Source organism: Saimiri boliviensis, chromosome X (assembly GCF_048565385.1).
Source record: "Saimiri boliviensis isolate mSaiBol1 chromosome X, mSaiBol1.pri, whole genome shotgun sequence".
NCBI classification, from domain to species: Eukaryota; Metazoa; Chordata; class Mammalia; order Primates; family Cebidae; genus Saimiri; species Saimiri boliviensis.
This window is the reverse complement of record NC_133470.1, coordinates 34,250,932-34,395,110: the sequence shown is the minus strand read 5'-3', so window position 1 is coordinate 34,395,110 and position 144,179 is coordinate 34,250,932. Positions and strand designations below refer to the sequence as shown.

At 37.8% G+C, this 144,179-nt stretch overlaps 2 protein-coding genes and 1 pseudogene across 2 annotated transcripts; all 3 read right to left on the bottom strand.

Annotated features, from left to right (window-relative positions):
• Positions 1-15,350: 15,350 nt before the first annotated feature.
• Positions 15,351-49,164, bottom strand: CYBB (cytochrome b-245 beta chain). Its single transcript, XM_003924055.4, has 13 exons — positions 48,987-49,164; positions 46,286-46,381; positions 44,873-44,983; positions 36,494-36,578; positions 34,734-34,879; positions 32,423-32,613; positions 29,474-29,603; positions 27,248-27,340; positions 24,516-24,769; positions 23,494-23,656; positions 22,147-22,293; positions 19,020-19,144; positions 15,351-17,878 (listed from the first exon to the last, which is right to left on the bottom strand). The coding sequence occupies exons 1-13, from the start codon at positions 49,029-49,031 to the stop codon at positions 17,752-17,754; spliced, it is 1,713 nt and encodes a 570-aa protein (XP_003924104.1). The 5' UTR covers positions 49,032-49,164; the 3' UTR covers positions 15,351-17,751.
• A 27,056-nt stretch (positions 49,165-76,220) lies between these two features.
• On the bottom strand, positions 76,221-143,779 carry XK (X-linked Kx blood group antigen, Kell and VPS13A binding protein). Its single transcript, XM_003924057.4, has 3 exons — positions 143,130-143,779; positions 135,071-135,333; positions 76,221-100,993 (listed from the first exon to the last, which is right to left on the bottom strand). Exons 1-3 carry the CDS (start codon positions 143,372-143,374, stop codon positions 100,167-100,169), a joined length of 1,335 nt encoding a protein of 444 aa, XP_003924106.1. The 5' UTR covers positions 143,375-143,779; the 3' UTR covers positions 76,221-100,166.
• On the bottom strand, positions 101,000-109,379 carry LOC141582851 (high mobility group protein B3 pseudogene; annotated as a pseudogene).
• Positions 143,780-144,179: the final 400 nt, after the last annotated feature.

Genomic DNA, 144,179 nt, shown 5'->3' with positions numbered 1-144,179 from the left:
TTAGTTTATCAAGCTCTATAATTCTTAGAATTTTTTATTTAATTGATTCAGATTTAATCACATTTATTAATCCAGAGATTATGGACAACTTTAAGTATTTAGTTTCCCCATCAATAAACAGTGTCATTCTCTATCTAAGTTTTTTCTTATGTAGTATTCTTCTATATATCATCTTATAATTTTCTCTATAAAGATATCACCTGTTTGTACCCAGACGTCTTACAGTTTTTGTTAAGTATTTTGAATGGAATTTTTACTTTTATGTTTTCCAATTGATTATTTCTGATATGGTCTTTGTATGTTGATCTATCCAGAAATCCTGCTAACTTCATTTGTTACTCCAATAAGTTTTCTTTTGATCCTCTTTGATTTCTTATGCAAAGAACTGTATTTTCTGCAAATAATTTGTTGTCTTTTTCAGTTATTATTTCATTTATTTCTTATTGCATTGGCTAAAACTTCCAATACCATGTTAGAAATTAGTGGTGATAGTAAATATTTTTGGTTTTGAGAATGCTTTTATGGTTTGTTTTTATTTTTTTAATTTTTAATTTTTGTGGATACATAGGCAGTGTATACACTTATGGGGTACATGTTTTGATAGGCATACACTTATGGGGTACATGTTTTGATACAAGCATGCAATGTGAAATAAGTACATCATGGAGAATAGGGTATTCATCCCTTCATGAATGATTTTCAGTGGTCACATTTAAGTGTGATAATTTGCTGTAGATTTTCATTAGTTTATCTTCAGCAACTTCCTTTCCACTACTAATTCGATCTAAGTTTTAAAATAATTTTTATTGCAATGCATTAAGCTTTTCAAGATCTTTTTCTTTTTCTTTTTTTAGAGACAGGGTCTCGCTCTGTCATTCAAGCTGGAGTGCAGTAGCACAGTCATATCTCACTGCAACCTTGAACTCCTGGGCTCAAGCTATTCTCCCAACTCAGCCTCCCAAGTTGCTGTGACTAGAGGCATGCACCACCATGCCTAGCTAACTTTTTTTCAATATTTTGTAGGGACAGGGGTCTGACTGTATTGCCCAGGCTGGTTTAATTCTCCTGGATTCAAGCAATCCTTTCTCTGCAGCCTCCCAAAGTGCTGGGATTACAAGCATGAGCCATTGCTCTTGCCTCAAGATATTTTCAACATATAAAAATGTTGTTTTCCTGATGATGCTTTGCTTATCATTTGTACCATGTCCAAATATACTTAGGTCATATTAAAAATCTCATCAATGTCCCTAACTGGATAATTTGTTTTTTAACGTGTGTGTATATGTGTACTTGCATCAGCTACAGTAAAAAAAAAAAAAAAAAGTTAAGTTACTTGATAATGTCATACTCCTTATGTGCAAGTTCTCAGACAGATACTCAACTGTGGGGAACATTCCCTTGTGAGACCCCCAAAAGGCGTGAGTCTCACTATACGGTGAGTTTGATCCCAAACACAGTTTCCTACTGGAGGCAGTCGAGCTATCCAGAAAAAGGAACTTAAAGATCGATGATCAGTTTCTAATATCAACCACAATATCGTTTGGGCCTAAAACTATGTGGTGCTGCTAGACCGAGTGACCCCCTGCCAGCAACCGGTTCCTGCTTTTAACTTTTTATGACTCTTTCTTTAAGAATAAGTTTTAACCTTTTCTTTACTTACCTGACTGCCTTGTACCCTAGATAATGGTTTAACTGTCGGGATATTTGCAAAGCAAATGCCACCATAAGGGATGGCTTTGATTTCTGACTCAGAGACTCCTGAATGGGGAAGTTGAGATAAGTTGAGTCAGGAGTAGACAAAGGAGAATCCGGTTAAAAGACATTCTGATGAGCAAAACCAGAAAACCTTTTCACATCTCAGTTCTAAAACAAGATCAAACCAGAGATACCTGCAGCCAGGAGGAATAATGTCTGGATGTAAACAAGCTTTGTGATCACAGGAAATTCTGTTACTTTTTACAACCACTGATTGTGTATCTGACTTTTCAATTGTATAGGCCATGTAATGTATACATTTGCATTTCCTCTTGCTATGACGTAAACCAGAGCAGAAGAAAGTGTATTTATTCCTGGCCTTTGAAAAATAAAATTTGCTGTTTAGGCACGGCCTATCAGCCCTCCAGATCCCCGCTCAAGCGCACTCTCTCTTCCACGTATTGGGACGCTCTTGCAGGTCGAGAGACCCCCAGCAGACGTGCCTACCCATCCCGGATGGTCTCCGACAATGTACAGATATGCAATGTATACATACAGAGCTAAAGAGATCCTGTGACAGCCCTCAAAATTAATATTCTAAAATGGAATTCATTATGAATCACAACTTACTCCCCCAAAAAAGTGCAACAGTCATATACACTAGGCCTGCTGTTTTTGGCATGCTTGGGATATAATACCCATCATGCTCTTTATATACACTTATGGGTAGTGTGTGTGTGTGTTTGTGTGCATGCGAACGTGTATATGTGTGTGCGTTGGCACATGTGTGCTGCGTAGAACTTGCAACAGGGCTTCTTCTAGATGACCATCTGGAACCACAGCAATTTCTGTGGAAGTAGGAAGAAAACTGATTAATGTAAGAGATATCATGGAGTTGGAATCCCCTGGAAATCATGACTGGTAGGTCTAGGCAGCCAGGCAGAGAGCAAAACTAAGGCTGTCATAATGTTTAGTTTCTTCTTTGTTGAACTATCTAAAACCACAAGGAGCACTGTTCACTGAGGTCATCTTCGTTGATGCCCATAGCTTTGTCTCTCTGCTGCCAACAACAGCATTTTGTAAGGTGTAAGAAGGCCTGCATTCTAGTCCTGGCTCTACCTCCAATTGGCTATGTAATCTTAAAATATTTATTTCACCTCTCTAAGCTGCACTTAATTCATCTACAAAATGAATAGGACCTTTTTCACCTTTAATATCATGGAGTAAAAACTCTAAATCAAGAGTTGAACAGATATTTAGATATCTCTTACACATACCTAAATCTTTTTTCTTCAACATTACATGTTATAGGGCTTTACAGAATTAAAATGGGACAAATAAAAGTGAATCCAAAGAGGGTATAGATGCTTCCAACAAGTGAAAGCCTGAAGTGGGAGAGTCTGGGATGCCCAGACTCGTAGACTGGAAGGCAGTGGAATGAAAAAGAATCATCATAGAGTCATAGAATCCCAGAGTTTAAGGTTGCCTATATGAACCGTCCAGCTTCAGCAGATATCAGTTCTACAAACACACGTGCCAGATGTCTATGAAAGGAGCTTATCTGTGGCCTGGACTAGGGGGGTGTCTTTCATTCTACTGGTCCATTTTGATGCTGAACTCAGAGTAAGGCAGCACAGGCATGTTTCATGAAAGAGAGACATTGGAAGACCTTTGTCCTAAAATACACACACATGCATTGCACACAGATGTATGGTTGGTACAGGCTTTGAAAGATACTACTTTGAAATTATTATTTTGCTTTCTCATCTTCAAAGACTTTATCTCTTCCTGCAGTTTAGGCAAGCTGCCACCAGGGGACAGAAGGATGCTATTAGTTGTATTGTGAAGTGTAAGCCTTGAAGTTTGTGCTCTCCTTAAGACTCAAAATGATGGCTCTCTCCTCATTTTCACCCCCTACCTGAGATGTATAGTCACAGAGATTGAGTTTTTTCTATAAAACGAATGCATTTGCTAAACTGTTTAAAATACGTCAAACTTTAAACTCAACACACTGGAACCACATTTCCCAGGCCCCTGAAAAACAGCAGCAGTCTCTGGTTTCTCATTTTAAGAGAAATCACCAGAATTCCAATTCCTCCTGTTTTCTTAAGGTCTCTCAGCTGTGTCTCATTTGGATTCCTTGGTGGCCCTCCCAAGGCTTCTTTTACCTAACTTCCCAAGACTCATTCTCCTTCGCTGGTCTCTTTCCACACACAACATGGGGTTAGGTCAGTAATTGATGCAGTAAATATTTACTTTGTGTTCATTGTGTGCCAGAACTATTCCAGGCTCTCAGGAAACAAATAAAACTTTTCTGTCCTAGATCTTACATTCTAGTGAAAAGGCAGACAATAAACAAATATGTTCAGGTGGTGATAAGTGCTATAGAGAAGTAATAATAAGACAAATGCAGGAGAGGGAGACAGGGAGTTATTCAAAGAAGGGATGATGGCAGGGCTGCTATTTCAGATGGTACTGTCAGAGCATATTTCTCGAATAAAGATGACATTTCAGCTGTGATCTGAAGGAGGTGAGAGAGCAAGCCACATATTCCAGGAAGTTGGCGGGGCGGGGTGGGAGGGGCACAAATGTAAAGATCTTAAGTGGCACTAATCTCAGTATGTCTGATGGGCAGCAAGGTGGCCAGTGTAGCTGGAATTCAGCGAGAAATGGAGAGAATGATGGGAAATAAGATCAAATAGGTGACAAAGAATCTGATCTTGTGGGACCGCTCTGTGAGATGATGCAGTTCTGACAATTTTGAGCAGAGGATTGACATGGTCACTGTGGCTGTAGTGAGAAGTGTGGGAGAAGGGATCATATTCTGAAAATGGTTTGAAGGGAAAGTTGACAGGATTTAATAATGAATTGCATGTGGTAAGTGTGATAAAGAAGAGTCAGGGGTAGGCTAAATATTTGGCCTAAGTAAATGGAGTTTCTATTTACCGGGACAGGAAAGACTAGGGGACAGGCAGGTAAGTAAGACAAAATCTAGGAGAGTATGTGAGTGGTCCTGAAAGCTAGGTGAAGAAAGTTTTGTGAGGAGGAGGGAGTGATCATCTGTATCCTACACTAATGAGGTGGATGACATCCCTTCTATCTGTAGCTATTGCTACAGGTGTTACCTGTCTCACAGTCTCACTGATCTTGGTGTGGTTTTCTACCATGTCAGATACTTGGGTTGGGAAAGGGTCCTCAAGTGTTAGAGACAGTTCCACATGATTTCAAAACACAGTGGTCCTCTCTATTCTGTTCTCGGTTCCCAGTTTCTTGGAGCTCAACTAGATAACAGAGAACTGAACAAGGTACGCACCACTCAGTGCTACATTCAAAAGGCTCCTCTCCACCACTCTCTGTTCATCTTTCAGAGCAAAGTCTGTGAGACAACTCCAGCTTTTTCTATTTATAGTGGTTCTTTTCCACCTAGGATGCTGTCTGGAGTTGAGCATCTACCTCAACTCTCCCATACACATCCTAGGGCATCAAGCAATATTGCCGGCTTCATGGCCATTAAACCCTTGTGTCCAATCTATGCATATAATCCCAGGCACTCCAGGACTCACAGTGGCCCTAGACATACGAGCTGTACTGCACCAAATTAAAGAATCATGCCTTAAGAATTTTGTTGAGTAAATGGAATTATTAAAATAGAGACATGTTATTCTCACCCAATTTTTAGCTGTTTATTTAACATCGTAATGTAATTTTGCTTTTATATACTGTCACTAATTAAAATTTTAGAATTAAAATTATTATTCTCTTCCAAGATCAGTTTTTGAGATAAACTACCACTTCCTCCCATACCCGTGAATTTTGTTATCTCCATTCATTTACCATGACTCTTCATGAATATTCTTCGAAGGTATAGAGTAAGCTAAGGTGGAAACACCTTGTCCAGATTCAAGCCCTAACTGATTTGTTTCTTAGATGCATGACATTGGGAAAATTGCTTAATATCTCTATGACTTAATTTTCACTCCTAGAAAGCACAGATAATAATTGTTGTGAAGATTGAACAAGATGTGGCATGCAAAGTTCCAGGCACATTGTAGAAGCAAGAAGATAGAACCCGTCTTAGTCTGGATACACAAGAAAGAAAAGTGTTGGCCCCAGTCAACATGCAATGATTACATAATATAACAATAAATAAACTTTAGTTGCTTTAAAGCATTGAGATTTTGGGGGTTGTTAATTCAGCAGAACCAGATGCTGACTAAGTAAAACAGAAATTGATATGGTGAGTAGGGCATATTGTAACAGAATCTAAAATGAATGACTTTGACAGAGTAGTAGGTTGATGGGTGGCAAAGAAACATATTGAAGGCTGAAAAGGTGAAGATCCCTGTTAAGCAGAAGCAAAGCATTTGTTATAAATGTTGCCTGTAGTCACTTGGGAAGAAAATCATGTGCCTATTAAATGTGTAGATTTATGGAGAAAAATGGAAAACATAATGCTAGTAGTCTGTTGTTTGCTGTTAACTGAAAATTGACTGGCTTGCCAGTAGAAATAATAGAAACTTCTCAGTATCAACTAAAATTTATGGACTTTGCACACAATGCCGCAACAGGTTGGAAGACCTTTGAGATTGCTCCCTTGGCAGTAGATATATTATCAAAAAGTTAAGAAGTAAAGCAAAGGAGTAAACACAAGCCAAATCATGAAATCTCTTTTCAACCACATTAAGGAGTTAAGCCTCTTTCTTGAAGCAGCGGGAAGCCTTCGAGGGTTTTTGAAACAGGGATGACATGAGTGGCCCGGAAATGAGTATCTCATCAAAATTTGGAAGAGACTAACATCTTGTACACAATATAAGTGCACAAATCAGATCATGCATAATCTGAATTAAAATATTCAGAAACAACATAGCATACATAATTATGAAGTAAAAATGAAAATTTCCTTTCACATAACCCAAATTCCTCTTATTCCCCATATTATCATATTGATACTTTGATGTATGTCTTCCCAGATCTTTGATATGCACCCAATCACATGCATGTGTGCGCACCCCCATGCTCCCATGCATACACACACGCACATAGAGTGTTGCTTTGCAACAGGAATAGAGTCACACATATAGGTCTAACTATATGACCATATTGCATGTATTCCAGTGTGCAGATGCACTATAACTTCTTTTTCACATTTTACTTTAAGTTCTGGGATACATGTGCAGAACATGCAGATTTGCTACATAGGTATACATGTGCCATGGTGGTTTGCTGCACCTATCAACTTGTCATCTAGGTTTTAAGCCCCACATGCATTAGGTATTTGTCCTAATACTCTCCTTCCACTGACTGACCCCAGAACGTGATGTTCCCCTCCCTGTGTCCATGTGTTGTAAATATTCAACTCTCACTTACGAGTGATAACATGCAGTGTTTGGTTTTCTATTCCTGTGTTAGTTTGCTGAGAATGATGGCTTCTAGATTCATCCATGTCCCTGCAAAGGACATGAACTCATTCTTTTTTATGCCTGCAGAGTAGTCCATTGTGTGTATGTACCACGTTTTCTTTATTCCAGTCTGTCATTGATAGGCATTTGGGTTGGTTCCAAGTGTTTGCTATTGCGAAGAGTGCTACAGTAAACATACCTTACACTATAACTTCTTATTAATGAATAATTAGAATGTTTCCAGTGCTGCAATAGATAACTACGCACATCGAGGGTGGTTGTAAAGCTGTCTCCAAACTGAGGTGTGCACAATATATGACTATTTTTCTCTAACAAAGTATAATTTCTCTTTTAAGTACCCTCTCTCATGTGGCAGGAAAACTCATCCCAGTCTTTTTAGGATTATGGCCTTACTGCCACCCATGGAATTTGAATCATGGTTCCAGAATCTTATATAAGTCAAGAAGTGTGGGTGGGGATTTTGGACATAGCGTCATTTGTCCATTTTCCCTATCAGATCCAGTGTCTTTCAGCTACTTCTGTGACACATCTGGGCATGTGAAATTATTTCTGTGAAGCTTCCCATGGTCATATCTACATAAACGGATGGCATAACCTTTTTCTCCCTCAGTTGTGGTCAATATTCCACCCCTTCTATTGTGCTTTTATATTGTCAAGGTTGATAAGTTTACATTTTATTTTTTAACCATAGCTAAGGCTTCTGTAATTTGTCTGTTAATTAATTCTAAAATTAGAAAACCAATACACATTACATTACTATGAAATACATCTTTTCAACTTTCACCTGAATTGTGTGGTAGGATTATTTTTCTTTCTCTACGAAACTAATGTCATGACTATGCTTCTGCCTCCCCAGGTGTTGGGATTACAGGCATGAGCCACTATGCCCGGCTTTAAGAAGTTCTAATTCAGTTCCAGCTTTTGGGAGCAGATGAGTTGTATGGTTCCATAAGCATCAAAAATTATCCAGCATGTCTTTTTAAAATTTCATTTGGTTTTAACCAACTTCAGGTAACAAATCTGCCAAATCATGTTAGTAATAATTAATCAAATTGATGAACAAATCAGTTGGCCTCTCCCTGTGGTAGTATTGCTCCTACTGTAGTGTGCTACCTCAGGAATTCAAAGGTTTCAAATTTCTCAAAGGTGTAAAGCAGAAGCTTTAAACAGCCCCCAAAATGCAAGCTTGCTCTAACTTGCTCCCTAGGAAGAATTACAGATTATATCTGTTTGCCCTGCCTTATCATTTTGAGTTTATACACCTCACAAATCTCCGTAATGTTTATTACACGTACTATTTGTTAGAGATAGTGCCATGCAGCGGGGTGCAGTGTCTCATACTTATAATCCCAGCACTTTGGGATTTAGCTGGGCATGGTGGTGCATACCTGTAATCCCAGCTACTGGGGAAGCTGAGACAGGAGAATCACTTGAACCAGGAGGCGGAGGTTGCAGTGAGCTGAGATTGAGCCATTGCACTCCAGCCTGGGTGACAGGGCGAGACTCCATCTCAAAAAACAAAACAAAACAAAACAAAACAAAAAAAGGAAAAGAAAAAAGGAATTACAGTTTGAATATAATTTCCAGCAGAACTTTGAGTTTCTATGAAACTTCCCATGGTCATATCTACATAAACAAATGGCATATCCCTTTTCTCTCTCGGGTATGGTCTCTGGTCCATGGGCCTTGGTCCATTGTCTTCTAGTTTCCAGTGTTGCTGAAACAAGTTTGATTCTTGTTACTTTATGGGTTAGCTATGTTTTGATTTGTTTTGTTTTGCTTTAATATTTTCTTTCTAGAGGCTGTTGAAAATTTACTTGAACCTTTTTATGTTCTGAAATTTTGTAATATGTCTAGTCTTAAGAAATTATTTTCAATGTCGTTGCTACTCTGTGGACTCTATGAGTATGATGACTTGTATTATTTCCCTCAGATAAAGTATCTTATAATTTCTGACACTTTTCTCTCACATGCTATTTCTATACTCTCTTTCTGAAACTTCCATCAGGTGGATGACAGACTACTCTTTTCATTCTCATGTTTCACTCTTCTTCTTTGTATCTGGTATTTCCATGCCTCTAATTTCTCTGGAATTCTTCAGGGCAGGTAGGCATCTTCCTGAGCCTTGTCGCCTTCCTCACATACTTCTAAATTTCATTTCTTTCAGCCTAGTTCATGATTTACCACTTCTCTATCAATTATTCAGCTTCCAGGAACATGGCAAAAATTTTTTATTCCTTGATGGTCCTTTTTTATTCTCTTCACATAGGTTATACCATTATTATTATTATTACTTTTATTTTTTGAGACAGCGCCTCACTCTGGCACTCAGGCTAAAGTGCAGTGGCACAATGTCAGCTCACTGCAACCTCCGCCTTCCGGGTTCAAGCAATTATTCCTGCCTCAGCCTCCCAAGTAGCTGGGATTACAGGTGCCCGCCAACATACCCAGTTAATGTTGGTATTTTTAGTAGAGACAGGGTTTCACCATCTTGGCCAGGCTGATCTTGAATTCCTGACCTCCGGTGATCCACCTGCCTTAGCCTCCCAATGTGCTGGAATTAGAGGTGTGAGCCACTGCACCCAGCCACCATTATTATTATTATTGTTTTTTATTTTTATTTTTTGAGATGGAGTTTTGCTCTTGTTGCCCAGGCTGGAGTACAGTGGTGTGATCTCAGCTCACTGCAACCTCCACCTCCCAGGTTCAAGCGATTCTCCTGCCTCAGCTTCCTGAGTAACTGGGATTAGAGGTACATGCCACCACGCCCGGCTAATGTTCTTATTTTTAGTAGAGACAGAGTTTCACCATGTTGGTCAGGCTGGTCTTGAACTCCTGACCTCATGATCCGACCACCTTGGCCTCCCAAAGTGCTGGGATCACAGGCATGAGCCACTGCGTCCAGCCCCATTATTATTTATAAAATGCCATTTAAGAGTCTTCAGAGAGAGAGAGAGAGAGAGAGAGAAAGAAAATTGCTTGGGATCAATTCACCATCCTGAACGAGAATTGTCTGAATTTTTATGATGTAGTTGAATCTGTGTTCTTCATGTAGTTTGTGGGTTTCATGAATGCTTAACATGGCTGTATTTTTCCTATATGTTAGACATGCTTTGGATTCATTCAGCCAGTTTAATATTTACTAAGTGAAGGGTTTATGGTTCGTTGCCATCTCAAAGCAATAAACACCACCTGCAGCGGACCTTCGTCTAGCAGATCAAGACTTCCTCATTTCTGAAAATAACTAATTGAGGTTTTTTTTTTTTTTTTTTTTGAGACAGAGTTTCGCTCTTGTTACCCAGGCTGGAGTGCAATGGCGCGATCTCGGCTCACCGCAACCTCCGCCTCCTGGGTTCAGGCAATTCTCCTGCCTCAGCCTCCTGAGTAGCTCGGATTACAGGCATGTGCCGCCATGCCCAGCTACTTTTTTGTATTTTTAGTAGAGACCGGGTTTCACCATATTGACCAGGATGGTCTCGAACTCTTGACCTCGTGATCCACCCGCCTCGGCCTCCCAAAGTGCTGGGATTACAGGCTTGAGCCACCGCGCCCGGCCACTAATTGAGTTTTTAAATTGAGAAAGCAGAATGTAAAACAGTTGTTTCTTAGTATAATCTGTATTTTTTCACTTTCAGCTGAAGATTTCAAAAATTATTTTTAGAAGAATAAAAGTTTATTTTGTTAAGTTTTATTATTGTTTTATTGTTTTTCTTAAAAAAAATTTTAATGCCTCAGATAAGATGTATTTTGATTTTCTTTCCTTCCGTTTTTAAAAGTAACCCAGTTCTTTATTCTTATCTTTAAATAAATTTTAAACAAATGTTTACCTATTTTAGGCACAGTCTACACAAATTCTTTCCTCCTTTGCTCTAAAACATGAAGGTTCCTGCACTAGAAATGGAGACACACTAATAATAATTAAGCCATCTGAGAACACCATGAAATGAGTCATTCTCAATGGCTACCTTCAAACTTAGGCAAAACTCCTAATTATTTTGCATAAACATTTAGGCTGGCTTAACTTGAATTAACCCTTTTGTGAATGGACTGTTAATAATATCATTACCAGATTGTAAACTCTAATTGATAGTCTCACTCCTTTAGGTTTTAGTCAGTACAATGATCAGAGAAAAAGCTCAGTATACATACCATTTTTTGAATAAACATGTGAAGTGAATGAATGAATAAATGCAGTACAATGATGCTCTTAAGTTCTATTGAGGCATATGGAGCTCTCTACCTCTAACACTTAACTGGCCCCTAGCTGCTATGCTTTTAAGTGTTTGAGTGTGCTTCACATTGTTTCTTTCTTTGGCCTTCCTTAGGTTCTCAGATGTCACTTGTTATCATTGTGTGTGTACTGGTCTCTAGAAGTTCTTCTCTCTTAACTTGCCACTTCTCATCAAATATGACTTTGGGACCAAGATGACTAAGCTAGTTATGGCAAGTATACAAAAACCCTGAGTGAATTTCTGACCAATTTCACCATTGTTTAATGTACTGTTTTTGGATTTTAGCTCCATTTTGGTTGCCCAGACATTGTCCTCACACACTTACCCACAGTTCATACTGCTATTTCAGATAGTGAGATAGCCAGATAGCTTATTTCTACATGAATGGAATGACATGCTATTTATTGGAGTAGAATTGAAATAAATTGCCTATATTTTCTAGATGACAACACCTTTGATCTGAGCCCAAGGACTTTCATACTTTCAAAACACGGATGACTCTACATAATTTATGACAATTCAGACGATATGGTATTTTACTCATAGTAAAGCTAATGTATTATTCATGGCAATCCCCCGAAAAAAACTATGTGGTATTAACACAGATACAATCACCTACAGCTCTCACCCTGAACCTGTCTCTCTCTTTCAACAATTTTTTATCCCATTTACATCAGTGGTTTTGTTATATAACGAACTACTCTGAACTTAGTGACTTAAAACAACCATCATTTAATATTTCTCATGCACCTACAGGTCATTTCGGTGGTTCTGAGGATGTGAGCTGAACTCACTTATGTACCTGCAGTCACCTGTGGATGGCCTGGGCAGTTTTGTTAATCTTGGGCTCTCTCTCACATATCTGGGGTCTTGGCTGAGACTAGTAGGCTGACTCTGCTCTGCCCCATAGGTTGCACCCTTAAGCAGGCTACCCTGAGCATTCTGTATGGAAAAAGCAGAGGAGCAAAAGAGAGAAGAGATGTATGCCAGGTTTCCTGAGGCCTAAACTCTGGAACTCACACATCACTTTTGCCACATTTTATTGGTCAGTGCTACAATAGCACTTTGGTGTTATTACATACAATTGGTCAGTGTTACAAGAATTGCCCAGATTCAAGAGATGAGGAAATGGACTCTTCATGGTGGAAGGAACTACAAAGTCACACTGCAGAGGATGTGGATCCAGGGAGAAGTAGAAAATCTGAGCCAATTTGCAATCAATTCAAGCATTACTGTTTTAAAAAAAACAATTTAAAAAACACTATTAATTATAATATTCCTTATCTTGCTTTTCTATTAATTTGGTTACCATTCATTTGTTTTACATTTTCCCCCAATTCCCATCCTTTAAGATATACGATATCTTAAAGAAGAAACAAATTTATCAAAATGCGTTTTTATATTTACCAAAAGGAAAGGAAAGTTTTCTGATTATTTTCTATAAAGAAAAAAAGGAAAAAACTCATATTCTTAAAGGCCGTTTTGCATCTGGCTTTCTTTGTGAGTTGGACATGATCAAAACTCGCTGTTACCTTCTATCTCTGTAAAGCCATAGGCATGTTTGCCCCAGAAGAATAAGCACTGGGTAAAGAATGCAGCAGGAAGTTGATAACACACGTTTGAGTATGACATTTTAGCTGCGAGTGATGCAGAGCCCTCACCTGGAAAACAGGATGATCAGATAGCTGTGCTGACCTCCAATAGCTTGGTGTGGAATAACTCCCATGTTAATTGTGTGCCCTCATGGTTTTCAGCAAATGCAAGCACACTGGCTATTCTCAAGAGATGTTTAGGTAACACATTTTTTTTTTCTTATCAATCAACATAAGGATTTCTAAGAATTGCCCTGGAATCTCTTAGAAATAACAAAGGTGTTTCCATTCCTTATACCCTGACTTGCCCTCATCTGATCAGAAAAAGTCATGCTTAGTGTTTTCTATGAGCATGAGTAGGTTAGTGATTTTACTATTACTGAATCGGGTATTGTATTACTGAAAATAAGAAGTGATATCTAGCAATTAAGGGATCCAACATAATCGAAAACTTGGTGATTTCTTTATGATCTAATATAATTTTAAGATTTATGAAGATCTTTTGAACTTAATTTCTTCTATAAATCAAGTTTGCTATCTTTGGAGCAGTCCTCTATGAAGGATGAAGTTTCAGGAGGTGATATTTTGCACTGTTTCCAAAAGTCAGAGAGGCACAGTATTCATGTCATTAGTTCTTCAGAGTAAGATCTAGAAAACAAGCTCACAGTGGCCTCTGCTCATGTACAACCTTTCCTAGTATTTTTTAAATCCAAGAAACAGTGTATTTCATGATTCAGTTTCTCATTTCCTTGAAAATTATGAATCTATTAGCAGTAAGCATTAACTGGAATATCCAATTTCTTAGACTACCTCATTCCCCAATCACTACAAGAAGATAGTAAATACTACAGATTTAAATGAACCTCAGGCCACCTGGTTGATCATTTTTCCAAATTTTAAAAATCTCTAGTGGTTATATTTCCCAGCCTGTGTTATCACTTTGTTTTTTGCCCAACCACATTTACAGTTGAGAAATTTAGCTTCTTCCTCATGCAATCTTATTAGACACACACATACACACACACACGCACACACATGCACACACACACACAAACATATACTATGGGCAATAGCTGGCCATTCTCTGAAAGACATAAATTATTTATAAATAAAATAAATATAAATGAAAAATAGACTTAATAAATATGATTGAGTCACCCTACAGCCTTTTTTTCTCCAAGTAAAATAATTCCATTTTTGTTAGGTTCTATTTTATCTTAATTTAAAAGTAAAAATTAGCATGAATCAAGTTAATCAGTGTTTCTAAACTAAGATACCAAGCTACATAGATGACATAAACTAGAGATTTATGTTACCGCTGTTACCCAGCTATTCTTGGTGCATAATTTGTACCTAGCATAATTGCTTTTAAAATATCCTTAGTTTTTGGCCGGGTGTGGTGGCTCACGCCTATAATCCCAGCACTTTGGGAGGCCGAGGCGGGTGGATCATCTGAGGTCAAGAGTCTGAGACAAACCTGACCAACATGGAGAAACCCCATCTTTACTAAAAATACAAAATTAGCCGGGCGTGGTGGCACATGCCTGTAATCCCAGCTACTCAGGAGGATGAGGCAGGAGAATTGCTTGAACCTGGAAGGCGGAGGTTGTGGTGAGCTGAGATGGCAAAGAGTGAAACTCTGTCTCAAAAAAAAATCCTTAATTTTTTATACCTAATCTGCTAGTGTAGTATAAAGCACATGGAGTTTGTCCCCAGGAAGATGTGGATTGAATGTTGACGTACTCACCCACTAGTTATGGGACTTTTGCTTCTCATTCATCTTCTTTCAGACTGTTTTCTTGTCAACAAAATTGGGACAAAATGGCTACCTTGCAGGGTTGCTAAGGGGTTGACTAAAGTATATGTAAAATGTCTGGCATAGCAAGAGGTGTTTACTCAATGTTGGCTATTTCTATTATTGCCGTTTATTTTAGGTAATGTCCTTTCCCTCCATGGCAGCACCCATTGACTCCCACAGGAACATGCCATGTCCACACCCCTATGCATTTCCTGAATGGTGGAGATTATAACTGGTTGACTCATTTAGAACAATGGCTATCACAGAACCATGAGCATATAGGCCTACAATTGAACTTGATGACACTCAATTGTGAAGTTAGAACATGAAAGTTCAGTAGACATGGAACAAAGAGGTCATATTGGGGTTTCTTCCTTTCTGAAATTCTATCTATGAAATTAAGTTGCACTCCCTTGTCCCTTATGTCAGTGTAGTGAGGATCACCAGTATTTAGCACAGAACTTAGTCTTCAGCTTTCACTTCCCAAATCCATAAACCATGAAGTGGCATGTCATATACAAAAACACAGAGTGTCTAAATCCCTCTGGAACAGAGAAAATCATTGCTAGCTGAATTTACCCGTTGATACAAAGATCAGTAACACAGACACAAAAAAAGCTGATTAATTTTAATAGTTGAGCACAGTTTTAAGAATTCCCCCTAGAAATTATCTCCCAAGTGCCCCCTAGAACTATTCACATACAAAGTCTACAAGTATTCAAATTTCACAAACACAGTTGCAAAAGCAGAAGAACTAAGAAAAGCCTTCCCAGCCTTAAGATTAAAAACAATGCTTCACGATTCTTACAGTATCTGTTACTAAATGCTAAATACTAAGTGCTCATAACTGGAACACAGGGCAGATCTCTCTACTTTCATAACTTGGTTTCGAAGATAGAAAACCTTGGAAAAACATTCTTGGAGCAACAAATGAGGCTGGTTTTACTTATGCACATAGGTTAGAAAGGGACAATATTCTCAGACTCCTTATAAGTGAGGTACCCACTCCAGTTCATATTTTGGTGTAAAGAATTGAAGCAATAAACAGAGCCCGAGTCATACTAATAACACAATAAATATCTATTGAATAGATGAACTGATACCTGAGGTGCAGTGTGAACAGCCTGGACCTAAATGTGTCTAAGCAGAAACCATCCTTGTACATTTCAGAAAGGCTATAGTTGCACAGCAAGCCATATTTATCAGACCTACCCTCAGTGCCCTGAGGATTCTGGGGGACCAAGGGAACAGAAATAAGACAAAGAACAACTGAGTTCTTATTTACTTCATCCTAGTCCCCTGAATAATCCCCCAGAGCATCAAAATTTGTGACCAGATATTAAAAGATTCAGTATTGTAGACAATCAAAACAACATGAATATGTGTATACCTTCTTCAATTACATTCAACACATACAAAACTTTAGGAAATCTGGGGCAGGGAATGATCAATATGAGACCCCCTTCCCCTCTCTCTCCCTTTTGCCTTTTTTATTTTCTCTCACTTTCCCATTCTTTTCGTATTTCCCTGTCCTCCCAAACCAGTCTCCTGCCCTTCCCCAAGCTCTTTCTCTTTCTTCCTCATCACCAAAGCTTAAGAGTTCTAAATATCTGTGGTTCCAAGGGGTGGGACAAATAAAACTGGTTTTAATTCCGAGAAATGGGAGCAGTTCTAAGAAAAAAAACCCCTGCTCTTGGCCACACTAACAGTGATTTACGAACTCTTGAACATATGTCCAGAACATTCTATTAGGTGTAAATTTTATCTCTGTATAGAGATTTTAGTTTTGGGGATGTTAATTTTGGGATGATGATGATGATATAATACAAATAAACCATTAGCACACAGATGTGTTCCGTTTTGTGTGTGTATTTAAGGAAAACAAGGGGTGGGTGCTATTTAAAGCAGATCGCCATATCAGATACATACTTGTCACAATTCTTAAGTTCAATATTCATAAGGGCTAGCTGGAGAAAACCATTTTGGGCAGGAAATCAGTCTGCATTTATTTTATAGCACAAGGAGCAAGACTAGATAAGCCAGACAGAATCATGGCAGGAGATTAATTCTCCACCTCCAACACTCTCGTTTTCATGCTTCAGTAAGAATGTGCAGAACCCTCCAGGACATCCTATTGGTTAGTATGCTTAGCCTATTCTTTACCCCAGGGAGAATCGAATTCCTTTGGTTTATAAGAGTAACGGAAGTTTTTTTTTTAGATAATTCTAATTAAGGCTTTACATTAATTCTATCTTGGCATTGTGTGGTTCTAAGTTCAGTCATTCATTCATTTAAAAAAAACCTTACTTGAGTATCCACTCTCTGCCAAGCACTGTGGTAAATGAAGAATATTACATTATCTCCAATCAATCCAATATTCTTCTGTAGAAACAATATCTGCCCCAGTTACCCTGCTCTATTAGTAAACTGGAGTATGCTTAGATGTCAATACAGTCACTATTAAGTGTTGAGACACTCTCAGCATATATTATTTCCTAATGATCTGAAAAATTTCCTTCAATATGATATTAATGATGACAAAAATGACACTAAATGAAATACATAGCTACTCCTTGGTTTCCTTCTTCTTTTGAAGAAGATAAAAACTGATTTTGAGGATTCTGAGGCAGCTCAGTGTTATGGGAAAAGTATCAAACCTAGAATAAGATGGGCTAGATCTGGTCTCAGCTTCATAATCTTAGGGAGATTACTGAATCTTTCAATCCTTTTCCTTTTGATTCTAAAATTGAATCCAAGAATCTTTGTCCTACCTGCTACTGACACTACTGAGAGAAAAAAATGAAATAATGTTGTAAAATCTCTCAAAACTATAGAGCTCCATAGAAATGTAACTTATCACTATCAAACAATCTTTGACATTCATTTAAGGGAAAACCATTACATTACAGTTTCTTTATCTCCATTCCTAAGCAAGGGATATTTATATTATCAATTAGCATTATTTGAGCATTTGGCAGCACAACCCACATTTATTTCCTCATGGAAGAGACGAGTTAGAAGTTTTCCTTGTTGAAAATGAAATGCACTCCCCGAGGGCCAGACTCAGAGTTGGAGATGCTCTGTTTACTGAGGGTTTCAGCCAAGGCTTCAGGTCCACAAAGGAAAACTCCTATTCTTGTACTTTTGGGAGAGAGAAAAAAAAAAAAAAAGACAATTTCAAACTTTGGGATGAGATGTCTACAAAGCAGGTAGGGGAATTTCCTGTTAATCTGTGGCGCCAGGGCAGAGTCCCCTCTGCTCCTTTGCCTTTTCCACAAATAGCAAAGAGTTCATATTGCTCAGAGGGAGTATGGTTCAGCCTGTTTGTGTGAGCAGCTGGATAGTTCAAAAGGTAGTTGACTTCTCTGGAAAAATGAAATCCAACCAATAGAATTTTTGGAATTTTTATCACAGAGAAAATGGGGGTGAATTCATGAGTCTTTGGGCTACTTTCCTTCAGGGCTCTGTGCCCCCTAAACCCTCCCTGGCATCTTGAAATTAGGAACAAGCCAACTATGCTAACTACTTAGTGTGGCTTCATTTCTCTAAATTTTAGCGTCTAAAGCTTTGTTCAAAGTGTAGTTTCTGATCAGTAGCCTTGCCATAAACTTTTTTAAAAATGCAGATTACCTGGCCCTACCTCAAATTTTCTAAATCAGTATCTGCATTTTAAAGAGATCCCCAGGTGCTTTGTATACTCATTACAGTGCAAAAAGCAATAGTCTAAAGGGTACATGTATGGTGATCTCTTGAGTTTCTCAGGTACTCTAGCAAGATAAGGGATCCCCCTCAAGGTTTTATAATGACTAAAGTTTTAGTGAGAGCAGAAAGCACCTTGAGACATCTGTAAACTTAAGATTTTAGACCCAGAAGCTATAACTAAAAGTGGAGACAGTGTCTTCTTAACAATAAGTGTAAATTATATTGAATCTTTAAAAGAAGTAGTTACACTATTGAAATTTAGTAGACTAAAGAAAAGAACCAAGCTGTGGCCCTGCTTGGGACAAGCAGGTTGAGAAAGTCTGAGATAGGGACCTGGGAAACTTTTTTTTTAATAACTCTCCAGGTAATGCTTATATAATTTAAATATTCCTTCTTAAAGTTGAAGATACCTGGGATGTACTGTTGGACATAAATTCAACCTTTATATAGTAATAGACGTATCTGAGTTTCTAAAATATTCAAGTTTCGATATGTATGCTACTACTTTAGGCAGACACAAAGGAGCTGCTACTTTAGGCAGACACAAGCCTCAAAAACATCTTGGTGACAGACTCCTTACTTAGGGTGTTGACTTGCAATTGTCTTGAATTCGTTATCCCAGTTGGGCCGTCCATACAAAGTCTTTTGTTTCAGGCCTGTGATCACATCTTTCTCCTCATCATGGTGCACAGCAAAGTGATTGGCCTGTAGGAAAGGACATGAATTCAGAAAAAGACATGCTGTAAAATCACATACAATGAATTTACATAATTCACAAACTATTCTAACCAAGGCAACCTGCTGGATGTTAAAAGGTAAACAAAGATGGACAAACTAGATTTCTCTTAAGCAATTTACAATCTAGAAGGGGAGACTTTGAAGTACAAATATAAATAATCCCATATGTCGAACAGGGTGTGATGAGAGTCATGAAAGAGGCACAAGTATCCTAATGAGAACAAAGAAGGAAGGTGCAGTGGAAGAATAGGGGAAGGTTTAGGGCCACAGGATTTGAGTCAAGCATTGATGAATGAGTAGTGTTCTCATTGTTTTTCTATGTGCTCTATGTTTGACTTTTGCTCTTTACCATAATATACTTCCACTCCTTTGGGAGAATTACTAAGAGATGTAACAATTTTAGACTAAAATACAGCAATACCTTGGTTGCATAATGAGACATCAAATCAAGCCTAAAGCTAGTGTGTCTGTGTTTGTGTGTGTTGACATGCTATTTTTCTGCTACAATCTAGGAGGCTTCAGTTTGAACAACAGGTATTTTTCATAAAAGTGGTTAATTAAATTTATTTTTTAAAGTAAATCAAATTTTAAATTCACTAGATGGATAATGGGCATAGAGGAGGTTAAGAAAGGTGGGCACTCTGGTTTAATAATTCTATAGAGATCAGTTTTGCAGAGCTAAATAATTACTTTTTCAATACAAATAAATTACTGATTAAAAAAAAAAAAAGACCTGTGCCTGGCTTTTTAAATAACAAAACAGTAAAGCAACTTATATACTATAGTTTTTTTTTTCTTGAGTTTTATTTTTATCAAAGTGTTTTTGTTGTGTTTTTAAATTGCAGAAGTGACATTTTGAAACCACTTTTTTTCTGTAGTAACAATTTTTATGGTTATGTTTCCCTAATCAATATTTGCTACAAGATTCCTTTAAGACTTGGAGAATCTGTGATAAATAATATGTCGAAACTCAAATGGGAATTCAGTCTTCACAGTGACAGGGTCCACATGGAAAACGCCCAGGGCTGTGGAACCAATGTCTGTGAATACCCACCTGCTATACTCTGAATGTGTCCTCTCCAAAATTCAGATGCTGCCAATGTGATAGCATTAATAAGTGGAGCCTTAAAAAGGTGATTAAGACAGGAAGGATCATCCCTTATGAATGAGTTTAAGGGCTTTGGAATATAGTCATCACACAGTATTTGACGAGCCTGTCCTTTTTGTTGCCACCATGTAAAAACACTGTATTTCTCCCACCCAGAAGATGCAGCCTTTGCTAGACAACCAAACCTGTTGGTGTCTCAATCTTGGACTTGACAGCCTCCAGAACTTTCAGAAAATAAATTTCTTTTCTTTATAAATTATCCAGTCTCGGGCATTTTGTTATAACAGCACAAATGGACTAAGACACCAGCTAAGACACTGGAAACAAACATGCAGAGACTCTTGCCTTAGCTTCTCATTCATGGTGACAGCTTATGCTGTTTCCAGGCCAAGTCATTAATGTTTGCTTATTTACAAAGATGTTACCCCTCCAGGAATCATTGACTTGTTTCAGGGTTTGTCAATCTCAGCACTTTTGATATTTGGAACTGTGTAATTCTTTGTTGTGGGGGGCTGTCTTGTTAATTCTAGGATATTTACACTGCCAACTGTCTCTGGTGTATGTCTGGGCTGGGAGAACAGAGCAAAATTGCCCCAGTTAAGAACTACTGGCTTACTTTATTATAGTGGTCTCCAAACATTTTTGAAAGACCACTCTCATTGTACACACACATACACATACACACACATACATGCATATATATCACCTTCATTAGATATATATTAATTTATTTACAAATGATAATCATGAACTACTGGGAAATGCTGAGAGTACAGGTTCTGGCACATTCTGTCTCTGTCGCTTATTTGTTGGGTGCTCTTAGGAAAATGACCTAACCTGGTCTGAGTTTCTTCATCTGTAAAATGTGGATAATAATAGGAGCTACTTCATAGTGTTGGTGAGAGGATAAAATTATACAATCTATGTAAATAGATACATAAGAATAACACCTGGCAATATGCATGCATAATAGTTATAAATGTAGTAAGTATATTGTAAAATATGCAAAAACATGTAAATCAAATGATTTTATAAATACATATATACATATAAGTGTATGTGATACATATATAAATACATAATAAAATATGTATATACTTTATATACTTATGCATGTTATATATACAGATGCTCCTCAGCTTACAGTGGAGTTATAGCCTAATAAAGCCATCATTAAATAGAAAATACCGTAAGTTTAAAATGGATTTAATACACCTAACTTAACATCATAGTTTAGCCTAGACTACCTTAAATGTGCTCAGAACACTTATATTAGCCTACAATTGCACAAAAATCATCTAACACAAAGCCTATTTATAATAAAAGGTTTAATACCTTATGTAATTTATTGAATACAATACTGAAGTATGACTTCTACTGAATGCATATTGCTTCCACTTCGTTGTAAAGTTGAAAAATCATAAGTTGAACCACTCTAAGTTGGGGAGTGTCTGTTTTACACACACACACACACACGCACATACACACACACACACACACACACACACACACACACAGAGAGAGAGAGAGAGAGAGAGAGAGAGAGAGAGAAAGTTAAATTTCCCTACCATAACCCTGTGCATCATCTTGTCCACCTGGTTTCAGAGTGCCTGGTGGGAGAATTGCCCTAATAATGTCAAAGCAATGGCTTTTATTCCTTAACAGGCTCCGTGGTTTGAATCTAGTCTGAACAGTCTAAATATAATGTGGGGATACCGAATGAGAGTGAATTGACTTGATCACTAAATCCACTAAGTGTACTTAGAAAAAAATAGTACACGAGACACACCAATAACCAAGGGCAAGTCCGTAAGTCCTGTATACCATGGGAAGGACCTGAGCATTGGAGTCCTGTCCTTACCTGAGACTCATCCCAGCCAGTGAGGTAGATGTTGTAGCTAAGGAAGCCAGCATTGTTTCTTTCCTGCATCTGGCTCTCCAGCAGCTGCAGCAGGTCTGCAAACCACTCAAAGGCATGTGTGTCCCGGCACAGCCAGTAGAAGTAGATCTGAAAATGCAATGGATCATGAAGCAGATTATATTTGGTAGGCCCTATCAGCATTAAAATGTGATTTCTACTTTCTGTCCCTTAAACTTTTTCCTGATGCTCAGAATGCCTAGAAACATAGATTCTCAGGAGGTTCTGAACATTTCACAGGCTAGTTTACATGAACCTGCTCTGATCTTCACACTAGCAGGGCAGTAAATAACTAACTTGACCTCAGAAACATATAGCTTAAGAAAAAACTATTAGCCCACCAAGTCTCCCCCTGGGTCTGCTCTTACTCTCTCAGAATCTCTGGCTACCTTTGAATCTCTTCTCAGAAAGTCTGATGGGATTTAGACTAGCAGGGACTGCCACAGAAATTCTTCCCTGCCTGCTACTGCCAGACATTCATGAGTTTCTAGGTGAAAAATAAAGTTGTACGCACATCCCCTCCCACATGGAAAAGAGGTACAAGGAGAATGAAAAGTCAAAGTAGGCTTAATGTCCCTATTAGAGTTTATCTTTTCAGGTATTAGAATGGCTTGAGGTTTATTTAGGATGCCCTTTATTCCACAATAAAACCAAATTTATAGGTAACCCAAAAATCCCCTGTGAATTGATCCTGAGGAGATATTCATAAGTAGGAATTTCAGGTCCCCTCTCCTCCCTTTGCATAAAAAGTATTGGTGGCGGGGGAGGGGGCTGGAAATGGAATCAATCTCAATATCTAACACAAGATAAAAGAAAAATTATTCAATATCCTCTTAGTGGAACATGAAGGAATCATTTAAAATCATCATTATAAAGCCTGTGAAGACATTGAAAAACACTTTCTATAATACATTTCCTAAAAGTAGGACATGAAATTATACATGCTCAATATATAAAACTTTCTAAAAATATGTAAATGTGAAAATATTAGAAGAGAATATACAAAACTGATAGCTATTAAATTGGGACTGTGAACACTTTCCCAACTTTCTTTCTTCTGAATTTCCAGCAGCACTATACAGATACAATATTTTCCCTTCACTAATAGGCCTGCTTTGCTAGAAGCACATTGGACTTAGTCTTTTGAAGAAAGGTCTGTCTCTTGAACCACCGGAAGCTTTTCTTCACTTCCCATGGTCTCTGTCAACCTCATCCCTGAAAGCACTTTCAGGCCTCACATGGCAGAGTATGGTGACCGCTTCAGGCCTTCCAATAAATGAAAGGGCTTACCTTTTTGAGCTTCAGATTGGTGGCGTTATTGCAATATTTATACCAGACTGACTTGAGAATGGATGCGAAGGGTGTGACCCCAATCCCTGCTCCCACTAACATAACCACCTCATAGCTGAACACATCTTCACTGGCAGTGCCAAAGGGCCCATCAACAGCTATCCTGAAGGGAAATGGGGAGGAGACAGTTACAGAGATGTCTTGTTCTTCAGAGTGAGCTGGGACACCTATGATTATTGGGGATATGAAATATGTTAATTCAAATTGGAACAATGTATCTATTTAGGTGCTTCTTTCTATGAAGTAGCTCTCAAGTAAAAAAACTTAGTGCTGATGTTGGGTTTGCAAGTAAGAAGAGAAATATTTGGGTAACCAAAAATATGTAGTAACTCAGCACAAGTATTTTTTAATCTCCCCACCCGACTTCACACATAACAAACCCCTCTCCACACACACCATATCTCTTGCCAGGACATCCCACTCGAAATTTTTGCACATGCTGCACATTGAAGTGAGAATTTGCCATATCATAACATTTTGTATTTATGTCTCCACTTTTCATTTGTCTATTCATTGAGTTATTCAACAAACTCTCAAACCTTTCTTTAGCATCTACTAAGTGCCTGATACCATTGTTAGGCATGCAGGGAAAAGGAGGTAAGGGGGCTAATATATGGCATTTAACCTCAAATAAATTATGCCAATTAACATTTAAGAATATTTTTGATATACCATAATTTTATTTGTTAGGAAAGTTAATATAACTTGGCTTTGACCCTTACATATTTAAAGGAGTTTGGGGGCATTTATTTCTAATATTTGATTCAAAGGTTTCACAGTTCACATAAGATTTATAAAAATATGCATAAACACATATGAAATAGTGACCACAGAAACAGTTACCTATATTCTTAGAACCTGTGTGTTTTGTTGGAGACTTAGTAAAACATGGAGGAAAAGGAGCTGTTTAGTGCCATTTTTCCTGAACTCATACACATTGGTAATATGTACTTTTTACTCACTTAGGTAGTTTCCAAGCATCTTGAAACTCCTGCTTGTCACAGCCACAAGCATTGAACAGCCCCTCTGTCCAGTCCCCAACAATGCGGATATGGATACTAAAGAAGTCTTCTTCAGGGGCAGAGGTCAGTGTGAAAGGGTGCCACTCCAGCCTGGACACCTTGGGGCACTTGACAAAAATGTATTGTCCCACTTCCATCTTGAACCCCTTCTTCTTCATCTGTAGCTCGATGGTTTTGAAAGGATGAGTGACCACCTGTCGAATAAAACATATGTCTGGAAATGAAATTTTCCTAAATACTTGCCTTTTTAGTGTCCATATGGATAAAAAAATAAAAGCTGAACTAAATTGGCCCATCTAGATCTTTGCTTTAGGGCCAACAAAGCGGTTCCTCCAGTAGATGTGTCTGTCACAGGGAATTGCCCTCAGTTGTAGCCCATTACCAATGATGGGCTGATGAAGGAATACTCAGGCCCAGTTCCTTTTCCAAGGGGCCATCTCAATTCCAGCATTCCTGTAGAATCAGCTGAGGCCACAGTTGCAACTAGAAAGAGGGTCAGCTTTTCTCTATCCCCATTTCTGCCTTCTTACTTCCTTTCCAGGTTTATTTCCTATAGATTGCCTTAGAAACCTTCTGCATGCAGTTATTTCTCAGTCTTTGCCAGGGAATTCAATGTAAGAAATCAGCCTATTGTGATTTTTTCCTCTCAGAAGTGAAAAAAGGTGCTAAAAATTGTACAAAAAGTGATGTGTCGCTCAGCCTTCCTATCTTCCCAGAGGAAGAGAGAGGGCCTTAGTATTAGATTGGTGCAAAACTAGTTGTGGTTTTTGCCATAAAAGTAATGGCAAAAACTGCAATAACTTTGCACCAACCTAATAACTGGCCAGAAGAAGGAGATCCCATTGGCTAGTTATGTAGCAACATTCTCCAAACCGAGCCTAACTAAGCCAGTCTATCTTTGTCTTGAATCACACCTTGAATCTGCCTGATTCGATGCATTACTTCTACATTTCTCCCTGCCTGGGGATTACATGTGTTCTACACACCCACTGCCATCCTCATTTGTCTATGTACACACATGTTTATAACAGCTTTATTCACAACAGCAAAAACCAGGAAACAATCTAAATGTCCATCAACTACTGAGTGGATAATTTTTTAAAAAAACAGGACATAGTGAAGAGCAATAAAAAAAGTAATATACTGTTTATTTAGTGATTCCTAATACTTCCAGAAGAACTTTATATGTATAACTAAAGATAAACCAAGGGACATCAAAAGAAAGAAAAATCAATAGAAATAAAATAGCATAGCAGCTTCCTAACGTCAACTGCTATTGCTGGGCTTTTCTCAAACAGGGAGTTGTGGAAGAGTGGGAAATTCTTTTTTAAAAAAATTGTCAAACGTTTCCAGAACTTGTGACTTAAATGCATCTTACATGTTAAAGCTATAACCAATTTCCCTTCTGCTCTGAAATAAGGATTTGTAAAGCTCATTTTGAAAACAGAAAATTAAAATTATGTTGAAAATTGTTTACCATGTTGTAATTTTGTGTGGTGGAAACAATTTTTACCATATTGCAATTTTGCTATCACAGACACAAATGAGATGTAAGTAAATAAGGGGACAGCATTCTCATTGGAATACTTTTGGATAACATCTTGTTTCTCATACTTATTTATATGAGAAGAAAATGAATATCTATTTTCTTCACAGGAAAACAAGTTTTCCTTAAAAGTTTATTTAAGAAAAATACTTGTCTGGTTCAGTCATCTCTAGTCTAGTAAGGGAAATTTTGCAGCAACTTTTTTTTGCTGATTCGTGGAATTATTCGTATAATACAATATAAATTTCAGAAAGGGAGAACTGTTGTGGTTTCCTATATTTCAAGACTTCCAAATCCAGCTGAACTAACTTTACTATGATCCACCATAGACAGCAAATGAGGAAAGATAAGGTGGAGTACAGGAAGAATTTGGGGGTTTTGCAAAAACAACCCATAGTAGGGTTTTGGCAAATACCTTTTGAACTGAGTTGAATTGAATTAAATTTTATTTGCTAAAGATATACTTTCTTGGTGTTTCCTGAAATTATACCAAGGAGTTCTATTTACATTTATTTAGTTGGATATTTATTTATTTTGTGATGAGAAACAGATTAGCATTCAGGAAAAGCCACTCTAGACTTGGAGACAGGAGACAAAATTTGAGAGGCAGCTTAGTTACTAACTTGTCTGAAATTTGGGGCACTTCGACTTTCATATAGATTATTACATATACAGCACAGAAAAGGTGGTAGATAATCTGGAAAACCATCTCAACCTCTTGGCATCGGAAAATTTTAAGATTCAATTTATGCCCCTTTAAACTCACTTCTTTTTCTTTCCTGCTCTTAACTAGCCAAATAATGCCTCTGTGCCCTTCTCCTACACACACACACACACACACACACACACACACACACGGTGAATGGGGGAGATTCATGCACACAAACAACTTGGCTTCATTTTAACATCGAAAATGGTAACTTGTAGTTTCCCCAGTTAAAGGCCCAAACATTTGACTATTGAGCTAAGTAAATTGAAATAAATTATAGGTCTTCTCTCTGCTGTAACTTTAATTAAAATAAACTGAGTAAAAGACCACTCTGACCAATGCTATAGAAAAGTTGGATAGACTTGTCCGTGATATGGTTATACACTGACCACTAGTAATTACTAAACCAATCAATACCTTGGTGATGACCACCTTCTGTTGAGATCGCCAAAACCGCACCAACCTCTCACAGAGATACAGAAACATGGGACCTACTATCCACTTCCAAGTCTGTAATCAGAGCAAAAATGAAAGTGAGATGCTTAAAGTGGTAATAGATAACAAAATATTCAGAGGGGGAAAAATTTCAGAAGCCAAGTTAATCTTTGTAGACTTGCTTAAATATTTGACATTAGATAAATAAATTTTTTCTACAATGGAATATATGAAAATATCTGAAACTAAGATAATTTTGAGCCAGTAAAAGTAAACATTCTCCTTAGTCACATCGGGAAACTGTACTGACAATATAAAACTTTCCCAAGAGGAACTGCTCACAAGAGTGGGATTTCCCCTCAGTGTTGCAACTACAGTTGCAATAATCCTATAACAAAGCAAGGTTGGTTTCAGAATTAACATTTCTCTAAAGGGTAACTCAGCAACACAATATTTTTAATGCAACATTGTGATTGCTTTCTCTTAGCTATGTAGTCACAGTGATAAATTTGCAAGATGACAGATTTTATGCAAGAGTTTGGCTGTTTCTCCAATATTTTGATAAATTCTGGGGGTATGCAATGCACTTGCTGAATGGAGACAAACCCAGAGCTTTTCAGACTTTAGGTATCTCTTGGGTCAGAACGTGCAGTGTTTCAGAACACTGGAATTACTCTGTAGCATTGTTGGTGGTACAAAAACATTGAGGCCAAACAGATCCATCCCGAGATGCAGCCAGCTGGATATCTGGTTTAATACCTAAAGTAGCAAAGAATTTTAGAAGGCAAGATTATCTAAAATATGACTTTCTGGGATGTATTCTAACAGAAAAAAAAGAGAGTGCTTCTCATCGTCTCACATATAATCTTTCTATGAAATTACTTTTACAGGGAACTTACTCTTGGAAATTGAGAGCACCTGAATCTCCCCAACTTCAGCCAAAGTTGAAGAATAAGATAAACAGTCTTCTGCTGTAGGCCTTTGTTTTGATGGGATAGATATTTAAAAGTCTCAAATCATCCATCTGTTTCCTGGGTGCTACTATGGAGCCCCACTGAATGGAGTCAGATTTGGATATTGCTGCTAGTATCTCTAGAAACTCTTTGAGATAGCTTTCTGTTAAGGTGCTAGTACTCTGACTCCAGCTGTCATCAAGGAATGTGCCTTCCCCTGCCCACAAAGGGACTGGCAATACAGGTCCCTTTTTATCCTTTCTATTGATGTCTGCATGTAGTGGAGCCAATTCACTGATTTGTCTGGTTGCTTTCATTAATGTGATAGGATGCTTAAAGATATTAAGTCCTCAGATAGTATGCTGTGTCTAGAGAAAGAGTAATCCTATGCTAAGAGAGTAGGAAAAAAGAAAAGAGAAATGAAATGGGATATTTGCCTTCATGTTATACTGTGCTTAAGGAAAAAAAAATCCTCTTCAGAAGCTCTGCACAAATGTTGATTTTTGCCTAGTTTTATACCAACAGCTAGCATAATAACCAACAAAGTATACTGTCTGCCAATTGGCGGAATGATATGATTACAAGGCCCACATCTTATTCCACGGAACAGTGATATGAGAATAGACAAAATGGAGCCCTTCAGAGTTCTCAATAGAAGAAAGAATTTCATTATGTATTTCCTTGGTTATTTGCCACATTTCTGCCTACCACATGATGCCATTGAGTGTTGGTATGAACCTGGCTGTTTAGCCTCCTTTATGCCTCATAAACAGAAAACTCCTAATGCCTAAAGGTAGCCTTACGTGCCACCTCATCAATTTCCCTTTTAAATCTGAAAGCTGTACAGAAAGTATCATGTGCTGGTATCTCAAGAGGTCCCTCACTCCTTATACATGATTTATTTGAGCTATTCAACTCAGCTCAAGATGGAATCCCTAGTATCCCCCTAAAAATCATTAGCTGGTGTTGTCATGAAGAAAAGAGATAGAACTTCTTGACTAAAATAGCACTTTTAAAAACACTATTTTTCCAAGTTTTATATCAGGATGTTGATAACAAAACAATGCAAAGCTTATTTTTCAAGAAAGAGTTATATCCAATAGGTATAGCAGAGAAAAGTAGACACATGTTTTGGCTGTTCCATGACATTTGTAATGGACATCTATGTAGATGTATAACATCTGTACGTGTTTCTTAGACACAGGTAGAGAATTGTCAGTAATGAACTGTAATAACAACAGTGAATTGTACATACCATAGGAGGGTTCCCAGCAAACTGAGGGATTGGGCATTTCTGTATTTTTCCCCATTCTGAGATTTTTTTTTCACACTCCATTGGATTGTGCTCTTTCAAACTCTTTGCTGTCTGCCCACGTACAATTCGTCTGGTAGAAAAATGTAAGTCCAGACCATTTAGTAATAGGAAATTAAACTGTTTTATTAAAAGATTCTAGACATATTTTAAGTGCTCTGATGTAGGTCCTGTACTTTTCACTTAAAAGTGATAGCTTATTGCTCCCTCTGAATAGATTAAAGAAAAGAAAATGTGTAATACTCAGCAATAGAAAAAAAAAACATATGTTCAATTACCAAACGGATATTTACATGTAACATTACAGAGGGTAAGTCTTGGATCATCAATATATGTTCTCTTAAAGGGAGAATTTATAATTCTGTCTCAAGTATCATTTTCATTTATGAGCAAACAAAAGCAGAAAGATTGCCAATCTAACAGAGTGACTGCTGGTCCATACAGTACCTTTATGCAAATTAGAAAAAGGTACCCTTTCTATAAGGATAGTCCTACAAGCAAAGGGCTCAATCATCAAAGTGGGCTAACTTTATATCGTCTTTGGCCAGCACTCACTACAGTGGACAACCCAGACAGTCATACACAGTAGCCCTGAAGCTTACCAGAAGTGCCTTATTTGTGGGTTCAGAAATTATCTAAATTAAACCCAAATTTTGAGACCAGTTTGAGATACTTAACATTATAGGGATTATGCCATTTTCACAGACATCAACAATAATAGTGTGTACCTTGAAGTGCTCAGAGCCCATCTATTTCAATTCAATAAATGTTAGATGAGCAACTACCAAAACATAAGATAATTATTGGTGATAGAGAGAGGAAAGCACAATGTTGAGTAGACATCAAGGAACATAAATGACAGCATCTTCAGAATATATAAGAAAAAAAGACACAGAAAACCCATTCTAAAAGTTTGTTTTGGAGACCTAAAATTTATTGTGTCATTTGGTATATTCTGAGAATGTTTTAATTCAAGTTTATTAACCACTTATTTTTATCCTTAGGTCTTGAGGAAAAGAATTATCATATATTGAGTACCTATCATGTGCCAGGCTTGGGGAAAGAAATTTTGCACAAATCATATCGGTTAATCCTCATGACAAGCCTGAGAGGCAAGTGTTATTACCCCCATTTTACATGAGAATGTAAATCAGAATGATTTAGTAACTCAAAGAAAAATGTTTTGGTGAAAACAATTCTGTTTTGTGTCAGACAGCTTTGGGTTTAAATTTAAGTTCTACTCCTTAGTAGTGTGGTGGACTCAGGTAAATTATGCAACTTCTTTTGAGCCTCAGTTCCTTCAGATGTAAAACAGGCATAATAGGAACTCATTAAAGGTTCATCATAATAAGCAATTTGCATGATGTATAAAAAAATGTCAGACACAAAGCAAGTGTCCAGAAAATAACTACTGAAGTTCAAAATGCCTAAGTTTCCATGGGAAGTAAATGACAGAAAAATAATCTGATTTTCTCCTTCTCAATGCTAGGACCAGGAGTCCAGAAACCTGCATTTTAAACCCAATTCAGCTGCTACAGAATCATGAGACTGTAAGCAATCACCTAACCAGTGTAAGTAGCAGATTATTTTCAAGTGGAGGAGATAAACATGTCTCCTCTGTCCGCTTCAGAGGAAGATGAATATCTGTGAAACTATACAAACAGAAAGTGGTGGAATTACTAAATTAGAGAGGGGAAGAAATTCGTTCTCTTCTCTAGGATTACCTAAAACACTGGATTATGAGTAAGTCTCATTTAAAGATACTTGAGTGATTTAGCAGTCAAGAGATTCTTGGTCTATACTGATTTATCCATGCTTAGAAAGAGTTTATCAGGGGTCACAGTCAGCAAGTAGATTAAGAATGCTCAATGCAGCTTTCCCCACCCTTCCCCTTTTTCAACCTCATGTCTTGGCCACCAGCTGGGCTCTGAACAGATGGAGTCTTGAGCTTCTACTTCCTTCACTGCTAATTTCCTGGAGCCCTATACCCACCAGGGAACGTCCCCAGGCCTGCCTTTATGTGCAGGTGGTATGAAACAGTAGAAAAAAGGAAACTTGGTATGAAAGAGGATTTTCAATCAGGCAAACTCTCCTAACCACACAGCCAGGCGCTGTGTGTCTCTAAGAGAACATTTATCACAGCCTGTTTTAGACTACCTGGGCTCCAATCTCAGCTGGGCCACTTACCAGCTGGGTGGCTTAGGCTACATATATTAACATTTTAGTTCCAAATTTCTTGCCAAAATTGCTATCCCCAAGAAATGGTGACAGTGAAAGATCTATACATTTATGGGATGAAAAGAAATATCTCATGTCAAACCCTTAGCACAGACCCTTAATAGAAGTTATCTGTTACTTTCATTATATTAGAATGTTTGAAGGCATTACCCATGTATCTTTCCTGCTTGTATTTCCCGCAGTGCCTGAGATAGGTCCTTCTACATAGTAGGCAACAAATAAATGATTGTGGGGCTTAAATAAAAACTTATTATACTATAACAAACCTCTTCAACTGATTAATCATTAACTCATCTTGTTTGGAGGTTTGTCTAATTGACTAGTGATTAAATCATAAGGGTCACCTTTGCAGATATTCTGGATCCTACCAGTGCTCTTAACATGTTTTATACACTTGCAAAGATACTCAGACTTTGGTGTATTTTTCAAGCTTGCTATAAATAACTGCACTATGAATAGCAATTACATATGTGTATGAAACAAAAATGCCAGTGCTGAGTGGTTTCTACCAAACTGACCTCTGCTGTCCCCTCACATTCCCTTAGCAGACAGGCTAACCACACACAGGCAAGGAGGTCACTGTGTCTGTAATAGAGCATCATGCCTAGACATTGAGGGACATGCAATCTTTGACTACAGAGTTTAAACACTCACTCAGCTCCATGAATGGCAAGGCCAATGAAGAAGATCACAAAGAGATGATGTGTGTACCAAAAGACTTCAAAGTAAGACCTCCGGATGGTTTTGGTGGAGGAGGTGATAATTAATATGAGGCACAGTGTGATGACAACTCCAGTGATGCCTGCCAAGAGGGTCACAGCCAGGTACAGGCCTCCTTCAGGGTTCTGTAAGATATAAACACACACACACACACACACACACACACACACACACACCCCATTATAGGTTCTCAAATCTCGAATGCAGGACTATTATATAGTGTCCAATGTATAGAACAATAGGTATTTCCACTCCCTCCTTGAATAATTCTCATCATCCCTCACAGAGAGATATGGACTTGAAATAGATGTTTCTAAATTTTAAAATGTCTTACATGGTTAAGGTGTCATAGGAAATGTGAATTGATATACTTAAATAATTATTTCTAAGGGGGTATCAAATAAAGGAACTCAATCAACTATAGGATGTCCTAAAAGTTTCTGAAGACTCTTTCTGCCTTTGATTTTGAAAAGGTGATAGTGCTTAGTTTGCAAATACATTCTGGGAATGCCAAATATCATCAGCTGTGTTCCCCAGAAGCAGATCTTAAGATGAGACTTCATGGGCAAGTGACTTAGAAAAGATGTGCTCCAAGAGAAACTGGTAAGAGAGTGGGGAATAGGACAGAAAAGACAAGTAAGCCAAGCAAGGAGGTAAAATCGGGCAGTCTCCCGGGGAATAGCTTCAACCTGACCCTGCAAAGGAACTCTGGAGGGTAAGCTACAAATCAGAGTTTATCCTGACTCGAGGCAAGGAAGCCAGACTTTCATAGTCTGCATCCACCAGTTATTGGCTAAGGATTGCATAGGAACAGGTAAACTATTCATTCCCCTACTCTCCACCTTCCAAGATCTCTGAGCCTGTGAGCAAGGGGACTCTAGTAGCCCCTGGGCAGTCTTCTGAGGAAGAAACACAGTTACAGGTTATTGAAAATGAAAGCATTTAGAAGAGTGGGAGAACATAGTAAAAGTGATCCAGAGCATGATAGTGTAGGCTCACCTAGTTATGTTCACGTTGCCACCCTCATGTATCATTGGGCAAACAATAAACAATTTAAAAGAAATATTACCCAACATATTGTAGAAGAAAAAAACTGTTTTTTATGATGCTTAATTCTGTGTTTAATTCTGTGCCTAGGTGTATCAGGCAAGTTTTTCTCATGTCAGTCTGAGGACAATTTTTTTTTTTCAAAACTAAGGATGTTCTCTAAAGACAAGAAAACATTTTTGGAATTCAGTGCATATTAATGTGATTTGGTCATCTTCCCAAGTCACTGGGTGCATGAAGACTTGGAGCTGCTGTCTCTGAGTGTAGGAAGCTTCAACAGCTGCTGGGATGGAATAAGTTCTTCTAGATACCCTCTTGGCTGCTTCTAGAGAACTGCTGAGTTACTCCCAGTGTACCTATGCTTCTCAAGGAATGACAATTAGCAGACATAGGCCATCCCTCAGATATTGTTCGTAAGAAAAGACAAAGGCATCACTGACAACTGTCAGCTGGTGTCTGGCCTTACACTAATACTTAGGCCAGGAAGTTCGCTACTTCACATAAATAATTTCATAAAACACCAACATCAGACGAGGTCACTCTGTGACTATGATAGAGTGAGATAAAAACAAAATCTCTCCAAAATCATGTCTGATCCTAGACAATGACTACTGCTTCTTTTTCTATCATAGATTTAGTCCTATTCTGTTCCCTCTGCCTCCTAAGAAAAATAATTAAGATACCTAATCTGAGAACTACACCCAATTCCTGACCGTAACTGATCCAGAGAAAATTCTTGCATTCTTAAATTCTCCCCTAAACCATCTAACAGAATCCTAAATCCTATAACATGTTCTACTTTACATCCCCTTGAGATGCCCAGAGTTCCTCAAGGTGTTAGATTTCTTTTGCAGTAGCAAGTAATAAACCAAACCTTGTTTGACTAGACATGTGTTCCCAGCTTTCTTTTACTGGTGGGCATAGTCACAGGTAAGCCTGAGTTACTCCAGGCCTCACATGTGCACATTCTCATGGGTGAGCTTAAAGACCTGGAAAACATCTAGAGACCTCCACACATGGGATGAGGAGTATGAGAGACATTTTTTTCTATACTCTCATTCTTGTAACCTACAGACTTGTCCCTCTGATGGTTAGCCAATTTTTTTTTTTTTCTGGCAAAGTAGAGGTCTTCACTCACTGAAATCTAATCCTCAATAATAATGGCCTAGAGAATATCTGAATCACATGAGAGGCTTACCTTGATTCTCTTTCGAGCAAAGTTGAGATAACTTTCATTTGGCCTGTCTCCAAGTTCAGAGAGTGCTATTGAATAAGGATCAGAATTGTTGACTCGGGCATTCACACACCATTCCACATTAAATAGATGTGCAATGGTGTGAATTGCTGAAAAGAGCAGAGAAGAGAAACAAAGAGAGTGAAGGGTATGCACAAATTTATCATAAGCTGGGTTTCTGGGACAGCCTCTGACTCTATGATAAGCCACAGGGAGATAAAGGGAGGCCTAGGAAAGTTATAAACAAGAACTGGGTCTCTAGAACCAGGGAGGCAAGACAATTCTAGTGGATAAGCTCCTCTCCAGTTGTGTAATTGTGAGAAAATGACTTAACTCTCTGGTCTTGATTTACTAATTTGTAAGATGAAGATGTTGAGCTATATGCTCCTAAAGGCCCAACCAAGTTATAAGATTCTACACAATAGTCTTAGTTTCTGAAGGTGTTTAGATATGCTTTCATTATCTCTCTGCATAATATATTTGGGCTCAATCAAGAAAACTTTCATGGAATGAATACCTAATTGCTGGCCCATTAACCTGACTCTGAAATTACCTCCAGAGAGAGATGACAAATTTGACTGAATTAATACAAATCTATGGCCATAAGGTATGAATGTCTTTCTTTTAAAAATTGCATACTTTATTAATAAACACTTACATAGGGCTTACTAGATATCAAGTACTGTTATAAGTGCTTCACAATGACTTAATTCTTGTTATAAGTGCTTCACAATGACTTAATACATTGACCCAGTGATGTAGGTACTATTAACATAGGCTCATCTTACAGATGAGGAAACTGGGACATAGACTACTTTAAAACCTTGATCAAGGTCATCAAGCTAGGAAGCAGCAGAATTACGAATCAAATCCAGTATATTTGGCACACAAATCTGTGCTCTTAATCTGTACACTATGCCAGTTTCTAACAAGATTTTAACATACATTTCTTTTGAACTATTTATTTGCCACTGCTCAAAAAGCCTGTCAGATCTACTAGTAGAAGAGAAATTCAGTTAAATGCCTGTAATCTAAGCCTATTTTACTCAGGCTAGGAACAGACTCTTTAAGGGCAGAGTACAAGTCTGCTTTATCATTGTGCTTATCTATTTTCTGGCACATGAATTATTTGTTGAGTGAATTAATGGAATTAGATAAGGGCCCCAGATACATCCCTTCTTGCACTGACATTACCACCCTAATAATTTAATAAATTTAATAATAATATATAATATCTATTTATACACATATATATGTATTGCATGGATACATGTAATAACAATAGTAATAATAATAATAAATGTATTTGGCTGATAAGGACTGTCTTGAGGGATTCTCAATTTATAATCCTATAGATTTACTGCAAAAAGTCCACAAATTCACTCGGGAAGCCAAGAACGTTTTTTAGAATAAATAAGCTTTTGTGTGTATTTTTGACAGTGGAAAGAACAGGAAAAGATGAAGACACTAGAATTGACTTTTCTGATGGCATATTTTCATTTTTATAGGAAAATCCTGAAATAAAAATGCTTTAAAACCTAAAGAAATAAATCCTAATATTGAAGTCGCAGAAAGTGTGGTAAATATGTTTGAGCAGAACTCAATACAACATATCCAGCCACCACTTAATCTAACTATAAAGACTGATTGATCTCTTACATAAAAGATAAATATTTATGAATAGAGGGAACTCTCTGGTTCTAAGTTTTCTTTAATCAACTTACCAGTGTGAAGTGCAATCATCCATGCCACCATTTTATGAAAGGTGAGATTCCTGTCCAGTTGTCTTCGAACTCTTGTTGAGCAGCACTTTGGATTAAGGGGGAAAAAATGGAATAGTAATTGGTCACAAGAAAGCTTGCTATGTGCCAGACATTTGATACATATTATATCATTTAATTTTCATGATCTCCCTACAAACTATATCATTGTATCTATTTTATAAATGAGGAAACTGAGGCTCAGAGAGATGCAGTCATCTTTCTCAGGTCAAACAGCCAGTAAGTGACATGGCTGGCTTAACTGGTATGTTTTCTGTTCTCATACTGGTGACATAAAGTCTCCCCTGGAATTCATTGCTTAAGTGTATAAAAATATAAATGTTGACAGAAAACATATCTAGCTACATAGTTTCTAGTTCTGATTAATTTACTCATTAAAAAAGGGTGTAGAAATTAATAAAGGACAAGACTGTCTTCACATACCTGATAGTCAAGCAGGGACACAGACAAGTGAACAGTTCTAGAAGAATTGAATAGTTTTCAAACAACACTGTTCTAGGACATACACATTATGAGACGAGAAAGAAGGGTACACCTGCCCATGTAGGTGAACAACATTACAAGGGAGATCATTGACCAAAAACGAATAGGCAAAATAACAGTAGCTAACATTTACAATATACAATAATATTTACAATAAAATAATACAATAATATTTACAATAGCTTCTGCAACCGTTTTATATGCATTGACTCATTTAATTTTTACATTAATCTTTAATGTAATTAATATAATACTTAATGTAATTAACCTTTAATGTCAGAATCGAATTAACTCTTTAATTCTTACATTACAATAACAGTTTAAGGAAGGTACCATTATTATCAGTACATAGCAGGTGAGAAAACAAAGGGATAGAGAGTTTACCTGGCATTAGGTCACACAGCTGATAAGTTGCAGAGCTGGGATTTAAACTCAGGCCATCTGATACTAGATTTTTTAACAACATTCTGATATTTCATACTGTGCATGATTTACTTTGGCATTAAAAATACTATTATACTCAATATTTTAGTGTATTTGATCAGCCTGCTCATGTTAGAAAATGTGAGTTTGAATCTCATTTCATGCCAATGCTTAAAGCAAGGGAAAAAACCAGTTTATGGTTGAATTACAGCTTTGCTCTCCTGAAAACTGGCCAATGTCTTGCTCTGGTTGCTTTGTTCCATAGTCTAAATGCACTGTCACAGAGATTCAGGGAACTTTAAGAACAAGAGAGTGAAATACCAAAGAAAATTTATGTATATAAAGTATCTGGTTCTAAAGGTTGTCTTCAATTTAAATACAGAGGTGTTTAATATTTGGCTTACTTATTTTTAATAAAATACTCTGATTTTATGAAAATATAATTGCATAGAAAATTGTTCTTACTCCACCATCTCTCTCTCAGTTAGCCATTACTAGGAAGGGCAGGAAGCTTAAACTATGAGGGCAGATTCTTGGAATTATAGAAATAGTAGTGAGGAAGACACTAGAGATTCCAGAAAAAGAAAAAATAGAATTAGGCTTTACTGAATTCCTTCTGTGAACCAGGGAGTTTACCCATAATCATTACCTCCTTAATGTAACAAGGAAAGTTGTAATGTCCTAATTTTACAGGTAAGAAAATTAAAGCTAAAATTGCACATTGGCTGGGATCCAAGTCTATTTGTCTATGAAAGGTTAATGCCCTTTTCTACCAAACCAAATGCAGGAATATAGTCACTATTATTCTAAGTGCCTATAAACCAGAGGCAAGAATTTCAGTGTTAGTATTCTATCCAGTAGGTGATCATAGAAAATGAGGGTAGAAATAAGACCGGGGAGGAAATCAATGAAGAGTGTATTATCATATCAGCTACCATGATCATATCATATCACTGGGCTCAGTCACACCAGGGAACTCTGAAAGACTGTGTAGAACTTGTCCCAAAGGTTTATCTTTTGTTTTTATTTTGTTCTTTGGTTTTGTTCTTTGGTTTTTACCTAACGGGTTAAGAAGCTTGGGTGTTCAACCACCAACTGCCACCTATGATTGGCTGAGGGCGGCTCTGAGGGCATCACCTCCCTAGGATTTCAGGCTTGCTCCAGGAGAAAGCTGAAAGCAAATCCCCAGGCAGAAAGTGAATGATGCTTGTAAAGCACAATTGTCGCATGGATCAGAAGTGTCAGTGCTTAGGGAATATGCCAATGGCATCGGCTACAATTAAATGTTGACCAGTGGAGCTGAGCAATGACTCACACTGTAGACAATGGTTTCCTATTTGAAATAAAAACTTGTAAAATAATTTTTTTCAAACTGAATGTTTTTGCAATAAAGAATATTTCACAGATCTGTTGGTGAAAAGTTGACTATCTTTGTTTTCTTGTATAACTGCCTTGCTTTTCATGTTCAAGTGCTGAAAGTTATTTTCTATTTTGTATTCTTTAAAATTTTAAGGAAATATCTTTTTCCTGTTTCTCAATTGCCATGTTCCTCTATCATTTTTTTTTTGGTGGTTCCTCAAGTTCCAACTTAATTTCCTCTATAGTTTCTAAGAGTCATTGTGTTAGACAGAATTCTAGAATGACCCCCAGTGACCTTATATAATCTCCTCCCCTTGAGTTTGGATAGGACTTGTGAAAATGATGAGACACCACTCTGTGATTTTGTTACCTTATATGGCAAAAGGGATTTTGCAGAGGTAAGGTTCCAAGTTGACTTTAGTAGGGAGATTATCTGGGCAGACAAATTCAATCATATGAACTCTTTAAATCTGGGTTTAGAAGTCTGAGATGGAGGAAGTCAGAGATTTGAAGCTCCGTTGCTGGCTGAAAGATGGAGGAGGGCATGTGGCAGAGAATGCAGGAATATCTAGGATATGAGTGATCCCTAGATGAAAACCAGCAAGGAAACAGTGCTACATCTGTAATGAACTGAATTCTGCCAACAAGAATGAGCTTGGAGGAGGGTTTTTACCTGGAGTTTCCAGGTGAGAATTTAGACCAGAAGGCATCTTGATTTCAGTCTTGAAACACTTTGAGCAGAGAACCCAGTCGCTGGGTGCTGCACTTGTGATCTACAGAACTGTAAACTAATAAACGGGGGTTGTTTTAAGTTATTGTGGTAATTTGTTACATAATAGATGACTGATACAGGAGTGGTGAAACTAGGATGGAATCCAAAGAATAAGAGAATGAGAATTAGTGGTGTTGGAAATCAGTACTAAATTACATTTCAGAGCAAGTTTTGTCTGTGTTGGTTCTCAGTCCTTTCACCTAGCCGTGTGACATTGAACAATGTACTCAGTCTCCAGTTTCCTCACCTGTATAATTATCATAGTTCATCCCTCATATCCCAATTGCATATGTTCATTGACAGGTATTTTATAAATATTTGATGTTATTTTGTATCATTATTTAAGTTTTTAGTTAGTATGGCTGCACTCTCCAGCTAGCAGGTAAGCTTCCTATGTGAAGAACGGTAAGACATGTACTTTAAAAAAGTATTTAATTAGTATTTGCTTGGATAAACGAAGTACATTTTCATTGCCCTGGAACTGAAGATAATGATACTAAACCTACAGAGATGTATTTACCCCCATATCTATACTTGCCACACTGTTCTTTTCTATTTGTTGACAACTCCTTTTGAAATATTTTGGGGAAAATTCACTGGCTCCTGCATGCCAAATTTAAAGAATATGGTTTTGTTGTGGAACCTACACTGTACAGTAACCATAGTCCTATCCTTATCATCATCCTCACCATGTATCATAAAAGTGTGAAATAATAGATGTTGATGTCCCCTGATAGCTTTAACTATAGATCTTTAGAGAAAAAGTAACTGAAAGCCAGAACAGTGGAGAGATGTGATTGGGAAATACATTGTCCATTCAATGATACTCCATTTAATCTTAATAAGTAATTTTTAAAACCTAGTTAATATAAAACACAAACATTATATTGAAAGGAAAAAGAGAGATTACTAGTCACTAATGGATCAGTGGAGTGGGTCCAACCATCAGACCACCAATCCCTAGTTTTTCCCATCTACTCTCTTTGGCATGGTCAGGAATGGCAAAAAAGAAAAAAAAAATCAAAAAAGAAGCCACAAGTCATGCTGATACTGGGCTTTTAAGAAGACCATCTCCCTACTACTTCCTTAAAAAGGAGGCAAGACAACCAGTTGGTAGCATAGGAAGGAAGGACTTTCATGTCTGTGACTGACCATAATTTTTTGTTTCTCATCACCATGCAGATTGCATTTATATGCTTTGAGTTACTTCTAAATTATTGCCAGCCACTCCCCACTTATCCAAGTTTTTCATCATGCCCCATAGCTTCCTTACCAACTTACTTTACTTTCTGCCATTGGCTTCTAAAGGGAAATTTCTCTGTTACTGTCACTTAAAGCCTTGCCCAATTTCAATAAACTGCCATTCTAATGCAAGGGAGATTATTGAGTCACTTCAGCAGATTTCTATGCTCTATTGAAACTGAGTGAGAAAAAAAATTTCAAGAAAATGGGAAGTGGAACTAAAAGGAAGTGCATATTTTATGGGGTGTAACCCTTATGTTACAGAAACTCAAAACCTCTATTATTTTATGCTTGATCTTACCACACAACCATTAATTTATCTGATTTAGATATTTATATTCAATTTGGAGAAATTGCAAAATCCAACTTTGAATCTACAGAAATCAGGCAAAGAGGTTGACAGTAATGTCCACACCTGCTGGCAGTAGAGTGTGTGATAAATATGAATAACATTACCTTATTTGCATAGCACTGTTTATAATTTGGAAATTCCATGTTTATTCTCTATGTCTTCTGTAACATTCTAAGTTGCTTAAGTTCATGGCCCATCTATACCTCACTTTTTACTCATCATATGTCCCCAGTCCTTAGCACATAGATGGAACTCAACAAATATTTATTGACTGACAACTCAGTAATTGACAGACTTATTCAATTAATATGTTTTAGAACAACATATGCCTTCTTACATTTGCATTAGTTGACCTGTTTTTCAACTAAAAAAAAATATGAAACAGAAAGCCCAAAAGACTCGTGCTAGACCACATGATTAGAGATAGAGGCACACTGAGTGCCTCTGACTCCCAGACTGTATAAGGTAACAGATAAAAACCTCACCCTCTCATCTTCCTGTTTCTTTCTGATCTTAAGACGAGGACTGCCATCCAGCTAGAAATTAGTTTCTGCATGGCAAGCTGGGGGTAATTAAGGGTTCCTCAGAGACTTTTGTATGCTGAGCTAAATTTACCCTTTCTCCATTTTTCTCAACAAAGCAGTCTGAGAGCCTTTACCCCTACATTTCCTGGGGTGGTGAGGTGGGCAACCCTGGAGCTTTCTTTCTCTAGGTAACCAGAAGCAAACTTACAAAGCAAAATTTCAATGATTGAGACCTCTAGAAACTCAATGCAAGTTTGTGGCTATTTTGCTCATATAGTGTCCTATTATTGAGTCCTTGTATTTACAACATCCTTGTCATTTCTAGTCTAGGTTACTTGGCATGCTCAAACAACACTCATATCTATAATGGCTTTCTAAGATCATCATACTGCAACAGCACAGTATCAAGAAGTTTTGGCAGCATGATTTAAAGTGAATGGGCTCTGGGGACACAATGACCTGGCTTTGAATGCCAATACTTCCATTTAATTTTGTTCCCACTTTACTGGCTTGATGTGCAGATTTCATGAGGTGAATTCCATTAAGCTTCAATGAGTGGCAGCTATATGATTTATAGCATTAGTCTTGACAGACTCATTTATTTTAATGCCAATCAGAAAAGAAGTTTTATTTGAAAAGTTCACATTTCAGGTTAGGAATCCCAGAAGAAACTACATGCTTGATCTATGAAAGAATATTGCTTGCTGCTAGTTTAAAATATTATTATTTTATATAAAGATCTATCTAATTATAGAGCCAAGGTTCTCTGCAATTTGAAGGACAGCCTCATTTCATCCCTGTCTTTAGAGACCCTCATGCAGATCTTCCCTCTTGGGTCACAGAGGGCCTAAAAGCTACCATTACAACATGTGCTGCTCATAGGACATGGTGCTCAATGGCAGTGCAACTTGGAATTGTGGAGTAACCAAGATTTCTTAATAGACCATCTTGGTGAAAACATTGCCTGTTTCTCAGCCTTTACTTCCTCTAAATAGAAACTATTCTAATGGGGGTAGGAAGAATAAAATTGAATTGTGACTCCTTAGAAATAAGGAACTGGCCGGGCAGGTTACTCATGCCTGTAATCCCCACATGTATGGAGGCGAAGGAGGGAGAATCACTTGAGCCCAGGAGTTCCAGGCTGCAGTGAGCTATGATCGTACACTGCATTCTAGCCTGGGTGATAGAGAACCCAACTCAAAAATAAGCTATAGTGCATGGGCTTCATTTAGCAAATGTTCACAGTGCACTTATGATATATTAAACATCATACTTTACAATAGGTAGCTCACTAATAAAACTTTCAATTGAGTGTAATTTTACCTCTGTGATTTCTGAAATTTAGAAGATTATTTGGAAATCCTTGTAATCAATGTCTAATACAAAGTGCTGTTGTTAGTTTTTGGTTTTGATTACCTATCTGTTTACAAGACAACATTGTGTGGCATAGAATTTATGGCTTAAGGAAAGGAACCTCATCACAGAATTTTTCAGAGGAAAATATCATGACTCTTTCTGGAATATCTCAAACTGGTTATCAACATTCTTTTTCTTTTCTGATAAAGTAGAGATGTTAGAGTTATTTCTGCCAACTTTTACTTTAGACTTGTGAGAGCCCAATTTTGGCAGTTGGTTTAAGATGAAATGTTATTTTCTAAATAGTTAACACATAAAAGCTAAATTATAGCCTCTAGTCCTATATTAGTAAATTGAGTGTTGTATGTTCTTAAAGAAAAAAAATCCTTCTTTGGATCAGCATGAATTTAGTATAACTAAGAAAAATGAGGCTGAGTTCAAGGCAAGTTACACATGTTATTACAGTTTAGTTCACTGCCTCCTTCACATATTCTATAATTGCCAAATTAAGCATGAACTCCTCAACTATACATATATGGTTCTAGTTTACCAGCACAATCCTACCCCTCTTTTCCAGTTTTATGTCAGGCATCTGCCCTGTACAATTCCTACATTCCCACAACAGTAGTTTGCTTTCTGCTCTCCTCCATAAATGATCTCTACTTAATAAGTAACTTTTTCAAAAAAGCTTATTACACTTTTAATTAAAAAAAAAAAAAAAAAAAAAAAAACAGAAGCTACTAGTCGTTAATGAACTACGGAATTGGTCCCACCAGGACACCAATCCCTACTTTTTCCCAGCTACCCTCTTTGGTATGCTGAAAATAGTTATAATGAATAGCTATTATAACTGGTGGCAAAAAATAGTTATAATAATAATAATACAAAGAGAAGCTAAGGCTGTCCCAATTCTTGGCCTTCAAGAATATGATTTCCTCACTATTTCCTGTGCTTCTGTCCATGCCATCTTCTCCATGTAGGATGCCTTTCTCTCGCATTTACACCTCTTAGAAGCTTATTTATTTTTAAATGTTCATCTCTAATGTCACCTCCTCTAAAAAGCCCTTCTTCATCCCCTGCCCCACCTGACACAAATTCTCTCTTGCTTCCCCATAGTATTTTATTTGTAAAACGTTGTGGGACCCATCATATTTTGCTTTGTATCTTATTTATTTGAGTACATTTGTAGATTTTAAGTTCCTTGTTTGTCATCTTTGTATAGTAATACTAATGAGAAATTTATATTCCATTTTAATGCGTTACAGGTTCTTCCTACAATTTTTTTTCCCTTCTAGTACAGTACATTTAGCAGATTACTAAATTGTTGAAGTGAGAGTCAAAGGAATTCTGAGCACTTGGAAAGCTCTATGCTCCCCAGTTCCATAAAGCCAACACTTCTTGATCACATTCATTATAGTGTGACTCTGTCCATTGACTCTATCTCCTTGGGATGTTATCCACAGAAGATATTTCCTCTGACTTAAATATTTTTGAATGACACTGAAAGATCAACTCCCAAATATCACATGTCAACTTCCTAAAGCTCTGTATATATGCATATCTATTATATATATATGTGTGTGTGTGTGTAAGCGTGTGCATGTGTGTGCTACTTTATTGCTATTGTTGAGGTATAGGTGGTTTTGTGTGTTTTTTCAAAATTTGTTTTTCAAATAGTTGTCTTAGGGAGCTCCATCCTCAAATAGTATGGAAATATGCTAGAGAATGGTTTGGCTCATGAATATTCCACAGAAGCTGGAGCTTGATGGCCTTTGAAAATTAGAGGAACTTAGTAAAACATTTTCTCTTACCGCACTGGAACCCCTGAGGAAGGACAGCAGATTTCGACAGACTGGCAACAGAATCAGCATGCAGTTGAAATTCAGGCAGGCTGCAGGGGCCCTGGCCAGGGCCAACGCTGACTAGAAGAGGCAAGAAAGGGAGCAGAGTGACTCTTTTGAGCACAGAATGTGCCCTGTCCTCACTTCCCCAAGGTTCTCAGTCACACACCAGAGACACCAAGTGATCTGGACAGGAAGGTCCTTCAGAGCCAACAGTTTTCCTTTAGGGCTAGCTAAGACCCTTCGTTTTCATCTGAAATTGACCATTTTCCCTAATTCAATATTTTTTTATTAAAATTTTCAAACATAAAGAGAAGTTGAAAGAAATTTACAGTAAATACCTGTCTATTCAACTCCCAGATTATACCTTTCATGCTTGCTTTATCACATATCTATCTATCCATTCCTGTATCTGTTCATCAACTCATCTAATTTTTGATGCATTTCAATGTAAGTTACAGACAACAGTTCACTTTCCCCTAAACACTTAAGGTGCATATCAATAACTAGATTTAAGTATCAAAACTTTTAAAGATTTAAAATATTTTCTTAGCACTTATATTGATCTTAACAGTAACTTAAATTTGTATGGTATAATGCTTTGGCATTATAATTATTATCTGTGTAATGTCTAAAGAAGTTGCATATTTTGGAGGGAGAAAGCATCAAAGTGAATAAGTTAACAATAATTATAATAATATAGTATAATTACATGCTATAATTATAGCATTTCTATTATTTACAATACATATAATAATTAATATTGAGCAATTAAGTCATAGTTTCAGCATGATGTAACAAATGTTTTCTGGAGGCAAGAGGCCTGACAGTTCAAGGAAACTCAGAATACTAAAGGAACCAAGGAAACTGAAGGGCCTTCACTCTACTAGCCTAGTCAACAGATGTGGCCCTTGAGCAAATTCCTCAAGTCTCCATATCTAGACAGATATTGATTTTATGAAGATCATTTAATAACATGTGATTAGGAGCAGAGCTTTCCATGCAAAAAAGTAGCAGGAATCAGATAACTTAGAAAATATGGAAAGTCCCACTTGTCCCACACGTGTCACTTTCAGATGGATTGCTCCAGCCTGGCCTTCAATTTCAGAGTCAGTATTAGATTTCTCCTTTAAGATAAACAATGGCACATGGTTCTTGTGTGGGGAGGGATGACACTGGGCCCCTCTGCCCCACTTTTGTTGGTCCCAGACTGGAAGGTTTTAATGACTCTTGCCCAGGAAGTTGCAATGGAGGGAGTGAGGCTGATGGTACTGTTTGGGTTGGTCAGAATATTTACTTAAAATGCTAAAAGGAAGACGAACAAGAATGTCTGATGAGATATGTGAACCAGCCAATACTGCATTGGATGGAATTTATACTTACCCCAAGAAGTTTTCGTGTGTAAAAAAACGTTTCTGGAATAGCATAAACCCGGTAATACCAGACAAAGAGGAAGACGTTCAACCCCAGCCATACCAGCTGCACAAACAGAAATAATTGCATGAAGTTTTTGCATTTCAACAGTAGATTCCACACAAGATTGGAGTCAGATAGGGGTCAGGACTTCCCCAAGTCCAACTCTGACAAAGGTTGTGACAAAGGTGGGTGTAACCAGCTTAAAGCCAGCTCTTTCCTCAACAGTGTCACTGTATAATTAACTTTTCTATCCTCTGTTGTTTCCCATGATTGTTTTATGATTTGGCCAGTATGCCAAATTATCAGTCTAACATCACCCCTCCCTTTTTTTCTCCTCCTTTTTGCTTAATCTTAGATAGGTAGCTGATAGCAGGCCACTCTACTTAAAATGAGAAAGGAAGGCACCATGTTACTGCTTTCCCTCCACCAGTATGACACTGCATTCTCGTCTCACAGGTGCCACCCACATCCCTCTACCACACAATACTCCAGATAGTGAAGTCTCATCAGCGAAAATGCTAATACTTCCATTCTCCTTGGTTAGTTTTACTTAAGGTTTGAAGGAGAGAATATTGAGCATAGTGAGGGGCACGGGATTTACAACAAAAACAGCTTTCTAAATCATGACAATTCATTTTATGCTAAGCATTGATTGGATCAAGTGGCGACACTACCCAGTTCTCTACCTTCAGCTCCATAGTGATCTTTTCTCAACTATGCTTTGAAGCTATTAAATGCCATAGACACTTGATAATATTCTACTTTTTTTAAAGAAATAAATTTTAATATTTTTTAAAAGTTATTTTTAATTGACAAATAATTGTATACATCTATGGAATACAATGTGATGTTTTGATATATATATGTGTATATATATATATATATATATATATATATATACACACACAGCATGGAATGATTAAATAAAATTAACATTTATCACCTCATTTATCATTTTATGTAGTGAGACATTTGAAACTTACTCTTAGCTATAATATGTTTTCAAATATACAATATATCCTTATTAATTATGGTTACCTTGCTGTGTAATATATCTCAAAAATTCATTTATCTTGTCTCACTGAAACTTTATGATCACAATCCCCTCTTCCCTCAGTCTTTGGTATAATATTCTATCTTTACAAAGAAAAAGGTGCAAAAGCAACTTCCCAATTTCCTGACCTTGTCATTCTTTCTTTACTCTGACTTTCCAAGCTGTGTTTTCACTTTCAAGTGTATGAGTATATAATTTAGAAGAAGATCATCTCATGTGAAAAATTGTGGTAAGTGTTAAAAGTATAATTTAAACTTATTTTCTATAGAGGTTATTTGCTCTTTAAAATGGTGATAAGAAGTTAAGTTTACAGCTTCAAATTTTTAGAAGAATTCTCTATTGCAGTAGAATATTGGTTTGGCAATAAAACAATTTTATAAAAAATATATATGTTCTTTTTATTTTATTTGAGCTACTAATTTTCTTCTATATTTAAAATTCAAAGACTCATATTTTTCATGATAAATTTTTACAAATGTTCCATTCATATTCAATTCATAATTGTTCTTTTTAACATCTGTGTAATGCTTCTATTGGTTATCTAGAAAGTCTATTTAAAAACCACATTTCTATTTACCCAATTTGTCCATTATTGCTTTGCTGATAACACCATTTTAAGCGAATGGTGGATTTTCTTTATTTTAAAAAGTACAGAAGTTGGCTGTACTTTTTAAAAGAAAGAAAATCAACCATTTTAACTGTGGCGCATGCCTGTAATCCCAGCACTTTGGGAGGCCTAGGCAGACAGATCACCTGAGATCAGGAGTTTGAGATCATCCTGGCCAACATGGTGAAACCCTGTCTCTACTAGAAATACAAAAATTAGCTGGGCATGGTGTCGGGCACCTGTAATCCCAGCTACTCGGGAGGCTGAGGCACGAGAATTGCTTGAACACAAGAGGCAAAGGTTGCAGTGAGTCGAGATTGTGCCACTGCACCCCAGCCTGAGCAACAGAGAGAGACTCCGTGTTGAAAAAAAAAGATAGATTATATTGATTTATATATATACGATTATATATAATATATACATACTACATATATATGAATCTAGATGGCTTATTTCAATTCTTGTCTTTTGAATTTTTATAAATCTTGTAAATAACTCAAATTTAGATGTCTGAGAAAAGAAGATACTTATTTTGAAAAGAAATTTGAGAAATTTTATTACATTTAGTATAACTGCTGAAATAAAGGCTAATTTTTCATACATGAGTCAATCTTATACTTTTCTTTTAGAAAATGGTATAAAATTTCAATTGGTCATTTTTAAAGTAGTATAAACACATAGATATATGTGTCTGAGTAAACATTACTAAACAACTCAGAATCAGAGATCATTAGCATGAAATATTTTCTACTCCTTCTCTGAAATGCAGGCTAAGTTAGTCCTCCTAGGAATTCAGAAGTAAGCTAGAAGTGAGCCCCCAGATATGTTCTTTCTATTAAGGAATTTAGAAGAATGGACTCAGTCTGTTTACAGATAGATATATGTTCATACGGTGAATCAGTTTCAACACAATTTCCCAAGTGAACAAAAAAGATTTGGCCTATTTTAGTTCCAAGATAACCCCAAAAAGTCAGAGAATTTAAAACTTATCTCTTGTTGGTACTTACAATGACAAAAATGGAGAGCCCCTCATTCACAGCCCAGTTCCCCATGGTGGCAGAGGTTGAATGTGTTGTGTCTGCCTTTCTTCTATACTATGCTTCTTCTTCCAATGAGGAAATGAAAACAGCAGCCCTGGGGCAATCTGTTTCCTTTCTTTTATCAGAAATTGGCTAATAATCATTGGTCAACTGAAAAGCTTGTATTCATAAAAAACTTAAATCTTTAAACCTCAACAACTACAAAAAAAAGGTCTATAATGATACAGTCACAACTAAACCTAATTAAAAACGAAACCAATTTCTACAACTAAGAGAGAAATAACAGTGCATTTTATGGCATGTATTTTACACAGTGAACTAACTTTTTAACTAACCAGTTACCTGCTAGCAATTTTTAAGTCACTCAACTAGATATGATGTAAAACACATTAAGCAGGTGTGATTTTGACAGGCTGGAACAGCATTTATAGCCTTGTTGAGAAAAGTAGTGACAATTGCAATGTTTGATATTTACAAGATGCTTACTATGTGCCAATTTTATGTGCTATAATGTCTCTATATATGTGTATGTTCCTGTATAGACAATACACACACACACACACACACACACACATATATGAAGTGAAACATACATATACAAATACAGATGTTTTGGTCAATGCTGAACCATATGTATGACAGTTGACAATATTATAAGATTATAATAGTGTTGGCCAGGGATGATGGCTTATACCTGTAATCCCAGCACTTTGAGAGGCTGAGGCAGGTGGATCACTTGAGGTCAGGAGTTTGAGACCAGCTTGCACAACATGGTGAAACCTTGCCTCTACCAAAAATACAAAAATTAGCGAGGTGTGGTGGAGGGTGTATGTAGTCCCAGCTACTCAGGAGGCTGAGGCAGTAGAATCACTTGAACCTGGGAGTCAGGTTGTAGTGAGTTGAGATTGTGTCATTGCACTCCAGCCTGGGTGACAGAGCAAGACTCTCACTCTGTCTGTCTGTCCGTCTCTCTCTCCATATGCATATATATATATATATATATATATATATATATATGCTGAAAAATTCCTACCACCTAGTGATATTGTAGCATAACACATTACTCATGTGTTTGTGGCAATTGGCAATGCTGGGGTAAACAAACCCTCTGAGCTGCCAGCTGTAAAATGTATAGCACATACAATTATGTATATTACATAATACTTGATAATAAAAATAGATGACTATGTTACTGGTTCATTTATTTACTAGAATATAATTTTCATCATTTTAGAATATACTCCTACTTTTAAAGAAGTTAACTGTAAAAGAACCTCAGGCAGAACCTTCAGAAGGTATTTCAGAAAAATGTATATTAGTGCCCTTGAAGACTGTCCAGTGGAACAAGATGTGGAGGTGGAAGACAGTGATATTAATGATCCTGACTTTGTGTGGACCTAGGCTAATGTGTGTGTTTGTGTCTTAGCTTTTAACAAAAATGTTTTAAAGGTAAAAAATAAAAATAAAAGTTTTAAAAACAGAATAAAGGTTCTAGAATATGGATATTAAAAATATTTTTCTATGGCTATAATTTCTTTGTTGTTTTAAGCTTGGGGTTATGACAAAAGAGTCAGGAAGTTAAAAAATAAAAAGTTTATAAACAAAAATGTTGCAGTAAGCTAAATTTATTTCATTATTGAAGAAATAAAATGTTTTATGTATATAGTGTAGACTAAGCATACGGTGTTTATAAAGTTTATAGGGTGTACAAAAATGTTCTAGGCCTTCGCATCCACTCACCACTCACTCACTGACTCACCTAGAGTAACTTCTAGTTTTCCAAGCTCTATTCATAGTAAGTGCCTTATACAGGTGTACCATTTTTAATCTTTTATACTTTATTTTTATTGTTTCTTTTCTATATTTAACTATGGTTAGATACATAAATACTGACCATTGTGTTAGAATTGCCTACAGTATTCAGTATAATAACAAACTATAAGGATTGTAGCCTAGCCACCACAGGCTACAGCATATAGTCTAGGTGTGTAGTAGACTATACTATCAGTTTTGTGTAAGTACACTCTATGATTTTTACACAGCAACAAAATCAAAATGATACATTTCTCAAACAAATCCCCCATAGTTGTGATATGACACAGTCACACACACATGCAAACACATACACACACATCAATTCATTTGATCCTTGCAACTCAACCACTGTAAAGCAGATTCTATTATTATGATTTTATTTACAGATAAGGAAACTGAGTTCCAGAGCAGTTCAATTACTTGGCCAAGTTCACATGACTAGAAAATAGTAGAGTTGGGATTTGAAACCCAAGAAATTTGGTTATACTTTTCACCAAGATACGAGAAAAAAGCCTGACTATGCCTACACTGAAAACTCTACACTAAGTCATTCCACATACAGCTATAGGAAATGAAAACATAACAAATACAATAAATATGCCAAAATGTTGATATGACAATTGTGTTTGCAGGCAAACATGTCATCCTATATGCTACATGAGTAAACAGGGTCAGAACAAAGGTATGTCAGATATGGTAGATGCCAAAATCTAAATGTAGCATCATTTACCCTTGTTGCTACCCACTCTTCAAGACATGAAAGAGACAGGAGGGTAGGATAGTAACCCCGTTATGAGATCTATACTGACTAATTGCACAAGGGTGGTTGTATAGCAGCTATAGCTAATAGGGCAGTTAAAAAAAAAAAGAAAAGAAAAGAAAAGAAAAAAAGAAAGAAATGGGAGGAGAAAAAGGGAACAAAAGAAAGAAAAAGAAGACATATATACTCTTTTGTTTGCTGTCTATGAACTACTTGAGAAGCTTCTAGAATTATGGTAATTGGCAAAGTAGTAGTGTTTTTCACTTCTTAATATTCAAGGAAAGGTACTTTTCCGACCTCTATGGCTATTCAAGCATGTGTAACCCACATAAAGAGAAGTTGGCCTCATGGTTCTCTTCCACACAGAGATGAATTCAAAGAAACAAACTTAGACTATTCAAACATGTGACAATTATTTGCTTCTTACTCTCAGGTCTATTTCCTCCTTTCCTTGCTCTACTGTGTTTCAGAGAGAATTGTATTGCCAGGCTCCTTGGTCCTCTGGCTTCTAGTATGTTGACTTGATTGGAGAATGAAGAGCAGGGGATAAGCCATAGTGTTTCTTCCCTGAGCTTTCTGCTTCAAGTGGCATCCATGAAGGAACGGCATCTGCATTGATGCTCCAGTTTTCACCAGTCAGCCTCTCCCCCTGTGGCATGAGCTCCTGCTGACTATCACCACTGTAGTTCTAGATTCTGCCAGGTGGCCCTGGCTTCTGAAAAGTTACACCACCACCTCCTAGTTTCCCCCAACACCTAGGGTGGTAACCACTTCCTGTAGTTGTTCATCTTTATGTTTTGTTGCCTCTGCACCCTGTGTTGGGATTCTCTAATTTTCCATAATCCATGTAACAAATTTCCTGGTCTGAAATTCTCCTTGTTAAAGTACAGTGGTTTCTGTTTTCTGACTGATACAAAAAGTTACTCATATCTGTATTCATTTTTTCACGTAATTAAAGAAATGAGGCCTTTACACCTAAAGAAAAATAAAACATCTTTAAAAATCTACTTTCTCCCCTCATCTCTGCCACTCTCAAACTCCTCTACAAAGATGACTGCTTCTCCATCAGCTCTTGAAACTCATCAGTCTCTTCCTCTGTACTTATCCCCACTGTTTTTCCCCCTGCCTGTTGGCTCACCTTCCCTTATCCACCTAAATTTTCAAGCCTTTCTCATACTTTTCCACCTACCTCCTGAAGCCAGTGCTCCGCTGGGGAGGAAATGACAAGGAGATCATGAATCTGCATATACCAGGAAATAATGTTTCCAGTTTCACATAAACTTATTTCTTGGACATTTTCCCACTTCTTTTCCTTCCCTCCATAATTGAGCAGAAAATTTAAAAAAAAAAAAAAAAGGCTATTTTCCATGGACAATCAACCATTCCATTCTTCTGCTTTTTCCTCCCTTTATGAAAGTACTCATAAGGCTGTGAGTAGCAATTTCTTGAGAACCTTAAGCATCTCAATCAGTTTTACAGCTGGAGAAAGAGAGATAGCTGCAATGAAGAGTAAAGTCTTTCTTTTACGGAAAGTAACTAACTTCCCTTTTGAGAACATTGGTTAAGTAAAATGTAATGTGCACTGCTCTTAGAAAGGCAGGCAGAAAGTTTTATGAAAGAGCAACAGGTATTAGTTGAAAGGCATTGACTAGACATGGAGATGAAGAAAACTGAACCTCTATGCATTAGCTAATGGTTTACCCTTTCCCACCCTCATTGGTTTTCATTGTCTCCTAAGTTGTTAGTATTAAACTAGACTGCAGTTGAACGTGAGGAGGTACTCACCATTCCCAATAGGCAGTAATGGCCAGCATCCTCAGGCTTGTGATAAAAATCCTAAACATTTCTGGTTGAGAAAAATGTGAGAGAGGAGAAGCAGACCCAAGTCTAGGAAATTCCCTGATTTTGCAGTTGGAGTAAAATTCATTCTTGAAAGCTTAAATTAAAAATTATGTTCCCCTGCAATAGTCAAGTAGTCTGTAGAGTTTAATCACCGTTATTCTAGTCAATTAATTTGGCACTATGAGAGACTATTAGATATGACACACATTTTCTCGATTTTTGCCTATTTCCACATTGATATAAAGAAATTTAATTAAAAAGAACTCTATTTAAAGCATTGCTTTGTTTAGTCTTTCACTATGGATTGTAAAGCACATATCTTTTTAGATTTTAGATTGATGCCTGGATTATCACATAGTCACAGGACATGTTTAGCAATTGAGATGACCATGATGATCATGGCGATTGATTAAGAACTGTTAGAGAAAATGCAAACTTGCAAACACTGCTAGCTAAATTGAGGACTTTCTAAGGAATGCTCTAGAGGAACATTTGCTCACAGAGTCACATGTACTATATTTGAAAAATTTAACGGGAATATATAATTATATGCCCCTTTCCATGATTAGTTATTGATAACAAAATTTACATTGTGAGCAGGTCGAAAGTGGTAAGACTCTTAGGCAAACTTCATATTACCATAATCAATAACATCATTATTTTCCTTGAAAATATATGGATAATGAACATATTTTTAAAAATATTTTCAGTATGTAGTGCTCCCCTCCCTGTGTCCATGTGTCCTCATTGATCAACACGGTGGGAAGAGATAGCATGGGGAGAAATGACAGATAAAGGCGAGGGGACGGAAGGCAGAAAACCACGCTGCCATGTGTGTACCTATGCAACAATCTTGCATGTTCTTCACATGTACCCCAAAACCTAAAATGCAATAAAAAAATAAAATAAAATAAAAAGAAAAAAAAATTTTCAGGTTATTAAAATATATCTTCATACCTGAGAAATGATTACTTTTTCATAAGCTTTTTACATTATGCATAACATTTTCATGTATATATGCTATTTTATCCTTATAACTGCCCAGTGATTGCTCAGTGATCTACATTTTACATAGGAAACTAAGTTTCAGAAAAACTTGGTTGCTTTCTCAAGATTATAGCTAATAAGTGAGAGAACGTGTTCTAGATCTTTTTCTTCAAATCAAGTATTTTTTATCATAAATCTCAATATTATGCATCTACAGTAGGTAGTCAAAAATTTCTGAAATGAAATAATACAGTAGTTGTAGACCGTTGTGTTAATAAAAATAAATTTCAGCTTACCTTCCCCCAAAATTATGTTTCTAGTTACTTCAAGGTGCATGTATAAAATTTCTGATGAAAGGGAGATGTGTTACTATGCCAATATGCTTAATGAGTTTTGTTCCTGGTGCTAACAAAAAATGGATTTCTGTTCCCTTTATCTCTGCTATGTATATCCTATTATTTCCAAGACTGTCGTGCTCCCACTCTACATCCTTTTATGATTTGTGTGGCCCCACATTCCTTGCCAAAGGATGGTTACTGAGATAACTTCATCCCTCTGGGCATTTGACCCAAGCAAGACCAATTAGTTTTTTGCATCATGGGGTGGAGTTTTAGGAACTCTGGAGAAGAGAAAGTCAAGCTTTTCTCTCTTTGTGAGTAATGTATGCCTGATACTGCCATAGGCCGTTTGGACAACCTTGTGCTAAATAGTTACATAAGAATTTTGCCAACACAAAATCAGAATCAGTAGTTAGGGAAGGATAGAGAGGTCTGGAGACAGATGTGATTACAATGTTTGAATTTTTGAGTCTGATCTGCCTGAGATACTTAGACATCTCAATTATCCTTTTAGATTGGGTTTCCTGGGAAGCAGATTCTAAGATGGAGTTTAGTGTGCAGGAGTTTGATTAGGGAGTGTTCTTGGAGGTAAATACCTGTGAAAGGCAATGAAAAATTAGAAAACAGAAGTGGGCAGAAGGAGCAGTTGAATTATCATGTGGTCACAATAAGGCCTCAGCAATCCCATGAAGAGATCATCCCATGAGAAGATCACTCAGATTTCCTCATGGGATTGCTGAGGCCTTATTGTGACCACAGCTGGGATGACCCTAAGTGATCTTGGGCAACATCGTTTTCTTCACTGAGAAAAATCCCTATACGAGCTGACAGTAGGAGAGTAAGTTCTTCGTTCTTGAAGTTGGACCTGGTTGCCACATCACTGTATTTAACCTGGATACAGAAGCCATAAATTCCCACCACTACCACTTCCTGCTTAAGAAATGAAAAAACAGTTCCAGTTGTATTTCTGCTGCTTATATCAAGAAGGGTTCTCACTAAATCATGGTATAAAGAAACTCACTTTTATTTCATAACCAGAATCTCAAAGTTAATAAAAGTTGAATAAGTTTGCTGGAACGGGATCCAAATGTTCTATCTCCTGTTTGAGAGAGAAAATAAAACAAAGTAAAAGAAGACACATTCAGGGAAGAAGGGGTAGTTTACTGACCTAGGCAATTAAAGGCATTAAGAATATGGGTTTTACTGGCGTTTCACTTAATAGAAAGTGAAAATGTCGGGTAATGAAGATTTACATTTTCACCCTTTATGTTAAATGTGATTTGTATACATTAATTCATCAGTATAAGGAAAAAAAGGGAGGAAATATCTAGTTATTGATTTGAATTTAAAATGTTTCAGTATGCATCTTGTGTTATATTGGCTTATTTTCTTGAAAAATCTATTTTTACAAACAACTTGGTCTTATTAACAACAGCTTACATTTATAAAGCAGTGTATACACTCCACATGTCTTATGTGCTTGGTCTCATTTATTTTTCACAGCCACCTTATGAGGTATGTAAAATTATCATATCCATTTGTAGTTGGATAAATATTGCCCCCAACCAAAAATGTCTAGGTACTAATCTCTAGAAGCTGTGAATATGTTACCTCATATGGTTAAAGGGACTTTGCAGGTATAATTAAGTTAAGGCTATTGAGATGGAAAGATTTTCATAAATTATCTGAGTGCACCCAATGTAATTACAAGTTCCTTATTAGAGGGAGACAAGAGGCTCAGGGTTAGAGAAAGAGAATGTGAGGATGGAATCAGAGGTCAAAGAGGAGAGATGTTATGCTACTGGCTTTAAATATGGAGGAAGGGGTCATGAGTCAAGAAATGCAGCTCTAGAATCTATAAAAGGCAAGGGAATTTTGAATCATCCTCTAGAGAATTCTTGAGTCTGATCTGCCCAAGATACTTGGATGTCTCAGTTATTCTTTCAGATTGGGTTTCCTTAGAAGCAGACTCTGAGATGGAGTTTAGTGTGCATTCCAGAAAGAATGAAGACCTGCTGACATTTTTCTTTTATTCTAGTGAAACTGATTCCAGACCTTTGACCTCTAGACTATAAGAAAATAAATTTGTGTTGCTTTAAGCCATCAGTTTGCAGTAATATATTACAGCACTAGTAGGAAGCTAATACATCATTTTCCAGATGTGAGATACAAGTCCAGGGAGATAAAGTAACTTGCCAGTGTTGCATTCTACTTGATGTAAAAGCTGGGATTTAAATCTGGGCAGTCTAATTGTATCACTGCTTATTTGAGCCACCAGAATCACTCTATAAAGCTAGGACTTTGTTGTAAATAATAAAATTATTTCACGAGCCTCAACTGCTTTCCCAAAGCCCTAGCTTGGGAAAGCTAGGGAAATTCTGCCATCCTGCTTTCAGTTTGCAATATATAATATAAGTCTTCCCCATTTAACCAATCAGAATGACCCTTGGTTTTCAGTTTCCTTCTGACAACCTAAATGTTACTGACAGGTTCTTGCAGTAACCAATAGGCAAAACCTGCTCAGAAGCCTAAAGAGGTCTCTTGAGGAAGAAGTGTTAGGTTCCCACAACCAGTCTGCATATTTCAGCTGGACCTAAAGGAGAAAGTTCTGTCTCTAAGTCTCCTCCATCACTTTTCTTTGCTCCAAGATGTATTGGAGCTCTCATAGTCTCATCTTGAGAGGCTGGCAATGGTTTATCATTGTGAATATATTAATCAGTAACTTGAGTGTTAGGTGAGAACTTCAAGTGTCAGTTTTCTTAGAAATGCTGGCATTGTAATAAAATTTTGTCCAAGAGAAAAGGCATATGGACTTCATATGACCCTGAGATCTAGACTGTTTAATACTTTAAGTACAATATGTTTGGCCTAACAAAACTAATAGCATCTCACTGCCTGCTAATGAGAAATTCAAGATGTTTCACATAAACGTATGTGTCCACATGTAAAAATCTGTTAGCATATGTAACCACAACATAATTGTCAAAATTAGAAAATGTAACCTGGATACAATATTCTTATTTAATTTACAATTCGTAGAGTTTGCCAACTGTCCCAATAATTTTCTGTTTTGTGACTTTTTTGGGTTATAGTCCAGGATTCAATATATGATAATGCAGGGAATTCAGTTGTCATGTATTTTTAATCTCCTTTAATTTGGGCCAGTTCCTCAGCCTTTATTTTCTTCATGACATTGACATCTCTCAAGAATACAGACTGGTTACTTTGTAGCACATTCCTCATTTGAGGTGTGTCTGATATCTGTTAAGGACTAAATTCAGGTTATGCATTTTTGGCTATGCATTCTTGGCATGAGAAAGCATGTGATATTGTTTTGTCACATTGCTGGTGATGGCCTTTCTCTTAGAAGATACATACTGAAATGTTGAAATGCAGGCAACCTATGCTCAAATGGTTCAGAAAAAAATAATATGGAGAGAGAGAATGACAATGTAAATGTGTCAAAATGTTAATATTTGATGAATCTGGATAAAGAATACCTTGGATTTATTTGTAATAGCTTTATCTTCTGCATGAAATTATTTTAAAAGAAAATGGTTTGTAAAATCTAACACATCAGAAGCTATCTTCAATGTGTGCAGATTTCACTGGGAGTTGGGGAATTAGTTTTGAGGAGAGGGTGCCCTTTTGTTAGAGCAGACACTTGGATGGGGTTTTTGGGAATTAAAAGGCACTGCTTGGTCTAGGGGTTAGATGTTGAGTCAGAGAAGAGTAAACTGCTCAGTACAGTAAAATGAAAAGGTTCTTGGGTAGAGAAACTTAGTGTTACTTGATGTGAGGCTTGCTCTGGAGTTTGTGGAAGGGAATGTCATGGTGGATAGAAGTGATTCTCACCGAGATGAGGAATAGGTCACAGAATAAAACAGAATATCTGTCCCAAGAAAGGATATGGCTGATAAAGGGCTTTCCTGTTCATGATGATGATCTTAGAGAAAAGGGATACACAATAATTGTTGCTGGGTTTCCTTTTCCTGTTTTATAATACCTTTGTGTCGTTGATATGTCTTCAGTAAAGCTAATTAACAAGCACAACACTGCATCAACCTTGAATTAATGGTCTTCTTGGGGGATAAGGCAGAAGCTGATTCTTAGTTGAAGTAGACTAGCTTCCTATCAACAACATTTACAGACTCCTATTTAAAAACAAAATGAAACTAGATCCTTGTGGTGTACACATGTCTTCCTAATTCGAGTCAAGCTCTTTCTTCCCTGTCACAGCCTCAGCCATTTTGAGGTGTCTCATTCCCTTGTCTCAACCCACATCTTCTTCCCTTCATTTCTCTCCAATATGACCCCTTACTGAGGTCACTGTCAACTTCCTGTTGGTAAACCAGGGGTTACATATCAGCCTGTTTTATAGTGTGTATAAAAAAAAGATAATGAATTTTTATCATATTTTAATATGAGATTATTAATTTGTGGCCATTTGGGACATTTACAGAATTGCTTTCTGAGACAGTACTGTATCTCAGTAATTAAAGAATTCTAAGAAAATCAATCAGCAAGACTGCAAATGAATCACAAGATTTTACTTTCTAATGGATGTGCAAAGACATCTGCACACTTTAAACTTGACACTATAAGCGTAAAATGTGAATACTATCCTCAATTCAAAGAAATGAAGGTATTCGGACTCAAACCAGATTTGTATGTAATTCTGAGACTGCACCTATCTTCCTTGCTAAACTGCTTTGGCCTAAATGGATTAAATAAATATTTTGAACACAGGCAAACATTTTGGTGCAAATGAAATCATAACTTAAAAAAATTGATGACTATGAAGTCATTTAAATTTTTCTATTCACTTTTGAAATTTAAATATCTATGTATAATTGGACTGATATTTATCAGTCCTGTAAGTGTGGTTCAGTTTTAAAAGTGCTGATTGGTGAAACAGCACTTAAAAATGAAACATACCTGGCCAGATATGGTGGCTCATGCCTGTAATCTCAGCACTTTGGCTGGCTGCAGCTGGGGGATTGCTTGAGCCCAGGAGTGTGAGAATAGTCTGAGTAACATGGTGAGACCCCATCTATTCAAAAAATTTTTTAAAAATTAGTTGGGCATGTTAGTGTGTACCTGTAATCCCAGCTACTCAAGAGGCTGAGGTGGGAGGATTTCTTGAGCCCAAGAGTTTGAGGCTGCAGTGAGTCATGATCATGCCACTGTGCTCCAGCTTAGGTGACAGAGATCCTGTCTCAAAAAATTAAAAAAATATAAAATAAAAAAGAAAGAAAAGAAACCTGCCCATCAAAAATGGTAAAATGCCCATGGATTTATGATACACATTTGACTATAGGTCCCAAAACTCTCATAAAACAGCTAGCAATATGGCCCAATTATGAGAAATGCTTGGGTCTCAGGTTAATATATAAAATTACTATCTTGATGAAAAAGCTTAAATCAAAGAGGCACCACGAACAATGCAAACCTGGAGTCAAAATGATATTCTCTCTAGCTGTCGCCACTTCACATTTCCCCAGAATAGTTTAGTTTGTTAAATATCAGCATAGCAGGCATTGTCTTGGCTATTTCAAACGTTTTATTATCTCCCTTGTTTTCTGTTTCCCTCAATATAAAGGATGAAAAAACAAATAATAGCTCTTTCAAACTTCCTTGCAAGTAGCCTTCAAAAAAATAATCTTCCAAAGGAGGGTAAAGCATTGTTGTGGCAGCTTTAGCTGCCTAATAGTCATACAGGTGGAGTAAGGACTAAGCGGACCTTAGCTTTAACCTCTGGCTGATTTCTAGGCTCAGAACAAGCAGAAAGTGAAGGTAAAGACAGAATTGTAAATGTCTGGCTAAGGGTTAGAACGTTGTCCTAACACAGAACCTATTTACAAAGACCTAGGGAGTATGTTTTTCTTTTTCTTTTCTTTTTTTAGAAGTTGGTTCCAGATGTTCAAGTAAATCTCTGTCAAGTTACTAGTTGATCACTCTGCTAAAGGAAGAGATACATTGTATACCACTTATGGGGAAAAATACAATCTTTACAAAATTACTTTAGAAAGTCACTAAACAGCCATGTATGGCTAATCTCAAACTCCTGGGCTCAAGTGATCCTCCCAACACCAGCTCCCAAAGTGCTGGGATAATTCCAGCTGAAATTGGAAGGATCACTTGAGTCTAGTAGTTTGAGATCAGCCTGGGCAATATAGTGAGACCTCATTTCTACAAAAGAAAAAAAAATCACTAAACAAAAAAAAAAAATGACTGTAACACACAGGAAACAACACAAACCCTGGAGAGGGAAGATAATCTAACTTACTACATCATAATATTAAAAACGTATAGTTTTTGACAAAAAGTTACAAGTCATGCAAGGAAGAAAAAGGAAGCATAGCTCATTTACAAGGAAAAAAGTAATTAACAGAAACTGTCCATGACGACACACTAAATAATGGCTTTAAGTCAACAGTTTTAAAATATTCTCATAGAATGAAGGAAAACCATTTACACAGACTAAAGGAAACCAGGAAAATAAAGTCTCAAGAAAGAGAAACTATCAGTAAAGAGGAGGAAATTATAAAAAGGAACCAAATAGAAATTTTGGATCTGAAAAGGTACAGTAACTGAAATGAAAAATATGCTAGAGGGACTCAACAGCATATTTGAGCAGGCAAAATAAAGAATTAGTAGACTTGACTATAGATCAAATAAAATAATACAGCCTAAGGAGTAGAAAGAAAAAACGAATGAAGAAAATGAAGAGCTTAAGAGACCTGTGGCACACCTCAAGCATAATAATAAACACATAGTAGAAATCTCAGAAGAAAAAAAGAGAAAGGAGGAGAAAGAATATTAGAAAAAATTATCAAAAAACCTTTCCACATTTGATAAAATACCTGAATCTACACATCCAAGAAGCTCGACAAATTCCAAGTGGGATGACATGTTTAAAGTGCTGAAAGAAAAAAAAAATCAGTCAACTAAGAACTCTATATCAGGCAAAACTATTCTTCAATAATAGAGAAAAAGATATTTACCAGATAACACAGAGCTAAAGGAGTTAGTCACCAGTAGACCTGCCCTACAAGAAATACTAAAGGAAGTCCTTTAGGCTGAAATTCAAGGATAGTAAACATAACTAGAAGCAATTTGAAGAAATAAAGAGCACCAGTAGTAGTGACTACATAGGTAAATATAAATTTAGTATTAGAGTATTGTCTTTATTGTATTTTTCTGTTTTATCTCTTATTGTTTAGATTTTTTTAAATTTATAAATTAGCTTCATTTTTGCTACCACTTTAGGAAATGTATATATTATATTTTGACATTTATCTAAGAAAATTGGTTGAATCAAATATTTTTCTGACTGTGCTTTGTTTTGTAGATTTGACTTGGAAACAATGAAATATTTTATATACTTGTAAAAAAACTAATTTATATTCAAAGAGCACTCTTTCAAATTCTAAGTGAAATTAATGAACTTAACTATGTAACAAAACTCACTTTGAATAGAAAACCAAAAGATTTTCATAAAGACCTTGCCATCAAGTACATTTTCTTTTGTCTTTGTCACACAAAAAAAATAAAGGACAAAACTTACAGTGAAATCCAGAGTCTTACTTTCTGCTAAATGTCATGAAGAGGGAGATCTAGCTATTCTTCTAATATTAGTTCAGATATTAAGAATATATAGTCATAATTGTATCTATTTCTTTCTAAATCAAGGTATAAATGGTGCTAGTGCTTTTGGTGCAGTTTCTAAAGAATTTAGGAGCCAAAGAATTTAGGAGCCAAAAATCAGTCAAAGAAGGAACAGCCAAGAAAATTTAACTTAATTTTACAATACTTAAGGAAAAGGCATGAGTGGAAACTATTAGGTCAAGCTCTGAGAGAGAACAGTGAAAGATTAATGAAAAAAATATATACCTTATTTCTCTCAGTGTTAGTGACTATACCATTCTCAAAATTATATATCCTATTTCAATGCAGCACAGTTTACTTTTATTTAAATTACTTAAATGAAGTATTTCAATATTATAGAAAAAGCATAACTGAATGTGAAAGTCAGCTACACTCCTTTCAACAGAGTTAATCCATTAGTGGAAGTCTAGCTGCATAAACCAGGCACCATATCCAGGTGGTGGCATCAACATCCACTTCATGTTTCTCATATCCACTGGTGGCACCCTCATGGATTTCTCAGCATGTTGCTTGTTTTAAGCAGGGCACTTAGTTGCAAACAACATAAGCCAAATTTTGATTAACTCTGCAAAACATAACTTATCAAAAAGCTATACAATGTCTTGATGGATTGACAGGAACGTTGGAGAAGTAGGAGTGGAAATAAGGGAATAACAGAGGGAAGCCAAGGTGATGCCAAAGGAAAACTTCTGGGTCACTGGCATCTGCCACCAGCACTGGCAGTAGAATGAGATTATAAACTCTCCTACTTCTCATCACCACCACCAAATATCAGGTCCTGGAAGCATCTCATTATGTTTGTGCTCTTGCTCCATCTGCCAAGGACCAAAGAGAATAAATATTTCAGCTTTTCATCTTCTGTCACATGGTGGATTCTTCAAGCACAAGAAGGGGCTTTGTAAGATGGGAAGCTAATGATTGACTAATTTCTATCACAGCACCAGTGAAGAAAGTAAGTGCTAGAGTTTTGGTCACACTCACACGTATAATGCCTTTTCCAGTTAAGACAGTCTGTAGAAAGAGTGCTGCAGAAATTTGTGCATCCATGAGACACAGATGCATAGGAAATCAAATTTTTATATCCTAATTCCAGATACTCTGCTACCTTTACCTATCTCCTCTCAGGTCTCTAATCCCTCAGGCAATACATCTGCCCCTCCAATAGAGGTTGAAAGGTGAGTGGGTTTCAGCAATAAAATACAAATGGTATAGACAATGGTACATACACTACTACATGTTTAACAACTGCACCTCTGTGTTTAGGAAGGCAGCCCTGATTTGTGGAATTTACCAATTTCTGTGGTATAAATACTCCCACCATGGCAGATTTCAAAGATGGTTATGTTTAATATCCAGCTCACAAAATTTCTGAAAATTTAACAATTAGCTTTCATGACCAAGTATGCAATGGCTTTGGCATAACACTGAGTGAATAAGAGTGACATGAGGCCTGGCAGATAAGAGGGAAAATAAAATTGCTAAGAGTATTTGTGAAAAGAAAAAGAAAAAAATTGTGACTGCGTTTATAAAATATATTAATTTGGAAAAGAGAATAGACAGACATGTAGGAAATTGGAGAGTCACAGTTTCAAGGCCCATCATCTGATAAGTTATAGGAAACGATAAATGTAAATGTAGCCTAAAATAAGTAAGGTGAGAGAATTCCATGAAAACAAATTATATATCCTATTTCAATGCATGAAAACAAGCATAGAAAATAATTGATCTACTGTTTTGGTTTAGAAAGTTTATTTAAAGAGGCTTGAGAGAAAAGAGGACCAGGAATAAATCTTGAGGGTTAGATGTATTTATCATTCATTGCTACAAAAATGTTGCATATATCCAAAGGATTATAAATCGTTCTACTATAAGGACACATGCACATGAATGTTCATTGCAGCACTGTTTACAATAGCAAAGACCTGGAACCAACCCAAATGCCCATCGATGATAGACTGGACAGGGAAAATGTGGTACATATACACCATGGAATATTATGCAGCCATCAAAAACAATAAGTTCGTGTCCTTTGTAGGGACATGGATGAACCTGGAAACCATCATTCTCAGCAAACTGACACAAGAGCAGAAAATCAAACACTGCATGTTCTCACTCATAGGCCGGTGTTGAACAATGAGAACACATGGACACAGGGAGGGGAGCACTACACACTGGGGTCTGTTGGAAGAAAATGGGGGAGGGAGGGGGGTGGGGCGTTGGGGCGAGATAGTATGGGGAGAAATGCCAGATATAGGTGAAGGGGAGAAAGGCAGCAAATCATACTGCCATGTGTGTACCTATGCAACAATCTTGCATGTTCTTCACATGTACCCCAAAACCTAAAATGCAATAAAAAATAGTTTTAAAAAAAGTTGCACAGAAACTACTCCAGATCATCGTGGCTTAAAATATTAAGTAGGCATTATTGTTCTTGGGTCCATGAGTTATCTGGGTAGTTCTCTTGGTCTTCACCAGGCTCACTGGTATATCTACACTCATCTTTGGGTTGGGTAGGTGGCTCTGTTGATCTTGGCTGAACTCATTCATATGTTTGAAAGGCATCTGGCTCTTAGCTAGTTTAGGATGGGCCTAGTTTTTCTTCATTGGTTTCTCTTATTTTTCCAGCAAGCTAACCCAGACATACTCTCATGATGAAATAAAGATGCAACAGTGAGTGAGCCAAATCATACAAAACAGCAAGAGGAGATATATATGGGATTGGCTTTTCTTTTCTTTTCTTTTCTTTTTCTTTCTTTCTTTCTTTCTTTCTTTCTTTCTTTCTTTCTTTCTTTCTTTCTTTCTTTCTTTCTTCTTTTCTTTCTTTCTTTTTTTCCTTTCTTTCTTTCTTTCTTTTTTTGAGACAGAGTCTCACTGTGTTGCCCAGGCTAGTGTGTAGTGGTGGAATCTTGGCTCACTGCAACTTCTTCCTCCCAGGTTCAAGTGATTCTCATGCCTCAGTCTCCTGACTAGTTGGGATTACAGGTGTGAGCCATCACACCTAGCTATTTTTTGTATTTTTAGTAGAAAGAAGGTTTCAGCAATTTGGACAGGCTGGTCTCAAACTCCTGACCTCATGTGATTCACCCACATTAGTCTCCCCAAGTGCTGGGATTACAGGTGTGAGCTTTTCAAACCTCTTCCTGCATCACATTTGCTAACATTCTGATTGGCCAAAGCAAGTCACTTGGCCAGTTACTCAGAGTGAGATGGTACCACAAAGCTGGAGGCATAAAGTGTCGATAAAGAAAAGCCATTACTTGGTTTTATTACTACAATCAATATATCATGCTAGGTATTATGGAAACAGTGGTAACCATGACAAACATGGTTTTCTCATTCTTCATGGAACTCATAGCCCAGTGGATGGTGCAGAAGTAAGTGTTCACAGGCAATTAATATACAGTGTGGTTGGTGGTGTAACATGAGAAGTTTATATGTATTGATTCCATATTTAGCAACCCATGACATCTTGTTTATTCATTGCTTTCAAGAATATTCAAATTAGCTTGTATCTGAAATTTATAATGGCCTGGTCTAGTCCATTTTAATTTAGTCTAGTAGAAGATTTATATGGCCCATGAAATGTTTTAGTTTCTGGGGAGAAAAAAAAAAGACAAAGATAAATAAGAGGCATGTCTTGCCCTCCATGAAGTCAAGGTTTATTAGGAAATGCATTTTAGTCTTTATTTTCTTGGAGTCTGTGAACTCCCCATTCTTCATTTCTTCTCTATAGTTTATGAAAGCTAGACCAGGAAAGGAATGGGGAAACATTCTTACCAAAGCATTATTGAGACAGCTATCCACAGCTCAATGTGCTATTTGACAATGAACAGGCAAATCTTCCTTACTAATTTGAGAATTAGTAATGATATTACTGTTAGTTAATAGTAATAGTACTAATGAGTCAAATAATCTATGTCCTCTGACTCATTAGTACTATTATTATTATGTAGGCAAAGCCAGTCTGTCATATAATTACACTATGATCAACATCATTACATTTAGTGTATGGTTCCAACCACCAGTTAATAAATCCCATTTTACAGAGAACACTGACACCAACATACCCACTGAAATCACGTTTAAACTGCGTAACCTTATCCCAGGCCATAGCTGCTGGTTGGTTAACTGGTTAACACTAGCCTAAATTATGCAAACCAGATTATTTTACCTGGAATTTTTGGATATCCTATCTCTGTTTTTGTGAGAGACTGTAATACTTCAAGTGAGTAATACCTAAGCTCACTTGGCAGGACAACAGGATGGCCACAAGTTTCTATGTGACAAAGAGCAAAGAAAGCTTGCCTGCATCTGGAAAGACATATAATGCTGATGTACAAAAGGAAACAGCTATGAGAAATTGAGAGAAAGTCATGAAAGTACTTTAATTTCTGGTCTAATCTGACTTTATAATATGCCTTAAAGATATGTATGTAGTATGAAACAAAGCCAATATCAAATCTCGTTGTACCACCATTACATTCATAATAAAATAAGATACCATTAATTTGGAAGCCAGTAAATCAAAGTTTTTAATGTAATTGTTCCATATTCAGCAACTCATGACATCTCATTTATACATTGAAGTGGCACCTAACTAGATCTTGGAGACAAGGAATGATTTCCAAGGAAAACTGATATCAAGGATGTGATCTGATGAGAGTAGATTAATGGCCAGAAAAGGCTATTTGGAAGAGTATGCTGATACGGATTGAATTGTGTCTTCCCTAAAATACGTTGATGTCCTAAATACCAGTACCTTGGAATGTAACCTTATTTGGAAGTAAGATTGTTGCAGATATATTTAGTTAAGATAAGGTCATACTGAAGTAAATGAACCTTAAATCTAACATGACTGGTGTCCTTATAAGAAGAGGATGTGAAGACATGAGGGAAGACTATCATGTGATGATAGAGGCAGAGATTGAAGTGCTGCAGCTAGAAGCCAAAGAATGCCAGGGATTGCTAGCGACCTCCTGAAGCTAGAAAGATGCAAGGATGAGTGCTTGTTTCAGAGGGAGTGAGATTTTTTTAACATCTTGATTTCAGACATAGGAAATTAATATATGTCCCCTTTAGAGAAAATGATATGTTTACAGGCCTAGAAGCAAGATAGAATGGTTGAGTTAGGGATATTTAAGTATCTCACCATAGTTGAAATTTATAGATGGAGAAGATAATGCCCAGAAATGAGACTGGCTAGTTGAATAAGCAGGGACAAGATTATGCAGAAGTTTGTAATTTAACCTAAAGATAAATATAAGATTTACATTTAAATGGTTTAAGAAAGAAAATAAGGTAATCAGATTTGTGTTGTAGAAGAGCACTATGACTTCAGTAAGAAATAGATTGGAGGAGAGTACTGTAGCAGGAAAACAAGTTAAGAGGCTACAGAATTTGTCTAAGTGATATTACTGTATAAGAAAGTACCCCAAACTCAGTGGCTCAAAACAACATTTAAAGATGATTTCTCATGAGTATACAGATCAGATGATAGATAGCTAATCTAAACTTGGTTTCTCTGGGCATCTGCAGCAAGCTGAGAGTCATATAGACTGGGTTTGCCTAGGATTAGCTTCACACTCTGTGTGTTTTATTTTCCTCCTGGGAACAGTGAGCAAGCTTGGGCATATCCTTCATATAGACATTGAAGATGTTCAGGAGGGCAAGCCCAGGCAGACAAGCATTCTGTCAAGCTTTTGCTAGTATTATATCTGCTAGCATTCCACTGGGCAAAACACACCACATGGATGAGTTAAATTTCAAAGGACAGGGAAATACATTTTGTCTTTTGATTGAAGAAAATGTAAAGTCACATGGCAAAGGGTGTACATTTAGGGAAAGGTTAAAGATTGAGATCATTAATACAATCCATCTGTCATCAGAAATCGCCCTGATGCAATGGTAGCCTCCAAGTAAATCATGTGGCAAACTATCCCAGAGGACACAAAAAAGATTCACAGAACATAGTAAGATGCTAAAATCACCATTTACCAAGTAAATTTTAATGCACACAGCAATATTCAAAGGGAAAGAGATGAGATAGGTTCACACATATAAGACAGTGTTTGAAAAAGCGGAACTACTGAATCCTGGAGTATGGATTGGGCATTCATCCTTTCTCTCTGTTGCATTGATCTTCCCTGCTAATGGTGTTGTTACAAATATCAGAGTTGAGGTTTGAGTATGGGGTCCACGGAGGAAAGTGCTTGGGACCAGTGACACACACTATCCTCTGAGAGATGCTGAGACAAGTACACCTGGCTAAAGTTGTAGCTTGCCAATAAGGCTGCTGAACAAGTAAGAGTTTAATTGCATTTCCTAGGCAGAGGACACATGGGACAAAGATGGGTGTCACCAATGGGTGGCCAAATTAAGAGTTCATAAATACAGAGTGCCTCATGTTCCTGAAGTAAAAATGGTGTGCCCCATGTACTTCATGTATATTTATCATATATATCAATGAGTATTAACATTTCCTTGGTCCTTCTATCCTTTTCTATGTTCACACATACATGTTCTACTTACTTCACTTATCTGACATGCCTGCAAGGTTAATATGCTATTTATTGCTACTGGCTGAATTATGCCCTTCTAAAATTCATATGTTGAAATCCTAACATCTAATATGACTGTATTTAGAGATAGGGATTTTAGCAAATAAGTAAGGTTAAATTCGTTCAGAAGGCTTGAGTTCTAATCTGATATAATTAGTGATTGTATAAGAAAAGGAAGAGTGAGAGAAATCCTTTCTTCACATTGAGCACACACAAACTGAAGAAAGGTTATGTGAGCACACAGCAATGTCAGTCAGCAGTAAGCCCAGAAGAGGGCCCTCACAGAACTTGCCCATGCTGGCACGCTAATATTGATGTCCAGCTCCCAGAACTGTGAGAAATAAATTTCGGTGTTGAAGCCATCTAGTCTATGGTATTTTCTTATGGCAGTCAGACTTAAGGCAGTCATCTTTGCCTGGCACATTGTATGAATTTCACTCTTCCCATTTATTTTCTTGTCTTTTGTGGCATAATTGAATATTCTGAAACTATATAGCAAATACACATTACACCACCACATGGAGAAATATTAATGATGTGAATTAGATAATAGAGAGAAAGACAAGAAAGAGAAATGGAAATACTCAAAAGCAATATTTCCAGGAATTGTTGAATGAATAAGATAAAATAGGGCTGCAAGGCAGGAAGGGGCCAAGGCTGGCCTCAGGTTTCTGTCTTGGGCATCTGAGTTAATGATAATGTCATCCCCTGGAAAAAAATGCACAGGAGGAATAACCATTATGTGGAGGAAGAGAATGAATTCAGCTTTTCACATGATTGAGTTTAGATGAGCTGGGCAGGGGCCATCTCTAATGAAATATGTTGGCTGGTTAGTTGGATGTACAAAGGTGGAGTTCAATAACAACATCTAGCCTAGAGACATAGGTGAGGGTGTCATGAGTAAGGAGAAAGCAAACAAAGTCATGAGAGAGTGCAGCAGTTAGAAAGGAGGATGCCCTAGGGAGGAACAGTGGCTAGAGATCTTGGTTTGAAGGACAGCAGATGTGGGTTGAGGTGAGGGAGTGAGACACCTCAAAATGTTTGAGGCTATGATAAGAAAGAGAGGACTTGGCTACAATTGGGAAAACATGTGAACACCAGGACCATCTAGTTTTGTTACTTAAAAAAAAAATAGGAGCTTGGAAATATTGAGAAGGAGCTACAACAAAGGGAGAGGCTAACTATGGAAGATCTTGGATGGAGCGAGGTTTTTGAGCTCAAGGAAGGAAATGGACCTTGGTTTAGACAGGAGGAGGGGCCTTCTCTCTGTAAAAGGAGGAAAGGAGCAGAGTGCAGAAGCAGGAGCATTTGTAGGGCTGGGGGCAGCGGGGTGAGGGACTTCCTCTTTGTGGTTTCCATTTTGTTTGTGAAAGAGAGGGCAAGGTTATCTGTTGAAAGTGAGGTAGTGGGTAGACATTTCAGGAAACAGAAGACAGTTTGCTGTACTGTATCTGCTTTTTCAGAAAGAGGACTTGACTGTAGAAACACAAAATGATTTCCAGGCTCAGTTAAGGGCCCAGTTGAGCCTGGAGCTCATAAATCAGTAGTGGTAGGAGTCTATGGGTAGCTTTTCTAGTTTTTCTTACACACCCATGTACAAGTGTAGAGGACAATTGAGTTAATCAGGGTTGGGTTTTGCCTGCAGGTGGTACAGAGGGCCACCGCCTGAGAGAATTCAGGACTTCTGTAAGAAAAATGGCTGAAGTCAACTGAGTGTAAGATGAGTAGAATACCAAGAAGTGAACACAAGATGAGAGCAAAGTCAGTCAAAAAGAAACTCAAAGTTTGATGAATTTGAAGGACAATCATCTTGGACATGAGTGAATTAGGAAGCCAAGGAGCAGGAGGTTGTTGTTAACAGGGTGTGTGAGATGCAGATTTTGGAGGCAGTGCAGTTCTGAGAGATAACAGGGTTCAGAGTCTGGCTATGGGAGTGCATGGAGGTGAAGACCTCTGAATGAGGAAGTCAAGGATGACTGAGGCAGGGTATCTGATCCACTGAAGTCACCCAGAAAGATGGCACATGTTAGCCAGGAGAGGCAGACTACAATGCAGTGCCCAGGTTCTTAATAAAGCAACTCATGTGAGGACACAGCAGTACACGGACTGCCTCCCTTAAAAAGGAGGGGCAGAGTGGGAAGTACCGTGGAGTGGCCTGAACCTCAATGGGGCACAGGGATTTGCATGCAGTGGAAGAATTGAAAATATAGAAATGTTAATGAGGAGCTAGGACAAAGGCAACTCTCATATCCTAGTCCACTCTCATAGCATGGCATGTAGAGTAGTTAGAGAGCCAACTGCTGTAACTTAGCTGTCTGTAGGCCATGGGGTCTTCCAGAGAAAAGAAGGCTATAAAGTGGTGGAGATGTTCAAAGAAGAGCTGAAGGTGTAGGGTAGGCTGTTAACCATGGGAGGAGAAGTACAGACGTCCAGTGTGAAGGTTTTGTAGAGGATGGGGAAGACTATGTGGTTGCCCAGATGAATTAAGAGAATGTAGAAGAGATGGGGGAATTGGAAGAGCTGCCCCCCCTTGATCCTGTTCCCCCAAATATATTTCAAGAGTCTCTTGGTTCAAGACAAGAGTCTTTCAAACATATTTCAAGAATTTTTTGGTTCCTTTTATTGAGATGACCCACACTCAACATTTTACAACATTCCCAGATGGCTCAATAGCCAAATACCTCCCTACCTTGTTTGCCCTCCTTTTCTTGCAAAGTGGTTTCATGATAAAACTTACATAGAATTTGTTCAAATCCTGACCACTGTAAGACCTTGGGCAAACTATTTGGCCTTTTTTAGCCTCAGTCTTATCATCTGAACAATGGGAGGTGGGTATTAATACCATCTTCATTGGGTTGGTGGCAGGACTGAGTGTACACAATGCACATAGTCTGATGCTCCACATGTGGCAGCTGCACAATGCATGGGTTTTGTCTTCCTCTTTAAATGTGGTATGCAGAATTGAGGAAAATGTTCTAGGTGTGATCTGACTGGTCAAGAGTGACGGGGGAGCTTGACTTCCTATGTTGTGGAGACCACACATCTATGGAGTAACCTCAGACTGATTGTGCTACCCTTTTAAAGACTTGCCTCAACTTATTGGCTCATATAGAAGTGTGCAATCAACCACAACCACCAGAACTTTGAAAAATGTAATTGCAGCAATTGAGTTGGGGTAGCTGATAAGACGTATCAGTCAAAGTATACATGAATCAAGCAACCTAACAGGAGGAAGTGTTGTTGTATTAGTTTGATTGGGGTTCCACAACAAAGTTGCTCAGCCTGGATGGTTTAAATAACAGAAATTTATTTTCTCACAGTTTTAGAATCTACAAATCCAAAGTCAAGATTTCAGCATGTTTGATTTCCTTCTCAGGCTCCTTTTCTTGGCTTATAGATGGTCATCCTCTTCCTTTATCTTAACATGGTCTTTTTTCTGTGTGGTCTTTCCTCTGTGTGTACATGCCTGTGTCCTCTTCCTATAAAGTTATATTAGTTTAGAACTCACCTTCTGACTTCATTTTAATTTAAATGCCTCTTTAAAGATCACTAAATTAAGTCACATTCAGAGGTCCTAACGGCTAAGACTTCAATATATAAATTTTGAAGGGGACAAAATTCAGCCCATAACAGTAGTGGTGAATGAGAATTTTATTTTCAAACACCAAAAATTTGCAAAGTGTTCTTGTCACATTTTAATATATATTAGAAACACACACACAAAAAAAATAAATGCCGAGGGAGAATATAAATTTTTAGTAACATATAATAAGGGATGGGTGCTCTTCGTATGAAAGAGGAAAATCTCTGAAAAAAGTATTCACTGAGTGAAGAAGTAAATAATGCATCCTCTTTACTACAGATTAAATGTACAACTGTTCAAGTCTAAGGAACAAAACAAGGCAAAATGAAAAAAAAAAACTCATATGGGAAGTTTATCTTTTTCTATATTTCAGTACTTGGCTGATGTCTGGCCATGTCTTCCTCCTTAGAAACATGGGAATAAATGTTTCTTTAGAGTTTTACCTATGGAAAAAGCCCTGGAAAGAATAACTAGAATGTTGCTGCTGCTGCCCTGCAGATACATGCTTGGAGTTTCTGTTAAGAGTTGTTGGGTAGACTACATTAAATCATTCAGATTCTCTTGCCCAGTTCTTATGTGAAGGAGGTCATACAATTTCAAGAAGACCACATAGGTAAGGAAAGAGGAATCAATATTCCTCAAACATCACCTACTAGTAGGTTCTGTGATAGGTGGTTTGGAGTCATTAATTTAATAAAGTATTCATATCAAGAAAAATGCAAATAATCTGATTTTAAAATGGGCAAAAGATCTTGATAGAGTTTGGATGTTATCCCAGCCCAAATCTCATGTCAAGATGTAATCCCCAATGTTGGAGGTGCGGTCTGGTGGGAGATGATTGGATCATGGGGGTGGATTTCTCATGAATGGTTTAGTACAATCCCCTTTGTACTGTTCTGGTGATAGTGAGTGAGTTCTTACAAGATCTGGGTGTTTAAAAGTGTAAGGCACCTCCCCTGTCCCTCTTTTACTCCTGCTCTGGCCATGTGATGTGCCTCCTCCCCCTTCACCTTCTGCCATGATTGTAAATTTCCTGATACATGCCCAGATGTCAAGCAGATGCCAGTATCATACTTACAATCTGCAGAACCATGAGCCAATTAAAACTCTTTTCTATATAAACTACCCAGTCTCAGGTATTTCTTTACAGATGCTGGAATGTACTAATACAGTTCTGAATAGACATTTCTCAAAAGAAGACATACAAATGGTAAACAGGCATATGAAAAATGCTCACCATCACTAATCATTAGAAAAAGGCAAATCAAAACCACAATGAGCTATCACTTCATCCCTGTTAAAATGGCTTTAATCAAAAAGACAAAAAAATAGTAGATACTGGTGAAGATGCAGAGAAAGGGGAATGATTGCACACTTTTGGTGGTGATGTAAAGTAGTACAACCACTATAGAGAACAGTATGGAGATTACAAAAACAAAAACAAAAATGAAAAATAGAAGTACCATATGATCCAGGAATCCCAGCACTGGGTATATATCCAAAATAAAGCAAGTCAGTATTGAAGACTAAACACTCCCGATTATTGCAGCACTATTCACAATAGCCAGTAGCCCAGATAAGAATTAACTTAAACGTCTACCAATGGATGAATAGAAAATGAAAATGTGGTATACACAACAGAATACTATTCAGCCATAAAAAGAATGAAATCCGGTCATTTGCAACAACATAGATGAAACTGGAAGACATTATGTTAAGTGAAATAAGCTAGGCACAGAATGAAAAACATTGCATGTTTTCACTCATATGTGGCAGCTAAAAAAAAATTGATGTCATGGACGTAGAGAGTAGAATAATGGTTACTAGAGGTTAGGGAGGATAGTGGGAAAGTGGGGAAGAAGAGAGGTTGGTTAATGAGTACAAAAATACAGCTAGATAGAAGGAATAAAATATAGTGTTCAGTAGCACAATAGGATCAACATAGTTAAAAATAATTTTTTAGGTATCTCAAAATAACTAGAGGAGTCAATATGGAATGTTTCCAACACCAAAAAAAAAAAAAAAAAAAAGATAAATGTTTGAGGTTATGGATATCTCAGTTACCTTGATTTGATCATTACACATTGTAAGATTGAATCAAAATATCACATATACCTCATAAAAATGTGGAACTACTATGTATTTACAAAAATTAGAAATATAAAGGGAAGTATCTCTTCTCATCCCCATTTTATAGATGAATATGTTGAGGGTTATGAAACCCATGTAATGTTTCATGATGGTAGTGACAAATAGAATTCAAATTCAGGTTTATCTAAAAACAAAGCATTAGTACTTTTTATTGTATCTACCAAATGGACTTCAACCAGTGTTGTCCAATATATAATAGTAGCCAAAATCTATATGTGACTTTTAAAATTTAAATTAATTTAAATCAAATACAATTTAAAATTCAGTTCTTCAGTTCCACTGGGAACATTTTGAGTGCTCAATAGCCACATGTGGCTAGTGGCTTTTCTACTGAACATTAAAGACATAGAACACTTCCATCATCACTGAAAGTTTCACTGGAGAATGCTGATATAGAACTAACAGGTCCTGACATAATTTAATTGTATAATCACTTCTATGAGTATTTCATTGACAAGACGTTTTCCAGCAACTAATTAAACTATGTAAATTGAAAGCTAGAAATTTCTTTCTCCTACTGATTTGCAGGAGTCTTTACATATTTTAGGCAGAAGTCTTTGTTGGATATATGCATTGAAATATATTATCCAGCTGGGTGTGGTGGTTCACGCCTGTAATTCCAGCACTTTGGGAGGCCAAGGTGGGAGGATCACTTGAGGTCAGGAGTTCAAGACCCGCCTGGCCAGCATGACAAAACCCTGTTTCTACTAAAAATACAAAAAGTAGCTGGGTTTAGTGGCATATGCCTGTAATGCCAGCTACTCAGGAGGCTGCGGCAGGAGAATGGCTTGAACCTGGAGGCGGATGTTGCAGTGAGCCAAGATTGCCCCACTGCACTCCAGATTGGGTGACAAAGTGTGACTCAGTCTTAAATATATGTATGATTCCATTCCAGCATTTGCATTTTTACTCTCTGATGGGATCGTTTGATGAAGTGAAGATTTTATATTTTTATTTTATTTTTTTATTGTGGTAAGAACACTTGACACCAAATTTTTAAGTGCAAAATACAGCATTGTTAATTATAGGCACAATATTGTAGAGAACATCTCTAGTACTTACTCATTTTGCATAACTTTATACCCATTGAACATGAACTCCCAGTTTCCTCACCCTCCAGCCTTTGGCAATTGCCATCTGTTTTCTGTTTCTATGAGTCTGACTATTTTAAATATCCCATATAAGTGGAATCATACAGTATTTGTCTTTCTGTATCTGCCTTATTCACTTATCATGAGGTCCTCCAGGTTCATCATATTATAACAAATGACAGGATTTCCTTCTTTTTAAGGCTGAATAATATTTCCTTGTATGTATATACCACATTTTCTTTATCCATTCATCTCTTGATAGACATTTAGGTTGTGTCCATGTCCTGGCTATTGTGCATTATGCTATAATAAACATGGCAGTGCAGATATCTTTTTGAAATTCTGAGTTCAATTCTTTTGGATATACTGCCAGAAGTGGGATTGCTGGATAATATGGTAGTTCTAGTTTTAATTTTTTGAGGTATTTCCATACTGTTTTTTATAGTGGCTGTGTGTTTTTATATTCCTGTCAACAGTGTGCAAGTGTTCTAATTTCTACACCTCTTGCCAACATTTCTTCTCTTTTGGGTTATTTAATAATAACCATTCTAACAGGTAAAAGGTGATGTCTCACAGTGGTTTTAATTTGTATTTCCCTGATGGTTAGTGATGTTGAGCATCTTTTCATCTACTTGATGGTCAGTTGTATGTATTCTTTAAAAAAATGTTTTCAAGTACTTTATCTGCCTTTTTTTTTCCCCCCAAGGAAATTTTCCAGTGCAATTTTAAGTCACCTAAACTAGCAACATCTACATCTACTAAAGTCAAATATCTTTCAATCCATGCCATATTGAAGCTACACATTTTTTTTTTTTTTAATATAACAAAGTTCAGATTTGTTTTCTTTTCAGTTAAGGAGTTCTGGTTTTCCCAACATGCTATGTCAAAGTGTGTACATTACTTTTGGAGCCTGATAAATAGAGAAGCAATCTGTCATCCATGATATCATCTATGATAGCAAAAGTCTGGGCAAATATTTAAATAAATACCCATAAGCAACACTGAAATTATGGGCTATAGAAAGTATTTATAATTATCCTTTGGAATTTTCCAAGAGAGAAGGTGCTTTCCCACTCTTATCTCATGTAATTTTTAAAACTGTCTGGAGTTTGCGGACAAAAATAATGCAAAAATTCCCAGCAATTTTTCATGGAGTTTGTAGTGAAGCTAGGAATTGAATCTGGGCCTGCCCGGATATCCTTCCGGCTAAATGACATGTGTGTCTGGGCCTGATGGCTCCTTTCAGCTTCTTTTTTTTTTTTTTAATTGCATTTTAGGTTTTGGGGTACATGTGAAGAACATGCAAGATTGTTGCATAGGTACACACATGGCAGTGTGCTTTGCTGTCTTCCGTCCCCTCACCTGTATCTGTCATTTCTCCCCATGCTATCTCTTCCCACCTACTATTTGACTTTAGTAGATGTAGATGTTGCTAGTTTAGGTGAATTAAAACTGGTTGGTTGTAGGAGTTTTTTGTATATTTTGATATTAACTCTTTATCAGTTATATTGTTTGCAAATATTTTCTTCCATTCTGTAGGTTGCTTTTTAAATATGTTAAATGTTTCCTTTGGTGTGCAGAAGTTTTTTATTTTGATATACTCTCACTCATCTATTTTTGTTTTTGTTGCCTGTGCATTTGGTTTTGTATCCAAGAAATCATTCAAAAAATGTGCAAGCACCTAGAATTGGCAGGTCTACTAAAAAACACACTGAAATATTCCAATGACTTTAGTAAAACATAAAATTAAAAGAATGACTCAAATTAAACATGTTAACAAGACTAAGCTGCAGAAAGTGTGTGGAGCATAGGTGCTATCCTGTAATACCCATGTGAGAGTTTATTAGTACAATTAACTTGGAAATAACTGGCAATTTCAAGATATGCATATCCTATAGTTTAGTAATCTTTTCTTTTCTTTCTTTCTTTTTTCTTTCTTTCTTTCTTTTTCTTTCTCTCTTCCTTCCTTTCTGTCTTTCTCTTTCTTTTTTTTTGTCTCCTTTTGTTGCCAAGGCTGGAGTGTAGTGGCATGATCTTAGCTCACTGCAACCTCTGCCTCCTGGGTTCAAGCAATTCTCCCACCTCAGCCTCCTGAGTAGCTGGGATTATAGGCACCTGCCATCATGCCTGTCTAATTTCTGTATTTTTAGTTGAGATGGGATTTCACCCTGTTGACCAGATTGGTCTTGAACTCCTGACCTCAGGTGATCCACTCGCCTTGGCCTCGCAAATGCTGGGATTACAGGCATGAGCCACTGCACGAGGCCTAGTTTAGCAATCTTATTTCTAGATGTATAGTGTATAGAAATGTGTGCACAAACGCCACAGGAAACATATGCAAGGTGATACACGGCAACAGTATTCATAATAAAAAAAAATAAAGCCTAAAAAGAAAGGTACAATTTTGATAACTTTAAAAAATTTTGATACTTAAAAAAATCTCTTTTAAAAATGATAAAATATGTATACCTGGGAGTGAATATAACATAAACATACAATTATAAAATGAATACATATGTAAGCACCACTCGGGTTAAGAAACAACATTGCCTGTCCTCTAGAATCTGCTACTTGTTATATTCCTTCTTTTTTTTTTTGTGAAAAGATATACATATATTTAGAATTAGCCAGCTGGACTCCGTTTAGATGATCCCAATTTTGTTGGCAACATCCAAAGCATCTTAATCAGGGGCCAGTCGAACATATGCCTTCTTCTCTCCATCAGGCCGAATCAGGGTGTTGACCTTGGCCACATCAATGTCATAGAGCTTCTTCACAGCCTGTTTGATCTGATGCTTGTTGGCTTTAACATCCACAATGAACACAAGTGTGTTGTTGTCTTCTATCTTCTTCATGGCAGACTCAGCGGTCAGCGGAAACTTGATGATAGCATAGTGGTCCAGTTTGTTTCTCCTGGGGGCGCTCTTCCGAGGATATTTGGGCTGCCTCCGGAGTCGCAGTGTCTTGGGCCGCAGGAAGGTGGATGACGTGCAGATCTTCTTTTATTTTTATTTTTTTTTTTGAGACCGAGTTTCGCTCTTGTTACCCAGGCTGGAGTGCAATGGCGTGATCTTGGCTCACCGCAACCTCCGCCTCCTGGGTTCAGGCAATTCTCCTGCCTCAGCCTCCTGAGTAGCTGGGATTACAGGCACGCGCCACCATGCCCAGCTAATTTTTAGTATTTTTAGTAGAGACGGGGTTTCACCATGTTGACCAGGATGGTCTCGATCTCTTGACCTCGTGATCCACCCACCTCAGCCTCCCAAAGTGCTGGGATTACAGGCTTGAGCCACCGCGCCCGGCCTAGATCTTCTTTTTTTTGTGGCTGTGGACACCTTTCAACACTGCCTTCTTGGCCTTTAAAGCCTTCACTTTGGCTTCGGCTTTAGGCGGGGCAGGAGCTTCCTTCTTCGCTTTTGGCGCCATCTTGTGAAAAACATATTCCTTCTTAATTATGGTCCTCCTCTCAAGAGGTAATACCCTGATTTTATGTGATTATCACTTTTCTTTATAATCTTACTACCTATGAATGGATTAATAGGCCACGGAATTTAATTTTGCCTTTAAAAAACTATATGAATTGTAGCCACTTTGGAAAACTATTTGGTAGTTCTTAAAAATGTTTAAAAAAATAGAGTTGCCATATTTTAAAAAAACTATATAAATTGAATCATAAAACAGGAATTCTTTTTCTATCTTGTTTCTTACGTTCAACGTGTCAGTAAGATTCATCCATAATGTTGCATGTAGCTATAGTTCATTCTTTTATTGCTGTGTAATATTCTTATTGCATAAATATGCCATATTTTATTTACCTCTTCTACTGTTGATGGGCATTTGAGTTGTGTCCAGTGTTTGACTATTACTAGTGCCCTCCTCTGGAAAAATGAAAAAGGAGAATTTTCCTTTCAGTAAAGTTGAGATTTGGGTTCACAGTAGTTTACAATTTTTTTTTTTTTTTTTGAGGCAGGGTCTTGCTCTGTTGCTCAGGCTGGAGTGCAGTGACATGATTTTGGCTCACTGCAACCTCTGTCTCCAGGGTTCAAGAGATTCTAGTGTCTCAGTCTCCCGAGTAGCTGGGACTACAGGCACGTGCACCATGCCCAGCTAATTTTTGTCTTTTTTTCAGTAGAGATGAGGTTTCACCATGTTGCCCAGGCTGATCTTGAACTCCTGAGCTCAAGTGATCCAACTGCCTCAGCTTCCCAAAGTGCTGGAATTACAGGCATGAGACACCATACCCAGCAAGTTTACAAATATTTGTTACCAGAGCCACAGTAAAAACACATTTTATATTGTGACTAAATATACTCATAACCGTATACAATGGAAACAAAAATTCTCCCAAAGGATACTTGACTCCATATAAGGAAAGCTGTCTGATATCTCATTAGTATTTAATTCTTGTCTATTTCCTTTTCAATTATTTTTGGTTGTGACTCACTAAATTTATATGAGGATCTGTTAACAGTTTGCAACCCACAGGTGGAAGACTTCTGGAACATAAGTTACAAAAAGTACAGAACACTAGGCTAGTAGGGCCTTTCCAGAACAAGCTTTCCACAGTTTCCATGGCTACACATTTTTCAGGTCAATAAAATCAATGATGCAGGGAACCAAAACTATCATGGTGATCTGCTCCTCTCTTTCTTCTTCATCAGACCTGGGACCACACAATGAAAGCACCACACAATGAAAGCAGCAGGAATGTGACATCTCTTGATAGTGCTCTCACAGGGAAATCAGGCCAGTTTTTGCAAGAAATGGTTCATATACCTCACCCAGGCTGTGAAAGTGCTGACCCCTTCCTTCGTTTCAACAGCCAATCAGACTAGAATTTATTCCTTTATGGGTCCTTTGAGGAGCTGCCCTCCACCAGGGTGTGGAGAATTACTGACGACTCAGAGAAGCCAAACCCCACCTCTGAATCAGGGGACATGCCGCCTCTAAGCCTCCCTTAAGGTTTCCCAATTTGCTCCAAGTCCACCAGGCTCCTGCAGCCCTACTGGTGGTGTGCACTTTCTTGCCTTAAGCCTAGCTACCCTTTGCCACTGGGCCGATTGCTATAGGGCCTCTTTCCCACAATGCTGGAGATAGGACCCTGAAGTAAAGGACCACAGCCTTTCCAGAGCAGCAGACCAGGTTGCCGAGTCTGATCTGCAGAACTATGAGAGGGGGTTGGTAATGAGAAATTGTGGGTGTGGGTGGGCATGGGGGTGATGGCTCTGCTTCACTTTTAGCAGCTGAAGAAAGAACATGTGGTGACTTGGAGGATCTCAAAAGAGTGGGAGGTTAAGAGTAAGATTTTAAAAGTCAGATGGTTTCAAGTAAATCTTGGGTTTTCCCCTTATTGTCTGTATGACTTTGCCGTTGACCAATTTTTTAACCTAGTCTGTGGTCTCCACTTGTGTAACTTCTACTTTTCATCCTGTTTTGAAGAACACATGTGATAATGCATATGAATCACGAATTGCCTCACATATAGCATGGGCTACTTACTTAATGGTAGCTGCTATTATTAATGCACTGTTGTTGTTATCATACTGGGTAAGAGAAAAAGGTGGAAAGACTTAGCCAGTGGCCCCTGGAACGCAACTAAATGCAGATGTAATGCTTGGGAACTGCACATATAGTGTGCCCTATTACAGAAACTTGCCCTTCCTGGTTTGGCAGGGTGTGTCATGCTTGCCTGCTAGGAAGAGAAGTTTCTTGAGTAGCTGTGCTCAGAAGGACTGCGAAACCATGGCAAGACCCAGTGTGGTAAGAGAGCCTCACACTGAGCATCTTGTCCTGTCATGGGTTTGGAGTGGTAAACATGGGCAAGCCAGCTGAGTATTTGCCTTCCCTGCCTTTTTAGGACTTAATATTTTTTGATTTAGTCTTAATTTTTCAGGCTTTTCAAGATGGCTCTTTTTAAAGGCATTATTTCTCATTGGCGTTTCCAGGGGTGATACATAAGCCTCACCTGCATTCCTGAAAATATTCTACAAGGCACATATTTAAGGAGGTTGTTAGGTGCGTAATAGAGATGGGTCTAGCATTGGAGGGAAACGGAAGTGGTGAAAAAGAAAAAGCAACGAGTCACAGAATAAGAAATATAAAAAGGAGAAAATTAGAACACATACACTGTAAAACAAGCTAAAACTGGGCCCTGGTGCTAAGGCAGGGACAATATTGTGTACCGCAATGAGTAAACACTGCCACCTGCTGGCCAAGGGGAGTGTGACTGCCAAGGGATCCCTTTGAAAATGGCATACATGCATACATCATTTTGTTGTGCTTTGAACGTAATTGTTTTTTTCTGGGTTTTTTTTTTTTTTTTCGAATTGAAAGTTTGTGGCAGCCTTACCTCAATGAAGTCTATCTGCGCCATTTTTCCAACAGCATGTGCTCACTTTATGTCTCTGGGCTACATTTTGGTAATTCTCTGAAATTTTTTAAAGAAATGAAAAATTTCAAATATTTTCACTATTATTGTATTTGTTATGATGGTCTGTGATCAGTGATCTTTGATATTACTATCAGAATTCTTCTTGAGCACCACAAACCATACCCATATAATACGGCAAATTTAATGGATAAATGTGTATGTCTTCTGACTGTTCCACAAACTGACAGTTCCCCTATCTGTTTCCCTCTCCTCAGGCCTTCCTATTCCCTGAGACACATCAATATTGAAATTAGGCCAATTAATGACCATACAATGGCCTCTAAGTTTTCAAGTAAAAGGAAGAGTCACACATCTACACTTTCAACCAAAAGCTAGAAATGATTTTTAGTGAAGAAGCCATGTTGAAAGCTGAGAGAGGCAAAAAACCAGACCTCTGTGCCAAAAAGACAAGTTTTGAATGCAAATGAAAAGTTCCTGAAGGAAATTAGAATTGCCACTCCAGTCAACATAGGAATGACAAAAAGGAAAACAGTTTTACTGCTGATATGGAGAAAGATTTTTTGTGGTTGGAATAGAAGATCAAACCAGCCACAATATTCCCTTAAGCCAAAGCCTAATCCAGAGCAAGGCCCTAGCTCTTCAATTCTGTGAAGTCTGAGGGAGTTGAGGAAGCTGCAGAAGAAAAGTTAGAAGATAGAAGAGGTTGGTTCATGAGGTTTGGGGAAAAGAGCTGTTTCCGTAACATAAAAATGCAAGATGAAGCAGCAAGTGCTGATGGAGAAGCTGCAAAACATCATCCACAAGACTCAGCTAAGATCATTAAGGTGGCTCCACTAAACAACAGATTTTCAATGTAGACAAACAGCCTTATATTGGAAGAAGATGCATCTAGGACTTTCATAGCCAAAGAAGAGAAGACAATGCCTGGCTTCGAAACTTCAAAAGACAGACTGACTCTCTTGTTAGGGGCTAATGCTGCTGGTAACTTTAAGCTGAAGACAATGCTCATTTACCATTCCAAAACTTCTAGGGCCCAAAAGGCTTATGCCAAATCTACTCTGCCTATACTCTAGAAATGAAACACATTTCTGGATGACAGCACATCTGTGTACAGCATGGTTTACTGAATAAGCCCACATAAACCTACTGTAGAGAAAAATAATTCCTTTCAAAATATTACTGTTCATTGACACTGCACCTGGTCAACGAAGAGCTCTGATGAAAATGTGCATGGAGATGAATGTTGTTTTCATGCCTGCTAATAGAGCATCCTTTCTGAAGGCCATGGATCAAATAGTTATTTAAGGTTTCAAGTGTTATTATGTAAGAAATACATTTTGTAAGGTACAGCTGCCGTACAAAGTGATTACTCTGATGGTTTTAGTCAAAGGAAATAGAAAAATCTTCTGAAAAAAAGTTACCATTTAAGATGACATTAAGAACATTCATGATTCATGAGAGGAAGTCAGAAATATCAACATTAACAGGAGTTTGGAATAAGTTTATTCTAACCCTCATGGATGACTTTGAACAATACAAAACTTCAATGGAGGAAGCAACTGCAGATGTAGTAGAAATAGCAACAGAGCTAGAATTAGAACTGGAGTATAAAAAAGTGACTGAATTACTGCAATCTCATTTTTTGTTCTTAATTTTTGTGAGTATATAATAGGTGCATACATTTATGGGTCACGTGATATTCTGATACAGGCATGCAATGCATAATAATCACATCCATGAAAATGGGGTATTCATCACTTCAAGCATTTATCCTTTGTGTTACAAACAAATTACACTCTTTGTTATTTTAAAAGGTACAACTAAATTATTTTTGACTATAGTCACTCTGTCGTGCTGGCAAATACTAGGTCTTGTTAATTCTTTCTAACTATGTTTTTGTACCACTTAACAATTCCCACTTCTTCCTGACTGCACCCCAACTAATACCCTTCTCATCTTCTTGTAAACATCCTTCTACTCTCCATATCCATGAATTTAATTGTTTTAATTTTTAGCTCTTCACAAATAAGGAAGAACATGTAAAGTTTGTCTTTCTGTGGTTATTTCACTTAACATAATGATCTCCAGTTCCATGCATGTTGTTGTAAATGACAGGATCTTATTCCTTTTTATAGCTGAACAGTACTCCAGTGAGTATATGTACCACATTTTCTTTCTCTTCTTTAAGCTGAGGCCAATGATCATTTACCATTCCAAACTTCTAGGGCCCATAAGAATTAAGCCAAATCTACTCTGCCTGTGCTCTAGAAATGAAGCAACAAAACCTAGATGACAGTACATCTGCTTACAGCATGATTTACTGAATATGTTAAGCCCACATAGAGAAAAGTAGGTTCTCCATATTGATTGTACCAATTTACTTTACCACCAACTGCATACCAGGCTTCCCTTTTCTCCACATTCTTGCCAGCATTTGTTATTGCCTGTCTTTTGGATAAAAGCTATTTTAACTGGGGTGAGATAGTATCTCACTGTAGTTTTAATTTGCATTTCTCTGACAATCAGTGCTGTTGAGCACCTTTTCAAATGTCTCTTTGCAATTTGTATGTCTTATCTTTCGGGAAATGTCTATTAAGATCTTTTGCGCTTTTAAAACCGAGATAATAATTTTTTTTCCTAAAGAGTTGAGTTCCTTATAGATTCTGGTTACTAATCTTTTGTGAAATGGGTAGATTGTAAATATTTTCTTCCATTTTGTGGTTGTCTCTTTACTTTGTTGATTGTTTCCTTTGCTCTGCAGAAGCTTTTTAACCTGACATGATCTGATTTATCCATATTTGCTTTGGTTGCCCGTGCTTGTTGGGTGTTGTTCAAGAAATATTTGCCCACTCCAGTGTCCTGGAGAGTTTCCCCAATGTTTGTTTCAGGTCTTAGATTTAAGCCTTTTATCCATTTTGATTTAATTTTTATACATGGTGAGAGATAGGAGGCTAGTTTCATTCTTCTGCATATAAATGTAGAATCATCCCAGTACCATTTATTGAAGAGGCTGTCTTTCCCCTAGTGTATGTTCTTGACACCTTCGTCAAAAATGAGTTCACTGTAGGTGTGTGGATTTGTTTCTGGATTCTCTATTCTGTTCCACTGATCTATGTGTCTATTTTTGTGCCAGTACTGTGCCATTTGGGTTACTATATCTCTGTAGTGTAACTCAAAGTTAGTTGATGAGATTTCTCCAGTTTTCTTTTCTTTTTTTCTTTTCTTTTCTTTTTTTTAGGACATCTTTGGCTATTCTGGGCCTTTTTGTGTTCCATATAAATTTTGGACTTTTTTTTTCTATTTCTTTGAAGAATGTCATTGGTATTGTGAATGGGATTACACTAAATCTATAGATTTCTTTGGGTAGTGTGGGCATTTTAACAATATTGATTCTTCCATAAACACGGAGTGTCTTTCCATTTTTTATGTTTTCTTTGGTTTCTCACATCAATGTTTTATAGTTTTCATTATAGAGATATTTCACTTTTTTGCTTAATTCCTATGTATTTTATTTTATTTGTAGCTATTATAAATGAGATTATTTCTTTTTCAGATTGTTCACTGTTGGGATGTAGAAATGCTACTGATTTTGTATGTTGATTTTGTGCTCTGCAACTTTACTGAATTTGTTTATCAGTTCTAATAGTTTTTTGGTGGAGTCTTTAGGTTTTTCCAAATATAAAATTGTATTATCTGCATATAAGGATAATTTGACTTCTTCCTTTCCAATTTGGGTGCCTTTTATTTCTTTCTCTTGTCTGTTTGCTCTACATAGGATTTACAGAACAGTGGTGAAAGTGGGCATCCTTATCGTGTTGTAGATCTTAGAGGAAAGGCTTTCAGTTTTTCTCAACTTAGTATGATACCAACTATAGGTCTGTCTTATGTGGCTTTTATTATGTTAAGGTATGTTCCTTCTACACCCAGATTTTTCAGGGTTTGTATCATGAAGAGATGTTAACTTTGTCAAGTCTCACCTAAGGCATGCTGTAACCATTCCCTGGCTTTTTCCTATGTTTGTTTAAGGGCCTTTGGCTCTACAATCAGCTGGTGGCAAAGCCAGCCAAGGCTGTGCTCTTACCTTCTGGTGGTGAACTCCCCCAGGCCCTAGGTGAGACCAAAGATGCTGTTGGGAACCAGGAACTAGAGTAAAAAACATTAGGTGCCTACCTTGTGATCGATTGCACTGCAGGTGAAATGGCACTCAAACCAAAATATGCAGTCTTTCCTACTCTCTCTTCCCCTTTCCAAAGGCAGAGGAGCCTCACCCTGAGGTCACCAGCACCACAGGCCCATGGGGAGTACCAGCAAACTATCTCCAATGTTTTTTCTTTTAAGGCCCAAGGGCTCTTCAGTCAGTTTGTGGTGAATGCTACCTGGTCTTGAACTCACACTTCAGGGCAGTGGGCTCCTGTCTGAGCCAAGGCAGGTGAAGAAATGCTATCAAGAGCCACGTCCTGGATTTGGGGCTCCCAAAACCTGCTTGGTACTCTACCCCCTTGTGGCTGAGCTGGTACCTAAGGCACAAGACAAATTCCCCTCTACTTTTCTCTCTGCTTTTCTCAAGCAGAAGGAGCCTCTTCCTGTAGCCACCACAGCTGGGAGTGTGCCAAGTCTCACCTGAAGCAGCAAGTCTCAGAGTCTCATCCAAGGCCCACAGCATACAATATGAGCATTGCTGCTGGTTCATCAAGGCTTAAGGACTCTTTATCCAGAAGTTGATGGGTCCTGCAAGGACTGGGTCCTTCTCTTCAGGGCAGCAGTTTCTCTTCTGGTCCAGGTTGTGTCTAGAAATGTCATTAAGAAGCTAAGGCCCAGGAAAGAAGACTCATGATTCTTATTGTTGCCCTATCCTACTGTGGCTGAGCTGGTATCCAAGATGTAAAAGAAAGTCCTCTTTATTTTTCCCTTTCTTCTCCTCAAGTGGAAGAAAGGGGTCTCTTTTGGAGCTATGAGCTGTGCAGCTTGGGACTGGGGGAGGAATGCCTCTAGCACTCCATTAGCCACCCCAGCTGGTGTCTCAGAAGGGTGTGCCCCCCAAGTGCACTGCCTCTGAGCCCGGTTCAGCACTGGGACTTGCCTAGGAGTTGCAGTCTTTGTGTCACTTGGCCCCAAAGCAGTTTATACCACAGTGATGAGGCTTGATGGAACTGAAGTGTGACCGCTGAGATGGGCAATTCTCCTCTGGCTAGGGCTGCTTTGAATACTTCCTCCATAGGCAGGGGTCAGCTGAATTCAGCCTGGTTTTGTTTTCTGCTGTGGCAGGGCAACACTGAGTTCAATGCAATGTCTCATAATTGCTGTGCTCTCCGTCTCCTAAGTGCACAGATTCTCTCTCCATGCCATGATGCCACTGCCAGGAGATGGGGGAGGGGTGGCATCAGCAATTCAAGTCTGTCTTTTTTTACCCTCTTCAGTGCCGCTTTCAGTGACATGAAGCGAAAACCAGGTAATGTGAGTGCTCTTATGAAGGCACTTTTTTATGAAGGCACTTGTGTGTGTGTGTGTGCGTGTGTGTGTGTGTGTGTGTGTGTGTAGATAGTTGTTAAATCTGGTGCTCCTGCAGGGGCAGGGGGCAACTGGTGGAGTCTTCTATCAGCCATCTTGCTCCCCTCATGATAAAACGTTAACAGATTAGAAGTTGCTTCTATGGATGAGAAAAGAAAATAGTTTCTTGACAAGGAATTTGCTCCAGGTGAAGATGCTGTGAACATTGTTGAAATGATAATACAGGATTTAGAATATTACATAAACTTAGTTGCTAAATCATTTACAACTTGAAAGGATTGACTCCAATTTTGAAAGAAGTTCTTCTGTGGGTAAAGTGCTATCAAACAGCATTATACGCTAGAAAAATATTTTTTGAAAGGAAGACTCAATCGATGCAGGAAAGTTCATTGCTTTAAGAAATTGCTGCAGACACCCTAACCTTCAGCAATGACCAATCTGATCAGCCAGCTGCCATCTACCTTAAGGTGAGACCCTCCCCCAGCAAAAGGATTATGACTCATTGAAGGCTCAGATAATCATTAGCATTTTTGGCCATAACGTATTTTTAAATTAAGGTATGTATATTGTTTTTAGACATAATGCTATTGTACACTTAATAAATGACAATATGCTCTAACCATATTTTTATATGCACTGAAAAACAAATTTTTTTAATTGCAATATTAACTTTATTACAGTGGTCTGGAACCAAACCTACAAAATCCCTGAGGTATACCTGTATCTGAAAAATATGATGAAACAGGAGTGAACATAGAAAATTTAAAATACTTAACTTGTTGCATTTTATCATGCAAGTGTAAATATGTTTGGAATGTAGGAACTGGAGAGCAATCGAAGTGAGATTATGAGGTAAATGAGGAACACACACCATGTTATTGATAGCTGAAATTTACTGAATGTTGACAGTGTGCTGGGCACTAGTCTGTTGAGTGTGAATTATCTCATTTTCTTCTCACATTAACCTTGTGAAACAATACAATTATGTCCCTGTTTTACATTTGTGAAAACAGACAGAGAGGTAAATACACCTAGCCAAAAGTCACTCAGCAAGGAGCTGGCAGAGCTAAACTTTCAGCCCAGGCAGTTTAACTCTGAGCCCAATACACATATCTGAAGTATACAGGAAGCAAGAGATTGAATGTAACTTTCAAGGCAAGCAATTAGGTAAAGGAGGTGAACTAACCAAGAAGACACAGAGATCATTTAGCATTTCTCCAGTGAATCAATCCACAAATATTTTTTGAGCACCTACTATGTGTTCCCCACTGTGTAAGTCACTGTGAAGGCTGCAAATCTGATATAGGATATAGTTCCCACCTGGAAGGGGGTCATGGTCAAGATAGAGAAATAGAACACACATGTAGGAAGCAATGAGAAGGTGACATTGAATTGCATAAAGACATGTTATGAATTGTCCAGGGCAGAGAACAGGCGACAGAAGAAATGAGGAGGCAGTAATGAGTGAAGCCGTGGAGTGGGGGTGGGGGCATTTTAAGATAAGTAACACTAATGAAGGTGCCCAGATTTCAAATAGCCATAAGCAAAGGATTTGGACTCCACATCTCCTGTGAATAGGGGGCACATTCATAATGGACAACAAACACAACTGACGTAGTCTTCCTGCACGTTGATTTACTTTTAAAATACTGTCCTACAACTCCTTCCAAAATCATATCAGGAGAGACTCTCCTGGCCCTCCCTTGTGAAAAGAAAGCTCTCTTGCAGCTCTCCTTCTTGGCATCTCTCAAGAGGAAAGGTGGGAGAGTGCAGAGGGAAAGGGCCACACAAAAGGAGAGAGGAGCTCAGTGGTTATGGCACAGATTCTGGAGCCAGGCTAGACTCAAGTCTCTGGTTGGCATTTGACAGCTGTGTGACTTTGGTGAGTAACTTAACGTCTCTCTGCCTGTTTCCTCATTAGATTGTGGCTTGGATTACAATGATTTAATTTACATGGAGTACACAGAACAAGGCCTGGCAATCAATAAGTGTTCCTACATAATTGCAACTAGAGTAGTTGTCATGGCTTAAAACGCATATGAATGGACTTTTCTCTATTGCATTTTTCCGACCCTGGCTCTAGGTACCCTAAGGCATCATCTGCTTGGCATGGGATAATGGAGGGATGAGATTTGGGTTCGAATTGGAAAAAGGAAGGCAGAGTATTTCCATTCGGGGCTAGCCAAACTAAGACTTTTTTAGTTGAAGTCATGATGCTGAAAGCCAGGTTTTGTTGTGAGAGAGAACCTTGTCCAAGTTCCTCTGGCTGTCACTTAGCAGATCAAAAGCATGTCTTAGAGGACTGAGGTCACAGTGCCCCCACAGTGCAGAGGACATTGCTTCAACCTGGGATGCCTGGCACTGAAGACTTGCTGTCCCAGAGAAAGGAGGCTGTGAAGGAGGGCAAGAGGCAGTGGGCATCCATAGACTGTTGAAAGAGGGAGGCTGGCACTTGAGGCCCCTGTGTTCTGATGGCCTCCTCCACAACTAAGCCTAGGAAGGACACAATACATTGGTTGAGGCAATACCAGAGGCTCAGGGTTTTCTCCGCCTCTTTTCATTGGGTACTGTCTGAGGGTCCCTTTTCTGGGGTGCTATCTGATCCCATATTCCTAAGCAAGAGAGATGTGGCCATGCCAACAGAGGGCAGAAAGTGGTCCTTTGATGAGGCAACGTGGAATCCAGGAGCCCAGCCTCATCATGCCCCTGTGTAGAACTGCCCAGTCCCGGCCCTTGGAAGAGTATGGACTCCTGGGCTCCAGCTCACAGTAGACCGAGCTAAGCAGAGGCGTGGAAGCAAGCAGAAGACAGGCCCTGACAACTGAAGATCTCGGCAGCAGAGTCCAGCAGAACTAAGAGGGACCCATGTGAGCAAACCCGGGCCTGAGCCAGCCGTAGGCCCAGCCTCAGGCCGGTAGTTCCTGGTACCCCTCTACCAGGAGGTAGCATGCAGTGTCTTTCCCAAACACCTGGGTACTACCATCTCAGGGAAGGAGGAGGGCAGTGGGAGGCATCCTGAAATATAGAGCACTTAATTCACAGACATGCAATCACTCCGAAGAGATAGACCCTCCAGGTGAGAAGAGATGGGGGCACTGAGCTTAGCAAGGCTGATTCCCCCCACTTTCTTTGGTACCCAGTTCTGGCAGGGAATCACAAGGAAGTGTAAATCTATCTAGAATATAAAGAAGCTACATTTACTTGAACATCTGAACACAGTGTAAAGAAATCAGTAATTCTGATACTTTTAGATACCTATATCGGATGACTGGCTCACTGTTGTAAGCTCCAGACACCTACCTTTGCTTATAAAGGAAGATTGCTGGAATACTGGAGAGTCCAGATGCAAACCCTGATGCTTGGGTCCCATGCCCAGAGATACTGATTTAATTGGCCTAAGGTGTGGCCTGGAAGCAGCATTTTCAATGACCCCCATCCTCTCCAGGTGATTCCAATGGGAAGCCATGTTTGGAAACCACTTAGTAGAAAACATCTAGGCCAAGTGTGGTGGCTCACACCTGTAATCCCTGCATTTTGAAAGGCTTAGGTGGGAGGATCACTTGAAATAAGGAGTTGGAGACTGGCCTGGTCAACATAGTGAAACTTCTGTGTCTACTAAAAATACAAAAAAAAAAAAAAATTAGCCAGGCATGGTGGCAGGTGCCTGTGATCCCAGCCTCACAGGAGGCTGAGGCAGGAGACTTGCTTGAACACGGGAGGTGGAGGTTGCAGTGAGCTGAGATGGTGCTGCTGCACTCCAGCCGGAGCAACTGAGCAAGACTGTGTCACCAAAAAAATAAAAATAAAAAAGAAAGAAAGAAAGAAAAAGAAAAAGAAAACATCTCTCATTGCTCAGGACACTTTCTGAACACAGAAGTAATACATTAGAGTGAGACGTCCTTGTTCTTATTGTAAACACACCTTTCCTGACATGAGAGAAGGGAAATGCCATCCAAGGAACAGATCTTGGCTAATCCAGCGTTTTTCTGGTATACACTTAGTGCTCTTCATGATAAAACATATCTGCAAAATGTCTTGTCCACTGTAATACAAACAAGATATGGGAGCTACATAGGAAATTTTAAATTTCTTAGTAACCACCGTAAAAAAGTAGAAAGAAGTGAAATTAATTTTAACAGTATCTTTTATTTAGCCTCATGTATTTAAAAAAACTTTCCAACATGGTATCAAATGTAGAAATTATAAGATATTTTGAATTTTTTGTGCTAAATCTTCAAAATCTGGTGTGTATTTTACACTTACAGCTCATTTCAATTTGGAATAACCACATCTCACATGCTTAGTAGTCACATGTGTCTAGTAGCTGCAATACTGGACATCGCCGGTGCTAATAATGTCATTAGTATTAAATGCCGAACTGAGTGCTTTTAAAGAGACGGCATTCTAGCATCAAATTGATTTTCCTTTGGAAATATGCAGATGTTGTCAGGGGCCCAAGAACATAATATTTGTTTTCGTCTATTACCCCAAAGCTCTGTCTGGATATAAATTGTCCTGCTGTACCCTGGTAGCTCTTTAGGGCTTAATAGAAACCTTGCTTTTCTTTTTCCTTCAGAATCAGTTATCCAGAGAAAGTAGACCATAAATTCAGTCTGGGAGGTGGAAAATGTAATGGAAAGCAATGCCAAGAAGTTCTAAGAGCTAAAAAATGAGGTCAACATTCAGGCAGAAAAATTAGGATTTTTTTTTTTTTTTTCTGTAACTCATGGTAGTGGAAGAAATGTGCGACCCTGGCAGCTGAAGACGACCACCTTGCCTCCTTCCAAAACTCTTGGGACCCCTGCCATCTTTCAAGAAAAAGAAGCCCAGATTCAGTTTAGTACATATGATACCTGGAGGTCAGGTTACTATGCTTCAATAAGAAGAAGACAAGTATGAAGATGGAGCAACAGGTTGAAGGCAACAGGAAAGATGGAAAGCGTCGTGGTCCTGAGGATGGTTTGCCTGCTAGAATCTAAAATCACCTCTTTCCAAGCTGCTTGCTAATACAGGTAATGAAGTCCTATTGTTTAAGCCACTTTTAACCAGGTATTCTACCATTGTAGCTGAAAGCACCCTGATATTATAATAAGGCCAAGGAAGTAAACTGGGAGGTAAATTGAAGAATGTGTAGAAATCATGTTATTTTGATGGATATTATGATAATAATATACATTTATTAATGCTTTGAAACTACAGAAGCATTTCACCTTGATTACATACCTCCTGTGAAGGTAGATAATATACTTTTTGAAGGAAGAACATTTACAGTACACTTTTAATATAAAAATATTTTCTGATCTCTTGAAGCAAGCTGGAAATGAGAGAAGCCACATCATTTGTGGGTGAATTACCCTCATTTTAAAAGGAAAAGACTGTACCATAAGTCCATAGAAGAAAATAATTCAGCAGAAAACGAAACAAACAGAAAAACTTCCCAGGGTAATAGTTCCCAATAACCTTAATTACAAAAGACATCCTTTAAAGTCACCCTCCAAATGACAGTGGTTGAATTTTTAATATTTGTTCATTGTGGGAGCTGAGAGGATAATGACAAAATTACTTTGACTACAGTGACACCTTTAATCAGTACTGTCCTATCACTCACAATAGCATTCCCATTAGTTTGAAAAATAATTGCACAAGTGTGTGCCAGATACCTGTAGTTAGTGGAGAGAATCACAATACCTTTGATTCTTGGAGACCTGCAGCCCTACAGACGGGAACCATTTTTCTAGAAAATTCTGCCAATCCAATTAAGAAGGTCACCTTGGGAAGATAACAAAAGGGAATCATTATCCTCCCTGCTAGGGTGGCAGTGGGTGTGCTGTTGCAGTATCACTCCAAAACAGAATTTCAAAATCCTGTTTTATTTCTTGAGTGCTATCACCCCTGAAAACCTAACTCATTAACTCTAGAGTTTAGGTAATTAAGATAGGAAGCAAACTGATAAGAAATTAAACCAGTATGCATAATGTATATGTCTAAGGAGGATGGTATTTCCAGGGCTCTGGGAAGCAGGCTAATCAGGTTTCAATCAGGAACTCATCATTCAGAGAGAGAAAATTAATTCAGGATGAGGGGCAGGAGGGAGCGAAAGCACAGGCAGAACCTCAAAATCAATTTAGACAAATTTATCCTTCTTGGGAGGAGGCAAACCCTCGGACTCCCTTACACGAAGGTGCATGCTACAGCAGAGTCTGAGTGTAAAGTTTTCTGATAACCTGCAGCAGAGAGATGCAGCTATATGTTGCAGTAACACTCTTTAAAAATGCTCTGAATTCTAAAACCTGCTTAAACCAAGTGTTCTAGATCTCCTTGGCCTAATAATTTCCGGAGAAATAGCCATGCAGAGAGGGTGATAAAATGTTAGGTCATTCTCTAGAGCAGGCTTCTGTGGCAGACTCAACTTCTTAGCATATTGGGGGTCTACTCTGACAGGGGTTGTGTGTTTGTATATGTGTGCTGGGAAAGTAGGGATTGGGGATGTTTCTGAATTTCCAGCTCTGTACAAATGTCTGCTGCTATGAAGTGCCTTTTCCTGAAAAAGAGGAAATGCTCAAAATGTTACAACGTATAGTTGATATTTCTGAGCTCTTTTCCAGTTGGAGAGATGTTTATAGAAAATATAGTTTCCTGGAAGAGAGTCGCTCAGAGAAATATGGTCATAGCAGAATAATATCTACTTCCCTCACCTCATTCCTAATCTTTTAAAACTTGGACCCAAACACTGTAAAATAGAGTTATAGCAACAAGGCAGAGGAGGGGAGTGAACTACAGGTTGAAATATTAAACAGCAAACACTTGAAGCCGAAAATGGACGTCCATAAAAAAGAATTGCCCAGTTTGCCAATAAACATCTCAAATTTCCAGTATTAAGCTATTAGTCAGCACTGATAACATCTATGTTTTTTCTTCAAATAACTTTTCAACTACATCTGCTGTAGTTCTCCCATTATTCATAGAAAAGTTAAAACTTACTCATAGTTTTAAATAAAGACAACCCCAAAGAAGAAAACTGAGTTGATTCACATGGTTGAGGAAGCTTTGTGAAAACAAATGAAGTGACTGGCACAATTGTTAACTGGAGTATAGATATTAGATTAGATATTAGTATTGTGTCAATATTAAATTTCCTGAATTTGATAACTGTAGTATGGCTCTGTAAGAGAATACCTTTATTCATAGGGAAAACATATCAGAGTATTTAGGAATAAAGGGGTGTAACGTAGGAGCGTAATCTCAAATGGTTCACAAAAAAGAGAAAGAAAGTGACAATGATAATGGACATGGTAAAATATTAATGACAGGTGAATCTCGGTAAAGGTTATAAAGAAATTCCTTCCACTATTCTTCAGACTTTTCTATTAGTTTAAAATTATTTCAAAATGAAACATAAATACCAAATTAAATAATTTTATATGGACTTACCTGAATGCTGTAGTTGTTAATATTCAGTTTTCTTAACATGAAAATATTTATTTTAAAAGACTCCTGCACAGCAAAGGAAGAAATTTACAGATTGGAGAAAATATTTGCAAATCATATATCTGACAGTCTTGGAACAGCTCCTACAACTCAATAGCAGAAAGTGCTTAATAACCCAACTAAAAGATGAACAAAGGACTGGAACAGACCTTTTTCCAAAGAAAATGTACAAATAGAAAACTGGTATATGAAAAAGTGCTCAACATCCTTAATACAAATCAAAACCACAGTGAAATATCACTTCACACCTGTTAGGATGGTTACTATCCCCAAAACCAAAAAATTAAATGTAATTAAGGATTTGGAGAAATTAGAATACTTGTATACTGTTGGTAGGAATGTAAAATAGTATGACTAATATGGACAACAGTATGAAGGCTCCTCTAAAAATTAAAAAAATAAAACTTCTGTGTGATCCAACAGCCTCACTTCTGGGTATGTATCCAAAATAATTGAAATCAGGATCTTGAAGAGATATTTGCACTCCAGTGTTCATTGAACCATTATTCACAAAAGCCAAGATATAAAAATAACCTAAATGTCAATTGATAGGTAAATGGATAAATAAAATATGGCATATTACTAAATACTATTCAGCCTTAAAAAAAAAGAAGGATACCTTGCCATTTGTGACAACATGGAAGAATCTGGAAGATATTATGCTAAGTGAAATAAGCTAGACACAGAAGGACAAATATGGCATGATTCCATGTATATGGGGTGTCTAAAATAGCAAAACGTATAGAAGCAGAGAATAGAATGGCAGTTGCTAGGGCCTAGGAGGTAGGGGAAATGGGAAGTTGTTGTTCTATGGGTATAAAGTTTTAGTTATCTTAGAAAAATAAGTTACAGAGATCTGTTGTACAACATAGTACTCATAGTTGATGATACTGTATTGTGAATTTAAAACATTAAGAGCATACAACTCATGTTGTGTTCTTACAAAGAGAAAACAAAACAAAAACAAAGAGGCACAAGGAATGTATATTGCCTCCCTTTTTTGTATTGTGCATGGCAACTAATGGACAACTGAACAGAATCTTAGTATCCAGAAATGTAGTTTTTAACAAATGGATTAAATACTTATAAAATAATCAGAGGAGTTTTCATGGACTGCTGTTGTCCTGCAAAGCTGAATCTTAGCACTCTCAAATTTCTCAGCCTACAGAAAGAATTTCCAGGTGAGGTTATAAAACTATAATCAGTCACAATGAAACCATTTAAAAATTTCTGTTTTAAAAATAGTCCCTGAAGTTAAAATGCCATGTAAGAATTGTATAAGGAATGAAATACAAGGAGAAATTGAAAAATTAATTTATTATATGAAGAAACATAACAATATTTATTAGCATTAATGACTGCAGAGAAGCAGTCAACGAAAGCTCATATCCACAATGGTAAGTACTGGCACATACACTCATAACCATAGCACTAATGTTTTAAGGTGGTTTCCAAAGAAATGCTGTATTTGACAATCAATTTTAATGTATATTTTCCCATTTACAAGGCTGAAAAGATTAAACTCATATCCAGTTAATGCCTTGAATCAGCATTCAAGTTGTAAAGCACAATTATCAAAAGATGTTGTTATATCCTTTATAGAAAACTATACTAAAATGAAAAATTCATTTGCCACCAGAAAGTACTTTATCAGATTCAGTGGGTCTTTTTCCTCCAAGTGCCATGTGTTTGGGTGCTAATTTTTGTAAGCAACTGGTGGTAAGAGAAAAGGCACCTGCCAAGAAGACCAAAGATTCACATATCCACTCAGGAACTCCTATGAATGACACTACATATTTCTTTTCAAACAGTAAAAAAATAATAATAACCTTTTTATGGATTTGAATAACTATAATAACTCTATAAATATGCATAGCACTTAAAAACATTTTTGAAGCATTTTCACATCTATTATTTAATTTGATCTTTCTGACAACCTTGTGAGGTAGGTTGGACAAGTGTATCATGGGGAATCTGAGGCATAGAGGAATTAAGTTGTAGGGCTGGACAGGGAAATGCCAATCTCTACACTGGCCTGTCTACAGCAATGAGAGAAAGTCTAAACAAGTTTGACAAACTTATTTCAATATATTTTGAGGACATAGTTCACTCCCATCCAGACGAATGATAGCAATTCAGTTGAAGCAGCTATTCTGACAAATTACGGCATGTAATTAATTAGACAAAGCACCAAGAAATTTAAAAATTGAAATTATAACTGAAAAACACATTTTAACTTCAAATGCATGAGAAAATTTGCTGGTTTGTTTTATGCCCATAGGACAATGTAGCTCTGAAGCTTGAACTGTAATTTTGCCAATTCAGTAAATAAATAATTTAAAAACAAAAATTATCAGTTCACCATGGCTTATGTTTTCACCACACAGAAAGAAAGTAGTGATATCTCTCCCCAAAAGTGAATGGACATACATGTCCCCAAGCTGGAATACCTGTATATCAGAGGTTAAAACTGACAAAATGCCCAAATCTCTGTCCTTATAAATGTGTGAAGTGGGCTTTGGGTATCTGACAAACCAGCACTGTTAGTTTGGTTTGGGATCACTCAAGTTGCTCACCTATATTCTAAATTAAAGTGATTTAAAATGTATTTGAAGGTTAAGATTTTGTAATGGTTTTTGAAACAAGCTTCCAAGCCAAGGCTGGAAAACACCAGTCTCTCCATCCTTGTCTAATTCTTAATGTGTCTAGTCAGTGGCAGGCTGGTGGCTACTCCCACACCTCACTCCCAAGGTATGAGCTGAAGGCATCTCAGGTGAAAAGGGAGCACTATCATTCCTACCACTTGCTACTGCAAAACCTCAAGGCAAGAATGCCTGACAAAAAGCTTGAAAATATTTGGTGTCAATGAACACAAGTAACTGGTGTGATACAAATGCACACTTGAAATGACTAAAGAATTCCCTTACTGCTCTCTTAATCATTTATGGATCCCTTTTGTCAATTAGAAAAAACAAAAAAATGATGTGTTAACATGGTACTTTTATTTTACTCCAAGTCATTATATATTTTCAAGGATGTTTTATGTATTACAATTGTGTATCTATGCATATATGTGATTACATGGAGAGTGCATGGAAGTATATGTTGTATGAAGTATCATTTTGATTATATATGCTCACTATTTTAGGCCTATTAAAAATGGTGAAAGTGGTAAGTGATGTGTTGGAATGGAAAACATAGTCTTGAGTGTTATTCTTATTTGGTAAAATAGAGACAAAAAATGATCTACTGTCTGGGTATCCCCACAAAGTTAAACCACAAATATTGATAAATCAAAAACATTTCAAATGTGAAAAACTGAAATTGAGGCTGAATAGGTTAGAAGCTTATTGATGTATTTCTATGAACTCTATAAATATTAAACAATATAGATGCCTTGTGAAAGAATATATGCAGTTTCCTTGACCTCTGAATGTAATAGAAACTGATCACTAAATTGCATTTTCACCTGTGTGCATTAAATTACTTAAAAATTTGACACCATGAAGAATTAAAAATGAAATTTATCAGAAGTGCAATGGCCAGATAAATACCTTTTGTGGGTTAACACAGAGAATGGATCCCTATTCCATATGGTAAAATCGAGTCCATAAATAGAGCCCTTTTGTAAATTTCTCATACTTTACTCTAATATTCATTCTAAATTGGTATGATCTTTATGGTCACCTGTTTTCAAGTATTTCACTTTCAAGATTTTAATCATAGAAATAATGGTACTAGAGCTAGGCATTTTTTCCAAGACAACTGAGAATATGCCAACCAATCTTCTTTTATGAAACAAATAGGGTCTCAGATTAAAGGAAAAAATATATAGAACATTAAAGGGTGTCAAAGGATAAAACTAGAGATCTTTATCAAATTAACTCATGATTATGTCAAATCAAACTGCATTCAATGAAAGACAAAAATGTTCTGGTCATTCGTCTTTATAATTTAGAAAAGTTTCTGAAGTAAATCTTTAATTATGGGTGGTGGTGAGGAAAACCCTCTTCCTTCAAATAATGAAAAGGAAAATTCTCTATATACCTGAACTGGGGGAGAGATTTCTATGAGGTTTTCTAAAAAAAAAAAAAAAAAAAAAAAAAAACCCTTAAGTTAACCAAGGTAACTCTTGTCTGAAATGTTCCTGACAGGCAAAGATGGGGGAGGAGGAGTAAGATGATAAGAATTCTACTTATATAAGCCTCCATAATTTTGATGTTTTAACACCCCTCCTGATCCAGAATTTCACCAAAATATCAAGGAATCACAACTTTCCTAAAATTCCAGGGCTTCCATAGCCAAATTTATTATTCATTTCTGCATCCATGGATGCTAAGGAATAAAGTCTCCAAATCTAGGCTCTTGAATCAATTAGAGACAGCATGCCAGGGTAGCTACAGTTGGCTATGTACAAAAAGCCCTAATGAGATGAATATGAAACATCTATCTATTCAAAAACCAAACTTGAACAGCCCTTCCTGAAAGCTCTGACTGGAATGATGTCATTGATAGCAAACTCTAGTAACCTTTTTTGGTCACCAGGACAGCTCTTGGGTGAAAACTATGTTCAGTGATAATAAATCTTCAGGTTACCCAAACCAACAGTCTGGAAAACTAGAGAACAGGTAAGCCCCTCTCCTCATTCCACCTGATGCATCTAACCACTACAACTCAGATTTCAGGGGTAACTTGTCAGTGAAAAGGCCAATAATGCCTAGAAGAACATAACATGGTTACCTGTGAACTGTGATGCCTTGGGCTGCCCCTTCAACACTCAAGAGGTTTCCCAGGCTTCTTCCCATACAGTTCTACATACCCAAGAGCTGTATAAAGAGGAGCAGCTCATAAGGAGTTGACAGCTAACTTCCTGCCTTGTTCCCTGTGCAGGGCTAATTATTTATATGAATAACAGGTATCAAACCCAGAAAATAATATGTCTGTGCCCTGAGACATTGGGTCCCATTAAGCAGAGCAGAGATCTTCAGCATTCAAGAACTGACTAGGCTCAGGACTTGTTTTACTGCTAGAAGGTGTCTCATCTCTATCTCCGGATGACTGTAGATCTGCCTTTCCTATCGGCTCACAGGGTTTTTGCTGCCTGCAGGCCCAGCAAAAACATCTCAACCACCTCTGAAAGCCTTCAACAACACTGGAAGAAAAGAGCTTTTTGCAAGGGTGGAAGAACTGATAGAACACAAGCATGAAGAGAATGGCTGTGCAGTACGCAATGAGCAGCTGCAGAACCAACAGAGGTGCGCACACATACATATAGATGTCAGTCTTGAAAAGATACCACAGGAGGAGGAGGATGGCATTCTCAATGAATCTCATCATGTAATACACCAGTAGCTGGTACCAATTATGGGACTTGCTGATAAGGTCAGGGCTGTCTATTTTCAACTGTACAGCAGACCAGCAGAACATGTTGATACCAGTATAGAGTAAAGTTAGAAAGCATAGTACAATGGTGGTGCCCACCCGACTGAGGGCTTTCTCTATGTTCTCAGGGAATGGGGAACCACTGTACCAGAAGAGGATCCAGGGATACAAGAAGAAGCTGAAGAAGTTGATGAGTATTATAACCACCACCCAGGTCTTCAGGACAGAAGTAAAGAGGACCAGGACTACAACTCGAGTGGCAATCTCAAAGCTCCTCCACAGGAAGATACAGACGTATGCCAGAGGCTTCACTTTGACTTCATATTCATCGTACTTGATTTTGATGGCTAGGATGTTACAGCGCAAGGCTCCATACACAATGGACAACAGGGATATGGTCATGAGGAGACCTGAAGAGAAAAGAGAAATTATTGTCAAGTCTCAACTCCACTAGGAATCGTACTGCAGCAGATAGTCTGTCAGCACTCCATCTGCATTCCTTGGACTCTTCTGTTTTATGTGCACAGCCTGACTTCCAGTTGTTAGCGTCTGCCCACTGTGCTTGAGTATGCTTTCCAGAACTGCAGAAAGCTGCTGTGTCCAGGTGCCTGGCAGGCTGAAGTGCCAAGAATTAATACTCCTGGGAGCACCCTCAATGTTCCTCTGCATCTGCAGGATCTTTTAAACTGATACACTGGCTATAGAATGTTCATTGAGGTTGCATTCTTAAATTCTGTGGGGAGCTGAACAAATGAGAACTTCACTGTTACTGAGAGTCGGTCTGTCTTGGGCTGAAAGTCCTTAGTGTTTCAAGAAGTCTCAACTCTAGCTGTTTATTTCTTAAAATGACTAATGGGTAATGGGTTTATCCAGTTTATAATAGAAGCAGAAGAGGAGACAAGATGTGGCTCATTTAAACAGAATGTGGTATTACATTCCACAGCACAGCACTGTTGGCCTTGAGTTTTATTATCTGAGATATATGCTGCCAACCGATAAGTAGACTGTGGTCAAAACTACTTACTACAGGCTGCCACCATCTCTAAATACTGGCACAAGTAAGGTTGGGGAAGCAGGGCTATGAGTTAGGAACCGACAATTTGGCTCTTGTTTTATTCTTGCCTCACCAGTTTACACTGAAAAAATGGCAGCTTCTCTGGGTTCTGTTTTCTTACCCATAAAATTGAGATAATACCTTTCTATTCCTGCTGCTTCATTTTAAAAAAAAATCTTGAAATGTTTATTCATTTATTTTAATTAACTTTATTTTAAAAGTAATTTTAGGTTCACAGCAAAGTTGAGCAGAAGGTACAGAAATTTCCCATATATTCCCTGACCCCACACAAGCATATCAACAACCCCCATTACCACCATTGCCCACGAGAGCGGTACATTTTTTACAACTGTTATCATTCAAAGTCTGCAGTTTACATTAGGGTTCACCCTTGGCATTGTACATCCTATGGGTACACTGGACATTATACATTGGACAAATGTATAATGATACGTAGCCACCATTACAGTATCATTAAGAGCAGTTTAAGTGCTCTAAAAATCCTCTGTTCTCCACCTATTCATCCCTCCCTTGTCTCCAGCTCCTGGAAACCACTGACCTTTTTATTGTCTCCATAGTTTTACATTTTCCAGAATGTTATATAGTTGAAATCATACAGTATGTGGCCTTCCCAGATTGACTTTTTTCACTTAGTAATGTACATTTAAGTTTTCTTCACTATATCTTTTCATGGCTTAATAGCCAGTTTCTTTTTAGTGCTGAATTGAAAAAGTTATGTAGGCCGTAGTATTGCTTAAAGTTGTACATCCACTATCTGGATGTACAACTTATTTATCCATTCTCTTGTTAAAGGACATCTTGGTTGCTTCTATGTTTTGACAGTTATGAATAAATTTGTTATAAACATCCATATGTAGATTTTTGGAGGGACATAAGTTTTCGACTCCTTTGGGTAAATACCCATGGGTGTGATTTGTTTGCTGGATCGTAGAGTAAGAGCATGTATAATTTTGTAAGAAACCTCCCAGCTGTATTCCAAAATGATTGTACCGTTTTGCATTCCCAACAGCTATTAATGAGAGCTCCTGTTGCTCCACATCCCCCCCAGTATTTTGTGTAGTCAGTGTTCTGATTTTTTGCCAATATACTTAAGATATACAACATAATATTTTGATATACAAATATACTGTAAAATGATGACTATCATCAAGCTAATTAATTTATCTATCACCTCATGCAGTTACCTTTTTTGTGTGAGAACACTTAGCAAATTTCAAGTATATATATGGTATTATTAACTGTAGTCAACATGCTGTACATTAGATCTCTAGAACTTATTTATCTGACATACCTGAAACATTGTATCCTTTGACCATCATCTCCCTATTTCCCAGAACTATCCCTGTCCCTACTAACTGCCATTCTATTCTCTGGTTCTATCACTTTGACTTTTGTAGATTACACATATAAGTGAGATAATGCAGTATATTTCTTTCCATATCTACGTTATCTCACCTAGTATAATGCCCTCCAGGTTCATTCATGTTATTGAGAAATGGCAAAATTTCCTTATTTTTTAAGGCTAAATGATATTCCATTCCAATAGATATATAGTGGTACCTCATCATTGTTTTAATTTGTATTTCCCTGATGACATATAATATGGAGTATTTTTTCATGTGCGTATTTGCAATCTGTCTCTCTCTGGCAAGGTGTCTGTTAAGGTCTTTAACCTACTTAAAAAAAAATCTGGTTGTTCATTTTCTTATTGTTGAGTTTTAAGAGTTCTTTGTACATTTTGCATAACAGCCCTTTATCAGATAAGACTTTTGCAAATATATTCTTTCAGTCTGTGGTTTGTCTTTTTATCCTCTTGACAGTGTCTTCTGCAGAGCAGGAATTTTTAATTTTAATGAACTTCAGCTTATCAGTTCTTTCATGCATCATGCCTTTGGTGTTGTAGCTACAAAGCAATCACCAAACCCAAGGTCATTTACATTTTCTCCTATGTTATCTTCTAGGAATTTTACAGATTTATATTCTGCATTTAGGTCTGTGATCCATTTTGGTTTTTTTTTTTTTTTTTGTGAAGGGTGTAAGGTCTGTGTCTAGAGTCTTAAAGATTATCATTTCTCCATTGTATTGCATTTGTTACTTTATCAAAGATCAGTTGACTGTTATGTGGGTCTATTTCTAGGCTCTCTATTATGTTCCATTGAACTATTTGTCTATTCTTTTGCCACTACTACACTGTCTTGATTGCTGTAGCTTTATCTATGCCTGCTTCTTAAAATTCAATACCATGTAATTCTGTCCATGCAGCGTAATTGTCTCTATCACAACTTAAAATGCATAGGAATAAAGGTTTTTATTATTTAGGTTCTGAATAAATGGAAAAACATCTATAGATGGTGGACATAAAAACTCCGAAGCTTTGTTATTTATTTGCCTGGGAGAAGCTCAGTTTTACTCAAAGCATCAGTTTTTCTCATAGTCTTTTGGCACTGACTTTAATTAATGATGTCATTCACTGGAAAGACTGGAATCTACTAATCAAATTTAAAAGACAGAAACACCCTTACCTGAGTTGACTGGGAAGTAACTGGACTAAGTTATTTTTCCTGAGAGGCTAATTCAATGGAGCATTGTAAAGCAGAACATATTAGTGATATACTTTGTATATTACTTATACATGTATGTGTGGTTACAAATTTCCAAATTCAAAGGATCCAGTATTAAATCATTTTTATAGTCATTATGTTTTTTCCAATATAAGAAAAATACTTCAAGTTTGGAAGATGAGCTAAGCATAAATTATTAAAATCTAACTTATGTAGTCACACATACACAGTATATTGTTATATTTATGGTATTTTAACTCCAAAATATTTATTTCTTTAAGCAATACTATGGCCTACATAACTTTTTCAAGTATCTATTTATTTTTCTCTTGTTCAATTATTTTCAAATTACATCTTTTTCTCCATCAAGAGAAACAGGCAATTATTACCAGTAGGTGCTTAATCAACCCCAGAAACCTTCTGAGAATGCATAGAAATTATTTTGAAATCACTGGCTTCAATCATCATTCTTACTTTTGAGTGCTCACTACAAAATGTCACAGATAGAAATGGGGTCAGGGAGGGAGAAACACTTGGGAGACAAGAAGTTTGTACAAAACGCTTCCAATGTACATTTCCAGCTCTAGAATTAAGCTGTCATCTAATGAACGATGAGGATGATGCTCATGCAAATACCTACTTATTCAGACTTAAATGGAGGAAAGTTCCCTGACAATACTTCCCAATCTTATCTTCACACAGCCAACACAAAAGGGAATAAATTGGCAGTCCTGCCTATTTAAGGGGCATTTCACAGAAGTCTAACATTCCCTAGTAATCCTAATCTCATTTCCTAGGTGTCTGTATGGATGGAGGCATTTTGCTGTTTTCATCTTTATTAGAAGGGAAGACATTACTGCAGATAAAGCTAAAAGGAAGGCTTTGGCAATATTTCAAACCCTTGGCACACTCCTAAACCTTCCTCCTACCCAATTCCAGCCAAATGAACTCTTTCCAAATGAATCTTCCTATTTCACAGAGAAATTAATTGTCACTAGGCATGCATTTGCTCATTTCCTGACGACACCAAAAAACTTAATCTGTATGTAAAGTTATGGAGAATATTTCTTCCCCAGAATTCCTCTTAGGAAGGGAATTCTATTTATAGGACAAGGGAACAGTTTGTCTGTTGCTTTGAAAGAGAAAACAGAGGCTGCCTGTAAAATGGAGGATGGTAGATGGTTGTTTTCTGTATTCTGATTACTCTCTGTAGACATTGAACCTTCAGTAAAATGACTGACCTCATGAAATGCTTCTGTGGAATAGACTTTTCAAAAAAAATCAGTGAATGACTTAAAAGGGGAAACTGGGGAAGCCTATGGAGATATGGAGTGCAGTGGCAGAGGGAAACTGGAGGAAGTTAGCATAGAAAGCTTCTGAAAATTAGAAATATCACCAGATTTCTGAGAGTCAGTAATTCTTATCTTTTTTCTTTCAACTAAATGAAAAGAGTCTTTCTTGTTTTTTGAGGTAGGAAAGAGTGATTAAGAAACTTTACTACAGAAAAATGAATGCATCCAACGTCCCCAAATACATTTGTGACAAGAACAAACACACAAGAGAAACAGACAATAGTCACTTCATCACAGCCTTGTTCTTTCCAAAGGATGAAATGTCATTCAAGAATAGGGTAAGGTGGTTAGAGGGAATAGGTACTATCTTTATAAATGGGAAAAAAAGAGCAGCAGGTTGGCATCTTAAGAACACATACAGTGGGCCCAGAAATCAAGTTAAGCCTAAGCCTTAGGTAACATCATGCCACTTACAGCATCTCAAAGAAACTAGGGTATTATTCCATTAGAGGAGCAACCTTGTGACAGTGTGAAAACGTCAAATAGCGGTCTTGCTGCAGCAGCTAATGGACCGACTAGCCTCAACTTGACAGCCTCTTTAAAACTCAGTGTTTGCCTAATCAAAGATCATTTGGCTAAACTGCTTTGCCACTTCTGCTTAGCTACTTTGGAAGCACAAGTTACCCCTTTCCATCCCTTGCCCTTCCCTGGTTGGTGTGTCTAGTTACAAGGTAGATGGGCACTACTTAACAAGTCACTCTTTTTTTACTACAGGTTTTTTCTCTTCCACATTTGACAAGGCTGGCCACAGCTCCCAAATCTTGGCCTAGCACATGATGGATTGGGAAGCAGAAGCTTTAGCTTAGAATGCCAAATGACAAGGACATAGCTGAAGCAGGAGGGGCAATTCCGGAACAAGTGCCTCTGGACAAACCTCACAACTGAGTTTTTTAAATTAGTGGTCATTTTCTAGAACTACAGAACACATTTAGGATAAACAGTTCTGATGGGAGAAGGAATGGATATGAATATATAGAGATCAGGCGGTGACCGTGACCAGAACTTGTACTCATCCAGGACCTGACAGGGTAGAGAGGACACCGCCTCCAGATATGCAAGTTTCTGAACAGTGAATTTTAAGAAAAAGCTGCTTTTTCTTAAAATTAACACCACAAAAACACTCCTGCATGTCTCATAGCCTCAAACATATGCACCCAATTATTAATGCCAGGCAATAGCAACACTCACCCACAACACAGTACTGTATCCTTCCTTGCTACAGACAGTAATGATGTATGTATATATCAGCCTTCAAAATGTTATTTAGTGTCACCACTTGCCATTGTGGCCATCTCTCCTCACTCCAACCTGGATAAAATCTTACTCTACTCACTGATATAACCACTGACACACAAACCAATCTTCTTCTAGTTTAAAAACATTGAACATCAATCTACATTTCCAGTGAACGAGCTAAATTGTGAGTAGGCCATTCAACTTTTCATGATAAATTTAGTGCTTAGAAATGGTTGATTCCATTAGCCTGCCCTATAGCTCAGGTGTCCCAAGATGGAGCCTACAATCTTCCTTGAGGATTTGGTGTTTTGAAGGCGTAAAGTAGGAGCAAAAAGATAGATACTTTCTCCTACCCCACCACCCCATCCCACACACCCTCACTAGCTTCCAGGAGACAAGCAGCACGCTCAAGATCCCAAATGTTGGGCACCACAATAAACGTGATATGTGCCAGAAGCATGGGGGTAGGTGTGAAAGAGGAAAACTAAGGCCTGAATTTTTAAACACCATACAGTCTGAAATTGCCATTTAGCAATGCATTTGGCCCACAAAATAGGGGGCGGAGGTGGAATAGAGAAAGTTAAACCTAGCAGTCAGCCTCAGTCCTAATCACCCACCTTCCTGTACCTTGGAAGACTGTTGAATCTTGCCTGTGTCCTTCTCTTGGCTCCTCCAGACTTCATCCTAATGCCATTCAGACACAAACAAAAGCAGGCAGTAGCTTCAAGTAGCCCTCTCCTTCATCTCAGCCCTAAGTGAACTGGCCAGTGAGTAATAAAGGAAGCTACCACATTTATAGAGAGGCCAGTCTTCAAATACAATGGAGTGGTGGTTTGTTCACTGTTGTGAGTCAGAAATTGACTGTTATAATAGAGAACAGTTTTAAAAATGTAATACTATTTGTTTAACTTCAAAAACATTTCAGCATTCTAAACATACAAAAGAATAACAGAACATTGCAAATTGTATTTAAGTACAGAAGGTTCTTGAACTTTTACTGATGCAGTGGCTCTTCACTGTGCTGACAATGAAGAGTTTTACAGTTTGTATAAAAACAGTTTAAAAACTACCTCACTTAACTAAAAAACAGAAACAAAACAAAAAAATCTCATGCCAGCTGACCCGCTTTATCCACAGCTATGATGGTGGCAGAATGTTACGTCACTAAATACAGAAACAAGACAACCTGAAGCTAAACAGATGCCCACTGCAGAGTCAACAGGTCCAGCCTCACAGTGCACGCCTGAGCTACAGCCCCTCCAAAAGGCATCTTCCCCACAGTCTCAACGCCAAACAAGGAGCATCAGGAGTTTGTCTCGGTTGTTTTGTTCCTTTTACAAACTATAGATATAGAAAGTTGATAACTCAGGATTTCTAGCCAATAACCATATAGTTAATACCACCTTACAAATTAAAAAAAAATGCCAGAAACATCTTTAAATTCCTTGTCACACCAACAGCAAAGTGCACAGAATGAGGAGAACATAAGAGTGCCTTTTCATTTTAAAAATGTTTGGAAATATGTACAACTTTGATACAGTTTCAGGGTGCTCCAGACACCCATGGCCACTTCATGTAAACCACTGGCAATCTCTAGGGCACTTTGAGAGACTACAGTATGATCATGGTCAAATTTGTAATTAAATCTAATGAGGGAAACAGACACTTCTCAAATAAGGGATGTGTCAATTAAGGCGCTCCCCTACTCTAAGTATTCACAAGGAAACAGATAAACAGTTTTTTAAATTTATCCTCTTCCTCCTCCTCCTCTTCTTCCTCCTTGTCTTCTTCATCTTCCTCTTCCACGTTTTTCCGGGCAACTTTAGCAGGACCCTTTGTGCCATCAACCTTTCCTTTTGACTTATAGTCAGCAACATCCTTCTCATACTTCTTCAGCTTTGCCACCTTAGTGATATAAGGCTGCTTTTCACTGTCATTTAGGTTATTCCACATCCCACCCAGCTTTTGAGCCACGTCTCCAATAGAGATGCCAGGGTTTGTGGATTTGATCTTGCGGCAGAATTCTGAGCAGAAGAGGAAGAATCCAGACAGTGGCCTTTCGAAGGCATTAGGATTCTTCTTCTTGCCTCCCTTAGCTGGTCTATAATCCTTCATTTCCCGATTATAGCACCCTTTATCCACCTTTGCCATTTCATCAAATTTAGATATATTTCACTTTCCCAGACATTGTCTTCCACCTCTCAGAGTATTTCTTGGAAAATTCTGCAAAATTGACAGGGACCTCTGAGTTTTTCTTATGTTCTCCTCTGCACATCTGCACAAATAAGGCATAGGCAAACATCTTGCCCTTTGGTTTCTTGGGGTCACCTTTACCCATCCTGACTGTACTGTTCAATAGTCTGGGCAGTGCAGGGCATGATGCACAGCTCAGCGCTCCCCAGCCTTGCGTTAGCTGCCTCCACAAGAGCCGCCACAGAGTCTTTCTTAAGATCTGGAGCCAGGGTCTCTCCACCTGCACTACACTCTATCACTTGACTCCTCAAAAACTTTGCTTTACTAATTATCACTTTTCCCTTCTAAATTTTCAACTAATCTCTCAATCCTGGCTCTTTTCTCTTAGTGTATGAATCAGCCTATGTCAGCTGCATCTTTAGAAAACATTCTTAACTGGTTAAAAACATACATAATTGTTGAAGATGTGATAGATGCATGGGGGTTCATTATAATATCCTTTAAATCTTTTTGTATGTTGCAAAATTTCTATAATAATGAAGCTATAATTCACATACATTTAAAGTGAACAATTTAATAATTTTTAAAAATATATTCACATATAAGCACAACCATCACCAGTCAATTTTTAATAAATTTTCATCACCTCAAAAAGAAACCCCATATCCTTTAGCTGTCAATATTGTCCCCACTGGTCCTAAGCAATCACTAATACACTTCCTATCTTTAAATATTTCCCTATTTTGGACTTTCATATAAATAACGTAATAGAATATGTGGTATTGGGGGACTGGTTTCTTTCACTTTCTATATGTTTCTAAGGTTCATCCATGTTGTGGCATGTATCAGTACTTTGTATGGCCAAATAATATTCCATTGTATGGATATACACAACTTTGTCCATTCATCAGTTGATAAACATTTGGATAGTTTCTAACTTTTGGTTACTGTGAATAATGCTGTTATGAACATTCATGTGGAAATTTTTGTGTGAACATATGTATTATTTTCTCTTGAGTTTATAGAAGCGGAGTTGCTAGGTCATATGATAACATAATATTTAACTATTGAAATGACTGGCATAGTGTTTTCCAAAGTGGGTTACACCATTTTACATTTCAACCACTAGTCTATGAGGATTCCAATTTTTCCACATCTCCATCAGCATTTCTTATTATCTAACTTTTTTATTCTAGCCATTCTAATGGGTGTGAAGTATATTGCGATTTTGATTTGCATTTCCTTGATGACTAATAATTTCCAGCATATTTTCATGTGCTTTTTGGCCATTTGTATATCTTTTTTGGTTGCTTTTGGTTCTTAACTATGAATAACACTCATAATAGATTTCACACTGTCCTATAGATATCCCAAAAAGTGTGCCAGAATTCAAAGGCCAGATCTGCATACACTAAATATATATTATAGAATAAAATATTAAAAATGATCATCACTAATCATCAGAAAAATGCATGTTAATACCATAATGAAGTATCATTTTATACCAGTCAGAATGGCTATTGTAAAATGGTAATAAAAATAACAGATGTTGGCGAGGATGGGAGAAAAAAGAATGCTTATACACTGTTGGTGGGAGTGTAAATTAGTACAACGTCTATGGAAAACAGTGTGGGGATTTCTCAAAGAACTAAACATAGAACTACCATTTAATCCAGAAATCCTACTACTGGTTATCTACCAAAAAAAAAAAAACAATCATATTAAAAAGATACCTGCACTCACATATTTATTGTAGCACTATTCATAATAGCAAAGATATGGAATCAACCAGTGTCCATCAATGAATGACTATATAAAGGAAATGTTATATACATTGGAATACTACTCAGTCATAAAAAGAGAATGAAATGTCTTTTACAGTAATGTGGATGGAACCAGAGGTCATTATCCTAGGTGAACTAACTCAGAAGAAGAGTCAAATACCGTATATTCATTATTACTTAGTGGGAGCTAAGTGAGCTAAATAACGTGTACACATGAACACAGAGTGTGAAATGATAGATGCTGGAGACTTGGGAGGGTGGCGAAGGATAAGAAATTATTTAATGGATACAATGTACATTATTAGGGTGATGAATACACTAGAAGCCCAGACTTCACCACTATGCAATAAATTCATGTAACAAAACTACTTGTACCTCTGAAATTCATACAAATAGAAAAGGATAAATTATTAGTCTTACAGCCATCAACAAACATTTAAAATAACAAAAAAGTACAATTTTACTTTCTTACACATTTTGAATTCCCTAAAAAGGCATCAAAAAGCAAAAGATTTCCATGCTAGCCTGGCGGATTGGCTTGTTTTAATCCATTATTTCTGTCAAGAACAACTAGACAAATATCTGTTCAAAGGCATCAGAGATATTCCCAAGCAGTGAGTACTCCTGGGGCTAAGATCTTTGAGAAAAAAAAAATCTGAAGGGATTTTTGAGAAAATTCTGAAGCTGCTTTTCCTCTCAAGACAGTTTCCCAAATGAAAGTGAGTACTAAGAGACAAATAATATAAATACAACTTACAGCAATCTCTCAAAGCTGGTGTGTATGGGAGCAAATATTGACGTTCAGGTCCCATAATGATCCCGGTGCACACCCAAAACTTTCTGGTAGAAGTTCAAAGAACATCAGGAGTAAGGGTGACTGGAAAGAGATTCAGCCCTTGCAAAGACTGAAGTACATATTTCAATCATTTCAAATCATGACTGTGTCAAGTTGATCTGCATCTAGTCCATTTGACTGCCATAAACAAAAGCAACATCTTCCTACAGAGCCTCAAATATTCTCTACTCTTTTTCTTACAAATATCTGGCATTAAATTAAAAATAACAGTATGCCAACAACAAAAAGTGACTAAAATCCAAAAATAATAATAGATTATAAAAATAGACCTATATGAGATACATATTTTATAAATATCTGACATGGACTTAAAATAACTATAATTTATAAATTTTTTAAATTGTGTGACAAAATTGGGAACTTATCAGGGACTGAAAACTATTTAAAGAACTCAAATGACAATTCTAGAACTAAAAAATACCATAATTACAATTAAGAAATCAACAGATGGGTTTAATAGCAGATTGGATATAGCTATGAAGATAATTAGTACTCACTAGAAGGCAGGTCAGAAGAAAACACTCAAATGGAGAAACAAAAAGCATGAAAAACTTATGGGAGAATGAAAATGTCCCAGAGAGAGAAAAAGAGAGAGAGAATGAGCAAGAGAGAATGATGATGAGATGCAATATGTAAAGCAATAAAGGCTGAGATTTTCTCAAACTGCTAAAATATCAAACCATAGATTGAGGAAATCCCAAGTAGGGTAAATATGAAGAAAACTACAAATAAGCATATCATGTTAAAATTGCTGAACACCAAAGTCAGAGAGAAAGTCTTTAAAAGCAGTCAGAAATTATAAATAAATAAATGAACTTCAAAGGAGTAACAACAATGACAGTTGACAATAGCATCTCAACAGAAATAATGGAAGCCAGAAGACGAATAATAACCTAAAAGTAGGAAGTAACACAGGCTTGCCTACCTAAAGATGAAGGTAAAAGAAACACATTTTCTGTCAAAACTAAAATGAGGAGAGGGAATCTGTCACCAGCAGATCTGCACTAAAGGAGAGATGCTAAAAGTAGTATTCCAGGCCAACAAGAAATGATCCTACGTGGAAGCATGGAGATACAAGAAGGTATGAACAAAGACCAAAAGGGCAAATACAACCAGTTTTGTAATGAGTGAAAATACTTGAACAGTCATTTCACACGTGTGTATGCATGCAAACACAGACACACACAGAAACACCACCCCCCATGTCTTCAGTAAAGACATGAAAAGAAAATTAGTTCATTAGTCATCAATAAATGCAAATTCAAACTACAATGAGATACTATACATCTACTCAATCACAAAAAGTAATACCTAGTGCTGGCAAGATATGGAGCAACTGGAACTCTCATACACTGCTTATGGGAGTGTAAAATGGTAAAACTGCCTTTGCAGTCTCTACTGAAGCTAAACATTGGCATTGCTTATAGGTCTTGTAGTTCTACACCTGCATATACATGCAACAGAACTGCATGTATGTGTGTGCTAAAAGGCCTGCACAAGGATATTTACAGAAGCATTATTTGTCATAGTCCCAATCCGGAAATAACCTAAATATTAATCAAAAGCAGACTGTATCAATACACTGTGGTATATTCATACAATGGAATACTATACAGCAATGCTAAGGAACAAACTTCTGTTACAAACTACAATACGGATAACTCTCATGAATACAGTGTGAATGAAAGAAACTAGAACTCTGATTCTATTTACATAAAACTTTAAACCCCAGGAAAAAATAATCTGTCATGTGAGGTCTGCTTTCTGCTTACTGGTTACCTTTTGGAGAGGAGGGTGGGGAAACTGACTGAAAAGAAACATAAGGAGTCTTTTGGGTATTCTGGTACTCTTCTGTTTCTCACCTTGTATAAAGGACTACATGAGTAAGTTTACTTTGTGATAAATCATCAAGATTTGGCCTTATTATGAGTATAGTTTTCTGTCTGTACTTTATACTTCAGTAAGAATATGTATTTGAAAGAACTAGATACACTACTACTATACTTAGTAGGCACCCAATAAATGTTTATTAGATTAGATTTTTTAAAGGAAAAAGGACTATCATTTCATTATTATAATGAAGTCGTTTCAGAGACATTTTTGCCTATCCTGGCAAAATGCCAGGTAGAAAATAGATATGGCATAAACTCCTATTTAGATTACCATAGCAAAACTCATTCTGCAGTTGTAACCAGTATGATACCCTGGTACTGTTGAAAAATATTATTAAAGTCTTAGTGATTAAGATTTCACTGTTATTAAAATCTCTCTTGAACATCTGCCAGCTTACCAGATGTTTAGTCAAAAATTGAGGACTTTTCTTTCAATACATATTTATATCATGTTTAGTTCTCAGAACTATGAGGACAAATTATATGGCCCATCATCCATAACCCACATGATGTGATTATAACTATATAGTCTATAATCCTTAGAGATCCTGAGTGATTTTTTTCTTTTCTCCCAGATATATTTCAATTTCTTGCCTAAGGATCTCTTCTTTCTTATGCAAAAAATTACTTCACTCTTAGTTCATGCTAAGGGACTATCATAAGAATTTTACAGGTATGAATCACTTAATCCTAACAACAATCCTATGAAGTAGATACTGTTATTATCCTCATAACAGAGATGAGAAAGTGGAGACATAGAGATGTTAAATAACCTCCCAGAGATCACTCAGCTAACAGAGCTGGAATTCAAACCTAAGTAGTCTTGTTCCAGAATTGTAGTCTTAACCAGTAGGCTATTCTGCCAAAATAAATATAATTAGGTCCATTTCCCTAGCAGTGGTCTCAGCTTCACATTTTATCTCTTTTATCACTTGAAGGCAAGAAGTCTGCTATCCTTAAAACTGCCCAGGGCCTCAAGGAGTCTGGATAATCCACCAAGGGTACTTTGAGTAATTGTCCAATTTTTCCTTGCTTCCACTGAGCCCAAATTTTATATGTGTATTTTATTATGTGAGTATTTCATATGTAAAGACCTTCTGAAATAATGCTCTTTAGGCACCCGGGAATGGGTAAGTCTCACTGTGCTAAGCTGGTTTCTGAGAACTGTCTCTCAAGGAATAACCAATGATCAGAGAAAAGTGGGGCAGAAGCAGATGCCTCTATCTGCCCTAACAATTTGTCCTCCTCCTTCCTTATCATTCTGCCTCAGGCAGAGAAAAGGGGCATCAGTGAGTTGAGCTAGACACCCCTACCTGCCCCCCCCCCAAAAAAAACCCTTCCTTTCAATAGCCAGATCAAGGAAGTAAGATCCTAGACTCATGCAGGGCCCTCTATCAGCAAAATGGTAGCAGCAAAATGGTATCTAACATCAATATGGTAGCAAGACCACTTAGAAACCCAAGATAGAGGTTCTCTATCCTACTGCAGATTTTCAGCTAGGGCAAGTTATCACAAATTCTCTTAAAATGTAGCTACTCATGTACAGTGAACCTTGCAAATAATACAGCATGGCCATTAGACCCTCCATGACTGAATCAATCTATTATATTTTTCCCCTTGCCAACACTTGAACCATAGACACTTAAAAATATTTTCATGCACATTCTTACCTCCACTAATCTTTTTAACTACCACAATAATCCTCAGTGTACTCCCCCACTCCCCCCAAATCTACCTTCTGTTCTCTTTTTTCAAATACTTTATTTTTTGTTCTCCTTATTTTATGGTCATGTTTGATATGAGTCCATGGTTATAAACAATATGAAAGCCTTTTAGAAATAGGTAGGATATAAAGAATAAAAAGTAAGTGGTTTGGATCTTGCAAGGACATAACTTCTGGGTGTGATTATATCTGCTCAGTGCCTCTAATTCTACGCAGCACTACCAAGACCTATTTACTTTACAGAAATGTGGGTGAGGAATCAGAAGGCCTATACTGGATATTGGATTATTCAAATAAAGTCTTTTGAAAGACACCTAGGAAGCTATGTAAGCAGCAGTTACATGTTTCACTAAACTCAGACACAACCTTGACAAGACATCCTTGTGTGGAAGTGGGTAGGAAGCATATGTCTTCCCGCTGAGTACCAAGTAACTACCACTGACTTGTGGCCACAAACTCAAAAAAAAAAAAAAAAAAAAAAAAACGGAGCCAATATCATGCTAAAGCCAAACCTAAGTGAAAACTCTTGGTGGGTGGATAGAAGCATTCTCCGTGCTGCCCCATTTTGAGGTGGGTTTAATTTAGGAGGAATGAATGTGAACCCACCTTCAAGTCTTGCAAACTTCATATAATCTTATAATAGGCATATACCATTACACAATCATATGGACCATTGTTTAGGTTGCTATAGCAGCTATGTATACTATACTGACTATAGCTGAAAATGACTTCTGGTACAGAAAACCATTAAATGGAATTGTTGTTAGAAATGTTAGTCAATAAAGTAAGAAAAGTACCAGGGCGTCCAATCTACTATCAGATATATACAAGTTATTTCTTTCTTGAATTTGCAATATGTGACACAGACCATAGACGGTCCACAAAATCTAAAACGTTTTTGTTTTATCACTTTACAGAAAAAGGTTGGCCACCCTACACTTTTCTGCCACAAAAATGAATGAACTAAGATTACATTCATCAATTTGTATAGCTCTCAAAAATATAATGTTAACCAAAAAAAATGCATGTTTCAGAATGATATTTGCAGCGTTATAAAGTTTAAAGATCTACAAAATCAATATATCCTATTTATGGATACAGTGCCTATGCAACAAAGTTATAAATCATGTACAAGAATGACAAACTCTGAAATCAAGACAAGGAAGACTCACAGGGTGCCCCAACTATACTATAAATGTTATTGCTTAAAAAGACAAAAAAATATATATCTAAAGCAAACATGTCATGTAAAGATTTGATAAAGCAGTCAAAGAGGTGTGTGTGTACATATATATAGATAGATAGATATATACACACAGATAAATATGTATATATGGAAATTTATATACATATATATTATATACCTATATAATGCTTTTCTAGAGAATCTTAACATACCAACTGAGCTGTAGACTGTTGAACAACAATAAATGTGTTATTTAAACCATTAAGTCTTTGCTGGTTTGTTTTTTAGCAATAGCTAACTGATACAGCAGAGACCTCTCACCCCCTTTCCAGGCATATGGCACCATGGTCTTTACTCACTCCAGGCTATTCCCTCAAATCTCCCTCCTTCAGGAATCAACAAATGAAAAGGAGGCCTCAGTCACTATGCTCATACTCCTAAACTCTAGGGCACACACAGTAAGGTAGCTTTAAGGGAGGTAAGCAACTGTGAGATAGACCTATGTGTTCCCAGCTTTGCAAGCCAGGAAGTGGCTTTGCAACCCCTGATGCTAGGACCCTTCATCTTGAAATCCTACTTTAAGTGGCTTCTGGAAGGTAGGATGTAACCTCTCACCATAAATAGATTACAGAAGATCCTATTCTCTTCTTCCCCTTCTCCCCAAGTAAGTCCTTTTAGAATCTGAAGGTAGGGGTATGTGAGATTGACTGTGGTAGTGCTGGTTTGTCACTCTCAGAAAATCCTGAAAGAAGAAAACTGGCCAAGTCTTACTGGCTTTTGTTCTGAGTGCAATATATTCAGCACATGGGCCAGATGTCATTTCTGGAGAAAAAGGAAAAGTCCTACTTATTTTCTTACTATACAAGAAATAATTTCTAACAATGAGTGCTTCACCAGTAGAAGTGTCTTTTGAATACTGGCAGTGCCACTGCTGAATATACTCAAGCAGAGGCTGGTGGACTACCTTTCAGGGACATTGAATAAGTGGTTTCTACAGAGTGTGCAAAATCAGACATGATGATCTCTTAGGTTGCTTCCACCTCTAACATTCTCCAACTCCATGAGAAGCAGTGTTGGTTAAAACAACTAACACTGGGTCAAGTGTCCAAAAACCGGGTCTTGGTCTTGGCTTTGGGCCCTTAAACTTCCTAATTCTCAGTGTTGCAGATACTGTGGGCCTCCCACTTAATTGGTATCCCTCCTCTCTTCTTCCTTAAAGGCAGAACTCTAATTCAGATTAGGTGCTACTCACCCTTCTACATGTTCAAGGAAGATGATCCCAGGTTTGACCATTGTAGTAAATAAAGATTAGTGTAGACCAGTCTCCTAACTTATTCTGTGTCACAGACAAGTACAAAAATTATACTATTTGTAATTTGTAGTCATTGGGTTAAGAGGATGCAACTGGTCTATCCGTTCCTGGCCCTGCCCAGCTGTTCTGTAGGGTCAAGGATATCTATATCACAGAGAAATCTGTAACTTCATTTTCTATTCCTGTAGCTAGAGATTGGTTTGGCATGGACATGTGACCCAGTCTTGGCCAATGGAAACTGAATAGAACTATGTTGAAAAAAGAGGCATTCTTTTCCAATAAAAAGAAGTACACAGGAAGAAATCGCCCTCTTCATCACGTCTGCATGTAATGTTTAGACCTAAAACTACCTGTAGATGTTTTAAAACATGGCTCCTAAAGTCCTTTGAAATACCACCCATCAAAAACTAGGATCTATGTCTTCTTTTCTTGAATCTGAGATCATGTGACTCCTGAATAGGATCAAGCAAAAATGATTCTGGTTTCCAGGACAACATATTAAGACACAAAAAATTCTACTTCATGTCTCTTGGAATCCTAACTTTTAAGATCTAGCTTCCATGTTGTAAAAAAGCCAAGAAGAGGTCCACATGGAAAAGAACCAAGGCCTCGAGCCCTGAGCCATAGCTAAGCAACCAGCATTAAACAGTAACAAATTGCCAGCCCCTAGTCAAGCTGCCTCAGCTGATGCCACATGGAGCAAGGTAAGCCCTGCAGATACCTATACAAATTACAAAATCATAAGCAAAAAAAGACTGCTATTATTTCATGTAATAAAAAATAACTGCTATTAGTTTAAATACTAAGTTTGATGGTGGTTTGTTATGCAGAAATATATAATGTATACACAGTCCTCTTGCAGTTGTCAGGGGAGACACCAAAAAGAAGCCAAAGAAGACAGATAAAAAGATGGAAAGTGCCTGGATCCTCAACACTACTTGTGATAATAAATTAGTCAACCATAGGATCACTCTGCCTCTGAGCATATTATATGAGGTAATACATTTTACAGTTTTAAATTGCTTTTAGTGGCATATTCTATCACTTGCAATTAAAACATCTCAAATGATACCCTCAGTTTTTTCCTCTCTGAAATTGAGATTAATTTAACTTCCCTGCTTAACTCACAAAAACACCTTCTGTGATAGAAATTACAGAATGGTTTTTCAACATTCACTGACCTTACATTGAGTGGTCATATGTGCCTGAACTGGGCATGCACAAAAGAGTAAGACGAAGACCCACAGCCACCCAGAGTAGCCCATGATCAATCACTCTCTGTTGCAACAAAAACTTACATTCACTATGGAAGCATGAAAAACAGATACATGGAAAGAAGAAAAAGTACCCCATACCCTCGCTATCTCAGGACAACAACTAATTGACATTCCAGTGTGTTTCCCTTCATACTTTCTGAAGTTTTGTATTTTGTGTGTATGTGTGTGAATACACACATGCAAAAAACAGATGATGTTCTGTCAAAAGTTTATAAGCATGTATCATGTAAACATACGAACATAAAAAGCTATTCCTTCAACTACCTCTTCACAATATTCCTTTAAGAATATACGAATTAAAGCTATTATCATTAGATTAGTTCATAAAACAGTTGGTCCAGAAAACAGGAAAAAATTAAGGGTTTTTCAGAATCTAGCCAATGTGTTTGGCCAAGGTAGACCTCTGGGCAGTGTCCTGATCAAATAAAAGATGATTGCATCAGGTTATTCAAAGTTTGTAGAACTGTAGTATAAAATTAGACCTATGAATCCTAGTCTATTCAGCCATCCTGTAAATACAGCAGAAGTAAAAGAGCAGGAGGAATCCAAGCGTCAATAAATACCTCTGAAATCACTAATTCAAACACCCTATCCTGACCAACATCACCTTCTATCCATCTGACTTGCTTGTCTAAGAGCTACTACAATCGTTCTTAAAATTTTTACCAAACCCTCCAATGAAACAAATCCTCTATTTTCCCATATCCAGCTAAGACTACTTGATGCAAAATTTCATTCGTTCTCTTACACAAACCTCAAACATGCTTACCCTTCAATTCTGTCACATCCTCTGTGACAGAAATTGTCCCTGGATGAACCTAGCTGTCTTTTTCACAGCTGCATATGCCTGGCCCACTGTGACTCAAATTACCATCTCTATTTAGATGACTATTCTCAAGCTGAAGAGCTTGAGACAAGCATCTGAGTGCAGGTGGTTCATTTGGGAGGTAAGCCTAAAAAGCAGAATGAAGGAGTTGGGTGGGAAGTGGGAGAGGGAAGGAAGCAAGGCTAATAAAGACTACATTTTAAAACTGGTTTCCAGTGTGGCAAATGGGGCTCATTCCCACCGGAGTTTCACAGAGGACTGTGTAAATTGTACCCCAAATTATCCATCTAAAGGACAGACAGGTTGAGGCCTTATCCATCAACTACCATCTACCTTAATTTGGGGGTGGCTCCATGGGCATTACCTTCCCCACACTTCTCATCAGTAACTGAGCTGCAATCCCTGCCAAAGGAGAAAGGCCCAAGGCAGAAAGGAAGAGAAACACTGCAGTGTGTCCTGCGACACAAGCTCGAGACGGGATGTTGACAATGTGCACAGAATCTTTCACCACAGCTGCATGGACATGTGGCTCAGAGCATCCAAGGACTGCTATCAGCCTATGTAGCTCCCCAGGCTACACAGCCATTCCTGCCTCCATTCTAAATCTTAAAAATCTCTTATGGTATGTCTTCCTTTAGACATCCCACAGACACCTCCAACTAAAAATGACAGAAACTGAGAGGAGTCAGAAACACATCCATGGATTTAAACTTTTTGAGAGAATTTGCTGATGGGAACAGCATGGGGCTTTTCCAATCGAGTGGTTTTGCCGATGGATGAGGCTGTGAGGCCACCCGTCAGGCTCTGGAACCCAGGCATCAGCAATTCTTCTTGAATTGGGACATGTCAGTTAGACTGACTGTCTCACCCCTAAAGAATTGGTGGCACTCAGGGCTGTGCACCAGCATCTCCATATTCTGTGGGACAATGTAACTCCTGTTGTTGTTACTGGTCTTGTTGCTTTTCAGTTCCAGGATACAGGCTGTCAGGTCACTGATACACATTGCAAAATGCATTGTTCAACAGAAGTGCAACTGTCTTCCCTCTCAAAATGTCATACAAGAAGTTTTGTTTCCAATTACATACTTATTTTGTTATCCCTAATAAACAATCCTTTGTTGGCTCTCTTTTATTTTATTTTTATTTATTTATTTATTTTGTATTTTTAGTAGAGACAGGGTTTCACCATGTTGGCCAGGCTGGTCTCAAACTCCTGACCTCAGGTGATCCACCCGCCTTGACCTTGAAGAGTGCTGGGATTACAAGCGTGAGCCACCACACCTGGCCATAACATCTGTTCATTCCCTCATGAGTAAACAACAGGTTCACATCTGTATAAGCAACATCATTTTACCCTTTTGAAAAAATATATTTTAACCACTTTGGAAGTCATAACAAGAAATCTAATAGATTCACCTGTAAGATCCAGGTAAACATTGTTGACGTGGAAATGTACCTCGTGAGCAGTTAAAACCTAGGCATGCCCTTTCTTCGCTCTCATAGGTTAATCTAGAGCACCAATAGAGCTTTGTTTACACCTTCATTTTCTCATTTTAAATCCTCTCTCTACAAATTTTGTGTTTCTGTTTTGTTCTGGTTTACTTATGGCCATTAAGTTTCTCCCCCTTATTGGGAGAAATTGTTTGAAATCTGATTTTACGGTCTAACAATCTGGAGATCTCTCTAAGTGCATCGATGGTTTATAGAAATTTAGTCCCTGTTGGGTGACAGGCAACAGAAAATCTGGTTTGTCATCCTTTTTGTTAGTTTATTTTTCTAAGCTAAATCACTTAAGAATTTCATGCCCTTTGGTAAGAAAAGAACTGTTAAAATCTGAACTGGGTAGATTTTCTGATTTTGTGTTCACTCTTGACCCATGCCTGAAATTGCAGAACTGAAGCTACAAACCCTATTTCTCTCTATCTGTAGTACTCTAACCTCTGATTGTATGAGTGTGTAATGTTGACCTACCTTTACACAGTATTAATATACTAGATTATAAAGTCTCCCAAATTAAAGGAGTTCCATTCTGGCATATCTAGACAAATAAGTGCTTATATAAATGGAATATACCTGGAATTTCCTAAAATACAGAAATTGTACTATTGATTTTCAAATGTGCTAGTTTAAAAGTATATATTATTCTAGAAACCAACTCAAAACCATTTTAAGAATTCAGATTTATATAATTTATGTAACTCTTTGGCAAATAAGACTAGTTTAAGACTTTGAGTTTAATGTAAACATCTCTGATTTATCAGTGTTATATTTAATATATGCATATATTTTTATACTCTTGAATATGTTTTTCCTAAACTTATATAGCTTTTTGATCAAATGAGCTAGAATTATTCCTGTTAAATATTTAAAAGTATTTAAAAACTTAAATCTATTTTTAAGCAAATTGAATCATTGTTCTGATGAACTTATAGTTCCATAGTAATGAGGTTGTGTACTATGTTATCTTGAACAGCATTTCCAAAATCTTTAAATAACTGAAGATCTTGGATATTCACTGGCTTTCCAAATCATTTCTAAGTAAGATGACGATACTGAAAAATTGATTAGCAAGAACAGTTTTTATTTATACACTATTGCTTATTATTTGTACATGCTAAAAAGAGGCTCTATCTTTGGGTCTGCAAATGAACATGTTCATTTCTGCCACACTATGGAATTAAATAAGGGAAGTATGTGGCTGGATAAAGCTCAGTGAAATATATTCATGAGATTGACTAGGCTGCTAAAATGACAGAGATTCACAATTATCTATTCCATGGTTTTCTTTGTGAAATACAAGTGGCTGCTTAAAAGTTATAATTAATAAATGTGAATGAGATTACTAGGAATCTCAAGATAATGAAATTTTTATTATGGCAAAAAGGTGTATTTCTGTTTTAAAGAAAAATAACTTGTTTCAGGATAGAAATGCGGAAGAATGGTGAATGATAAAACCTGAATGAATTAAGAAAGTTGTAGAGGTTTGCAGAAAGAGTCTGAAAAGGAACACAATTTTGTGTTAACATTATTGCCAAATCTGGCTCAGTTTTGATGGTTTATTTGTGAGACTATTAAAAGTAAATAGTGGGTTATTTAGAAACAAATATTTCATTGAAACAAATCTAGAATTTAGTTTGTCTGTGAAAATGAGTTTTCTTGGAGTATTGGTCTGTTCTTAATAGGAGACTGTAAAAGATTACTTTTGACGTGTATTTGTTTCCTACGACTGCCATAACACATTACCACAAACATGGTGTCTTAAAACAACACATGTTTATTTTCTTATAGTTCTGCATATCAGAAGTCTGAAATCAGTTTGGCTGGGCTGAAGTCAAGGTGTTAATGGGCATGCTCCTTCCAGAGGATCAAGAAAAGAATTCATTTCCTTGCCTTTCCCAGCTTCTACAACTGCATTCTTTGGCTCCTGCCTCTTTTCTCCATCTTCAAAGCCAGCAGTGCAGCATCTTGTTTTACTCCTCACATTGTCTTCTTCCTCTGTGATCAAACCTGCTGCTGCCTCTCCCTTATAACAACACTTGTCCCAGGCCCACCTGCATGATCTACAAAAAATACAATAATTTCCCAACCTCAATCTCTTTATCTGCAAAGTTCCCATTGTCATACAAAGTGACATACATAGGTTTCAGGGAGTAGAACTTGAATATCTTTGGGGGTCATAATTTAGCTCAAAATATTACCTATGTAATCCTGCCCCCAAAGTAGGCATTCTGCATCTTACTACAATAACACCCTTTTCCCCTGACTTTATCATGCCCTTGATTATTCTCTTTAAAATTAAGGAAAAAAAAAACGCACAAATTCTGAATTAAGAATGTGTTAAGGGCTTTTGTATGTTTATCTAAACATTGTACTGTCACTTTAATTTACAGAAAGCCAAGCTACAACCCTTCATGTACTTAGACACCCATGATCCTACCTTAATTCTCAAATCTCCTAGCAATTCTGCCATTCGAAATCAAATTCAAAATTTTAAATTAAATAAAATAAAACTCCATAAATCTTTTACACTTAGATTTATCTTTGAAATTTCTAACAGAGTACCTAAAAATAGGAAAGATTTGTTCCTTCACCTCATGAAAAGAGAGATGTTAGATAAAATTAGCTTTGTTTGCTGCTAGCATTGATGAGTTGCATGGAAAAAAAAAATCAAAAGAGGTGCTATCCAGCCTGGGCAACATAAATGAGATCATGTCTCTAAAAAAAAACAAAATTAGCCAGGCATGGTAGTGTGCACTTGTACTCCCACTTACTTGGGAGGCTCAGGATGACTTGAGCCCAGGAGTTTGAGGCTACAGTGAGCCATGATTGCCCCACTGCACTCCATCCTGGGTGACAAAATGAGACCCTGTCTCAAAAAAGAAAAGAAAAGAAAAGAAAAGAAGTACTCAGCATTCCCTAGATTAAATCTGAATATAAAATATATTATTATATAAGTATTTCAGAAGCTCTAGATTGTATGAGAAACTCCTAGAGATTTGTCAGTTCCCCTACTGTCCATAATATGTTTCTAATTATCAGACTCCTGTTGGTGCTCTCCTTCATGATATTAGACAACAAAATTATAGTGCTATCAGTCATCATTTCAGTAGATTTCTAAACTATTTAGTCACAACTTTCTCTTTTAAATTTTATGAAGCATCTTTCCTCAGGGCTTTTTAAAATTGAGGATGCCCATCGAACTTTTTTTATGGAGATTTAGTAAAATACAGATGTTTAGAATCTACTATAGACTTATTTGAAAATAGGTTTAATCATTATTCTTACAAATGTTTTGTCCAAAACTTTTTTACATTGTATTTTATCTTATTTTGTATGTCACAATTTCTTCTTTAGTTGTATTATGTTTGTTATGTATTTCCAACAGACTTTTTACTTTATCACGTCATAAGTGAACCACAGGCACTTTAAGTCTCTGTCATCTTCAGGTACGTTTTTTTTTTTAAGAATTGTGGTTCACTTTGTGGCCTAGTCTGGAGTGCAGTGCTACAATTGTAGCTCACTGCAGCTCAGAACTCCTTCGCTCGAGAGATTCTCCCAGCTCAGCTCAGCTGGGGAGAATCTCCTGTAGCTGGGACTATAGTTATGTACCACCACATCCAGCTAATTTTAAAAATATTTTTGTAGAGATGGAGGTCTTACTATGTTGCCCAAGCTGGTCTTGAACTGCTGGCCTGAAAGGTTCCTCTTGCCTCAGCCTTCCAAGTTGCCTGGATTACAGGCATGAGCCAGCATGCCTGGCTCTCCAGATAGTTTTTGATTTACATTGATGCTTCCCTAAAGGCCCTACAATCAGCTACAGGATGGAGATTTTTGTCTTCAACTAAGAATTGTCTTAGAGCACCATGAAAAAGGTCAGTATCTCAAGTACTTCAAATACTAGGCTCTTGAACACAGGCTTCTCATGCCATCACATAGCCACATTTAAGATCATGGTTAGTGGACAGAGTCAGAATTTCCAGAACACTGCAACTGAGACATATTTGTGTTCATAACAGTTTAACACAATGTCCAGTGGAACAAGAACTAAGTTTGCAAAGTCCGAAGACCTCTACTATAAAATCAGCCCTTTTCTCCTAATCTGTCTGGCATTCTCCAGATAAAGTACAAGTAAATATTCTTGGGAGTGAGTTATTAAGTGCTTCCCAAGAAATCCAAGAGACCTAATACCTTGGTATTAAAGACTTTAGCTTCTTTTTCTCAGAGGAGAACACTGAACATTTTCTCTTTTGAGACCCTTTTTTCAGGATACAGTAGAGGAAAAGAGCCTTAATAACATGTAAGGAAGGCCAGGATGTTGTTCTACTGTGTGGCCCACTCACCATGTGACTTTACTTGAGCTGATTACCATCACTGGCCCTCAGTGGCCACAGCTGTAAAATGGAGACCCTAAAAGAATCCTGTCCTCTGAACCCTATTTACCCGTTTTCCATAGATATAATTTGTTAGAAGACCAAACAAATTGTACATCTCTAGCTGACCTTTGAAATAATTTTTCCATTTTCCTCACTGGAAACTGATGGGCCCCCAAGTAAACTATGCTGTAGGAGACCAGAACCCAGTTCTGCCTCTCTTTTCAGTATGTTGTTCCTTCTTGTCATGAAGACTCCCTTTCATAATTGCCTTCGTGGATTCTTTTCATCGTACATTTCACAACTCAACAATCTCACAACTGCCACATCTAAATGCCCCTCGATTGCTAATTGGTTTCCTTAATATTTTTTGCTTTCACAGAAGTAGTTTAGCAACATTTTCATCAGTATTATTCTAAAGTCCTAAATATAAGAAGGATAAATCTGTTTTCATGAAGACTCTGAAGGAGAAACAATACCAAATGCAGGTCCCGTTTACTGCTTTTCATTAGATCTAAAATATAAAACTAAAAAGTTTGAGGACTGATTTTGGTCAATGAACTGTCTGTTACCAGTCAGTTACAATAAGTATGGACGGAAACACTGAGAGACGGCATTTAGAAATTTGCATATCATCTGATTTGGCCACAACATTTGAATTAGTGGGCTCACTTTTTGAACAAGGTATATACCAATGCAGTTGTTAAACTCGAATGACAAGTCAAATATGAGTGGCATACTAGTTATAAAATCACATATCAGTTCACAATGTACTGGAACAAGAAAAACAAGGAAGTTTGCTAATACTGGTCCTACACCAATGATATTTTGAGAAGCACTACACACATAGTACTTCATTAAATGAGATTGATTGTTCTGAATACTGTGGACTTAGAATTAATTTATAGTGAGAGTAACCATCTCAAGTATCTCCATTAATCAGGCAACTACTATAAATTGATGAAGTGGATCAGATATGGGACTTCATAGGGAAGAGTGTGGAAAGACTATGGCAAACCAGAGGCCCATGGAGTAGTAGCTCTTCATGGAGTAGTAGCTAGTCATATCTATGTGACTGTAATCATGTGTACTTTCATTTTTACATATCAAGAGAGCCAGAAATCATAACTTTCAGGTAAAATATTCTTGATTTTCAACTGTTACCAACTTATTAATTTTCTTTTAAGATGTCTGCTTAGAGCTAGCATACATAGCTACCATCCATATTGAGTTGTAAGATGCCACTTTGTAGATTATGCTTAGGAAATAATTTATTAGAGATTAGTAGTATCAGGGCCGTCCTTGCCATTTGGAAGATGTGCTTGTCTAAATCCGAGAAGCCTTTCTTGCCATACCATATCCACTGAACATTATATTTCCAGGCACCTCATTGTCAAGCTGCCCACCCCACCACTGTGTGATTTTTTTATGGAGAGCCATGGAGCACTACCAGCCTTAGCCCAGCTCCTTGCTTTCTCTTCTGTGCATTTGAGCTGCAAGCAGGCCTCTTTCCAGCAGCTCCAAGTGGGGAGTCTCCTTCAGCTCATCACTTCATGGCGACATCAGTGCCCCCTCCCCTTGCTGAAGTAAAACATCTTTGTGTCCAGGACATAGGTTTCTCAAAATCCAGTTTTTAAACACAAGACTGCTATTTCCTTCATTCTCAGGACACTCCTGTGAATTAGCCAAAGGCCAAGGTGGGTCCTTCTGCTTAGACAGAGGCAGAGAGAGGGCGAGTCACAAGGCAGGAGGAGCAAAGGGGACACCAGAGTGGGGACCACCTGGCCCATCCCTCTTCCGTTGTCTCCTTCTTCTGCTGGGCACTCTCTTGTTTCTCCATAGGGCTCAGCAAGATGTGGTTCTCACAGCTGGGGGCCCAAGTGCCCAACAGTAACCTGAGAACCAGGCCCAGATACACCCTGTGGAAGCCTGGCTGCATGTCTGGGGTTAGGGAAGGAGACAGATGCAGCTGTTTATTAAGGACCACACTGTGCATATACCAAGTGGAATCAATCTTTGGGAAAACTAAAGATAGAGGGGCTTTTGTTATAGCTATTTTACACATGAGCAAATCTGCTCTGTGAGAGTAAATAAAAGTCCAAGATCGCATGGCCAGAAAGTGGTGAACTGGGATCTTAAATCCAGGTTGTCTGATGTGTTATTGAATCTGGCTGGGTAGCCTCTGGCCATCAGGCAGCAGAGTGTGGCCATAGAGGATCCAAAGAACAGGTGAAAACCTAAAATACGGACATTCACAGGCAAGGGGACAGATTGCTACAACACTTGATGTAACACCTTTTTTAAATACTACAGAGCATGAATTTTTAAAAGTACAGTACATGCTTTAGAGGCCATCACTTGAGACAGAATTACACAGGTCATTTGTATACCTTTCAAACCTGTTTTTCATAGAACAGCACTGATAACTCTATGCTGTTCTATGAAATACATGATCATACACAGATTATTTTTTCTGGGAATGTGATTGATTGATAATTGTGTTTATAATGGATTACATTTACAAATAAATTTTCTAATATTTAGTAACCATTAAGAACTGATTAAATTGCATGCCTTAGGCCACAGAACTTTCATATAAGGTTACCAGTTAATTTAACAGTGTCCAGTGTCCACAAGAGGACAGAAGAATATATTCCTAACAAAGTTTCACAGTACCAGTTACTAACCCCTACCTCAAGTCCCCTTTTGGAATGAGGCAGAAATAAATAAAATCACATGACCATAACTTTTTTTTTTGCATTTTTCCTTGTGTTTTCCCCATCACTCCTCAATATCCATGTAAAGCCTGTCCCATTAAGTTCATGCCAGCCAGTATGCAATATGCCCCCTCTGCGCTCACCCCTGTGGCCACCACCCTCTTACTTTAGACATTCCCTATCCTGAATAAAGCCTCCCACACTTAAGTCAGAGTTTGCAACTCCACCCCAGGTCCCAGCATCAGGCTGAGAACTTAACAAGCCTAGGAGGCCCCCAGCCAACTACCTGGCCTCACAAGGCCTTCCAGTTCAAAGCCAATGAGGATGCCTGTGTCTTTACCCCAGTCAGCTCTTCCCACCAGGGCCGGTGCTCTCACTATCACCATTGGAAACTGTCCCCTTTAAAATCACCGATATTAACATCCCACACTGGCCATACATTCCACCCATTCAGCTCTCTATGGGATAGCTTCTCCTAGATGTCTCACAGACACCTCCAACACAAAACGAGAGAACCTGAGAGAAGTCAGTGGCACTGTCATTAAAGACTTTAATAGTATGGGTTGATGGCAGTGGCCTGGATCTCTCATCTATGGAAATTTTTGAGGCTGATGAAGCTATTGATGAAGTTCTGCCAGGTTCTGAGACCCAGGCATCCATCCTTCTTGGGCTGGGGCACTTCATCAACCTGAGGGTGGATACATCCTCCAAGACGCATCTGAACTGCTTATCCTTGTGCATGGCCCTCTCCATGTGTTCTGGGGTGACAGGTACCCTGCAGCTGTTCTGGGTCTCCTTGCCTGCCTGCCCCAGGATGTTGGCTGTCAGATACTAGAGAATACCAGCCAGGAAAACAGGTGTGGATGAACTCAGGCGCTAGGCATACTGACCTTCGCACAGAAAGCCATCCATGTGGCTAACAAGAAACTGCAGCTAGGGTTTTGTGGAGCAGGAAAGAATCTCCTTTCTAAAGCTCCTTTTTGCCCTGACATGGTCTTGGTGAGTTTTGTCTTGACCAGCCCTCATTGATTTTCCCATTGGCCTGAGCCTCTTCAGGCACCAGTGCTTATTCCCGCCCACTGTGCTCCAGGCCCAGGCCCTCCTTGGTCAGGGAGCTGCCTTTGTGACAAAATCAACTTTGTGATATTATTGGTGTCCGCTGGGCCCTGATCAAACTTGGCCTCGAAATGTCTGTAACAGGAACGTACTCACCCTAATAAGTGGACCATCTATTTGAGGAAAGTCTAACTTTGTACTTGACCTAAACAGTCTAGCCACAACCAAAAAAATGTGTTTCAATTAAAACATTGTCCTGTCTTCAGTACACCACTCCAGGTTCTCTGATTCTAACTTTGTGTTGCCAGTGAGCTCATTTACATTCCTGCGTAAGCTATAAGTCCCTAATAGACATGCTCAATGTATTGTACAGTAGAGGGTCAATTGTTACCCCTCTCATGCTGTAATAAAACCAGTTTTACTTCCATTTACATACTCATTTCAATATCTCTAGTCAATATTCCTATGTCTGCCCTTTGGGTTATCTTATAAGCTGGTCCAAATATCTGCTTGTTCTCTCATGAGTTAGATATAATCTTTAAAATGTGTTAGTTTAATCTGAAATTGAAAATAAAATATACATCACAAACCTGCTACCTCTCCAGAGTGCTCTACCAAGGTAAATGGAGATCCATGGCTACAACAGTCCATATCAGGAACTACGAATTATTCTTGACATCTCTCACTGCTATACCTTCATATCCAAACAATCATCACATTGTTACACTTATGCATTCTTAATATGGCTCCAATATCCACTCTGACTATTCCAGTCCAGCCCATTATTTTCACCTTGACAACTATAGTAGCCCACTTCCTAGCCTCTCTGTTTCTCCCTTCACTCTCTTCCAATCCATTTTGCAGAGTAATGTTTCTAAAACTAAATTTGATCACGACACTTGTTGCTTAAAACTCATTAATGCCTTCCCATTGCCTCTGGAATAAAGCTTGAAATCCTGGGATGCTGTTTCCTGCTTTTTCTTCAGCCTGGCTTCTTTTCTTCATCTATCAGTTTTCAGTTTAAACCTATGTCCTGGAAACCTTTGCCTCATTTCCAAAACTTGGTTAGATACTCCTCAATTTACCCTCAGAGAGGCACTTATCTTTCACTTTGCAGGATTTACCTTAAATAAAATATGTGATGGATTAATAATTTGTCTGATGTTTATATATCCTATTCCAAGATGATTGGGGCCTATCTATCTTATTCACCACTTTATCCTCAGAGACCAGCACAGGGTCTGAAACAGAAAACATACCCAAGAAATACTCATTGAGTCTATAAATAAAGTCCCACAAATCTAACCTCAAATTCTGGCTCCTCTAGCAGACTATGAGTAAAAGTTTCCTCCTTTTCTTTTTTGAGACAAGGTCCTCCCAGGATCAGGCGATCCTCCTGCTTTATCCTCCTGAGTAGCTGGGACCACAGGCGTGCATCACCACTCCCAGCTAATTTTTTTATTTTTTGTAGAGGTGGGGTCTCACCATATTGCCCAGGCTGGTCTCAAACTCCTGGGGTCAAGCAATTTGCCCACCACTGTGCCTGGCCCAATTGCCTCTTTAGTAAGATGGAGATAATATTATCTACCTCAGGGACACTGTGAAACACAAGGATGCCTATTACAGTGCCTGGCACAAAGCAAGAGTTCATGAAACAGACATTTTTACTATCTACATTACCACTTCGAGTGGAATACAGAAGGGCACTGTGAAGGCCAGGCAAGCAAAATGGCAGGCTGCAGGGGCCTTCACAAAGCACAGTAACATTGGTGTGCTCACCTAGACTTAGGCCCAGTCCATCCTTCAAGATCCAGATACTTGAGCAAGCCCCTGCTAAGAACTGATTAGACTCAGGGAATCTAAGGATGTCCAAACTCACTCAAGACTGAAGCTCATAGACACAGTGTCTGCTCATTGGCTATGAGAAAGAAAACTTCCCAATAGTGTATGATTCCATTGATATGAAATATTCATAATAGTCAAATCCATAGAGATAGAAAGTAGATTAGTAGGTTGCCAGGGACCAGGGGCAAGGGAAATGAAGAGTGACTGTTAATGGGTAGAGGACTTCTTTTTGGTGCAATGAAAATGTTCTAAAACTAGATAGTGGTGATGACTGTATATCATTGTGAATATACTGAAACCTACTGAATTGTGCACTTGAAATGGTGAAATTTATGTTATATGAATTACATTACAATTGAAGAAAAACAATAACTCTCCAGTGACCATGTAGCTTGCTCTACCTTCTCTGCCTCACGGCAAACTGCCAGTGCCAAATCCATCAATGTTTGCTCAATGAGCATAGTATCAGAGAGAGAGAGAGGAGAGAGTTACAGAATTTGAATGCTGAATAGGGTCAGGTTGTGATAGACTCTATGTCCTTCTGTCAGGAGGGACACATTTCTATTGGTCTGGACTGCATTTAGATGATATCATAGACATTGTTAGTTGCCTATTCATTTTCTATTCCTCTCACTATCTTAAGAGAACATAGTTTTGTTATGGGTGGCAATGGGCCCAACCACAGGCAGGCCATGACTAGTCTAATCCAATGTTCTCAAACTTTGCTGATAATAAAATCACCTGGAGCCCTTGCTTAAGGAACAAAAGGGAAATAAAAAGAAAAGACATAAGCTTGGCTCCCATCCCAGACACAGCAAATCACAATTTCCAGAGATAATCCTAGTAATCTATATATTTAACAAGTCCCCAGGTAACTCTAATCATCACTAGGGACGTTTGAGGAATACTGGCTTAAGCCATTGGTGGCAAGCATTCCTAGGCCTGGATTTCCTAGCATCCCTTTCAGCTAAATGACTGATCAGTTCTGGCCAGAGACCTAAAGTCATTTCTGTTACAGAGACTTCTGGAAAAGCTATAGTTTTTAATAAAAGGAGGAAGACAAAGTAAAGTCTATTAGGGAGATTTATGGAAAAACTATAGGCATTAATAAAAAGAGAAAGATATCTAGCCTTCCTTCTTTCAGCTCTTCTTCCTGTTTTGAACGTAGCTATGATGGTTGGAAATGCAGTAGCAACCTAAGCAAAAGGCCAACGGATTTGCAGGGACATCAACTGTGCCAATGTTGAGCAGCTGAAATAATGTCCGTAACTGTCTATTTCCAATTTCTAGTTACATAAGAAAAATAAACTCTAGGTTAACTCTAGAGTTAGGTGTTTGTTCCTTGTACCAAATGCATTTCTAACCACATGACAGACACTATCAACATTTTCCTCTGTGACACATCCTAGACCATGCTTCATTCATAAGGGTCTTACCCTTCTGGGTGAGATACTCCTTCCTTAGATATGTTAAGGCAGTGATTGGGGTTAGTCAAGACTTGCATAAATGGCAGTCATCTATCTTTTTAACAAGACCATGTTCATTTCCTTTTTCCACATCTATTTGATTTATCATTTAACTCTCAGAGGACTTAAATTTTTTCAAATTATTTTGGGACATTTCAGATATCCCTTGTGACACTGACATTTTACAAGATAGATTTTCTTTATCCTGAACAGAATTATGTTTGAAAAATTATATCAAGGGTTAGCAAACTTTCTCTGTAAAATGTTAGTAAATATTTTAGGCTTTGCAGACTACGTTATGGGTATTGCAACTACTCAACTCTGTTGTTTTAGTCCCAAAACAGTCACAAACAATACATAAATGAAAGGGCATGGGTTTCTTCCAATAAAACTTTATTGATAAAAACAGGCAGTTCCCAGATTAGGCCCATGGGATGTAGTTTGCCAACTCCTCAACTGTGAGACAATCTTCACTAAAAAAAGTTGAGGAAAAATATGGATCTACCTCTAAAAATCAAATAGACTATCATCACATCTGATTTCTTGCTGTATCCCTGTCACTTGCTAAAACAATAAACTGGGAAAAAGAGTATAGTGGCATACATCTTGGTCAAGATCCATTCCAGTTATAATTCCTTAGGGAATAAGGATGCTGCTATATTTATTGAGCTTTTACTCCCTACCAGGAGTTTTGGAAAGTATTTCCAAATAAATGTTGATCTGCCAAGGTTCAAGATCTCTACTTAAAATCCTGACACATATTTTAAGAATCATAGCCAGGCAACCTGGATAAGGGAGATGGCTCTAACATGTAAGTATCCTGTGACTCTGCCATGAATTACTGCTAGCCAGTCTAAAATATAGGCAGAAGGAGGATAAAATTGAGTGAAGTAAAATAAATAAGAGTCTTTCTTACATTCAATATTTTCTTAAATATGTAGTTTTTCAACTTAAGGCTTTTTTTTTTTTTTTTTTTTTTTTGATATGGAGTTACGCTCTTGTTGCCCAGGCTGGAATGCAATGGCCTGATCTCAGCTCACTGCAACCTCCGCCTCCCAGGTTCACGTGATTCTCCTGCTTCAGCCTCCCAAGTAGCTGGGATTACAAGCATGCACCACTACACCTGGTTAATTTTGTATTTTTAGTAGAGACAGGGAATCTCCATGTTGGTTAGGCTGGTCTGAAACTCCCGATCTCAGGTGATCCACCTACCTCGGCCTCCCAAAGTGCTGAGATTACAGGCGTGAGCCACTGCACCTAGCCAACTTAAGTCTTTAAAATCATTTTGTATACCTCAAGTAAAACTTACCAGAATGATTTTCATTTACCCATAATATGAATACTTGGGTGGGGTTGTTTCCACTTCTCATTTGTAGGCTTTTCATTAAAGTCTTGACTCTGATGCAAATATTTTTTTTGAAAACTTAACCCAAATCTGCTCTTTATTTGATGATATGAGAATAGCCCAAAGCTAGAAATATTGTGTTGACTTATAAACTGATATACCTATTGCAACTCTAAGAAGACAGGAAAGTGGCCTTGTTTCATTATTCATGACAAAGTTGTTAAGCCAACTGTCTCAGCTAGTTTAGAACTAGCACAGAAAGACACAGTGAAATCCCAAGAGGACCAGTCTCCAGTAGCTGAATTTTCAGCATCTAGTAAACTATGTTTTCTAAAAATGGCTGCTACAGTATTTTTGGTTTACATCCCTCTCCCTTCCCTTGAATCTGGGCAGAACTCTGTAACTTCATCAACAAAGAGAAGGAAGCAGAAATGATATCCCACAACTCCCAAGCCTGGATCACAAAAGCTGATATGGCTTCCATCTGGCCTTCCCTCATTCTTAGAACACTCACCGTTGGAAGCAGCTACCATGCTCTAAGGATGCCCAAGCTCACCCACCCAGAGAAATCAAATGGAGAAGTTCTGAGACTCCTAGTAACAGCCAATATCAAAACATGTGAGCAGCAAGACATGTAAGTGAAGGTGCCTTCAACAGATTCTAAGCCCCAATCTTTGAGCCACCCTAGCTGATCCACAGTGGATGACAGATGAGATAACCCTTTTTAGCCCTGCCAAGAATGCAGTTAGAAGCAAAATAATGTTGGTATTTTAAATGAGTTTTGAGCATAGTAACTAGAACACAGATTCAGAATTAAATGTACTTATGAACAAATTTCACTTGAAACAAAGTAAACTGTATGTTTTGCCTCTCATTTTGATCCCAAGTTCAGGCAGAAATAAAAAATATACATACTTCTTCCAACAGTGACGTCCTGCTGCATGATGCTTATGTACAGCTGTAGGGTCAGCTGGGGGGCTGAGCCCAAGAAAGCTTGGATCACCGATGCCCGGCTGAACGCTGATCGGTGGGTAATTAGCTTGCCTTCTGCCTGGCCCACCTCCTTCTCAATCTCCTCTGAGAGTCCATTTTTTGGCATTTGCCTTTTCTTGGTGATACTGACATAAGGCTCTTCATTGTTGCCTGACTGAAAGTAGATGCAGAAGACTTCAAAACACCTGAAAACAAATCAGCAAGTCATAATAATTAGAGACAGACAGGATTCTGACTTTTCATGCTCATCCTACTTACTTTTAGCTTGATTCTCAAAGCCTTGACTTGGCTACTCTGAACCGTAGTCACTCTTCTAAATCAACCACTCCAAGGACCAATTCTCAGTATGCAGTCCTCTTGAGGCTTTCCAGCAGGCCAATGGGAATTGAATGAGAACCAAATGAAGAGGTAACACCAAATGCCACTGAAGCAAGGAAATCTCTTAGAGAATGGAAAGTGGTTCTGGCTCCAGAGCCACAGAAAAAAATGTGCATACTAGCTGTGTAGCCATAGCCAAGTTGCTTACTAACCCCATAGTGCATTCCCTCCACTATGAAGCAGATATAATACCCACTTTGTCATATTGCTGTGAAAAATGGGATAATACAGTGTGACTGCGCACATGCACGCAAACATGTGTATGCGTGTTCCACATCCAAAAAATGCCCCAAACCACCCCAGTTAAAGCAGAAGCTATGGCTCGGAAATGGTCCAGTACAGGGCAGCTTGCCATCTAGCATTTCACTGGGAGACCACAATATGTTACCTAACTCTCTGTTTTCATAAGCCCTTACAGGGCAGGACTAAAGTCAATCCCACCTAGGGATGGAGGCTTAACCAGTGACTTTTCCAGACTGAGAATACCTGGGTTTTAAAATCTGGATTTCCTCTCTAGGTAAAAATATAGATGCTGAAGGGGGAAAAGTACTGATGTCTGTGATTAACTTTGAAGTACACACACACACACACACACACACGAATTGATGGATAAATATGTGAAACAAAATGTTAATTGTAGAATCTAGGTGGTGGGTACTTGGGTGTTCACTACAGAATTCCTTCAACTTTTCTTTTGTGTGTTTAAAAATTTTCATAATAAAATTCTGGGGGAAAAATGTGTTTTCCTGAGGAGTAAGAAAAATGCTCACGGCCTTAGGTTTAAAACTTGTTAAAGGAGTTTTTGTCCCTCCTCTAACGTGTACTTTTATATCAACCTTATGATGCTGCCAGAAGATTTTAATGGCTTTATCTATTTCATTAAATGTTAATGTTATAATGTTTACTTTATACTCTTACCCTGAGGTGACTATAGCAACTAGAATGTATTTATAATTCGAAATAATAAAATAAAGCTTGATGTAAGAGAGGAAATGCAGGAACCTTTCTGGTGAGTTCAAAGTGGACTTATTTTGTGATCAATACCATTGTTCATTTGTTGCTAGGGGAAAGAAGGTGCATAATATGTGGAGGTGTGGGAGTGGGGATTTATTTGTACAGTACATTTTGTCCCAAGGGGTCAAAAACACTTTAATATATTACATGAAAAAATGTAAAACCACATAGACCAGTTTTTTCAGTTGGAAATAATGTCAATGAAGTTCAGGCCATGAGTTCAATACCAAACATGTCTAGTTGAATTTTCTCTGAAGGAAAACTCAAATTAATGAATGAGATTGTATAGGGCCTAGCAACTTCACACTGTTGGACCACTGACCAAAACAGAGTAACAAGGATTAGAAAACAGAATAAACTGACTGAGCGCGGTGGCTCACGCCTGTAATCCCAGCACTTTGGGAGCCTGAGGCAGGTGGATCACCTGAGGTCAGAAGTTTGAGACCAGCCTGGCCAACACGGTGAAACCACATCTCTATTAAAAATACAAAAATTAGCTAGACATGGTGGTGCACTCCTGTGTTCCTACCTAATGGGGAGGCCGAGGGAGGAGAATCACTTGAAATCAAGAGGCGGAGGTTGCAGTGAGCTGAAACCATACCACTGCACTCCAGCCTGGGTGACAGAGCGAGACTATGTCTAAAAAAAAAAATAAAATAAAATAAACTGATAATCATCTTTATTCTCAAATATGAGATGAATGAAGATGCAGTTTACTAAGTGTCGTGAGGAATGCAGACAGCCAGATACTCCTGCCTCATTCTGGGGCACTCACAATCTAAATGGGATAGTGGGACATATGCACAATAAGAATAATAAATAATGAAAATTAATATTTATATAGCACTTTTAGTTGTGAAATATTTTATCATATATGATCTCAGAAGAAAATATATTGCAACAATTTAAATCATAGCATTATGTGTAATAGCAAAATTCTGGGAATACTCTAAAGGTACCAAAAATGAAAGAATAAATAAATCCTAATATATCAATTCAATGAAACATTATACAGTACTTAACATCAATGGTATAGAAGTACATATACCAATATACAAAATTTTTAAAAATGTCAGTCTCACTTTCTCACCCAGGCTGGAGTGCAGTGGTGTGATCATAACTCATTGCAGCCTCCAACTGCTGCCCTCAAGGTACCCTCATTCCTGAGCCTCCTAAGAAGCTGGAACTCCAGATGCATGCTACTCTGTTCAGCTAATTTTATTTTTTGTGAGGAAACAATCTTACTATGTTGACCAAGCTAAATATTTTTACCATATTTGGCATGTGAAAGAAGCAAATTACAATAGAATCATATATTTTAAATTCCATTTCTTTTTGTAAAAAGAAAATCACATATAAAAAATACATACAGATTACACACAAATACACATACATATAAAAAGCAACCTGGCTTTTGAGCTGGCTCATGCTGACTCAAGAGAGCAGACTGTTAAATAGGAATTTTGTGAGCCAGTTGTTAAACAAATGGTAGCTTGATCAATCATGATGGGAATATATGCATTAAAGAAATCAGCAAACACTGAAAATCTGGGCTTGTTTTCTTCAAGAGACAGTTTACTAGCATACCATTATAAAAATATTAGTAAGTATATACAACAAAATAATTTGGAATTGTTTTCTCTGAGCAGTCAAATTAGAGCTTTTCTTTTCCTCATCGTGCATATCTGTTTTCTGCTCTCCTGTCATTCAAAAAATGTTTTACTTGCATAATAAAATCAAGAGTTTTGAAAGACTAAAACAAAAAAAATTAAATACCAGCACATGCTAAGAACTGAATGAATGAAATGAGGGTTCAGAGGAAAAAGCAATTTTCCTGATGCCAGGGAAGGGGCTGTGTGAAACTGGAAGCATTCTGCAGAATAGTAAACAAAGTAAAACTTTCATGGTCATTTGATGGAAATGAAAGAAGGTCCTAAAGCTCAGGTGGAACCTCTTTTAAGACCCTGTTTTTCCCAGGTGATACTTTTGTATTAGCACAGAGATTTACATGTAGTCATAGGTGTTTAACACATTTGTAAAAGGCTCCACGATCTCCTGCCACTGTTAGTTAAGAAAATTGATAAGAAACAAACTACTGTTCTTGGAATTCTGCAAGACTCATCTAATTACTCGAAATCTGTTATTTTTTGGGTTTTTTGTTTGTTTGTTATTTGAGAGGTTGTCTAAATAAAGCCAGAAATTAAGATACTTTTATCAAAATTGAATATTCAAGATAGTTTTTCAGTATCATGTACACCAAGGGACAGCAAAATTTCTGTGAAGTATTTATAAAGAGTAAATATTTTATGATTTGCAGGCCATGGTCTCTGTTGCAACTGCTCAATTCTGTCTCTGCAATGTGAAAGCAGTTGTAGTCAATGCATTAACCAGTGGGTAAGGCTGTTTTCTAATAAAACTTCACTTACAAAAACAAGTGATGAGGGTATTTGGCCTGTGGGGCACAGTTTGCTAACCCCAATACAGATAATCAGCAGGTTGATCCTTATTTTTCACTTTATCCCATTTTCACATATCATATATCCCATTTTTCAAGCATCATAGCAGAAGGAGCTTATTACTCAGCTGAAATCATGCATGTTGATGCCAGCATAAATAATCCATGGTACCAGAGACCCTAATTAAAATACTTTTTCCAAAGAAATACTGTAATTTCCAATAAGCCGCATTATCTTCACATGACACACATGCTCTGTAAGCCTACACAAAACCCAAATTGGTTAAATAGAAAACGCTGCAAAACCTTTGAAAAGCCACTTGCTTAATCTCACTGAACCTCAATTCCTGGACTGTAAAAATAAGATAATGACAGTTAACTCACATGGTTTTACCATGGATGAAATTAAATACTGTATGTAAAAGCACTTTGCAAATGAAAAAAAAAATGCTCTTCAAATGTAGACTATTAATACTTTAAATTCTTACAAAAGTTTACTGTAGAAGGACATATTGCGGTGAATCATTTGCAATATTCTGGAAAAGATTTTGAGAACTTCCTAGCCATTATTTTATAAACTCAGATTTTTCATGTACCATTTTTTCCTCACTATACCAGCAATAAAAAAAAAAGATGAGGGGAATACCTGAACTTGTAACTCAATTATATTTATTCCTCCCAATTAATTTATGAAAATTAGCATAAATGTACAAGAATGATAAACAGAATTTTAGATTTTTTGTGTTTTGGGTAAGAGATCTTTTCCCTGCTCTGGTTTGCTAGAGTATTTTAATGCACAATAAGGTTTTCCTTAAAATTACAAATAAAGGCATTATCCAAAGTTTGTATCATTCAATCTCAGGCTTAATATGAAAATAATCATACAAATTGCAACTACCATTTTAAATACACGACTGATACAAATGAAATATGGTGCTCTTTCTATGCCTCCCTAAAGAAAAGAAGGAACAAAGCCTAATTAGTAGTATTTAGCCCAGAATCATTGGTGTAATCTCTTGCAGTTTAACTGGGCCATTGTGCTGCATGAACTCTCAAACATAGCATCTACCTAGCAAAAACATGAGTTTGGCTAGTACTCACCCAAAGATAAGAAGAGTTAAACTGTCAAAGAACAGTTTGGAAATATTACTAAATCTAATCCATAAGGAAGGGGGTAAGAAACACCATGACTCTCCTTTGTTTGAGAGAAAGAATATTTATCTTCATGTAAAGTTGATGTCTTAGAGTTAAAACAGAATCAGTCAGCAGGAAGCAATTCCAGCAAGATATTAAGTCAGGCTAATACACAAGAACAAACTGCTTTTCTTTTAATCTGGAATCTAAGAGACTTGGAACCACATTTTGTTTATCTCGGCTCTAAGGTCATGGGTCCAATATCTCCTTGAAATAAATCAGCTGCATTAGAATCAGAGACTCGTTATTGATGGAAGGGGGTTGCCTGTTGTTTTGGTTTTTATGTTTTATTTTGTTTTTGCTCCAAGAAGACAATGGCCCATTCAGAACTTTCTGGAAATAAGTATTTTTACAGTGTTGAAACTTTATATATAGCTGAGAAGTTACCTGTTCAAAGCACCAAAAGTTTTCTTTCCTTAATAAAGTTAAAATATTTTTACTCTCAAAATGGAAAAATATAGAAAAGCATATAATTGTTTTATTATATAGTTTTACATATTTTCCAGAATATTAAAATCACGTATAAACCTCACTATTCAGAAATTACTATTCTTAACATCTTGGTATGTTTTCTTGAGTTCAAGTTTATACCTGTCATCCTGTTTCTATATATATTATGTCATTAGCTTTGTCTTGGGTTACTCTTGGTGTTTAGAAACATTTTAAATGGTAGCAATGATAGGGTATTATCGTTTATTTCGATAGCTATTTAGGTTGCGATTATTTAATTTTGCCAAGATGACCAAACTTTTTCTTAATTTAAAATGGTACTACTGATAGAATTTACTACACAGTCCTTTGCTTTCTTCCACTGAGCATAGGGAACATAATTAACTCCACTCTGTTTTTAAGGAGCCCTGAGAACATAGTCTGAGGTCTCATTTTCCTGCCCTACAAAATGGGGACAATTACCTGTATGTCATGGTGAGGAATCAGTGAATTGAGGCATGTAAGTACATACCAAGCTATCTAGCACAAGAAGCTTTTAAGAAATGTCACTTCCCCTCTTTCCTGTTACTCCACTTAAACATTATCTGTTTTCTTTTCACAGATAAGGTTAAGAAATAATGACTGCCCTGCCCAAGTCAGGTCACATTTATTTTACTGAGTGGGAACACTGTCTGGACCACAGGATTCACTTGGCTGGGAAGGACTAACTCTCTCCTCACTAAATGGCTCCAGGTTGCAGGACTTTCAAAATTCCCCTCTCTCCCTTTCTTTTGCCCCAGAGTCTTCCCAGCCTACCAGAAAATCAGCAGCAATTACCCACTTAACTCCTGCTAGTGTACCTGTTTATTTTCCTTTCTAGGGTTCTGCAGCTTCTGGAGACTGAGAAACTTGTTCACCAAGTTTGCTGTGACTGTGTGTAAACTACAAGTCAGTAGTCTGTGTGTCAGCTGGAACAGTTTTCTTTAATATGAAGTGCAAAAGTTTTATGGCCAGGTGTGGTGGCTCACGCATTTAATTCCTGCACTTTGGGAGGCCTGGGCAGGAGGATCACTTGAGCTCCAGAGTTCCAGACCAGCCTGGGCAACATAGGGAGAGCTCTGGTAGGCCCAGGCAGGAGGATCACTTGAGCTCAGGAGCTCGAGACCAGCCTAGGTAACATAGGGAAAGTCTTTCTCTACAAAGAAAAAAAGAAGAAGAAAAAGAAGAAGAAGAAGAAGAAAATCAGCCAGGCATGATGGCAGTTGCCTATAGTCCTAGGTACTCTGGAGACTGAGAGAGGAGTATCACTTGAACCCAGGAGGTGGAGGAGCCAATGAACTATGATCTTCACTGTACTCCAACCTGGCTGACAAAGCAAGACCCTGTCTCAAAAATTATATATTATAACTTCGTAAAATTTATCTTGCTACTTGGTGTGTGTGTGTGTGTGTGTGTGTGTGTGAGAGAGAGAGAGAGAGAGAGAGAGAGAGAGAGAGAGAGAGAGAGAAATTTCCCAGTAAAAAAGGTGAGAGAGAGAGAGAGAGAAATTTCCCAGTAAAAAAGGTCCTTGGCTAGCTGAGTTTTTTTGGCAGCTAAGGTGTCTCTCTGGCCTTTCCATCTCTTCAAATTCCTGTGACGCCTATGTCTAAGGTTCAGCATTATAAACTTATTTCTAATCCAGATGAACAGTCTTTGTTTTGCTTGTCCTATAGAGATGAAGGGAACCAAAACAACACATTTTAAACTCCTTAGATAAGCCAGTCTCCTTTATTACCATATGATTGTACTTGCTTTGTGTTAATAAAAAATAATTTCCAGAAATGTCATTAACAATTTTTCTTTATTTAACACACAGCAAGTTTTGTCTTAATGGTGCATTGTGCACCAGCTTTAATGGCTATGTTTATAAGTTCGGCAGGGCTGGAAGACGTTTCTAGAACCCCATATGTTTCCATATCCCATAATATTCATAACACCATCAAGAGAAAAGAAGGGTGCATGGATTTCTTGACTTCCGTATGAGAATTAAATATTTGAAAAGCGTTAAGAACAGTGCTTGGCACATAGTAAGCTCCATGTGTTTGATAAATTAAAATTAAACCACCTGTACATGCTGTCCCCATAACCACAGCTTAGAACACACTTCCCAAGGGTTTGTGACCACCGAAGCCAATCCTGTCAGAGTCTACTTGACCCCAGAGAAAGCAGTGTCTTTAATGAGGTTGAATCACAAGAATCTGCCATTTTTGCTGGTCAAATTCAGTTGAATGTTGGCTATTTCATTTGAGGGAACCCAACAGGAATGCACGGTGCCCCAGGTTTATGACCATTATGCCATGATTCGTCACACTCCTGACTGGAAAACTGGGGCTGAGGGGCAGGGCGGGCCTCCTTCGGGCCCAGCCACCTGTCTCCACAGGAAAACCGCCTCCCTCCACTGGGGCCGGTGTGGGGATCAGGCCAGAGGACGAGGGTTACGGCCTGGGGCTGGCTCTGGGCTTCTGCACGCACCTGAAAAGGGGCCCGAGTTGCAGCAGGTGCAGCAGCAGTACCAGCGGGCGGTCGCGGCTGAGGTCGCGGTGTACGAAGAGGAGCGTGAGCTGCACCAGCGCGCAGGGCAGTAGCGAGAAAAGCAACGTCAGTGCCTGCCACATGCGGTCCCCGCCTGAGCGGTAGGTGCTGCTCAGGCTGAGCGCCGCCGTTGTCTCGGCCACGAACAGGAACACGGACGCCAGCACTGAGGCCGGGAATTTCATCTCCGCGCGTCAGTGGCGCTCACCGGGGGCGGACGCAGTGGCTGTGGCTGTGTCGCGGCGGCGGCGGCGGCGGCGGCGGCGGCGGCGGCCGTTGCTTGAGGGGCTCCCAGCATGCCCAGCCCCAAACTACTCCCGCGCTCTGCGCAGCCCGCCGAGGGCACGCGGGCCCGGCCGACCGGCCTCGGCTCTGGAGCTGGATCTGGGAGGCGGCGGCCGACCTGGCTGGGGTGCGGTGGGGTGGGGCGGGCAGCGCGGCCCAGCCGGGACACGCCTACGCGCTCCGTGCGCCGCCCGCCCGCTTGTTCGCCACAGTGCCAGGTGTCTCTGTGGTGACTGTGCCCTGGCGGGCCGCGAACCCTTGTTCTCCAACAGCTTACGCCGTGGCGCCAGAGCTCAAAAGCATACAGTGGGCCCTGCGGGCGTCGCGCGCAGCCTCTGGGTCCTAGAGTCCCTTGGCCGGCGCTTTCTTGGGAAATTGTTCACATCCCTTTGAAAAACTGCAACCACCCTGCCCAAGAATTGGAGTCAGGACGCCCTTCTAGCCCACTCTATTTTCTGAGCCGAGGAAACGCCTGATTCTTCAGAGGGCCAGCGTTTCCGCTCCTTTAAAAAATAACCAGACCACACAATATGCTTTTCGAAGTTCAAGTATATTGTCATACACCCACCACCAAGGGGGAAAGATTTCACTTTTTACTGTGTCATGTGAGCATGTCCCTTTGTCTTCCAAATACAGTGGTCTGCATTGCTTCCAGTGCTGAAAAGATCATCTCTAGGAACGAATTCCTTATATCCCAGAAAAACT

Coding starts and splice junctions, on each gene's coding strand:
- CYBB (XM_003924055.4), bottom strand. CDS start 49,031: ATGGGGAACTGGGCTGTGAATGAGGGGCTCTCCATTTTTGTCATT. Junction 36,579..44,872: donor TCCTCAGGGGTTCCAGTGCG/GTAAGAGAAAAT, acceptor CTTAATCCAAAG/TGCTGCTCAACAAGAGTTCG. Junction 24,770..27,247: donor AGAAGGTGGTCATCACCAAG/GTATTGATTGGT, acceptor TTTATTCGACAG/GTGGTCACTCATCCTTTCAA.
- XK (XM_003924057.4), bottom strand. CDS start 143,374: ATGAAATTCCCGGCCTCAGTGCTGGCGTCCGTGTTCCTGTTCGTGGCC. Junction 135,334..143,129: donor CAACTCGGGCCCCTTTTCAG/GTGCGTGCAGAA, acceptor ATTTGTTTTCAG/GTGTTTTGAAGTCTTCTGCA. Junction 100,994..135,070: donor GGACGTCACTGTTGGAAGAA/GTATGTATATTT, acceptor TTTTCTCTTCAG/GTCTCCTCATGACCATATCC.